At 47.8% G+C, this 105,354-nt stretch overlaps 1 protein-coding gene and 1 long non-coding RNA gene across 2 annotated transcripts; one reads left to right on the top strand and one right to left on the bottom strand.

Annotated features, from left to right (window-relative positions):
* Positions 1 to 32,437: 32,437 nt before the first annotated feature.
* On the top strand, positions 32,438 to 94,227 carry MMP17 (matrix metallopeptidase 17). Its single transcript, XM_039561172.1, has 10 exons — positions 32,438 to 32,968; positions 71,187 to 71,319; positions 73,002 to 73,128; positions 79,140 to 79,423; positions 82,292 to 82,468; positions 82,601 to 82,700; positions 84,307 to 84,389; positions 87,931 to 88,083; positions 90,358 to 90,615; positions 91,813 to 94,227. Exons 1-10 carry the CDS (start codon positions 32,840 to 32,842, stop codon positions 92,136 to 92,138), a joined length of 1,770 nt encoding a protein of 589 aa, XP_039417106.1. The 5' UTR covers positions 32,438 to 32,839; the 3' UTR covers positions 92,139 to 94,227.
* LOC104688751 lies at positions 90,827 to 91,818 on the bottom strand. Its single transcript, XR_751697.3, has 2 exons — positions 91,423 to 91,818; positions 90,827 to 91,043 (listed from the first exon to the last, which is right to left on the bottom strand). It is a non-coding gene; the product is annotated as an uncharacterized LOC104688751 (long non-coding RNA).
* Positions 94,228 to 105,354: the final 11,127 nt, after the last annotated feature.

The raw sequence follows: 105,354 nt of genomic DNA, 5'->3' as shown, positions 1-105,354 counted from the left end.
TGCCATTTAGTAAGCAGGGAGTTGGTTTAATTGTCTGTGTCTATTTGAAGCAAGAAGCAGTTTACTCTTGCTGTGGGTTAGTGGTGACATCTCACAGAGAGACAGAAATAGAAACAGCTACTAAGGGTGTGCGTGGGTGAGAGACCTCTGCTTTCTGGACTGGCTGCTCACCAGGAGGTAGGGCAATACTTAGATTCCCCAGCTGCACAGTTTCAACTCGCTCTCTTATCTGCCATTCAGTGTGCTGAAATGTCCCTGAAATTCAGGCTCTGTATCTTGCTAACCTCAATATTGCCTTGTGACAGTGCAGAAGAGCACTAATGTGGTGGTCTTATTCAAGCCACAGGCAAACACAATATGAACTATTTTATAAAGAAAGAATGTTCTTTGCCTTTATTCTTTAAGAATATGCATGAAGTAAATATTATTATTTATCCATAAATAAGATTTATGTTGTGGAAAATTTCCTTCAGTAAGTGACCTGTCTGCGCAGGTCCTGTTTGCCAGTGCTCTGTAGCTGTGCCTCAAGCTAATGCATTTGGCTGCTGTTTTTCATGCTTTGAAGTTGTCCCTTCCCATTTCACCTTGCTGGAGAGTCTCAAGAACATCTTGCCAAGTCTGGAAAAAGCAACAGGTTTGGGCAGCCACCAATTGATTTGATGCTCAGGGAAATACATTCTTGGTCCTTTAACACACTGGTGGCCAAGTTATCTCCATACATCTCTAATTTGTTGTTCTGTTTGAGTGGATCTCTGCTGGATGAAAGCAGCAAGTCCCCAGAAGCCTCTAAGTACTTTTTTTCCTTGTGATACGTGCATTCTGCTTGGCTGCTGACTCATTTATGACTGGTCCAGCTTGTTCCATTTAAAGTAGTACCCTATCCTGAATTTCTTTGTTTCTAAGGATGAGTATCTCAAAGCTCAGCTCTAACTCTGAACCTGACAGCTCATTCCGAATGCAGTTCTTCAAGGTCCTTCATCATCTGAACACTAGAACTTTAAAGACCAAAGTTTTACAGCTTTTAGCCCTTTGCTAGTAACGAGTTTTACACCTTAATAAAAGCTTCAGCAAAGTAGGCTCTATCTGCAATTTCCGTAAAGTCACTGAAGAGTCTCTGATTTCATTCGGGCATTATCAGCAGCACAAAAGCAGCTTCTCAACAGTCTTCTATAAATGACCTGTTACCTTAAGAAACAGCTTCCCATTACTTGTTCTGACATAGTTACTTTTCTACCTATATCACATAGTTTGAGTTCAGCCAAAATCTTGTTCACTCTGTTATACAAATCTTTCCATACACTGTCTATTGCCTCAAAAGAAATTAGCCGTGGGGAGGTTGTGCAGAACCTCCTTGAAAATGCCTGAGCTTTGCAGAATGGACTCTTTCAAAAAAGCTTTCCAAATCCTTCTGTCCATACCACAGAGACCAGAACTGTGAATGATCTGCCAATAAGTAATAATGACACGTGAATCACACTTCCTTTTCTCCACCTTCTTAGAGGGGTATTTCAGTGTTCAGCATGTAGCTGAACTCTGTGGAAAGCATTCTGGATGATCACTCGATGTGTCAGATGATGTTGTGTAGAGGTGGCTGTTTGCTGGAAGGCAGCTGTAATTTGACTTCCATATGTGGGTTTGTTAGGCATGGCTTCAGACAGTAGCAGGAAAAGAGGGAAGTGTTCCTTATTTACCAGTCAAAGCAGTATGAAAATAAAGGTTAAGAAATGCCCGTTGGGGATGAGGCCATTCACTGCCCTGCCCAGGGCTGGGGAGGAGATGTGGTGCTGTCCCACTGTAGAGATAAATTGTACAAGATCTTGCCTCTGTTTGCTGCACTGCTCTGGCACATCTGCTCTTCACACTGGCACTGAGCTCTTACTGACTCATGGGACAAATAACTTCAGGACTGCTTTCAGAAAGCAGTGCTGACAACTGAAAGATTCAGGAGACTAATTATTTTAAGAGAGGAGGGACAGCTATGGGTTAAATCTTAAAGTGCATAGGCCTGGTTCAAGTGTGACTGTAACCACAGCTACCTGGAACCCTGGTTTTATGAAGAAAATGAAACACTGTGATACAAAAACTTTCCTCTCCAGCCTGCAAAGGGAGAGAAAGTGAGCCCCATGATCAGCAAATCAAATTGATTGGGTTTTATTCTACCAACCATTGATGTCCTGAAATAACAAGGAAAAATGCTGTAAACAGTGCTGTATTGAAACACTGAATCACTGAATCTTTCTTTTTAATTGAACTGTCTGAAGGATGAGCCTCTGCAGTGTCTAGAAGTGCCTGTGAGAACTCAAAAGGAAGAAAATGAATATATTAAAGCAGCTAATTTGTAGCATGGTGCTAGTCTGTCCTTTCTATTCTCGCTATCAACAGAAACCGTAACAGGCTAATTTCTTGCTGTAAAATGTTCTTTTTAATTTTTACATGTGAAGCTCATGACATGCTGCATGGAGTGGGAAACAGGGAGAGGGGCTGGTGCTATCAGAGAAAATAATCATCTCATTGCCTTGGAGCAGCACTGAAAGATGTTCTGCAGAAATGCTTACCCTCACCAAAGGGAAGGCAAAAGTTCTCTGCTGCTGCAGAAAAAGTGGAGGGATTTGCCTTTTCTATTTAATATTTTAAATTATATTTCTTGGAGTTTTAGTAACAAAACTTGGTGAGAAAGAGGAGCTCCAAATTTCAGAATCTGTTGTTATCTTTATTGACCTATCTTCATAACAGAAGCTTTATTGGAGGGTGATACAGGTTCCCACCTGCAGGCTCAAGGGAGTTGCTGCTGTGGAGGACTGGAGAGTCCTGTGAGTGCTTTTCCCCCATCCTGCAGGCAGTCACTGCCTTGGCTTGGAGGGAGAGGAGTTCAGCTGTCTGTGTCCTTCAGCCTACGTGGATGAAGGAGGACAATTACCTGGGCATGAAGTCAGTGTGTCCTTGTGGGTGTGCTGCTCCTGGCTGGAAGGATTCTTATGAGGCCACAGGCAACAACAGGAGTGCAGAAATTACAAGTAAAGGCACAAAGAAGGGTTGTTTATTGGTGTGCTGTTTCTCCTGTGTTGGCTGCTACAAAATTTAGAAGTATTTCAGCTTTTGAGTTAAAGCAAAAAGAAATACAACAAAGCAATCTTCCCACAACCAAAATGTAACCTGAACCCTGTCAGCACACAGCTCTGCTGTCCCCAAATGCTGCTGGTCAGAGAGATTTGTAAGTGCCTTTAGAAATCTGTGTTATAGCTTAAGTTTTAATTTATATTCATTGTAATTTTTATCTGGGCACAGTTTAGCCTAGCATTGTAAATGTTATTAGCTGCCGGCTTTAATTGTCAGGATTTGTACAGAAATGTTGCTGTTTCACTAATTAAACTCTGTCCAAGTGCACAGTATCAGGCCTTGGGCACTTCTGCTAACTGCACTGAGCTTTCTACCTGTTAGTTTATTTGGATGAAGATTATCAAAAAGCTTTGATAATTAGCAGCTCTTCATGAAATGTGCTTGTCATCTGTCACTATCCTCTCAGATTGTATGTTTCCTGACCAGGAGGCTGAAGCGTTAATGGCTACAATGGCATATTAACATGCCAAGCAGGGCAACTGAAAGAGGGAAAAATGAAGGTGAACATTCTGGTTCTCTGGAAGTAATGCAGAACTATGGCATAGCCAGAGCACTGGGCTGGCTCTGGGTGGGAACATGTTCAGATCTCAGCTCTCCAACTATGTCCTTACATGATGTATGGATCACTTTGGTTCTGTGTGAGAAAAATCAAGGTAATTTCACTTCTTTGCTTTGTTCAGTGGTGCAGAACCAAGGGCTTAAGGGCAGTGTGTTGTTTCTGAGACCTTTGAGCATAGCTCAGAGGTGACAAGAAAGAAAAGCTTGAACTGAGACCAAGAGAGGTAGTAGAGTGTTATGCTGGGGTGTAATGTATGGTTGCAGATTGCTACTCTCAACTCTGAGGCCATATATTTGTTTTACTGTGCAATGAGGTTAAAATCTGTAGACTGCACTGGAATGCCGATAGTCCTACACTGAGGTGTCTGCACCCCTGTTGTGTGATCACAGCATTCTGTATATACAGTGTTTGATAAGAAATGCACTTCCTGTAGTGCAGATGTGGACTGAGGTTTCCCAGTGCCAGACATTCTGTGTAAGACTTCTCTAACGTTTAAACTGTATTTTTCCCCTTTTCTAGAGTTTAGCTTACCCAATTTTCAGCTGTATCCTACCATTGAAATTGCCTTTGGAGTTAATTTTAAATAGATTTAATTCTTGGCTGTTGAAATCTGAACAGTAAATGCACATAATCTGGCATAGCAGTTTTCTTTGGCTCTGCATCTTAAATACCTTCACATAGATAAGTTTATACTTTTTTTAACAGAACAAGCTCGGTGATGATGGATGAGGAAACTTTTCCTGCCTGGTTCCTTCTGATCTGTGTGTGCCTTTTCTTCCCAGCACCATGAGTGTTGAAGGCTTCCTTGACTGATGGGTTCATTCAGGACATCTCGGAGATAGGTAGGGAAGGTAACTATTGTCTTAACAGATGATGGTGGTTGATGAGAACCAAAAAGATGAATGCATAGCTAAAAATGACATCTCAGATCTTGAAACATGGAGTTTTCTGGCTGTAAATAGTGTCTATTTAATAAAAAAAAAAAAAAGTGAAAGCTGAACCTTAATAGTCATTCTTTCTTCAGCAGCAATTGGTCTGTGCTGGGATATTTCTGTAATCCTACCTATTGATCTTCTGAAGAGCTGTTGTGTTTGAAATAATTATTTCAAAGAAAGATGGAAGAAAAAGCAAGCTCATCTTTGCACAAGAGCTTTTTTTGTCACCTAAATATATTCATTGTAGAAACATCTCCCTCAAAAGAGGTGAAGATCATTCCCAGCATCCTGGACTGCTGTTTTTTTACTGCCATAAGTTTTGCAGCTGGCACAATTCATTAATTCTGTTCTACTTGTGTTCTCTCAAACCAGCAATGAATTTGATAATCAGCATGCTGGGCTTTAAACATACGGTTTTCTTTTTATTCTGAGCTACTCACTGAGGAGCACAACAGCTTTTTCCAGGGCTTTCTCTGGAGAGGCACAGCCACATATAGATGGTGTGATGGAATCTCAATCTCCTCGGTAGGAAACTGGTTAGTGCTGGTGGTGAAGCTTGTTGGAATATGGCTCAGTGTTTAGCCATTATTATGAACATTGGCACAATATCTCTGCTTGTCCCCCAAGCTGCAGGGCCACCGGGAAAGTCATCATGAGCAACAGTGCTCTGTTTTTGTAGACTCTTGAGTCATGAGAAGCCAGTTAACATCTGGAAAGCTGATACAGAGAGGTACTGACCCTAAGTGGTGGTAGAAGGAGGTGATGCTGTGCTTGAGACACCTTTTGAGAAATGAATTTGAGAGTCCCAGCCCTGTTCTTGGCTACTCAGTTTGAATTTTGTTGGTTAAGTAGCACTAAGAAGGGACCAGTTCGACAACCTTCTTGAAGGGAAAACCTTACACTTGCCGAGACAGCCCAGAGCAGACTGGGAAAGAGATCAAAAGGAGGGAAGAATTTGTAACAGGGAACACAGACAGGGGTGCAGGGTTGAGGAAAAGTTACAGGGACAGTGGGATCAGGAATAGGGAAACTTGAGAAGCCCAAGGAGGAAAAAGCATTGCTAGGGAAAAGCCTGTATAAATTTTCATGGATGCAAGTGTGGATATGTATAAACAGGAAGATATGGGCAGTTATGACTATCCCCATGGCACTTTATACCATTGGTACAACCTTCAAAAGCTTACTGCCTGCCTGTTCTTACTCTTCTGAAAGTTAACTGTTTTCTGACAAAGCTCTTTAATTCATAATTCATGTACGTCCAGGATTCTGGGCTTATTTTATTCTTGCAGATCTTACTGGAACACTCCAGGGACATCCATTTATCAGGTCCAAAACAAAGCTTTGTTTTTCCCTCTCCTCCTTGACAAAAAGCTATCAGTATGTGCCAGCATTCAGAATCTGATGTGCTCAGGACCCCGTTGTTCTGTCACATTCCTGACAGCTTTCAGTGAGTGAAAAACAGCTGCCACCTTCATCTCCACACGTGTGTGATATTAACAGCAGATCTGGTGACCCTCACATCTTCTTTCAATGTGTCTCTCTAGAATTGAAGCAATACACACAATTTTTCCGGGAGAGATAACAGATGGGTGACTCAGTGGAGAAATCCACCCACTCCCTTGACTACCCTGTACAAATATTTCTATAGCTGCTGCTAAATTCACTGATGAACTGAGAGCAGTGTGCCAGGACAGGAGCCTGTTCCAGTGGTTTAAGCATTCTCCAAATGCTTCTGTCTGAGCAAAGCCAAAGACAAAACCAGTGCCTCTCTTGGGTGCTTGCCATGACCTGGCACACCTGGCACATTTCTGGCTGCTGGAGGCAACCTGAGCAGTTCAAGTGCCTTTTTATGACGCTTCCTTTTTCTTGTGAAGGAAGTGACATCTGACCCTTTCTCAGTAATAAAATCCCCTCCAGAACTCCAGGGGTTCACTGAAATTGCTGGCAGGTTTTCAGGAGGCCGAAATTCTTGGAGAGTGGAAGCTGGTGGTGGTGTGGCTGCAGTCCCTGCTGGGCTCCCCACAAACATCCATCACAGCACTTGTGTTGAGGCCCAGAGAGAGACACTGATGGAGGGCAGGGAGGGAGCAAAGTTCCCAGCTCTTTTTCTGCAGGTACTTTGCAGCAGGAACAGTTGGGTTTCTTTTTGTATTACGAGATTTTGGGTGTGTTGGAGAGACTTCAAAGGGATGGTGATGCTCATAGGCAACTCTGCTGCTTGTGCCAGCTCAGCTAAGGGACTTGGTGTGGCAAGGGGACAAGGACACTGAGTGGATGTGCAGTCTAGCCCAGTGTGTGAAGGCAGGGAGGGGAACTGTGGTGGTGCCTAATGGATTGTCCTTCAGAAATGCAGCATTTGCCTTTGGGAATTACGCACTTGCACGGCTGAGCCAGGAGTGCGTGAAGTGAATTAGGCTGTATAATTTCAGGTTGCCTTTGAGTCAAAGAAAGTTTTTGGAAATTCATTCTTTATTGGTGTGTTTTCTTTTGCTTCAGAGAAAGAAAAGGAAATTTCCTGCAAGATGGAAAAAAAAAATAAACCACTTTCCATCTTGCTTGTAAAAAGTGCCTCAAGATTTTTATGAATTCTTTTTTAGAGCTTGCCAACAAAGTTAATTAGAAGACTGGACAAAAACCCAGATTTTTTTTTTTTTTTTTTCTTTATGTGAATTCTTGCCTGTGCTTTGCCTAAGAGCACTCAGTGCCTGCACTATTGAATGTGTCCATGTGCAAAGTGAAAATGGATTGCTGCTGGAAAGTTAAAAAAGCAACAAAAACTAACCTTGAATTGCTCAAAATAATTCTTGCATTATATCTTGTTGGCTTAAGGCTGACAGTACCTCAGATGTACAAAAGCAACAATGCTGCCCTTCTTTCTCTGATAAATCAGAGAAGTAAGTGAAGAGAAGCTTTTGTTGTGCCCTCAGCCCGGCTGGCACTGAACCCAATGTTCTGTGCTTCCCTATTGCTAATTGGGGTGGCCTTTTCCTGCTGGGGATCTGTTCCGCACCAGCAACAGGAAGCCCTGGAACCTTTGAGAGCCTCCCATGCCTGTTTGTGCCTTCATCTCCTCACAGCAGAGTGGTAAATTTATGAAACACCTCTGCTGGGAAACCACTGGCTTTTCTTTTGGTCTGGCTCTCGCAGCACTGGAAGGAGCGATGATCCATGTTGAGAACAAACAGGAGGGAGCAGGTTCCAACATGCTTTACTGCATGGGAATGTCAGTGGCACGGCAGCTACTATCATTCACTGAGGGCACAGAGGCTGGCTTCATGGAGAGACACCACTGAGGTGACATCTGCTCCGTTATTTTCAACAAGAGATGTGCAGAGCATAAACAGGTCAGTATCTTTGACATGATTAGCAAAACAGTGCTGGATTAACTCCTGTATATGCCCTGCTTTATTTACAGCAGCTCTGGATGTGTGCTTGTGTAACAGATGTCCCCACGTTTAACAAGTGTCCCCACCTGCAGCGTGGCCAGTGGCCCCGACCTGTTCACACTGCAGCTGGAGAGTCGCAGGTACGGCAGTAAATTGGTGTCATTCCTCAGGCTCCTCTCTTGGCTCAGCCCAAAGTTTGTGCGACTGATGTCATCCTTTGTCAAACAGCTTCCACACCGATAAACCAGAGGAAAAATCACTCCTGACTCCTGCCTGCTGCCTGAAAAACCTTAAGGTTTTAGGGTCAGGATTCTCTCTTAGTGGCTGTCCTGTAACTGCTACAGTATAGTCTGGTCTCAGTCAAGCCTTTCAGGGCTGTTTTTGTACCAGTGAGTACAGTCCAGGTTGGTTGAGGGCCGGATGCTACCAGTATATCCCAGTCACATTCATGAATGGCAGCCAAGGTTCCCTGCCTGGTAAAGAAAATATATAGCAGCAAGTTTTATGACTTACTGAGACTACAGATAGAATGCAAGGTGGCAAGTCTTTCTTAAGCTAGATTCATTGTCATCAGAGTGCACTGCATTTTGAAGTAAAATGGTTGTCAATTTCCTTATATGCTGGAAAGCACAGAGAATCAGAGAACATCTGAGTTAGAAGGGACCCATCAGGATCATTAAGTTCTACTCCTGGCCTTACACAGGATGGCCCAAAAATCCCACCATGTGCCTGAGAGTGTTGTCCGAGTGCTTCTTGAACTCAGGCTTGGTGCCTTGACCACTTACCTGGGGAGCCTGTTCCAGAGGCTTCACCTCCCAGAGAGGGTGTGTTTTGTAGCATGAGGGGACTCTCTCATCTGCTGCTGTGAGTGTCACTGCCAGGGCTGACTGCTCACTGACTCAGACCTGCAGTTCAGCAGCCAGACCCTGTTAATGAGCCGAGCACACCCTGAGGTTCTCCTGCTCCCCACAAGCAGCAATGCTGCTGTCAGGGCCGGGATGGGAGCCTGGGACCCTCACGGGAAAACACATTTGGGGAGAGGGGGAAAAGAGGAGGAGGACACATGGAGGATGGAGGGCTTGGTATCGCAGTCCAGCAGCCACAAGATTAATGCTCAGCTGCTTTTTGTCTCGCATGAAATACCCAAGAGATGGGAGTTAAGGGAACCGAGCGGTGACTGTGAGTGAGTGGTACTGGCACAGTGAAATCAGTCGTATCAGTGGTTTTTGAGCACACCTGGAGCCATCAGCTGGGTGCTGGGGAAGGGGAAGAAACATGGGTCTGATCAAGCCCCTGGGGATGCTGCCCTGAGCCCTGTGCTGCTGTGCAGGGGGCAGGGAGGCAGTGGGATGGGCACAGCCTGCCAGCACAGTGGCTTCAGAGCATAGGGACACCAGTGCCCAAGGGCTGAAAGCTGCGTGGTGGGGCGAGAACCAACCTGGATCCTGCACATTCTGGGGAGAGCAGATACCACTGTCCTCTATTATGGATCTGCTCCTTTACCTCTGGGTTCATGGTTTTGAGACAGCTTGGCCTGGACTGGACACACCACATGAGCTGAAGTGCCTCGTTTGGTATTAACACAGTTACGTCTTGGAATAACTTCTGCCAGACATTTATCATCTGCCTGCTGATTGCTGATATTCACCTCCCTTAGACCCAAGCAGGGTGTAAGAACCCTGTAATCCTTTTCTCTCAGCACATTAGTGTAAAGCCTCATGAATCTCTATTAAATTTGAGGGAGAACACGAAGCTAGTTTGCAGCTGCCTTGTTGATTTTATATTTCCTCTCATTTCAGTGCCTTGCCATGAGGCTGAGAATTAAATGGCTAATAAGGCATCTGCTCCAAGCAGGAGTCTCAAGATCGTGACAAAAACAGCTTACTTCAAGGTTTGGGTTATTGGTTTTTCTTGCCGTCATGTAATCATGTTATTAAAATCATTAGGGATACCTGGTTAGGGGTAGTGACTGTCAAAGGCAGCTTAGCTAGCAGAGCAGGTAAGTAGGTGTCTCCCAGACTTAGCTGGGTGCTGGAGCTGTGTCTGGGAGTTGGCTGGAGCTGTGGGGCTGGGCAGCATCCACAGGCAGAGGACTGTGGAGGCACGGGGGCCTGGCTGGCTGCAGCTCTCTGCATAACCTGTGATGGATAAGCTGAAATCCTTGAAGAAATGGGCTGTGAAAGAAACACGAGTGTGCTCTGTTTTGGGGTGGAAGATGGAAAATGCACTAAAACACCTCCCAGTCTCCATCTGGAAGAGCGATGCCCAAAGGGAAAGGGACCCTCTCTGGGAGCAGGAGGCAGGGTCAGGGTCAGACTTACTGTCAAACAGGGAGTTGGCTGTGGGCCTGGGAAGTGGCAGCAGTCCTGTGGCATTCCACACTCATCCCATAAGGACTCCCAAGCTCTGCACAGGCCTGAGCCCATCTGCTCATGGGCAGGGGTTAGGGCTGAGCCAGCTGAACTGGGGACAGAGAGTCCTGTTAGCAAAACAGAGCTGATGGGGCTGCTCTGAGCCCTGAGTGCCTGTCCGTGGGGGCAGGAGTGGGATGGGTCTATCTCAGGAGGAAAGCTCAAGGGGCATCTTGGAGAGCAGAAAATGCACTGTGTTATTTGACTTGGGTGCAGATAGATACAATTTTTTTTGTTTTAAAAAAATACTTTAAAAATATATTGTCAGACCTGTTATTTTCATGTTAATTTGAACTCCAAGTTCATACTAATTCAATTAATTAAAGCTATATCTTAATGGAATGGGTCTTATCCATTGTGACTCAGGCCTTTGTTGCTGTGATTAGCAATGCCTTGAAGACAAATTACATTTTCAGATGTGCTGGGCATTGCTTCTGTTGTTTCCGGTTAGGAAGTGTTGCTTATTGCAGGAATCACAAAGCCACAGGGACTGCTACAGTGATGGGCCTAGGAAAAATAAAACCTTTTTCTTATTAATGAAATACTGAATATTTTCATTAAAATATTAAATTTTTTTACTTAATGGAAATTTGTTGTAGGCCAATAACACACGTTTTTAAAGATGTCGTGCAGGCACTGATGCACCAAACCGCCATTACAGGCCAAATGGACCTCAGCTCATGGCTGTCAGAAATGCTTTGGCTTTCTGTGTTAAAAATACCATTAGCAACAGAGCAATGATCATGTGTGAAACACAGCTGGTTCCATTCTGCTTTGTGGGTATTTTTGTACAAAGACCTGTCTGCTGAGGACTTCCAAAACTCGATGTTCCTGTCATGTTCGACTCTCTTCCCAATGTCTTGGCTGTGGTACCCAGAGATGCAGAGATGTCCCTGCTGCTGCAGAGGCCATGCGGACAAAGAACTTCGCTGTCATTCTAGTGATTAAACCTTCATTAAAGTTCACCTTTACCATCTTCAGCCCCTACATTTTTCAGTATCATTTTAATTAACTTTTAAATGAAGACTTATCTCTAATAAGCAACTGTGTTTGCTGGGCCTGGCTGAATTGGAATAAAATTGAAGCATATGGATATTTTTGTTCTTTGCTTTCCCACCTCCTCAGGCTTAACATGCAGGCTCATCTCAAGTGTAGTATCACCAGTGTCAAGGATTAATTAGACCCACATTTTGTGGTATAGTTGAAACACTAGAAAAAAAAACCTCTGCAAGAGATTTTCTTCTCTGCTCTAAACCTCTAGTGTTGTGTGAATGAGAGAGACAGATTTGTACCAGCAAAGGCAATTTTGACTGATGGACTGGTGTGATTTGACACTTACTTGTTTCTGGTTTTTTCTTCCCTGTAGATGAAATTCACTGTTAAAATTGGGATTTGCTGTGTTAGAAATCATTCCACAACTTTAGCCCCTGCTTTTGAATTTTTCACATAAACACCAATAGGAGGAGATTGGTGGTGGTTGATTTTGGGGAGGACTTGCCTGCCTTCTGGGTCCTGCAGACAGCTTCAATCCCTTCTGTTCTGTAGGTTCCTACTCCTCCTTCTCCCCTCTGTCAGCTACCACAGACTGATATAAGTGCTGTCCAGCCATGGGTGCATTATACAGATACATTTCACTCCTATAAAATGCTCAGGATGGAAAGAACAGTGTGCTTGTTCTTTCTTGTCTCAGCTACTCAAAACACTCCTGCCTCTATTTGCTGCATGCTCCAACTCTTCCAACTCCCCTGAAAGAGGGGCTTTTCTTCCCCCTCTCCTTGGAAAGGGAGAGCTACTAAAGTTTATAGAACTTTTTCCAGGATGTAGGACATTGTAGGATAATTTCCAGCACACTTCAGAGCAGGGGCTTCAGGTGCATTTGTTTGGCTCAAGCACCTTGGCATCAGCACCAGGCTGAGAATTTCTGCATGCAGGGCTGTCCTCCCTTCATCTTCACTTGAGACAGTTCTGCCTGACCCTCAAATGCTGCTTATGCAAATCCTCCTTTGCATAGCTAATGGCTGTTTATTGATGCTAACCTGACCGAAATACGTCATTGCTTATTAAAACTGCATTGCCTTCTCCTGGCCTTGAATTTATCCTTGAAGTCTAAATTAAAAAGATGCTAAGAGTCCCTGAGTGACTGTTGTCTTGGCTCATGGTTTTCAAAGTGGCTACAAAGAGTTTTCCCAGTGACCTGACAGTACTGTGCAAGCTACTTTTGCTGGTTTTTTTCTCTGGATCTCCCAGTTTTACCCATGTGAACATGTTGCCGTGTTTCTCAGGCTGCTGTTAACTCCACCAGGCCAGTGGCTGCCTGGGTGTTCTCAGTCAAGAGTCTTTGTGCCGCAGTTGTATTCTGGGAGATTGAGGCAGGTACCACACGTCCAAGACAGGTACTCACTTCACTTCCATTTTAAACATCTAATTCTACCTTCAGCAAAGTTGGTCTTCACACCTTCCCCTTTGCTCCCATCAAGTTAAGTGTTAAACACCTTCCACATCTTGTCCCTTTTGGTTTTAACATGCTCAGATTAACAATGACCATGTTCAGTGGGTAGGAAAGAATATATATATATTCCACTTGACTTTGCTAGTGCTGTTCAGGTCAATAGGAAGAAATTTTTCTGGTGATAAAGGGAAAGGCCATTTAAAAATAAAGCTGTGACAGCCTGTACTTCTAGCACATGAACTGAAAGGATGAGTTCATTTTGGGAATGTTACCTCCCCTCCTAAAATACTTCACTATCTGTTTCTAGTCACAGCAGGTACGTGTTTGGCCCCAGCAAGCCTCAGAGAGTAGGGTGATGCTGATGGCCAAGAAGAGGAGCAATGGAGAAGCTCTAAAGATCAGGAGAGCACAGTTTCCAGCTCTGCCACAAAACCCTGGGCTGATACCTCAGTTAGGAGGAGTCTTACGTTCTGGAGGCAATGGAACATCTGGCTCAGGGGAACACAAGAGACTCCCAGAGCCGACCCTGCTGTGTGGGCAGCCAAGACAAGTCTGGGGCTGCAAAGACTACAGGACACCTGTGGTGGGGCAAAGAGCTGAGCTGCTTTACCCTGGTAAAGATGTAGCTTGTTCTTCTACTGCCATAAAGACAGGTGACAGATTATCTCCTCACAGAGTCTGGGACCCCTTTCTTCCTGCTCCTTGTACACATTTCTCTTCCCCTCCCCACACTTTTATTTTTGTGGGGTAGGATGTTAAATTATGGAAAAGGAAATCATGACATGGTGGACCAGGGGCAGCGACATGAGGACAAAGCTCCCATAGAGGGCTGAAAGCAGTGCAGTGCTGCGTGTTGGCCTTATGAGAACATCCTGACAGCATCAGGTGAGGGGAGAGAATGGAGCGGGGTGTGACATCCATGTCAGGCATGGCCAAGAGCCAGAGATGGGGCTGGCTTGAACTAGGACAAAATGCTCTGTCACTGTCTGGGGGGGTAAAATCAGGAGCCCTCTGCTCCACTGCATCCCTGTGAACTGCCCTCAGGTGTGCTGGGGAAAAGAGGAGGAGAAGAGGCACAATTCAACCCCACTCAGTATCACGGGAACAATGATAAAATGCCTGTCAGGAGCACTTGTCCTGGTGTCAGGCTCAGGGGAGCAGCTGGATGCTGCAGTCTGCTGTCATGCTGGGACAGGGACCGATTCCACTCCCTGCTGGACTGGAGGGTTGTTTGCTGAGGCTCTGCAAGGTGGCGATTGCTGGAGCTCTGGGATGTTGCAGCAGCTTGTAAAGGTCAAGTTGAAGCCTCTCAGCCCTGTGTTTGGTTTGCTTGTCACTACCTGAGCTGCCAGGGCTGCCCTGCAGCACGGGGGCCTCTGTGTAACTCCCAGGGTGATGTCCTGGCTGTGCGTGGGAGCTGAATTGCTGTTTGACAGAGGCTGAGACATTTCTTTCAGGTGCACACAACCCAGCTCTTAAAAACCCACACAGTCACCCCAAATCCCTTCTAAGCCCATAAAGCAAGACTAGAAGAACCCCCAACACAACGGACCTGTACAGTTAAGCTCCACTTCTGCCTCCCTGCCAGTGCTCAAGTTTAGCACAGTAGTTTCCCACAGCTCCACACCTGTTGCTCACGTTGGGAGCAAAGATGTTGCAGTACCTGGAAGATGTTCAGGATAACTGAGGATAGAAGAAGATACTTCAGTATGGGGCCAGCTAAGAGTCCTGGAGTTGTCCCGCAATTAAATGAGACTTGTACCTTAAGCAGCTGAAAGTCACATCAAACAGAACCTGCTCATGAAGGATTTGCAATTTATGTTGAAGTCTCTAAATATAGCCCTTAAACTTTTGGGGATCAGCCTGATGTGTCCACTCTAAGGATGTCTCAATGACATGTCGCATACCAGATTTACTCACTGCATTACAATAGCATTCAACAGGATTTAAATTAGTTTCAGCACTCTAATCGTGTTGCTTCTATAACAGCAGCAAGATAACTCCCAGGCGTTGGTTATGTAGCCTCTGAGGGAAAGAGATTTCAGATGTGTTCAGCAGAAATGCACCGTGTGAGCCATGGTTATAATTTCATTAACAGGATGCTACTTGGCTCCTACTGGGAGTTGGAGGAGATTAGCATTATAATGGGGATCAGGCGCCTTTCCTTGTATTCACATCGCTCTCCAGCCTGCAGGAGGATGAGCTGTCAGAAGACGTGGTCCTCAGACCTCTAGCCCAGTATTTGATGCAAACTTGAGGCTTCTCAGAACATGCTGAGCTCTGCACAGCCCCTGCCTGGGGAGGTAGTGTGGCTGTCGGCTGGGGGTTGGGACATTTGCTGTGCTACCCTCCAGGCTCTGGCATCCCATGCTCCATAAAGGGTTGTTCCCATCCTCAAGAACCTCCAGCAGCGAGGCCAGACTTACAGTGATGGTCAGGGCAGCTGGGGACTGGTTTCAGTGGGACATAGTGGGATGCTGTGTGGGAGGTGAGGAGCCGAGTACCAGCATGATGTGCCTGCCATCCTTCACTTCCCTGGAACTGCCTGTCCCATGGCAGGAGTTGCTCCACAAAGCCCGAGGGACATCCCTTGCAGAACAAACCTTTACCAGGCACTCAGGCACATCCAGCTAGATTTGAGCTGCTTACAAAGCCAAGAAGTGTAGACTGACTCTCCAGGTACCTCCAGCATCCTGGAAACCTTCAGGTGACCTCCTTCCTAAGCATGACAACTGCAGTGTCCAGCTTTGGGGATGAACAGGTGGGTATGCACGCACTGAAAGGTCTGGATCCTTGCCAAGGGACACCTACAAGTACTGACATTTAACTCCCTACCTGCTCTGCAGACAGGAAAATGCAGCCCCAGCATGCCTGAGCTGTACAAGGCTGACATTTCCAAGAGCCCTGAACACCTCTTGCTCAGATTATTGTGCCATCCCTGGCTGTGAACACCATGCCGAGCACTCAGTATGCACCCTGTGGAAAACCAAAGAGCAGCTGGATGCATTGGCATCACTAACTATGCACATGGGAAAGGCATGCATAGTCCATGCTCAGCAGGCAGGAGAACTGGGACAGCCCAGCCAGGGCGGCCCCTTCCCACAGCCACCGGACTGGCAGCTTCCCACAGCCCAGGTCCCAGCCCTGCCATCAGCCTGGGGATACTGCAGACAGCAGTGGGAAGAACAGGCATAGATGTCTCCTCTAACAGAGCTGCGCTGAAACTGGCACACACCCAGAAGGGATTTCCACAGGTGCATTTAACTTTGTAACACAGCAGTGGCAGGCACCCACCACACAATTCTGCGGGCAGAATGGAGGCAGGAGCTTTCCAGGAGCTCTCAAGCAGTAACTGAGCATTTTTAGAGATCACAGCAGCCCAGTTCCAGCACAGGCCGTGCACATTTTTGCACACACACAGCCCCTGTGGGAGCAGCAAGACCCCGGGAGGGGACAGGGACATGGGACAATGGCAGCAGGCCCAGGGCACAGAGCTCTCTGTACCACTTTTCCTATTGCTTTTTTAAATAGTCCAAGTTTAAACAAGGTTTCTCTGGGATTTCTCCTGGAACTCCACTGTTTCTCCATCGCTATGGCACCATCTCAAGTCCTTTCATGTGCAGGAGGCCCTGAGGCAGTTGGTTCTGCTGAGCAGATTTCTCACCTTATCACTTACTCCCATGGTTCATTTTACTCAGCTCCTTTTATGCATTCCAGCTTGAAACACAAAATTTAATTCAACCTGTCAGTGTCAGGATCAGACCCAGCAAGTTCACCCCAGCTTGGGACTCTCACTGCGAGCCATTACGCCAGGAAAGAGCTGGCACAGCCCTGCACCAACTGGAACACGAGGGCTGAGATGTCCCTGGAGGCATTTCCTATCTTTCAGCACTGATGGGCATGATGTGGTGCTTGAATTGGTCTTTGCATTTGAGATATTCAAGTTTTTTCCCAGCCGCCTCTGCTGCTGGCTGCTCCATGCCTGATGGACAGGATCCCATCACAGCTGATGCCCCAGTTGCTGACCTCTCCAGCCTTCCCCTGCTTGGGAGGTGCTTCTTTGCTCTCCCAAATGAAATCATTTAGAAAGCCAAACTTTAAAAGGGAAGTGATAGAGCTCGATTCAACTCTCTTACTTCTTTTGAAAAAAAAATTTTTTTGAAATATGAATGTGCTCAGCATCTCAGAGTTTGTTTGCTCTTGCCCTACCTGTGCAGCTGGGGCTGGAAGTTCAGGGATCGCGATGGAGCTCAGCTGCTCTGGGGCAGAGGGAAAACATCCTGAGAATTCCCAGTAAACTGCTGAGAGCACATTATGTACCTGATGCTCTCTCCCTTTTCTACCTAGACTGGTTGGACCCTGCACAACAGGAGAGGGGAGGCATGAAGCAGGTGTGGCTTGGAAATGTGGGAGAGCATGTCTCAGGGAAATGGTACAGGTAAAACTGAACATGTGTGTAGTGTAATTTCTACAGGTGTGAGAATTGTGGGGGTCGGGGTGAAGGTGAGATGGGAAAGGGGAAAAGTGATCTGGAAGTGCAGTTAAGTAAGGGACCAGAAAGTGAAGTAGCTCTAAATAACTCTGCTTTTTCAGGGTGGAAGTTTTGTTTTCTAGATGTATGGAGTTGTCCTTCAAAGAAAACTTTTAAGAAAATGACTAAAGCTTTAAAAAGCCTTTTTTTCCAAAGGAGGTTTTTCTCAAGCATCTAACAGTCTCAGATAAAAGAAAACCTTTAAACTAGGTTCTTAGCACTTCAGGTACTCTTTTCTGTAAACTCTGCACAGGGTTTCACTGTTGTGTTTCCTTTTGTTTTGTCACTTGGTTCTTTCTGGGGCTGGTCACTGGCTGCTATGGTGGTGACACACCTGACAGTTGCTCCTTCCCTGGAGCATTCCAGAGCAGGAAAGACTCTTCCCTCACCTGGGGATTTGTGGTGCTTGGAGCAAGATGTGTCTTGTTTGGGAACCGGGCAGACCTGTGCCTGGGCTGGAGTGACAGGGCCACAGCTCTGCTCAAGCAAAGGGACACCTGAGTGCTGAGAAGTTGCAGAAACCTCATTATTTCACCACTGCCTCCTCATTCAGCTCTGGTAAACTAGAAAAATCCTACCAGGGCAGATTTTCTTGTGCCATCAGGTGCCGTGGGGTGTTCCTAGGTGTGTGGCACAGGGTGTCCCTGAGTGTGTAACGTGCTGCCTCCCTGAGAGCACTCTGGAACAGCCAGTGCTGTGTCCCATTACCAGTCTGGGTAATTGCCATTTCTCTGGCTTCCTTAGGATGTCAAATCTCTTGCAGGCAGCTGGGAGATGCTGAGAGGGAAAGCATGGTGCTGGCTGCATGCTGAGGGCTCCGCGAGAGCCCTGCTGGGAGCTGTGGAACAGCAGGAAGGCTCTCCAGGCTATTCCCTGTGCAGAGCTGGACAAAGGCTGAGTGAGACTTCTGCTGTGTTTCTGTGCAATTCATGTACATAAATGTTCTATAAAGCAGTGTGACTCCTTCCCTTCTTTTGGTTACTGGTGAAAATAAAAGGAGAGTTCTCTCTGCTAGCTTTGAAAGAATTCCCAGCTCTTATACAATGAGGAAATTTTTCTGTCCCCTTGATTGTGGCTGTAAAGGTCCTGAGGGCTGTGAGGAAAAATCTTATGGTGGGGCGGAGAGAAAAAAGAAAAACACCCAACAAGAGCAGCAGTGAAGCAGCACTGCAGTTATGGGTGCAGAGCAGGATCTTGGCAGGACCAGGCTGTGCTAGGATGTTCCAGGTGGCTCTGGCCATGGAGATGTGGAGGCTGGTGGGGTACACTGGCCTGACACATCCTGAAGTGGCTTTCCGGGTGAGTGATGGAAGGTGCTGTAAATCTGTGGTGTTGTTAATCTGCAAGCAAGGAGCTGCTGTTTGGCTCCCGACCCTCATAAAGTGCACACAGCTGCCTTGGGGCCTCACTTGTGCAGTTTAATCACAGCTAGGCTCACAACAGGCACTGCAACGAGCTAGTTCAGAGAGTCTCTCCTCTTTATGGCTTCCACAAATGTTGGAGCTGCATTTCTCTCTCCATCTGGTCACTGCCTGGGGAGAGGCTTGGTCTTGCTTTGGCTCCATCTCCCCACCAAGAACAGCCTCCACCTTGGGCATGTCCACAGCCATGAGCCAAAGCCTTCATGTTCTCAACCTCCCTGCTGCTCCTCCTGCTTCTCTGGCAGCATTTGCCCCTTGCTGCCACTTGCTCTTCTGGGACACTGCCACCTCCAAATCCTGCCTCCATCTGTTCATCCCACTCACATAGATTTCTTGGAGGTCAAGTATGGGAATAACCTGGATTTGAGAGAGTTCTGGGGGCAGGCTTGAGCATCCAACATAGCCTGGCACAACCAAAATGCACTTTTCACCTGGGCTGAGCTTGGGGAGAATGGGTGTGTGAACCGTGTCAAATGTGGGGTCACGTGCCTGACTCCAAAATGATTTATTAATGCTGCAAATGTGCTTGGCTTGTCTTCATATCTAGATTTCCTCCTTGTGGCAGAAATCTGTTACCTGAAGCCCCAGAGCTGTTCTCACCACCTTGTGCTTGGGTCAATGCATGTCTTCCCACCTGGCATTGACTGGGAAGAGCAGCCTGTCTCCAGCAGGGTGGGTGGTACCCATGAGGTCATGTTTTATGACTTTGCTGCCCAAGGAGCCCACTCAGCTGTGTCTGTTGTGTGCACCTCTCTTCCCTTGGTGCAGTGTTTGAGAAGAGAAAATTTCTTATGCTCAGTGGAGTTTTGGCATCAAATAACCACACTGCCTCTGAGTAGATAGGAAGTATTCCTGTCCCCAAGCCACAGGAGCTGTGGGGTGGTTTTGGGGGCATCACCTGAAGAATGCCAGCCCTGTGGCATTTGGGAAGGCATGGAACCTCTGCCCAAAGTGCCTGGCTGTAACCCAGCCCCACTCTCATTGCTAGGACAGGCTGTCCCATCCCTTCCCTCTCCTCAGTGACACTGTTCATCCTGTCTTCTGGTCATGTGCTGGCTAAAGGCACAATATTGATATTTTGGGGTGTGATAATACCTCTGCTCCTAGTTAGTTGGTGTAGGTTTTTCCAAGTGTTTCACTTGCTGTCCAGCTGTAACAGGCTGATGAGTCTCAGCCAGGTTCCTGAGAGCTCCTGGGCTCAGGTGGGCAAAAAAAGCCAACCCCTGCAAATCAGCTGGTCTGGTGTGTCCAGACACCACATGTTTGCTAGGGAGTGATTTAAGAAGGAAAAGGGAAAAATGACAGTCAAAGGCAAATATTTGGGCAAACTGTGTGGGTTTTGGTGCTGGAGAGCTGAATTTACCCACCCAGCACTGCCTAAGGAGGCCAAAGCTTGTGCTGGTGTCAGCTTCCAATATGGGGCTAATCAGTGTGACTGTGGTGGTAACTGTGCTGCTTCACTATAAAACAGTTTAAGTTATCTGTTCCTCTAAAGCATCTTTAGGGCTCCAGTGAGTCTCCTGCTTCTTATTTTGCTACACAAGGGAAATATTCTTGCTTTTTAGTTGGCTGCAGTCAGTCACCTCAGTTTATGGCCCGTTTGGGAAGGTGAATGCCTTCTTCTAGCTCTCCCCTTTAACCTCTCCTCAGTCTCTCAGATGATGGCACATTCAGCAGCTCTTCCCACTGCCTACCGGCAATTACTGCTGAAATTATAGATATAACAATATAACAACAATATAGGCTGTTACTACAACCTTTTGAAAGAAATGGGTTTATTGTAACTGTTAAATTTTCATGGCGGTCCTTTCAGAATCAGGGTGAAGGAAAAGTGTTTTGCTTTCATAAGAGAATTTAAATGGAATGGGAAATATAATTTATTATTTTCTCTAATTGTTGTGAATGGTGGGTTGTTTGGGGTTATTTTTGCTAGTTTCTCCAAATAAAACATTATCTGTCTTATTCCCTGTAGATGCTGTGCCTTTCTCCCTCCAAGGGACCACTTGCATCCAGGCACCAAAGGGGTCTTTTTTATCTGTAAAGCCACTGCAGATTCCCCTGTGATCCTTGGCTCTTGAAGCAAATATCAGAGTAAAACAGGCAGCACATGACTAAATTTGAGAATGTTTTTATATGTTCTGAAGTATTTGTCTTTAGGCATGTCTCTGGATCAGGAGGTGTGATGGTGTGTTGAATTTCAAATCAGCCCTCCACAGGTATCCTATTTTGTGAATAGTTTGGAGTGGGTTTTTTTGAAGCCTAAGGAAATAGTGTAATTTTTTTTTCTATACAAAAAGCTTGTAAGAGGGATATAATAGTATCTGTGCGCAGAGCAAAGGATGTGAAAGACAGATGTCAGGAGATCTTATTTAGTCAAGAACTGGTACCTAAGCCGTTCCTGATCCCACAAGAAATATGTGAAGAATCACCTGAGTCTTGTGGGCCAGCAAACCTCCTGGGAAGGGGCCCCTGGGCTGGTTGTAACGGTGTTGTCCATGTCAGGCTTCTTCTGGCAGCTTTTCCTAGGTTTTTTTAATTCCTTTGACTTTTCTCCAGTCTCCCTTGACACCCATCTCTACCTGGCCCTTACCTCTGTCCTTGGTGCAAGAGTGACCGGAGGGCTCCTGGCTGTGACCTCTGATGCCATGGAGGGTCATGGCAGAGCTGGCTTATCCCAAACGTCCTGCCTTGCCCCAATACCCTGAGCAGATCCCCTCAGTGCAGGGCTGGACATGTCCCAGCGCCTGCTGCCCTTGGAGCATTGTTCCAGGAGTGATGAGACAGAGCCCTGTCACTGCCATTGTCTGAGTGACTACAAAGTGCCACTCATGGAAGGAGCCACAAATGCACATGAACTCCTGTGCTGAGCCAGCATTCCCACATGACCTGAATTACAAGTAGGAATAAACCTAATTGTACCAGACAGCAATTAGTATGGTTTCCTGTCAGGAGACAGTCCACTTGTCCGGGGCAGGGAAAGTTGCTCCTGCCCCCTGGGAGAGGACTTGTGCTCACTGAGAGCTCCCGAGGGATGGCTCTGGCAGGGTGAGGGGTTGTATTTGGGACAGTGTGCATGCTGTGGGGCAGAAGGTGGGTGTTGAGATGCTGGGAAGCAGCACACCCCTCACTGAGCCCCCCCACTCCTGTCCATGCACACTCTGGCTGCCCTCACACCCAGGCCAGCTGAGCAGAGCACGATCATCCATTGGGGTGGTCAGTTCTAGGCTGTTTCCTGAAAGCCCACAGATCTGGGACCCCAGACCTTTGCTGCAGGAGCCTCCTTCCTTCCCACAGACACAGGGCCATGTTAACCAAACATCTTGAGGTCTGTCCTGTATCTTCCTCAGGGAGCCCCTTAGAGACACGATGCTGCTGTCAGACTGGGGTGAGTGGGCACTGCTGGTTGCACCCAATCTCACATGACATCTCCAGGCCAGAGTGCCCCCTGATCACCCACCTTCTCCATCCTGCTCCTAAATCATGCAGCTGCCCATTCCCAGGACAAAATAAGGCCAAAAATGAGCAGAGCAGGGTAGTTTTGAGCTTCCTGCCCACTGGCATCTCTCTTCTGGCTGTTCAGATACAATGAGTTCAGGTCTGGATCACTCAGCACTGAGGCTTTAGCAACCCCAAACTCAATTGACTGAGGATTTGCAGGAGCTAGACCCTAGTCTCCTTGTTCAAGCTTTAATAACATAGGGAATTAGTGGCAAAGTATTGGATTACTTAAAAATAATAAAACATTTCTCTAGTGAAGCTTTAATTAAAAAAAAAAAAAAGGCATTTGATTGTGCTTTGAGTAAGAGAGAGGCTGTATATAAACCACCCCTTTGGACACCTCGTGTCCACCACCACAATGAAAGTTCAGTTTATGTAACAGCTTTTAATGCATATGATGCACTTCGCTCTGTGATGTAGACACAGAGCTGAGCTGTGCTGTGAGTGACAGAAACTGTGGTAATCTGTTATTCTTAGGACACAAGGGGCAAATAAGAGCTTTTCTGTAAAGCAGGGAAACTTTTCAGTAAGACCTTTAATAGAGCAGTGAGATTTTGTGCTGTATGTAACTGGCCATCATTGCAAACAGGGATATTTACTGGTAGCTTCAAGCCAGAAGGTTCACGAGCAATTTATTTCCAAAGCACTGTGCTACTGTATATGTTTGTTCTTGGGAAAATCACTCAGAGGTTTATTTTTTTCTCTTGTCATGCTGCCATTCTGCCTGCTGCAGCTTCAGCTTCTAATGCAACATGACACCAGTAGCTGCTTAAGATCCATGGAGTAGAGAGGAATCATTAAAGTTGCATCCTGAGAAATAATTAAGTTCCCAAAGTTGCTCCACAAATTATGCTGTTTATTTCACATGACTTTGACATACAGAAGCATAAATCCTTCCAGTCCAAAGGGATCTTTCATTCCTCACATTCATTAGGTGCAGGGGAGAGCAAAGCAAGAGAATGATGTTCCTCCCAGGACTTGGTCTCGAGTTTGCAGTAGTGAATACTTCCTCTTCCAACAGAATCCACTTAACTTGCAAGCTTAGTGGAAACTGCCATGGGTGAGAATAACTGCAAAGGCAAAATGGGGTTTGCCACGAAGAACAGTTTTCATAGTAAGGATTTGCCTTATTTAACTGTTTTTCTTCCTTCAGGCTTCAAGCAGGGAGGACTGATCAAGGGTGTGAAACTTTCCTTTGGTTCTAGCTTTGCTGAGAAGTTCTAGAAAAAGCTGTGGAGCAAGAAGCCTTGCAGGTAATGATTTGCCTGGATCTGATGTACTGAAATATCTTTGCTTGAGAAATGCAGGGTTTTCCCATTAGGGCATTAGCAGGGAAGCTGAGCAGCCCTGGCAGCTGGCCTTAGGCTGTGCTTAGCTCTGTTAAGGGCCACATTAACTTTGTGGGCACTGTATTTCCAATACATGAATTGTTTATATCAATAAAAAGCCCTGAATTTGCAACATTAGCTCCAAAATATCCCTGGGTTTTGCTGATGTTTCAAACCAGGTTCCAACTGGGCTTTGTAAGCAACTGGTCAGGGAAAAACACCTGGACATGTAATTTGGTAAGTGTTTACGTCTGAATCCAGACCTGTGGCTCAAACATATCTTAAAGGTTGTTTGCTTACTGAAGAAAAAGTTGAATTTGTAAACTCAGGCTCCAAGATCCTATTATATGGGGGAAGCAGCTTGGACTGTATCTGTATGAGTACAGCAATGGCTTTAGGCTAATGGCTGATTTTCCTCACCTTTTGAACTTCTTCATGAAGATCTTATGGGCAAGATCCAGGTCAGATGAGGAACAGAAGAAATAAAATATAAAACATGGTTGGGAAGAGGTTAGGACTGTTCTCCATCCTCCTGCACCAAATTTGCCCGAGCTGGTCCTGAGAGCCTCTTGGTCTGGTGGGGATCCCACAGTCCTTCTAGGCAATTTGTTTAAATATTTCACTATTTTTACAGCTTTCCATAACATTTGTCTCACGTCTTCTGTTTTAATCTCCTTTCTGCTTCCCATCTTCATGAATGGTTTCTGCCCCTTTTCCGGTAGTATTTTCCCTAAGAAAGCTGGGTATGGTCGGTCTGAAGTTCTTTCCCATAAAATGTCTGAATGCTTTTTGTTGCTCTCTGCTAACACCAAGTAATCCTTACCTCAGAGAGATTCATAGAACTGGAAGGTGAAGGACACCAGAATTTATCCAGAGCTCAAATCCAGGGCTCTCAGCACCCTAAAGTGTTGTTGCCCTCAAAAAAAAATGAACTCAGTGGGGAGCAGGGTATAGTCAAAAACTATTTAAGAGGGAATTCATGGAACTGGCAGGATGCATATAAGAAGGTCTGGGCAGAGAAAGATTTTGGAGGTAAAGCAGGAAGAGCAGAGCAAGGAGCCAAGGCCAGGGGTGTGCTGTTTGCAGGAGGGTCTCACAGCACGGAGTGCAGGTGAGGTTTGTTAACGTGTCCCCCCAGGGCCCCATGATGGAAATCGCATTGTAGGAGAAGCTTTCCTGACCTTGCTAGCAAAATCCCCCCGTTGTCTGAGCCAGGCCTCCAGACAGGTTGTCAATCAACATGTCACAAGCTGAAAGAAGATATATGGCCAGATTTAATTGACGAGATGTTCTGACTTTGCTAAAGTGGGTATCTGCCTCTGTAAGGTACAGAGCATGTGTGCATATTACAGATTGCTGGCTTTTGATGTAGGCCACATAATTTGGTGTCTTCCTGACTGACAGAAAGTACAAACACGTATTAAAGCATTATAAAAACAGGTCAGCAGACTTGTGGTTTTCCCTGGCCAAAGAACAGTCTGTAGTGTCTAAGTAGTGTTAAAATTAGTACTATTTTCCACTGGAAAAGGGAATATAATGATACCTTGTAGCTTTAAAAATTTTTGTTAGTTTTTTCTTGGACTTCTTTCTCAGTAAATTGACTGTGTTCTACTTCTTGTTAATTAACCTCTGAACTTCTCATCATTGCTTAAACAAGACATCAACATCCTTTCATGGACTGTTATTGAAAAGCAATGGGAATAAGGATAGGAATGCTGTTAGTGAAGAGAAAATTACACTTTGGTTTGCATTAACATGGCACTTCTGACCCATCCTTCTGCCTGGCTCATTATTACGAGATCTTGATGTACTAGGGACGCTGCAGCAAAGCTAAGCCTGCGGAACGTGAGCTTCTTTTGTATTGTTTTATAATTCATGGGTGTTAATGCCTTAAACACTGTTCTGTGAGAAGAACACAATGCAGCAGGGAGGCAGAAGTGGCTGGTGTTGTTCCAGATGGTCTGTGCTGGTGTCTGCTCAGTGGCAACATGGCCTTGAGCTGAGTCTGTGGGTGTTGTAGCTGCCACACACGTTCCTATATTGCCAAGGGATTCCAGCAGTAGACTGAGATGAGCTCATACTGGGTGCCTCACAAACCTGGAATAAAGGGAAGAAGATGGAAAATGAGACATGTCTGCAAGCAAGGGAGGCAAAGGAAATTACAGAAAAATACAGTTCAGATTCTTGGACTATGGTTGTACTAGAAAAAATATACTGGGATTGGGTGGTGGTGTCTTGGTCTTACAGTGTATTTATAAGAGGCAAAGGGAGGATAGCATGGCTGCCTCGGGCTTGCTTAGAAGGAAATATTCCCAGGCAGAAGGGAGAGCATGGAAGAATGTGAGCTTGGGTGTTTGAGCAAAGGAAGGAAGAGGTAGATTTCATGGTCAGGTGGACAAAGGAGCTGATTTCTTGGTGCTAAATGAGCAATAAAAGACAAAGCAGGGTTGTCTGTGAAAATCTTTGAAATAAAGAGGAGCAGTTTATTTTATCTGATATAAAGAATTCCACAGAGGGCTGCTTGAAAGCAGTGCTGAGAGATCAGAGTGTTAGACTTGGAAAAAGACCTCTGAAACAGGATTTGCTATGGGTACCTGCAGGAATGTGGCTGGCAGGGGGATAAAAGAGTTTTCCAGCAGAGGAGAAGCAGGCTGGGAAGAGCTGAAGCTTCAGGGGAAGCCAGGAAGGCTGCATTTTTCAGGAGTTACGTGAGAGAAATCTGCAAGATTTAGACATTAGAGTGAATTAGAGAGGACTAAGCTTTGCTGATAGTGGGCTCCAGTGGAATAGTGGTTAGTGCTGTCTCAGCCTGTGGAGTGGGAGCTGGCAGATGGACATTCATGAGATGCTGGAGGTTCTTTGTGCCAGTGTGCGATTATGTAGAGAACAAAAGTCCTGTGGCTAAGAGCACTGTGAGCATCTCTGCAGCATCTCTCTCCACTCCAGAGCCCTGGCCTGCAGGAAAATACTGTTTTCCATGCCCCTTCCAACTTTGGTTTCCCTCCTTTAGTATAAGTTATGAAAAAATGTCAGTAGGTTGATTTTTCAATTGGATAACAAGGAAGCAAAAAAGATGTATACTCCTAAGCCATCTGTAAATGCCCTGATACACTTTGGTTCTACTCAGGGAAAAGAAAAATTTCTAAACTTCCCATGACTAGTACTTAACATATGTGCAACTAGGTGTCTACCACTGGTCTTGGAAAAATAATTGCTCACTTTTCCAATTTTATTGGTCACCAATCAGTTTTAAAAGTAGGAACGCAAATAAATAGTTTCTGGATTATATTAATTACAAGCAAGCAAATTATACTCCAGCAACTGCGTTATAGCTACCAAAGGTTCTGGAGAACAGCAGGATAATATCACAAATGTCCTCATTCTCAGATTTTGCAGGTTCTGAGATTCACCACTTGGACTTGGGAGGAAGTCCTTGCTGCCCCTTGGGAATTCCGTGTGTGCTGTTAGAGCCGCTCCTCACAGAGTGGGACAGTGGCAGCAGCCCGGGCCCCACTCTGCACAGCAATTTCTGTCTCCCTGGTTGATAGGGCAGAAAATTCTCCGTTCTCACTTGCCAGAATACGAGCATCTACAGTGATATAACAGGGCAGAAAAAGTCATATAGTATCTACTGATAAGAACTGCTGCATATTTAATGCAAAGGATATTTTCAGTATAGCTGTGTAATTGGGAAATTAAATCGTCTAGATGTTGTCATATATGCTAATTATGCTAAAGACACCGAGGAAAAATCTTCATCTTCCACATAGCATGTATAGCTAGAAGATAAGGACATTTTAACTTCAAACTTGTCATCTTGGTGCAAAAGGTGAAAATATTTTAAGTATGTGCATTTGGCTGGAATGTATGTGGAAGAAAAACAAATTGTGTAGTTGTTTACAGGTTTTTCCAAACACTGGCAATAATGGGCAGATCGGGGAAATGTGAACTTGCAAATCAGCTTTACTAGTATTTCTTGTTTAGCATGAAAATTTTGTGGTAAAACAGACCATAGGTATCACCACAAATAGCTCTCTGCTCTGGGTGTCTATTTGCTTGCTCTTACAGCTGTTTGCAATTATCTCTATTTTGTTGTTGTGCAAAGCAAATACTTTGGCTAAAATGTGTTGAAATGCTGTTTTAACCGAGTCATTCATTTTCAATAAATGAAGCATAAAGAATGCATTTTGGAAACCACACTTAACAGAATTAAAATCATCATGTTGTTCCTTCCTTAAATAAATTCTATTCAGCAACTTGCCTAAGTAATGAATGGCATGAAAACTCCATCTACCCTCATATAGTCCTTATGACATGAGCACAGAGTTAAACCTGTGTCATTGAAGTGGGTTTTTTTGTTTACTGAAAAGGAAAGAGACGAAAAATATTCACAGTTCAGTTTGTTATAACCAGATTCTTTTTATTGCCCAGCTCTGCTCTCTGTAGCTGTAAGGAGCTGATGGCATCCACACAATCTGCCTCATTATTTTGGGCACAGCTTCCACCTTCCCAGGGAGAGCTGCTCTTCTATTACTTTCATTAGGTTAGAGGGAAGTTAGTGTGATTACTCACATGCTTAAATTTGAGTATATATACTATATATATTCAAATACAGGATTTAGCACCTCTCTGATATTTCTTTGGGCCTTGATGGTCAAGCAGTGTTTTATTAAAGGAGGAAGACTCATGCAATAAAATTAAACTATTAAAGATGCTCTCCTGGCTCTTTGTACCTGGCATGGCTGTGGACTCCTTTGGTCTTGTAATTTATGGCAGAAATCTGCCATCTTGTCTCTTGTCAGTGCTTGCTAAAAATGTTTATAAATATGTTGGGAATTACTTTCAACAGAATATGGACTACTGATCCAGTGTAAATAATCATTCACATTTCAGGTTCTTGTGGTGCAAGACAGATTGAGGTGCTGACGCAGAACATGTGCTAATAACTAATACCTGAGCAGATGGGGAAACAGGGCATTGAGATCTACAGAGGTTAGAGGTTGGGAAATTCAGTGACATTTGGTGCCTTCAAAATTCTGAGGCTTTTGTGGGGTGAGAAACATCTGTGGAAATAATATTCTCTTGCAATATGCAAGTTTAGTACATTCTACATTTGGTGAAAATGGGTATGCTCTTGCATTTAATGCCACAGGAAAGAATCTAAAAAAATTAAAGCACATTTGACATGGACCAACATCTTCAGTTTGGCCTGCTGTCACTCTCCTTTAAACACCTGCTCTGACAGAAACTGTGAAGATTTTTGTCCCTGATGTGCTGCTGAGAGAGGATGACCTAGGAGAGGAAGATAAAATGGTAGCATTTGCCCTAAAATCCTGATCCCCTGAAGTTAAGAGCAAAACTCTTCCAGCTGGAGAGGGCTCAAGCCTTTATCTTTGGTCCATCAGCTCAGTGGCTGCCCATGATGAACGTTTATTCTTCGTTGCCCACTTTTGAATAATGGGATGAAAGGTCAGTGTGGATCGTGCAACATCTTTCAGAACTGCAAGGAACGCAGCTGAGGTAACCTTGCTGCTACAGCCTGATTTGGCCAGGACGGGAGAGGAGGCACGGTGGATGTGGGTTAGGACCAAGCCCTGGAACTCCAGGCTGCCAGACAAACTGTGTCCTGCAGAGGGGCAGAACATGCTGAGTCTGTGTTGAGCAGTTCTCAGAGGACCCAAAATCCCTAGAAAACATTTTAAGGTACTGCTGAAGCCTTTGTGAAATCAAGAAATTCAGCCAAATTAAATTTAATAAAGAAATAGATTTTATTCCGCGGCCGAAAGATCGGTCACACAGAAAGCCGCGATGGAGAAAAGCAGCTCCAAGCCCGGGGTCGGAGCTGGGTGAACACGCACAGATCTGATCTCTATCGCACCAGACCTCCCAAGTTCACGGGTGCTGCTTCGGCTGGTCCCTTCTTGTACAGTTTCTGGGCAGAGTCCGAATTAATTCTATTCTTCCCGTAATTTTAGCATATTCATGAAGTTTTCTTGTCCCAGAGTTGGGCTGCACAAAGCCTTCCCTGGGTCTGACGAATTGTCCGTCCTGGGTGAGGAGTGGGCCATTTCTGGTGATGGAAGGGCCATCTCTGATGATGGATGGGCCATCTCTGGTTCCTGGAACAGTTATTTTTAGTTCCCGGAATGTCCGATTCCTTATCAGATGAGATGTAGATATCAGAAGGTGGAAATCAAATCATCATGGTGCAAATGTCCCGGTGATAAGATCTAACCCCACCGAGGTGGAATCCTCACTTATTGTGAGAGAACTTCTTCTAGTGTTGTGAAATGTTTCTCTTAGCCAGGCCGGTGGAGGGATTTTGAAACTGTCTCTACATGGTCTGATTACATTCCATTTTATACATAATAGCACGAATTAGATACTTTATTTATAACATTTGTCAGTGGTAACCTCAAGCCCATGACATGTCAGCGAGCTTGTGCTGACAGTTTTCGCTCTGCCGAGACTGCCACCACAGAAGCTGTTCATCCCGAGGGGAGGGCTGCAGATTTGTCCCAAACTCGGGGGTTCTGACACATTGCTATGCACTCCTCGCAGCCCTGCTATGCTCCCTCTGCCTTCCTCCCGAGGATGGCTCTGATCTGCCCACAGTCACGTCAACTGTCAAAAGAAATGACTCCTAATAAGAGGAGATTCCAGAACTGCTTAGCAGGAAATTACTACATGTGATGTTGCTAAGCAATCTCAGGCTGGCTTGACTGCCTGGAATAACGCTTCTCTGTTGGAAAACCCGGGAAAATTTGAGGGGTGGTCCGTGGCTGCTGCTTTCTGCTCAGAGCAGAGGAGTCGAGAATAGAGCAAATAACAGCCCTTGTCCCGTCGGGGCTAGTGTGACGGCTACTGAAAGTGAGAAAGAGCTCTCCCGACAGCAGCGGCAGCTGCGGGATGGAGGGGAGGAGGCGGGAGCAGCAGGCGATGCACAGGTTTGGAGTGAGTCCTGCAGACTGGAGGGGGATGTACAGAGACGGAGAACCACTCCCTAGAGGCACTTTGGGAAGGCTTTGTGGTAAAGGGGCCGTGAACATCTTTCCACGGTAAATTTAAATAGTTGTTGGAAATGTTACCAAGTTTATATAACTTTAGTCGGGGGTTTTGTTCGCCTTTGCCCAGGGGGAAAGGAATTGAAGTTTCTTTTCAAAGGACTGATGAGCTTAACTTCCCAACAAGATTGGGAATAGCACAGAAGATGCACAAAGATAACGACCATTAACGAACATCACCTCCGAACATCACCCCTGGCATGGTCGGAGACACCTGATCTGGGAAAGAGAACGAAGAATGAGAACCTAATTAACATCGAAGGCAAAGGGATCAATAACCGGTAGGAAACCAAATACTAAGAACTGTGTAACTCGGGACCAATGAACATTGAACCAATTAATTTCTCCGGGGTTTGATTGTATAAGTATGGGGAAAATCTAGTGAAGATCAAAGGAATTTCTCTGTACAACCCGGGCAATATGTGGATGAAATGAATGAACAACATCCTGGCCAGAGTAAAGTAATGCCTTAATTCTCTAACACAAAAAATGTTGTTGGAGAATTTTTTTTTTCCCGCAGTTTCCGTGACATGGTGAACGGGAGCTGTTAGCCCTGCCGTTTGGAAACCCTCTCTCCTCACCTGTGGAACCAGAGCCTGGGCTTTGCTGGTTTCTTTAAGAAGCTGAACTTTGTTTTAGTATGGAGCAAAGTTCTCGAGATAACAGCTCTTGAGCTACAACAGGTAGCTGTTGGTGAGGCTTTGAGTCCTGTAATCCAGGTGTCTTCCCTCTGATTTCTCTGGTGCTGGAGTAGTAACTTTAGTCCAGTTCACAGGGACACAGGGTAGTGCAAACTCACCCACAGGAAGTGAGGTTTCCCTGCCAATTCTCTTTAACCAATTTCTTTTGGACAGAGATTTCTTCTTCCCTTATCCACTGGTTTTCTCCAGTCCTGTCTGATATTAAATATCTCCAGAAGCAGCTATGGTTCATTGCTGGATTAATCTGTTTGTGCAGAAGATGTCATATCAATGTCCACTACAATTTTGCCTGAGCAGCACCTAGAAGCAATTTTTCATTTCTGTCCATTCTTCATTATCGCCACTTTTTATTTAACTTAAAACAGAAAGTGCAAATTTATTAAAAAAAAAAAAACCAAACAAAACACCAAACTTTAAAAACCGTTTGCAAAGCTGCTGAGTGTATTAATATGCCAAAAGGAACTGGGGAAGGCAGATGCTGAGTAGGAAGTACATGTTCATCCTCAACTGGCAGGAGCTAGAGCTGTCAGGGTGTCCCCTGCCATCTGGCCTGTCGGAGCATGTGGTAGATTCACAGCTCTCGAGGGAGGACACGCTGCAGAGGCCATAGGATCCCATTATGCTGTTTATGGGGACAAGCCAGACATTTGTCTCGCTGAGACGAGGTGTCAGTCGGGGATGCTCCAACCACGAGGTCTTTTCCATAGTCCCTTAAAAACTCAGAGATGAAGATGGTACTTATAGAAATGTTGATGTTTAGAAAAAAACCCGTGGGATTTCAGCCAGACACAGATACCAAAACGGGAGGGGACTGAGCCCGCTCCTGCCCGCGCGGCGCAGGGGGAGCGGGCCGGGATCGGTGGCGGTGCTCGGCGCTCAGCTGCGGCCAGACCACGCTTGCGAACCGCCCCACGCCCGCGGAGCTCTGACACCGCCTCCCTCATTAGCATCCCTTCTTCTTCTTCTTCTTCTTCCTCCTCCTCCTCCTCCTCCTCCTCCTCCTCCTCCTCCTCCTCCTCCTCCTCCTCCTCCCTCCTCCTCCTGCGGCCGGCCGCAGAGGGGTGCATGGCAGCGGCTCCCGTTGCCGAGCCGCGCTCTGCTCCGCGCCAGCGTCCGCAGCAACTTTGCCGCTCCGCAGGCTGCGGAAGCGGGGCGATGTGACAGCGCACCCGGCGGCGGAGCCTCCCCTGCAGCGCGGACCAGCGCGGAGCGGAGTCCTCCCAACCTCCCTCCTCGGCGGGGGCGGAGCGGAGCCCCCCCCGCCTCCATCCTCGGCGGAACAGCGCGGAACGGAGTGGAGCCCCCCGCCTCTCTTCCTCCTTCCCTGCCTCCCTCCCTCCCCGGCGGCGGCCGCAGCCCGGGGCGGGAGCGCGGATGCGGCGCGGAGCCCGGCGGAGCCCATCGCGGGGCCGGGGCCGGGCGGCGCGAAGAGCGGGGGGATGCTGAGCCTCGCCTCCCGGCACCGCGCCCGCCGCCGGGAGATGCTCCTCGTGCTCGCTCTGTGGCTGGCGTGGCAAGAAGCGCCCGCGGCGCCGACCCCTGCGGCGGAGGACATCACCCGGGGAGTTGTGAGTTACCCGCGGCCGCCCGCTCCTCTCCGATCCCCCTTCCCCCGCCTCCCCGGGTACTCCCCCACCCTCGGGCATCGCCGACCCCCGCTGCACTGGGCGAGCTTCCGCGGCTGGAAACGCTCCCTGGCTCGCCCCCCTGCCCGGCACCCCTTTGCCGCCAGTGCCCTCCATCCTGCTCCCGCTGACTGGGGCCTTTTACACCCGGTGCCCCCTCCAGCATTTTTCTACGTGGTGCCGCTCGTTGCAGCTGGTGCCACCCCCCGAGCAGACGGAAGGGTCTGTTTATCCCCCCCCCGCACCCAGTGCCTCCCGCCTCCTACCCGCTGCACCGAGCCCTCTGGAAGCCAGAGTCCCCCTCCCCTGCACCCAGTGCACCCTACCGCACCCAGTGCACGGTGCCTCTCCTCCACCACAGCCTGGTGACCCAACTTTCCCCCAGCCCAGCATCGTGGGGCGATGGCCCCACCAGCTTCCACACATGGATGGTGGTTTCTCAGGCGCTGGGAAAGGGCCGGCCTGTCTCGAGGGCTCCCTCCCTGCCTGCCATGGAGCCACACAAACTCCAGCAGCATGCAGAGTAAAACGGCACGTTTGGAGTCAGAGCGGTCCCCGAGGACTGAGACATGCTCGGGGATGTGTTTAAGGGATGCTCTGTGCCGGCAGCGGGCGGAGGGTTGGCTTCATTGCGGGGGTCTGCACAGCGCGGGCATCCTTGTGGTCCTACTTCTCCCCTCACAGGGGTGTAACAGGTTTTAGCAAGTGTGGAGAGCTTAGGTCATGTCTCTGCCAGGTCACAGTGCCAGCAGGTCTATACAGCTTCACCCCTCTGAGATGGAAGAAATTAAGGGTTTTCTTCTGGGGGAGGAAAAGTTTCTTGTGGTTGTAGCTCAGAGAAGCCCCACGACTGTATCAAACCCGGGTGTCAGAAAGCCAGCTGTGGCTGGGTGTGGGTGGGCAGTCCTGAGGCTGGACCCGCCAGTTTGGAGAAATTCCTTGAGATTCATCGAATTTCAAAATGCTGCCAGTGCACTGCTGTGAAGGCAGGAGGGAGGAAGGGTTTTCAGCACGGCGGGGTTATCTAATGAGTGGGGCTTGCTCAGAGCAGTGCGCCAGGACCCTGCCTCCGCCGCCCAGGCTCCGGCTCCAAGCGTGTGCTTCGGCTCACAGGCTCCGACTCAGACACCTGCCAGGGAGGACAAAGCCTATCGTTCCCCATCTGTTCCTAGGAGAATAAAAACTGTGGCGAATATAAAGTATACCTGCATCATTACGGTGCATTCACTCCTCTGTAACCAAATGTTAAAGCTGGAATTAATATTTCATGCAAACAGCACACGAATTGATGTATTCTGCCCCAATCAATTTAACTCAAACTTTGTCTTTGACCTGGTTTTACCCTCGCTACCGAATATGCTGCACTCAGCTTTTACAGGGTAAATGCTAATACTCGAGGGGCTTATTAGTTACTGATGACAACTTTCAGGCATTAAGGTACCTTTTTAGTCCTGGACTTGACCACTCTCTCCAAACCCTGCTGAAGAGCTGGGGCTGTTGGGCAAAGGAGAAGGTGCTGGGGATGATGGTAATAGAGCAGAAGTGAACTGCAGGAGAAGGGGATTACATTAAACCAAGACTTATTTAGGCTGGGAATCTGACATTTAGGATGTACGATGGGTGTCAGGGTGCTGTCTCCCTCCTGTGGGTGCGCTTGCTGGGGCAAAGAATCTTTTCAGCCTGAGACACCATTCGTGGGTTTCCAAAGGGGTTGAATGTAAACCAGGTTTATGCTTATGCCCTCTAATGAGCAGCAGGGAGCACAAGAAGCCAGATATTTTCAGAGGTTTTGTTAGAAAACTACCACTCTGTGAGAAGTGAGAGCCTCAAGAATTATTTGACATCCACTTTATGAAGCAACTACAAAATTAAAGATCTGTGAGGCATTTCAATCAAATATTTCAAAACTAGGAAGCATGAAACCATGGCAATAGAAAGCTCTGCTAACCTTGGAAAATTATATCCAGCAGTTCTCTGCAGTAAAGAGAACAATGTCAACAGAGCTTTTATATCCCAAATGCTCGCCCCCTGCAACCTAGAGGTTTTCAGTTCTGAGCTGGACTGTGCCTCTGAGCTCTGTCCTCTGCTCCACTCCTGCTTGAAGTTTATTTTAAATGAAACAGTGGTGCTGGGCCAAATTAAAGTTCAGCAAAATGAAAGAGGGCTGTAATTCAAAGGCAGTTCTTGTTAGTGCGCTGCCCAAAGCAATATAACATGGAATGATTCTCCAGATTTCATTACTAGTGGAATATCCTGCCCAGTTTATAAATCTAACTTGATTATTAATGTTTTTATTGTTCACCATTAGCTGCCCTGACAAAGAGAACATAAAATAGCAGATGGAACAGAGCTTGACTTGAGTGATTCCATTGAATTTTAGTATGCCGCTTTTGAAATTTATGACTTCGCATTTTGCACCACTGTCTTTACAGTAAACCCCCAATGCCTCCTCACCACAGCGTTCACAAATTGCATCTTTTTATGGCTGTTGAGTTCAGATGTCTCAGGGGTGCAGGGAGCAAAGACTTCCTATATGTTAGCAGTAACTGGATAATGAGATCTCTCACTTCACTGGGCTTTGAACCAGGTCTGGGGGGAGGTCTACCTTCAAGTTGTGCTTTTCAGAGTAGCTGGTGTGTGGAGTCTGAACACCGAAGGTGTTGACCTGGAGACTGGCTGGTTTGTAAGGGAGCCGGCTGTTCCTGCAGGCAGCTCCTTGCCCCCTGGGCTGCATTGCTGCTGTTGTGGGGACATGGCTATGCAGGGCAAAACCTGTGGCTTGGGGATGGACTGATGCCTTAGGCTGGGCAAGCTTGGCCCCAAGGGAGATGCTTTGCCCTAGGGAGTTTCTTTGCCTGGCACTGAGGTTGCCACCAGACAGGAGTTGACAGTGGGGTGCTGGTGGTGGCATCACTGAGATCACCCTGTGTGGACATGGGCTCTGGCATCAGTGGCTGAGGGATGCAGGACTGCCAGGAAAGTTTTAGCTTGGTTACCAGAGCATGGGTGAAAAAAAAATATTCTGAGCGGCTTTTTCTTGACTTTGTGACCAAGGGTGAGAGGGAAGGTCTCTGTATGCCCCCATGGCATTTCTCCAGCTGGGGATTGCTGGGCATTCCTGGGGGCTTGCGTATGATGATGCCTCTCTCAGCCTCCTGCTCACAAAGCCCTGTCTGTGTTGTTCCCAGAGAAGTTGCTCCCAGGCTTTGGAGGCATTTGCATTCATCAGCGGAGACCAGGGACCCGCGTCCCCCTCTGCTGTTATCCCAAGTGGCTCTTTGTTTAGGACAAGGCCCTTGCCTTTGTGGCCGCTTCTCATTTGAATGACAAGGATGCATTTGTGGGCAGAGCGGGGTGGCACAGAGCCCTTCGAGGCTGTGCCCCCCCCTCGCGGCTGGCTGTGGTGGGCCAGGGGAGAGACAGAGTTTCCTCTGTGTCCCCATGTCAGGGAGCGGAGGGATAGGAGGAGCATCAGTTTCCTATGAGTGTGTGCTCTGCATCTCCCAAGTGCCAAATTTCAGAGTAGAAGCCAGCCCACGACTCATCCTTGATGTTTCTGAGGTACTTTCCCAGCCTTGAATAGGGTAAAACTATCCTGCTGCTGTTGATGCCAGGTGCCCACATGCCACATCTTGGTCCAGCTGTCCTCCTGCTCCCACCTGCCCAGAGTCAGACAAGAACTCCCCTAAATTTCTGCATTTAAATACCCAGTGGGGCATGTCCCTGAGACATGTCTTAGCTCCTGGTTGAAGGCTTGGGGTAATCAGCCTCTTAAAGTATGAATGTAGGCTGTTCCCTGTATCAGGAGAAAGGACCATACTTCTTCTGTTTCTGCTAATGGGGAAATTAAAAATTGATAATTCCAGTTGGAGCTTCATTCAGCCTTCTAAAATAGTGAGTCTTTAAAGGACAGAATGCTTAATAGATTGCCTAAACAGCCTTGGAGAGAGGAGCTTTGCTTGGCCCCTCTGCCATTAAAGCACTTCATGCCTTCCCTTATGGAGCAGTGCCCATCCCAGGTCCATGAATTTCCTTCAAGAAAGCTAAGCTACCGTACTAAAAAAATAATAAAATAAAGATGGTCACATTTTAAAGTACCTCTTGAAGCCAAAGTACAATGGAAAGTAAATTGACAAAAGGCCGTCTGGAAGCTTTCAAACAGTCGGGCTGCTGTGAAAGTATTTAATCTGGTATTAAAGCCCTGGTCGGTATGAGCTGCTCCTTCCCTTTCAGATTTGAGATCTCCATGTACAGTGATGCAATCTCCTTCTGGGCTTGGCTGCTATTGGGGGCCCCTGCCGTGGGAATTACCCAGGGTAGTCAGGCCAAATTACCCGGTTTAATGAAACTCTGCCTTTGGGAAGTGTATAGAGCCAGTGGGTGATCCCCACAGATGGTGCTGGGTATGGAGCAGTGAGCTCCCACACTGCCCTCACTCTTCATCCTTGGTGCTGTGTTGGGGGTAGAAATTGCTGGCTAGCAGGCCTCCCTTCCCTGGGGGCAGCATGCAGTGGGGCTGTACCTCCATCCCCTCCTTTTGCCCCTAAAATCTCCTGGGCAAAGGGAGACTGCTGCCTGTGTGACTCAGCATGGATGTTTTGTTATTCTTCCTCAAAGAGGAAACACCAAATGCAATGTGTTCCCATCCCTGCCTGGCATTGGATGGGGCTCTCCTGGTTTGGTGTTGGGTGTGACTCACCAGTGGGACCATGTGTGTTGGCTTTGTGGAGGACAAGGAGTGACATGGGTGTGACATGGATGATGTCGTCATGAAACTGGAGGGCTTGGCTGTCTGTGGCACCCTGTTTGTCCTGGCAGGTTCATTAATGCCAGCGGCCGCTCACTGTGACTCATCATCAGGGCCATGCACTAATTTCTCATTATTTACTCATTGACAAAAGTGCTGCAGGAATGGGGCTCTGTGGCTCCGGGAAAGGTCGTGCTGTGGCAGAGGGAACCTTTATTTCTGGATGCTGTGGGAGCAGCTGTGTACCCTGTGTGGGTCCTGTGTCCTGGCAGGCCCTGTGGAGGTGACAACGTGAAAGGGAAAAGCCATCACATCTCAGCTGACGATGAGCACAGGGCCACCACACTGTCACTTTTTAAAGTGTCTTGCTCAGACTAGCTTTGAAAGCTTAGGATTTGCTTTCAAAACAACCTGATATCTGACAGCAACAGTTCTCAAAATTCTTTCTTTAATCAAAATCACTTCAAATGGGTAGATTTGGGAGTTTCAGAATCTCTTGCTGCTGCACACGTGCCAGCAGCATCTTCTTTGTCCCAGATTTTTATGAGGATTGTCTCTGTTTTCTGGGTCAGAGAATTAAGAGATTTGATGTTATATTAAAAAAACCCACACCAAACCACATATGCAAAGTTAAATCCAGTGCAAAACAAAGCAGACACGTGGGGGCAAGGGGAAAGAGCTGCTGAAGGACCAAAGAGTTTTAGATCAGAATGAGAAACTGCCTTTGACACCGGGTTTGTTCCGAGGGAAGACCTGACATGGACTAAATGCCGGCATTCACCAAGTAGTGTGGTCTTCAGTTGGGATTCCGGCTTTTTGATTAGCCATGATGATTTAACAGAAAAGAACCTGATTAAATCTGAGGAACTTCCTGCATCAGAACACACCATGTGCACAGAAAATTGTTCTTCCAAGAAATCTGAAGATGGCCTACAGCTCCTGGTGATAACAGTCCAAATACAGTGACTTGAGAAGTGGCAGTATATTCAGGATTTTTTTTCATATTGTGTTTACAAGAGGGAGTTCCTGCCTGTTTCTGACAGTCAGTGGTCAGGCAGAGTTCTTCACACCGGCTCACATGTTATCTCATCCTGACAATACTGATCTTTCGAGTGAACAAAACCAATTTTACCTGTGTCACTTGCTCGAAGGTGATGTACATGTTTAGATTATATTGTCTTGTCATTTAACAAACCCCAACTGGCATCTCTGTGGTTCAGCTCCCATCTGCTGAAGATCATCCAACAGTGCTGGCGCTGCTGTTAACATCCTGAGTTTGCTCTGAAATCCAAGTGTGTTCTACACCGCCCTCTACACACATCCTTCTTTAAGGATACAGGACCAAAGTATTCCTTGTCCAAAACATGAATGGGAGGTAAGAGATCTGGACTGCTTTACCCACAGGTTTGTCTTCATTTGTGGAGGCTGCCTGTCATGCACCATGGTGGGGGCATCTAGCCCCCATGCAGATTCTCCAGGGCTCACATCCAAAACCTCCTGGCTCTGGATTTTTTTGCTTTCCACCAAATGCCTCTGGCTGGAGATGGCAGACTACCAAGCAAAAGGAAACTTCGGGGGCTGTTTGCAGACTTTAGGGATTTCACTGTCCAAGGGCTGAGGAAGCAGATCTGAGAATGGTGTTGGGACCAAGGGAGCAGCTGAACTCTGGAGGGGACCCAAATGGGATAAAAAGAAGAAGAAGACCAGTGTGTGAGGAAAGGTGTTGCAGTGGGGATACTGCAATACGCATATATCAAACCAGGAGTCCTGTGGAAAGGAAATATATATGGACAGACAGATTCTTGCTAGATGTTTCAGAGATGTTTATTTCCCCAGCCGCGTGGCCGGGGCTCTGCTGAGGAACTGTTCCAGTCACGGGACCAAGGGTCCTTCTGCCCGCGCAGGGGAACACAAACCAACCCATGGGAACGAGGCTGAGCAGGGGCAGGGAAACCCCGTGTCTGTGCCCTCAGGGCCCCTCTCCCAGGGCTACACGGCGGGGGAGGGACCCCAACAGAAAGGGATCTCTTTTGAGAGGAAAACCTGGAAACACTCTTCTGAGGAAGCATCCACTTGATTGGCAGCTGGATGGCACCACAGCAGACTTTCCAAAATACTGCAAGTTCTAGGTTATAGTGCTTGTTCTTGACTGTCTACATATCAGTCAACTCTTCATGAAGACTTGCCTTTCTCAGTGAGATGCTGTCATGCAGAAGTGCTACTGCTGATACTGTGGCTGAAGTACATCTCAGGAGACAGAGTCTCCTGTTTCCCTCAAAATGGAAGCTGTGACTTTGCTGAGCTGCTGGGTGGCTCTGCTGGGCTCCTCCACAGCTGTAATTACCAAAAACTTGGATGAGGGCTGGGATGAAAAGCGTAACACAAGAGAATGCTCCTTTAGTCTTTCTGTAGCTCCTGGGAAGTTTAGTTACAGAATCACAACAAAAGCACAAGGAGCAAAATGATACCATGACTGCTAGAGACAATCCCACCATGACTCCAGATCTAATTACCTGCAGCACTGGAGCTGATCAATTCAGTCTATGGGAAAGGGTCTCATTTATCACTGAGCAAGAATAAAACAAAGCAGTCTCTCGTGTTTTTTCTTGAGTCCCCCACATGCTGTATCTCCTCTGGAGATACTACATCCATTTCACATTAGTCATGTCCTGGCTGGTGCTTAGTCAAGGCTGTGTCTTTGGCAAGGCTTGCGGTGGGGAGCATGGGAGCTCCCACCAGCCCTTTGTCTTGTTCCCACCTTGTTACTTGTGTTTATTTTGTCATTTCTGTTCCTCTGTCATGCTCACAGTGTCCCTCTGGCACATCTGCCACAGCAGGACAATCAGTGATGATGCTCAAGAAGCATTTTTCTCCTTTGGTAAATTCTCTGCATTAAATTGGCTTTTATTTTTCTTGTTTGTTCTCCATTTTGATGCTGCTTGGCCAATTCCCCATTGCTCTGTACTGAGCCATGCTGTCTCTACCTTTGCATCCTTCACGCCAGAGATGCATTTTCGTTCAAAAGTGAGAGGAAATTGGATTCACAGGAAGGAAATTCCTCACAGATGTGCCTGTGAAATGGCAACATGTTTTATATAAAGGCACAGCTAAAGAGAGGTAGGTGGTTTGGTACTTTTGCCACATGTTTTTTTTTATGCTGCAGCAATGTATCCTCCACATCTGATCAATGAGACTTCGAAATGAGGAATCTTGCTCGGCCTCAGCCAGCACTGAAGTGTACAGCAATCCAGTCTTTCCTCCTGGGCGGGATTCGCGTCGTATTTCATGATGGAATGACAGGCCATTCAGACAATCTGTTGCTGTTTTGGCATTTCTGAAACACCTCGTGCTTTGGTACACATGCGGTGTCCAGAAAGATCAAGATAATCTAGAAGAAATCAACTGTCATGCACCAGGGTCCTGTATGGGCAGTGAACAGGGCAACATTGATTTGAGCAGTCTTCCACATGCTCACCTGGGCTAAAAACTCACCCCAGAAGATACCGAAATTTTCTTTCTCTGCCTGAAGTCCACAGCATCAAGTGCCTGAACTGCCAGGTTCTGTGGCATGAGGTGTAGTTCTTGACCAAGCAGCTTCATCACTCCCTGAAGGGTGACCTGAGCTCTGAGCACCAGGTCTCAGAGTCAAAAGCTTCCTTTGTGAAGGATGTCCAGTCCAGACTGGAGTTGCGTGGCTTTTGTATGTTTCTCATTCACATTTCTAATACTGGGGGAGGGAACAGGGGGTTACTTTCACTGGTTTATCTCTTCCCAGCAAAGTCTTTCCCTGCATCAGGGCTTGCCAGGAGCCCAGCACACCCTTCAGACAAAGCTCTTTCCCCAGAGCAGCTCCCGAGGGTTCATGCTCCCTGCCTGGTCAGTGCACCGCGATGGGGAGGTTGGAGTAAACAGGTGCCAGTGGGAGCCCCTCTGCACGCCTGTTCCCCTCTCTGCAGCCCCTCGGCACTGGCAGAGCAATTCAAGAAAATCTCTCTTCTGAGCAAATGTAGTTTATTTCTGTATTTCTGAGTCACGGCTCCAGAGCCGAGATCTCCTGGGAGATGTGCATCAGCCGCTTTCCTTCTGCAGACAAAACCCTGGGCAAGACCCCGGTCTCCGGCTCCCGCTGCTCCCGCCGCCACAGGGACGGGACCGGGCGGCGCCGCGGGGCGGCTGCGGGGGGAGGAAACATTGGAGCATCTCGTTGGTGTCGTGCCGGTGCCCTCTTGTGGAAACAAGGAAAATACCCGAGAAGATGTGCTAGTGCTGAGCTGAGAGCAGTGGTTAGAAACCCACCCGAGGGAGCAGGGAGAAGTGCTGGGTGCTCCCCTGCGGCTGCGCTGTGCCCCCTCCAGCTGCAGCCCGAGAGCCTTTGTCACTGCTGCCAATGGTATTGTCACTGTGGGAGATGATATTAACTGAGCCTGGAGGCAGGGGCTCCCAGGTCTCAAATCCTGCACCTTGTGCACACCTTTGGTGGCTGAATCCCAGTATGGTGACCGCTGTCTGTGCTTTAAGTGGGTAAAGGTCCCCAAGTGCCTCTGCACCTCCTTTCTCTTGTTCTGCAATAATTCCCATTTCCCTCACAGCGAACACCTTTATGAGCAGCAGCACAAACTTTCTTCTTGAACAAGCACTCAGTCTTGCCAGGTGTCCCCTGCAGCTGCAGGGCAGGCACAGACTCGCTGTTTCCCAAATGCAGCAGCTCTGCCGCTTTCCTTGGGAAGGCATCATGCTGCTTTGGTCATCTTCCGAAAATGTCAGTAGGTGAATGTGCCCAGGGCACCATGGGGCCAACATGCTGGCTCTCGCCTTCACAGACCCCAGCCCTGAGTCACACTCAGCGGCTCTGGCCACAAAGGGTGGTGATGAATGGCTGTTCTGGAGCAAACCTGCAGGTGCCAAGTGGCTTCTGACCCTGCCACCCGCCTCGCTCCCAGGCCTCTTTGTAAGAGCTGGCAGAAATGGTGCTGTGCTGGGTAGGAAATATCAGCCCAGCACTGTCAGTCTGTTTTCTGTCCTCTGTTCTGGTTTCCCAGCCCTGTGGGGCTCTGGTGAGCCACGTGCCTGTCTCTCATTACTACTGCAGGAACAGCCCCAGCAGCAGATCTGTCTCTGCTGCCTAGGAGCCCCATTTCCACAGCTGCCCTGAGTTCAAGTTCTCCTTATCTTCTCCATGTTTCCTTTCTATTTAATTTATTAATATCCTTAAAAAGCTGCCTCTTTTAAATGTCTGAAGAATTTTAGCTGTTAAAACCAACTTGTCTCCTGCATTTTCCAGACTTGGCAGCTCCTCTCCTTTCCATGCTTTCCTGGAAAGCAGTGTCTACAAAAGTCCAGCTGTGTCGGGTAGGTTACCAGTGCCAACCCAGGAAGGGGTGCAGAGGTGAAAGGGAGCCAGAGTTCTGGGAACTTTGTGTGGAATTCATCCAGAGTCCTTGTGGTGACTTGCTATCCCTCCTGCATCCTGCCTGTCTGTGTGATCACAGATACTCGTTTTTGCTTGTGTGTTTAGAGGAATCAATTCTTTGGGTAAGGACATCTGCTCTTTTTTTTGTAGCTCTGCGATCATCTCTCTGCCTGTAGGTTATCTAGACCAATGCTATGTCTGAACCCTGACAGTCCTGAATTCATTTCCTTTTGTGGAGGAACAATATTATATTTCTGATGTTGCACTGAGGGAATTCAGCGTTGGGAGCCAGACTTGTTCAGAGCCAGGCTTGAACAGGGACAAGGAGCTGAGCTCACATGCTCAGAGAGGCTCGGATCTTATTCAGAGCCAAGAGATACAACTGCAGAAATTTAATTAACATTGCAAACCCCTTCAAAGCAGAGTTTCTGGCAAAATTGCCAGCTCTGCTTTGCAGCAGGTCGGATGCTTGAATGGCCTCCACAGGGATCTGTCACAGAATAACAAATGTTTCTTTACCTGGATGGTTGCAAGAACAGCAGAGAAAATCGGTATGGCATGCTCCCCTTCCCCAGGGTAGCCTTGAACCCTAAAGAGCAAACTAATTAGCAGCCAGGTCCCCAGCACATCACTTTGGGATGCTCCAAAGATCTGGAAGTTGCTGGGTAGCAATGTGTTTGATTGGACAACATGGGGAAGGGTGCAGTGTCTTACTGTCATCTGTGGGTGATTGTTGGAACCCTGGGTTTGGAAAATTTAGGTTTCTGGGACATATGTAACAAGACGGAGGATTTGGGGTGTGCGTTTGTTCTTCTTTTCTCCCTCTTCTTCACAAATCTGGGTGTTCTGGTATTGGGAGGACATCAACAGGTGATGAAGCTGGGCTGGTGGGGAGCCCTGAGTATGGGCTGGTGCAGAGGAGGACATCTCAGTTTGCAAATTGACAATAGATTGTTTATAGCTAAAAAAAAAGTGACTCCTGCAGCCATAAATGAGTGTAGAGAAATCATAGTAATAAAGGTGGTGGCAGGTGGAGTAAAATATGACCCAGCTGGTTACCCTAAGAGGATGAGAAGGCAGGGGGAATTGCTCTGTTGAGAAAATCCAAATACCTCAATATTTCAAGGGCTTCAGGTCGTAATCCACATTGTTCTGGAGAAGAAACTCATTCTTGGGGCACTCCATTGTGGGAGCAACAGTGCTTTCTGCTGTCTTTGTATTATCACAGTCCAGGCAGGACATGTTCAAATCATCCAAAAAGGAGGTGACCAGAACTGTCCCATCTTTTACGACTGTGCAGAAAGGACTGCTCAGCTGAGGAGCTGCTGCTGGTTCTCAGCTTGCTTTATTTTCATGGGGCACAAGGGCCTATTGGCCAGCAAAAAGGGTGATTCTGCTCCTAATTAAGAAACATAAGGTAAATTAGTTGTTTCCATAGCATCAGAACAGAAGAGGGGGAAGCTGGTGGACTCCTGTCTCCCCAAACCCGACTTGCTGGCAGTGCAGCAGGGCAGGCAGTAACCTCAACACGAGCAGCAACTGAGGCAACTGCAAACAAATCCTTTAAGGACTCTCCTGACATAAATAAACATGGAAAAGAAATTATGTCCCTGGCACTCTGCCCTCAACTGATGGGAAACAAGCTGCATTAACAAAGTAGTTCAATAACCTGGAAGAGCTTCAGAAGAAACCTGCTTGCCAGCCCCCGTAGAAGGGGAGGGAGCGCTGCCTGCAAACGTGCAAAGGAGCATATGAAATGTGGTAGAGCATGAAGCCGTACAGTACGAAAGTACTCACAAATTGAATTAGGAGTGATGATGGTTTTCCTGTGAGAAAAAGCAGAAAGGAGAGGTGGTATCTGTAGCTGGTGGTGGATGTGAAAGGGTGAGGGCAAGCATGCCACATTTACATCCTAAACTTTGGAGCTGTGACCTGGGGAAGTCACCTGTGCTTTCACTTTGTCACATGAGCAGTGCTTGTTTTGTGCAGGGAATATGGTGTGAATTAAGATATAAACTCTCCTGAGAGACTTGGTGATGTAAATGCCATCCCCAGAGGTGCAGCTGTAGGTGCCTGGGCAGAGGGGCTGAAGGGTCCTGCTCCGGCCGTCATGGGCATCTATCCTGGCTCTTTGTGGCACAGAAAACCTTGAACTTCAGCCCCAGCCCACCCTACTCCTTCCTGCTTCCCACTGCTCCAGCTATCTCCTGCTTCATCTTTTAATTAGACAGGACTGGGCATTAACCAGTATTCAGAGCTCTCTGAAAGCTTCTCTCTTACAGCAACCTCTGGATGGATTGGAGCAGCTACTGTTTCTTTTATTCACTGCTCCATTTTTCTGGCTTCCCTAGAAAATTCCTTTTGGTCATCAAGCAACCTGGCTGTTAGGACCCAGATGGCTGCTTTTCTCTCAGCTTTAGAAATCGCCCTCTTAATTTCCCTGGTGCTGTGCTGCCCTGCGCTGGGGAGGGGGAAGGAGAGGGGGGAGGAGGGTGCCCAGCATGGCGTGCACAGGCATGCCCTGGCTGAGAGGCTCTCACAGGGCTTCCCCAGCACCATCCTTGTCTGCAGGGACAGCTCTGAGCAGATGGGAGGACCAAAAACTGCCCTAGTTTGTGGAGTGACAGCTGGAGGACACTTCCCACCTGCTCAGGGTCTCCTGGTGATCCTGTTTCTCCCCCTGCCCTACTAAAACAGCACCCAGGGGGCTCGGTCCCAGCACTCACATCTCTGTCAGCCCTGTCCTATTTCCAGCCTCATGCTAGTGCCGTTTCCTTGTGATTTGAATTTAACTCTTAACATTAACTCTTGATTTCCACCGCCTGTGTGTGTCAGCAAAGGGTTGGGCACTCCAAAAAGCCCACATCATCCGAGTCTAGGACAAGGAAACTGGACATGGTTGAAAGCTGTGCAGGTGGTTTAGATGGGGGGGAGAGTGCTGTGACCCTGGCTGGGTTTGGGGTGAGGCTTTGTGGGAACCTGCCTTGCTCTGCTGTGGATTCAAGAACAAGAAAACCAGGCTGAGAATTGCTTGTTATGATCAGGCAACACATAAATATGTTTTATATTTATGTGACTTGTAGCATGCAGTTCCATTCTAGAGGAAATGTTCGGGAGGAGGCTGCCATGGGAAAGCAGCACTCCACCAAGGCAGCAGAGGCAGCGCCCTGGGGCTCTGCTCACTCCTGCATGCATTCTGTAGCCCTTTCCACTCTCCTTTTAAAGCCACTTTCAAAGGAGAGGTTCCTTCAGGAAGGTGAGCTTGCAAAAGTGGATTTGGTGACTCAACCAACAAGTGCCAGTGTGGTGTCTTAATGGCAGAAGAAGGCTTACGACCCACTGAAAGAAATCATATCTTGACTTCTTCCCAATTCTGTATTCCTTTGCTGCAGACAGCAGCACAGAGCAGTGGCCTCTATGCTGAGGGGCTGGGGGTGGCTTTTCTGGTATCAGCTGTTGCTCATTTTCACTGCCTCATGTCACAGACTCTCAGCACTGTTTGTTTAGAGCTTCCAGGGGCATGCTGCTGCTTTATGTAGGAAGATGAGTTTGGGCCTGAGATGGGTGAGGGATGTGCCTATGGGGGTCCAATGTGCCGCTGAGGTGCTGGACACCATCTCCCACTGAAGGAGGAGGTTTAGCAGGGGCCTGATGTTGCTGAACCCCTCTAGTTCACCTCCACCCCATAGCTGCCCTTCCTGGGGGTACCACCTCCTCTTCACAATTAAGAAATAATGCAGAAAATGGTCTTATTTTGATGCAGTCGTGCTAAATTTAAAGCTCACCTTTGTGGGGTGGCCCAATGCATGAGTTCATTCGTTCATTTTTTTGTCTCAGCATCCCTTGGTGACACTCAGGTTTGGATTAGCCTCCTTCTTTTCTCACTCCACTCTTTTTGACTGATTCAGATATCTGTGCCATTTTTCCTAAGAGAGGAGATGAGGTTTGACTGACTGCCCCAAAGAGACCCTTGATGGTAACATTTCATTGCCAGGTGACGAATGCACTTAACTGAATTCCTTTCCCCTTATTCTAAGGCAATTGCTGGGCAAAAGCCTCTCATGAGAGCGCTTAGCCACAGCATGAGTGGGCTCTAACACCCTGCTGGCCCATGCTCCCTATGCTGGAGCTGTTAATTCTGGACTGTGGGGGGCTGCTGGTCTCGTGGCAGCACTGGAAAATAATTGTTGCCCTGGTTGAAATGTGGTGGGACACTATTTGCAGTGTGTTTAATTGCATTGGGTGATTGCATATTTAAGTATTTGTGTAAACCCATGCACATGTGTTGACTGTTCATGGAGTTTAAGAAAGTCCTTTACCTGCTCCGGTCTTTGGCTTCCCACCCATTGCGACAGGCTTGTAGTAGCCTTTTGCCTTTAGCACAATCTTACGATTTTATAGAGGAATGAGCACTGAGGGTTACTTCAGGAGCCAGGTGGTTTCTCCTGGCATGGCTCGATTTGCTGTGCCCATCAGCAAGGCAGGGGCAGAGTCAGGGGTGCCTGGACCAGTGGCTAAGCCTGTGTTGGGAAAAGGTGGCTGTTGCCACCTGGAGCAGAGAGCTGACCTCGACCCCAGTAGAAGCAGCTCTGTGAGGTCTGCATGAAGCAGCTGTCACCAGGCAGGTGACGTTCCCAATAGGTGAGTGGAGAAACAGCTAACGACTTCTTCCATTTGAGAAATGTTTGCTGACACTGCTGAGGAGGTCATTGTACTTCCCCAGAACCATTTGTCTTCTTATCCCCAGCCTTTTTTGCATTCCAGCCACATCCAGCCTTCCCTGGCTTTGCACAGCCACTGGCACCTGGCAGATGCTGCCTGTCTCAGGAGCAAGGGAAGGCTCAATCCATCTCCGTGCATGCTGTATTTGTCATTATTGAAAATCCCCTCTGAGTGCAGACACCTGAGAGAAGGTGTCCATAAGAGAGAGGTTGCTGTCTGTGCCCCCAAAAACAATGCATCCAGATCCAGAGAGCAGCTCCCTCAATAACACCAACCCAACATGGCCTTGCTCTGCTGATGTCCCCTGACCCAACCCAGTGATCCCTACTGGAAGGAGCATTCAGTGTGTGATGCCCTATCTTTAGCAAAAGATGCAAGTTGCAGCCAGCTCCAGGTGGTTTTGCCTGGGAATGGGTAATTTTTCCTCATTCTCTGTTAAAACAGTGATTTCAGCCATTAAAAAAAAAAAAGAAAGATGAGGCAATAAACAGTCTCCAAATGACTGAACAGCAAGACCTCTCAAACAAGATCAAGTAAGTCAGAGGAGTCCATAATTTTGATGTTGAAGGAAATGCTTTTTCCTGGATTTATTTCTCCTGTAAAGGATGAAGTTGTTTCCAACCAGCACAGGGGTTGCTCTCCTGGAGAGCAGAACTTGTGGTGGCAGTATCTGTACAAAAGACAGCAGGGAAAGGCAGAAGGTAGCCAAAGCATCTGGGAAGAAAGGGTTGGATCCAGTCCCACTGCAAAAGAGGCAGAAATGAGTGGGTCCAGAGCCCGAAGATATCACTCCTAATTTCCTTGGGCTTCACTACTGAAAGAGCAGAGCATGGGGATGATAGAAAGGCAAATTGAGGTGGAACTCACAAGACAGAGAAGCTCTGATAGGGAGAGCATCACTGCTTGGGAAACCATTGTGTGCTGGAAACTATTTGCTTTGTTATTATTTTTTTTTTTCTCTCTTCACTGTGCCTTGATATGGTTGGGCATTTTCCAAATTGTTCCCATGCGGGTGGAGAGTTTGGAGGGCTGTATTTCACATTTCATAATTTATTCACGTGCATAAAACTTAAGCACCTGCTTATTCCCATTGACCTCACTGGGCTTTAGACACAAATTGGCCGATTTTGCTGAGGTTTAAAATAGATTATATCCATCTCCTACCATCAGTTTTGCAAATAACCACTTGTTGGCTTCTTAAAGTGTTAAAGATAGAGAATAGGCTGTGCACTGCCAAGGAGAAGTCATATTTAAAAGAGATAATATGTCTTCCGTGTGAGCTCAAATGAGGAAATGGATGTTTGTGAAGCTCTTTAAAGCATGGTTATGTCAAGAGCAAGAAGATCATATTTGTTTTTCATTTGTATGCAAGGTGAAGAAAGGACAAGACATTTTTTTTCTCCTCCTCTGAACTCTTACAGTCTTCCACCATAGAAATTGGTGATAATTGCTGCAAAATGACCCAACTTGGGTCAAGGCATAATTTTGAATCTTGAGTATCTTTCACTCTGTGAGCAATTTGAATGATTTGACTTTAACACCTTGGCAACCCATTGCTGGAACAAATAGAGATCTGGCGAGCAGATGCCAGTGCAGAGCAGCATCAATCCAGGCTGTGTGTGGCCCTGAGAAAGGCCAGCTGCTGCCTTCCCCCACACCCAATGGCCTTTTCCATCGATTCACCTCTGTTTTGGGTAATTGGCTTTTGCACATCAGGCTGAGAAGTGCTCTAGAAGCTGCTCTTTTTTCCCGCCCGCTTCTTTCTGGGAGCTTTTCTTAGGTTTGAACAAAGAAAGGGTGAGTTTTGAGTTGCAGGGGGAAGATGAACTTTGAACAGCAGGGTAAGGGTCCTCAGACTGCACTGGTACATGGGAGTGGGACAGAGCTCAGGAGCGTGGTGACCTTACTCCTGGCACCAGCCACAGCCCTGCGGCTGGGATGGTGTGCTGTGGAGTGGGATGAGATTTCCTGTTGTATGTGTGCAGTCCCTTTTGTCCCTGCTCACAACTACTGCTCTGCCAACCACCTCCCTGGGACAGAAGAAATGCCTGTTTAATTACTGCAGCTTTGATTTTGACAGCACAAATTTCCCTCGCTGCTTTTTAACCTTCACGGTTTCCTGACAGCAAAGATAAAGCCCCTTTGCAAAGGCTGTTTGCTCCTGGGAGGGAACTGGTGCTCCCACACCAGATGCAAGCAGGGAGAGGAGCAGAGAATGATGCCTGCCACAGCCATGGGACTTTTGCCTGAAAGTCCTGAGGATTCCAAAACCAGGAGTTAACCCAGCCTGCAGCAACATCTCCTAGTTGTGTATAAATGGGGCTGGAGAGACTGGAGCTGTGCAAAACCGGCCAGCCCTTTGGTTTTTGGGGCCAGGAAGTTTTCAGCAGGTAGGGGCAGAGCCTGCCCACAGCGCCTAGAGCAGGATGCAGGGCTGGGCCATCATGGAGTAGGGTGGCATAGGCAATGTCAGGGTGATCCAGAGCATTCCCCCTTACTGACATTAGCAAATGCTCTGGGCTTGTTTGTGGGAGGGATTTGGTGGAAGCTCATCATCCAGGTGGTCATTCAGATGAATTTTTGCCTGCAGTTCATTTGACACCACTAGCTGCAAATGTTTTGTCACCATGTTGCAGTACCAGTTTAGACTGTTTTCTGCACTCTGTTTATTGCTCGCTGTGGTTTCACTAGCATTACTGGCAAAACCTGACGGTACCTTGGAATATATCTTAATTTCCCATCTTAATGTAGAGCAGAAGGCTTGCCCATGGTCCTTGCACCATGCATATGGAAAAGAAGCAAATCCTGAGTGATCCCACAGCAGGTGGTTGCACTCACCTCCCCATTGCAGTGCTACAGTGTCTCAGCAGCTCCTTTTACATCTGCCCCTTACCTGAGCCCAAGACAGAGCACAGGGGACATGGGGAAGGGTTGGTGGAAGCAAGGGCTCAGAGAAGCTCTCCACATCTCTCCCCTTCCACTGAGTAACATAAAAATTATCAGTTTAAGGAGGTCTTCCCTCAGTGGTGGAGAAGCAAAAAGGTTCTCTGTGATGGCAATCGGGCTGATCCAATCTGATAGCTTGAAAGCACTGATTCAGTAACCAGTAAAATACACACTCTCTTTGATAACAGCTGAGACAACTTAAGCACTTAACAACTTAAGCACCTGCTTATTCCCATTGACCTCACTGGGCTTTAGACACAAATGCTCACTGTAACAGGACCAGGAAAGAGGAAAATAACCCAACAAAACACAGCACAGACTTCCATCTACAGGTATCTGTTGTTTTAACCGATACATTTTTAATACAGCTTTGCTGGGGGAATAAATGCAATGAAAAAGTAAAATGTAAAAGCCTGGCTGTGTAGATACCTGTGGTGGAAGTCTGACTTCCACTGGGGTAGAGGCTGTGTGGATGAATTTGTTTTTAATTTCATTCCATTGGAAGGAAAAAAAAGAAGGCAGATACATGAAAAATTAAGGTGTTGTGCTTCATGTCTTGTGTAATTAGCAAAGCTGACAAACATAATTAGAAAAATTTGTCTGTTAAGCAAACACTGATTGTGGGTGAGGATAACTAACAGTGTTTCCTCCAGGAACAGCTGGGAGGTAAGGGTCTTGCTTCAGCTCTCCTGGGTTTATTTCGCAGGGATGCTGGTACTCAGTAGTTGCTCTCAGTGCTCGAGACCTTTGGTTGGCGTTGCTTGATGTGCTGTAACAACTTCTCCATCCTAAATACGATGTTGTGGTGCCAAAGGGCTTTGATAGGGGAATGTTCCTGCCCAGCCCAATCTGTGTAGCTGGTTATGGGTCTCCAGGGCAGAGAGGACTCTGCAGGTGGAGATTTCTTTCCTTTCTCTCTGTGCAGCTCACAAGCTGGTGTTACAAACTCAGTGGCAGGCTCTCCTTGCCTTGGTGCATGCCAAAAGGCTTCTCTTGTATTTTGAGGATCACCAAGAGATGTTTTCCTTGCACAAGCTCCTCAGCTACGGCTTCTAAATGAGCCTGTATAGCTTGGAGGAGCTGTATATTGCTACCTTCTGGGTGCAATACTGGTAGTATGACATTAAAGTATCAGATGCTGAGAGAGTTTTCAGTGGCCTCATTCCAGGATTGCCGCTTTTGGAAGAATTGGTGCCTTGTTGTGCATTAAATTATTTATAAATTGTTCTGCTGGCGACTGGATTTGAGAATTAAAATGTATATGTGAGAAAAGGTTTTCAATAATGAAATAAGGTAACAAAAAGATAAAGCCATTATATGCATAATTAAAATGATACATAACAGTGTCTTCTTTATGTAGCTGCTTCAGCATCTCAACTAACTTATTAGGCTGAGTAATCAGCCCCTGAATCCTCTCCTTGTCCGAGTTGGCTCCTGCTGTTGCTAAAGATGCTGCAGAGCCACCCTGAGTAGGGCCCTGGCTGGTCCCTTGGGGACAGTGGTCTCGTCTTCCCCCTTTTCCCCAGTCTCTGGGCTTGGAGAGTGGGACATCATATGACAAGGCAGAAAGACAAAGTCTTCAATTTGCATAATAAGCTGTTTTTATCATATCCCTTCATTAGTGTATTCCTGTTTCAGGTGTCAAGGTGCTCAGAGCCTTCTGAGAGTGCACTGAGGGGTTCAGATATTCCCTTATGAGAAGCAGTAAATATTTTCTCCTTGTCTATTAACTAATCTATTTTTGGCATGATGTAGAACTCAGACATGGAACTGCAGGAGGCTATATCAGGCACAATTTTCCTAGGATAGGGAGCTCTCCCTGCAGGCATGTAGCTGATGGGCAGTGGCTGTTGAAAGAAGCTGGACCAAAACCACCTTAAGCACTACTCTGGAGCATCCTGTGCCTGTAATGAAAAACGCAATGTCCTACTCCTGTGGGCAGGTTTTCTGTGAGTGGTGAGGGAGGGATCATGGCCCTGCAGGTGCCCTCCATGGGTACAGAGCCCTGGGGAGTGTCTGGCCACACTGGACCTGTTCAGTCCCTCTAACAAACCAATGGGACAGGGAAGGGCAGTGCCTGAGGATGCTGCTTTGATTTGTCCTGGGGTGCCTTGGAGACTCACGGCCAGAAAAGCCACAAAATGAGCTTGAATAACAGCATACTCAGCTAGCTCTTTAATTAAAAAAATGTGATTTCACCACTTCTCTAGCTGGGCTCAGCTGGAGCTCGCACTATGGTAGGTGTGCAAATACAAAGAAATATTATTTCCTGCAAAATTTCTGTTTTCCCTCAAAGCCCAAAGTCCTGCCAGTGCCAGGCCCCACATGGGGGGCTGCACTTCCGGCTTCCAGTACTTTAAGCTATATAAAAGACTTGTGAACCTCCGCATTCACAGAGAATAGTTTAAGCTTTAACCTTTCCTTACAAGATGTGTTTCCAAGGGAGACTTGCTGTAAAGTCCACCCTTACATAACATTAAAACGCACTTACTCACTGGGGCTCTGGGGAAGGCTCCTCTCCCTGGATGCTCCCTGCTTACCCTTTGCCTCATTCCCCACAGCTTCATCTACCCAAGTAGTAAGGAATTTTGGCTTTACCTCTGCTGTCCTTGGGTCTCTGGGATGGCTGATATGTGCCAAGATCCTGCCTGCATTGGCCAGGAGGGTGTTCAGCCCTGCTCACTGGGGCTGTGTGCGGGGAGCCTGTGGGGCCTCCAGCAGCAAAAGGAGGCTGAAGCCACACACTTAAATTATTTTTCTTGCTGTTCAGATCAACTACATCTTGAATTTACTCTGCCTAAAGTTGTTTGACTGAAGTTTTCTTGTGCAAAGACCTTGCTTGCTTTCCCCTAATAGTTTCAGTTTGTTATAGTGGCAGATTTATTGCTGGAAATGCTTTCCTCGGGCTGCTCAAGTTGGCAGAGATCATCTCTGATGTGCTGGGCACAGGCAAGAGGATGGGTTTGGTGGGTGCAAAAGCAAGGAAGGGAGCAAGGAGCCACATGCCTGTGAGAGAGTATCTGATCCCCAGGGGGAATTGATGGCTTTGTAGGCAGCATTGCCCTGGAGCACTTGGCAAGCCAAGTGGTATGCGAATGCTGCACATGGGCTGTTGCTGGTGGGGGAATAGCTGCACCAGTGATGACCCTGGTGGGCACAGCACACCATGGGAAGCTCCCAGGCTCTTGCAATGTGCCTGCCCCTGCCTGCTCAAGGCCTGGGGTGTTGGAGGACTGCAGGAGGTGGTGGGCTTCCACAGCCTTAGCAGCATCCATGGGGGAGAGGCTTATCCCAGCACTAGGTCCTTCTTGGACCTACCTTGGCTTTAGTAATCCCTGGAATGCAGGTCACTGCTGCAGTTTTCTATTCAGCCAGATCTTCATGGGGTCTCTTTGTTCTTGGCTGACACTTGCCTTCTCTTACCAAGCAGTCTGTGATGTCTTTATATGAGGGTGAGCCTTTTTGCCTTCTCCTTGCACTTTCTAACTCACCTTGCAGGCTGCTTTTCCACATGCCAGGCTTTGGGGGCGACCTGGTGGTGCCTGCCCACCCCAGCACCCCACTGCATGGGCCCCCAAGCTGTCATGTGTTGCTCATGCCCTGAGAGCTGGGAAGATGCTTTATTGCTTCTTGTAGTACAAGATGACAGCATACAATATGCTCACTTACACATAGAGCAAACAAAAAGTCCATTAAGATGGGCCCCGCTGGGGTTACTATGGGCATCTGCCTGCTGCTGCCTTTGCGGTTGTGGCTTTTAGTCAGATTAAATCTTGTCAGATTAATCTGAATAGATTTTCTTCTGTTCCTTCCTCTCCATCCAGCAATCCATCAAAGGATGCCTTTTGCTGACAAGTTTGCGAGCTGTGGCCATGCTTGAAGCTGGGTCTGACTGGAATTATGGAGGAGGAAAGTGACTCTTCAGACCTGAGTGGTCACATGTGGGGGAGAAATCCTGACTCCTTTTGAGCTGTGGGAATTTTGCACTGGTCTCAGAGGAGCTGAGATTTCACCCTTTCTTTTCCTGCCCTGTTCTTCCCAAAACCTCCCAGCCCATGAAGTGAAAACTGTGGCAGTGGAAGTGCTGGATTGTGTTCAGTGCTGGCCTTCCAGAGGAAGACACTTTACAGCCATGGAATTGAGAGAAAAATACAATCTTCTAGCCTTTTTCCTTCTTGCCATGACAAGGACTTGATCTTCAGCTCCCTCTCTGCAGGGACAGGTAGGGAGGAGCACTCTGCTCCATCCTTCTGGCTCCATCCCCTCCCAGTGCAGTGCTCCTCCTCCAGTTTGTCTGATAGATTTGGGCTCACATTTTATTCTTTAGGCTCTCCACTCTATTATCTTTTTTTCCTGAGTTGGTTGTAGAGAAACTGTGTCCTGCATATTTTCACATCATGTTTTCTCCCTGTTTCCCTCCGGAGCTCTGGCATAAGCTCCATGCTGGTGGCTTTTCCTCTTTATTTGGGCAGTTTGGAGAGAGAGAAGCATGTCCTTCCATCCAGTATACAGCTGTATTTGTGCATCTGGTGTGGTGGTTGAGAGGAGGATTGCCAGGGAAGGACACTAGCTCCTGGAGTGTTGGTGGGAGCACAGGTCCTGCTGCTCCTACTCTGAGCCCCTCCTGTGGAGGGCGGATGTGCTCTCAGCTCCGAACAGCCGTGCCCGTAATCGTGTATGAAATGCTGCTTCTGAATTCCTCCTTGGCTGTTGTCAGTCAGTAATTAAAGCCTGATACACATGGACTGATTTGATGTCTTTCATCCCGCTCTGTGCCATTATGTGGCTTTGTATAGCTTGAAATATTCCTGATGGTCGTAAAATTATCTTGCTTATTTTTAATAGTCTATACTTGCTCCTTAGTAAAGCCTTGAGCCTATGGGCTGGAAAAGATTCAAGTTTTACTAGCTGAGCTAAAAGGCATTAATTCACAGAATATACACATCACAATGCTGTCCTGGCATGGGGCGAGCCCTGCCTGTGAGATTTCTTTGCTTTTCTGCTAGATGGGCATTGGACGTCTCCTTTTATTGCTTTGAAAGCTCAGGCTGATGGATAGATTGGTCAAAGTCAAGTGAGGGCTTTGTATTAAAGAAAGGAAAAAGACAGGTCAAAATGAAGTTCTGGTATGACTGAGATCAGCACAGGCTGAGGGAGGCCACCTCTCTCTGGGTTGTCAGGCCAAGTGCAGTAGCAGAGGATGGGGCTCGGATATCTGGCTGCCATGGGGTGACTTTACTGTTGCAGCAGGTCAGTTGTTTCTTCTCCCATACTCATTCTGCTCCTGCTGTACCTGGTTAGCAGAGAAGCCTCGTGCTGCCCGTGGCAGAGCTAGTCCAGGGGAAGAAGGAGAAGCCAAAGACACAGCAGATGCCTGATTCATTTTTTTAATTGGATGCGCAGGGAAAGGGGAGCCACGTGCCACCTGAATTTCCTTGCCTCAGCAATTAATACTCACCTTGCCTTGTCCCCACCTTGCTATGGCTCTGCATTAATTGTAACACAGATGATGGAAGATAAAGGATACTGTCCATGGACATTCCCTTGTGTTTCCTTGTCCTTGGTGCAGCACTAGTCCTTCAGATGGGAATGGCTCTGAGGGATTTCCAGCTTGAGCCTGTAGCTCACTCAGGGCATGGTGTCTGCTGGAGGAGAGCACAGCTCTCCCAGACCTGATCCCAGCCCAGCAGCCAGGTTTTCCACTCCTGACAGAGTCTGGAGCAGTGAGGAAATAAGACAGAATAAGTGGCTGGGAGTGAACAGGCAGCCATACCATGGGTCAGGCATCATGCCGTGCTGAGGAACCTCCAGGAGCTGGGCAGGGAAGGTTTCTGCTGGTTTTGTTCCCCTTCTTGAACTAGTTGAACTAGTTGAACTAGTCTGGTCTTTGTCCCCACCCATGTCTACAAGGGAATTGGGCAACACAGCCCTCAACAGCAAGATCCAATTGACTTTCCCACTCCTGAGTTTTATTTGGTTTTTTATTTATTAGGAGCACAAAGGCTTTTATTTGGGGATCCTTGGGGAGCCCAGTGTACCTCAGTTTCTCTGCCTCAAGCTACCCACTGTACTAGGCCATGGTCACCAATCCATGCTGAGGGCTTGTTTGCAAAGCAGAAAGGAGAAGGAAAAGATGGCCAAAGGCTTTCACTTAAGGAAATGAAGGAGAGAAAGGAAAAAGGCTCTTGCAAACCCCTCACTCTTCTCATACAGCCAGCTGACACAACCTCATTAAACACAGACACTCGCCTGCATCCCTACTCACAGAAACGTGGTTTCCTGTGGAAAATTCACAGAACAGTCACAGACAAACCCAGTGATTTTTCCAAGAGCCCTATAAATGGTGGCATTAAGTACAGAAAAGAAAGCAAAAGGGATTTGTTAACCGTTATGGTCTCATGAGCCAATGAGCCAGCTGACAGCATTACTGCTTTGCCACCTCCCCAACAATGGCCTGTCAGTTCCAGATGCTGCCCAAGAGATAAAAAATAATGAAAAATAAAATTAAAAGCTAGATTTAAAAAAACCCTTAAACATTGGTTTCGTTTTAACCTATGGCTTCAACCAGGAAAAAGAACAGATAATAAGGCATAACATGAAGTGCTGCTGTGAACGATTGCTGAGAGGTGTTGAGGTTCGGTGGTCGGGAAAGATGGGAAATATGCTCCCCACAGTGTGACTCCAGCCCACCCCTTCTCCTCCTTGTTTCTTTTTTGCCATTTCTAGTCCTGACATGGTGAGATCTCCCTGGAGGAAGGACAGGATCTGTCCCTAGGGGGACCCTGTGGGACAGCAGTGTCAGAGCCAGTGATACTACGGCTCATCGAGGCTTTTATTATTTATCCTGTTGCTAGAAGAATGTTCATTTTGGTGGTGCTAGATTAGCAATGACAAATATGTGATGGGCAATCAATGTGAAAGCCTACATTTGCATTAACTTAGGAGTGTATGTTTTGATTTCATTGGTTATTTTACCACAGACAAGGGTAACTTGGTTAAATGGCTTGATCACTGAACTTGTCCTAATTAAGCTTTGAAAGTTTTATTCCTTTGAGAATGGAGTCGTGTCCTACCTTGGTGGCTGCTGTTTTGGCCCTGCTTGAGGACAGCTGTCTGCCAAAGTGGGTTAATTGCACCACAGCATCAATAGATCTCTCACACCCAGATGCCTGTGCCCTTGCTATGGAAGAAAATAACGGATAATGTCTATACCAGTGGCTGTGGCATGTAGGAAAAAAATCCCAAAATAATAAACTCTGAACAAAACAAAGCTAACTGATTATCACAGCTAGACAGGTCTCATTATCTGACCTGCTTAACACTGTTTGAAAGCTCTCTGTGGTACACTTGCTGGATGTACCGCAAAATGTCTTCTAAAAGGCAAGACTGGAGCTGTAGAAAGTGGCAGGTGTCTGGAAATGTCAAATTGTCTCATTCCTGTGGCAAAGAGGAGAGTAACACTTACTGATATTTTTATGGCTCTCGTGTGCCAGCTGCCATTTGAGCACAGCAGCATCCTTCCTTTTGCAAGTAAAGCAGGAGGAAGGCTAGGATTCACCCTGCTCTTCAGGGGGGATAAACGAATTACCTGCATTTCTGAACAAGGCTGTTGGTGGTCAAGGCAAAACCCTACACCATACAGTCAGCAGAACCTAGTGCTTTCCCTTGGTCCCTCCAAGGACATGCACATTCTGTTGTCTTCAACCTTTCCAGCAGATTTTGCTGGCCTTTCTGTTGTAGATCCACTGCTCCAAGTCCTTGAGCCCCTGCGTGCTGCAGCCATCGCCACACCTGGGTCCTCACCCCTGCGTCTTTCCCAACGTTGGAAACAGGAATGTCAGCAAATTGTGGGCAGTTTTTGTAGTCCAGCTGGAAGCACCTATAGATTCTGCGGTGGCAGGGTGATGCTGATTGCATTTCTGAACAAGGTTGAGTAGGAGATGAGATTGTTCTTGTGGTATTTAGGGCAGGAGACAGCAGGTCTGGACACTTGGCTCCCATATAGCTAACAAATGGTACTTGATAGGTATAGACAAAGAGAGCAGTGTCCCACTCAGCATGCCAGGGCATGTCTCTGCTCCTGATGAAGAGCTGTCCTGGTGTTGCAAGGAGAGGGAGCCTGCTTGTGACGTGAAACAGATGGCCACTTTGACATTTTCAATCACATGTGCTGACAGACCTTGTGTCATGAAACTGAAGAAGGAAAAATATATGGTCCTTAAAAAAAAAAAAAAAGAAAAAGGGCAAAGCAAACCTGGCGTGATTTAAGTGTATCCAATTTACCAGATGGATTTCTGCTCTGCTGTGCAGGATGCTCTCTTCCAGGAGATCATTCTCTGCATTTCATATTCTGCTTATGTAGGAATGCAAGATCTCTCCATTTAATGAGTTTGATTGGTATGAAAAGATAGTCTAGAATTGTTCCTGCTGGAATGGATATCGGGAAGGGACCAGAGTTTGAATTCTTTCATAAATCTCGCAAGCACAGAGTAGTGGCTGGCCATAACTGGAGCCATCTGCCTCATCCTGCCATCACCACCAACACACACAGCCGTTAGAGAGGGAAAATGTACTTTTAGCAAAGATTCAGCAAGATAAAAACATTCTTCCTCTACTGTTCGTGCTATGGGGGTTATGATGGTCTCTTTGGGAGACCGGCAGTGCTGGGGCAGTCAGATAGGATCCTTTTACCTGGCTGCCAGAACAGGATGCATTGCTGGGAAGCTGAAACCCCTAAATCTCCATACCTGTCTGCAGTGCAAATAACTCTAATATGTATATAAAATCTGGCTGTTTACATGTAGAAAGGTGAGGGATGCCTCCAGCTGTGGCAGGTTGTATCAACACCACAGAGAGGCCACAGAAGACTGGGGATTTTTTCCCGTTAGAGCTTTTTCAATATGGAAGTTCTATTCTTTTATTTTTTTCATCATTTTCCATCCAGTGGGGGACATAGGATCCTTGTGCATAACCATGCCTGTTGCCAGCATGCTGGGAGGGGTTGTGCAGAGATGCAGGCTAAAGGGTGGTGGGGACAGCCAGTGCCTTTATCACCAGCCTGGCTTTTGATGTGTAAAATCACAGGCACTGGCCTTAATTTCCACCTCCCACATTTGTGTGATCAGGACTGCAGTGAGTGAAGAGACGCTGCTGTAATTAAGACAAGGGTTCGATCTGAGACGCTGCGCGTGGCTGGTGTGACACAGGCTCATCCTTGCCCAACAGCTTTGGGATGCCATTGCCCCCCACTTGTCCAAGCCCATGTAAAAAATAGCACAGAGTTTAGAGGTTGCAGGCTGGTGATGAGAAGACTAGCAGCAGGGTGACCCTGTGGCCATGGGCATGTGGCACTGAGACACCTGGCAGAAACTGCAGGGTTGGAGTGCCAGGTGGCTGCCCCAGGGATGCCACTACCCACTGGGGACCAGTCTCCCAAAGGTCCCCAGTGTAGGGAAGCTGTGTAGGGGTACATCACAACAGTCTATCCTTCAGCACATGGCTACCCAGTCCCCTCTCCTTTCAAATAGACATGAGTCACGACAACAACACTCTGTACCAGTGTTCTTCAAGGGAACACTCAAAGCCATGGAAATATTATTTATTATTTGTGGCCTGTGCATAAAGTGTTGCCTGTGACCGAGTGGCTGCTGTGACTGGTGCCACCAGTCACGACAGGCACCTCTGGGGCTTCCCGCTGCTTGTGATTGGAGCCAAGAATGAGAATTCCTAATAAGAGATGTGGTTGTTCACAGGTGATGCTCAGCTAAGCCTGTTCCCCCTTGCCAAGCCTCAGTTTTGGGGGACACTGCACAGGATGAGCGCTGCCCTGAAGACCTCTGGCTTCAACCCAAGAGCCTGAAGATGATCCTGAGCACCCAAAATGCCTGTGCTTGACCAAGTGTCCTCACTGCAGCCTGCAGGGTCAATGGCTTCCATCTCACTCTGGTCCCAAGCTGCCCTAAGCACAGTGCGGTCTCGGGCAAAACAAAATACTTTCCAAATGTGCAAATTGATGGTAATATTTCAGCCAGGGACACTTGCAGACAAGTTTTTGTTGGCATCCGACTGCCCAAACCCTTATGAAATACTCCAAAGCTGGCAGGACCTTCTGGGGATATTCCCAGAGCCACCCCATGATGAGTCCTGGGCAGATAGAAGTTCTCATTACTGCAGGTGGGATGTGGGGTTTAGATCTAGTTTCCTTCTGAACTATGTGGGTAGGACTTAACGGTCCTCTCATTCTTCCATCCACAGAGTGCCCACATCCCAGGGACAGGTAGTGTGGGAATAGCAGCCAAAAGGGATGGAGCTGTGCAAAACTGGCCCAGGATACAGCCTGGAGGCAGCTGGGAGGGGCTGAGCCACAGGTGTGAGGCCACTGAGTGGCCGAGGGTCCCAGCATTCACTGAGACTTATACGGCTAGAGGGATTCCCAGGTCCTTGGTGAGGAGAGGGGCTCTCACTCTCGTGTGGGAGTGGCTGTTGCTGTTTGCCCAGCTATGGTGGTCTGGTACATACACGACTGGTGCTTCATAATTCGGCGTGACTTGTAATATCTAAAAAAATAACACTGTTTACTGATGGGCAGATTTGTTATTCCTTAAATTAACATTTGGGGCAAGGGAAGTGCTGGTAGAAGCAAGTTCTATGTTGAATGGTTCATCTCATTTGCCAAAGTCAGGCACTGTACAATTTGAATCTCTCTGGGGAGAAGTGTAATCGGAGGGTTTGTTCGGTCTCTGCTCTGTTCTGGTTGTTTTCTGCAAAGCTGCTTTGGTCCCGGCTTATGATTAACACGGGTTCTCACTGAAAGCAGAGTCATCTGGTAGACACAGGAAAATGCTCTGGACTGGTCATAACAGGTTAAATTATTCATTTCAGTTAGTTTGTTTTAATAATTAAAGATTTTTTTTTTGGTCATGTTTTGCAAACAGTCCAATGCACCCTGGTGATGCAGGGCTCTTTATCTGTGGGTAATTTCTTCCAGCTCATGCAGCCTGTGGGGTGTTCCTGAAGTACTTCTGCAGAGTTCCTGGTATTTTCACCTGAGGGCTGGTCACCTGAGAATTGTGATATTATTGCTTCCTCTGGTTTAATAGCCTTGCTTGTGAAGCCAGAAGGCTCCTTTTTGTTCTGTTCACCAGTTGCCCACAGCATCAATAATTGTTTGAGGCATTTGTACAGCTAATAGAAAGAACCTGTCAACAAGAAAAGCTCATTGTAATACCACTGCTTTAAAGAGACTGGGGAAAGCAACAAAGCCAGCCAGAAAGTAAATGTGTTGTTCCTGTAGTCACATAGATCTGGGGACAGGAGACATAAGTAGAGCTTAATTCTCTCCCAAATGGATGCTCTATTTCACATGCCAGCACAGCTTCTGATTTATGGATTTCTCAACATCGCAATATTTTAATTGCTAAAAACTAAATGGGAAGATGCAGCTAAATCCTGACCTAAAAGCCTGTGAGGTAGATACAGGGACTGCAGCTGCTGTTACTAGTCCTTGGACCAGTCCTAGGACCGAGCATGGTGATAACAGCATTTGAATTTGAGGACTGGAGAATTTCTACAGTCTCTTGAAAGGGATATAGAGCCATGCTGCAAACTTATTTAAACAGGCAGCCTGTGCCCTGAGGTTATCTTGGCCTAGGCTACCAAGCCCCTGTAAATGGGGAATCAGTTAAGCCATGCTGGAGGTTAAACTCTAAAGGCTGGGATGGAGGCTGAGAGCTCTGAACAAGGATGTGAACAGGCCAAGGTCTGGTGTTCCTGGTCATACTGCAAGGAGACAGGTCTGAAGTCCATCCTGGAGAAGACACTGTCCTAACAAAGGATCTGGTAAATGGAGTTAGCAAAGATTTGTTTTGATTTATAGAAGTCTGTTCAGTTTGCTGCCAGATGTGCTTTGTTTAATGACTGAAACTGAAGGAGTAGGAGCTCATCTCTGTGAGACTGGGAGAGAGTATAGATTTAACTGCATTGTGCCCTCCGTGTGACATTCACTTTCCCTACGTACTGTGAGCCGTGTGTTGTTCAGGTCTGATGAGATGGGCGGGCTCATTAAACTCATTAAGCAAAATCAGAACCTCTCATGCCACCTCTTAGGAGAACCTCCACATGTATTCTCAGTTTGGTAAAGCACAATTTGTACTTCTTTTAAAAGAATTCATCATTCTCTTGCTCATCTTGGTCTCAATCCAGCAGGAAGATAGGAGTGGTTGGAAATTCTCTACACAGTCTGTTTGGGTGATGTCAATAGCCCTATGTCAGATACTCGGGAGGTTTGGAGATTTTAAGTAAAAACCCAAACATCTGTGTGCTGACAGAGCCTCCCCACTGCACGCAGGGCAGGTGTCCTTACTCCAGTGACTGAGAGGGCTCAGGGAGCCTCCTGATGCTGGAATTCCCTTGGACATGGGCCACAGCTCCTGCCCTCCCTGCTGTATGGATGGGACAGGGTGGAGGAGCGTGGGGAGAAGAAGGTCAAGGCACGTTCTGTTCCCTCAGTCCATCTCCAGCAGATGTTTTCTGAGGAGTGCTGCCCAGCTGGCTCTGCTCACAGCAGCCTCCAGGCAGATTTGGACTCTGATGACCCTTGTACAAAATTCTCCAGGAAACCGGGGGTAGTCCTGTCCTGTGCCCAGAAAACCCTGAATTTACAAAGTCTTGGCTTTCACTTCATACAGAGAGGATGTGATTTCATGGATGAGGCACTCACTGTGATTTCTTGTGCTGTGTCAAGCAGGGAAACCTCTCCCTTGGTTACATGTGGATTGCAGCTGGGCACGTAGGGAGAGGAGTTGTGAGCTTACAAATGCTGTCAGAACTGTATCTGGTAACATTTAATTTAGCCCTGTCACAGCAGATATGAGGTTAGATTTGATCCTGTCATACCTGCTCAGAGCACAACAGTGGGCAATGCTGGTAGAGAAAGCGGGATGCCAGGGGAAAGGATTTCCCGGGTCTGGGCACATGCTGGCTTGCTGGTCTCCAGCACAGGAGGAGCCAGCATCCAGAACTGCCTGGGGTCCTGGGGTTTTGTGTGAGCTGCGAACATCACAGATCATCATCTGCAGCTGCTTCAAGAGTGGTGACTAACAGGTCTTGTGGATTCCTGTTGCTCCATCTCTTATGCTGGAGATGAGTTTTCCTCTACTGTGCTTAGCCACTGTCCATCCTACCTGGATTCGTCAATCAAGACCATACCCATGGTTCATCCTGTGTAAATGAAGCTGGAGCAAGCCTGTGAATTAACCCAACAGCTACCACACTGAAGGATGCAAAGCCAGGCACAGCCTGGGTACCAGCAGCACAGACGCTCTAAAGTGGGTTTGAAAGCACATCCAAACTGATGCCAGTATTTATGAGCCGTATGTTGCAATGGTAGTTACTTATTGTGCTTCTCAATGGAATTGAGCACTGGGGTAGTTTAGCTCCCCTCCAGTGATGTTACTGGCCTCTGGGCCCACCAGAGGACTAGAAATCATTGTGGTTTTATTTTCCATGCAAGTTCTGGCATTTTCCTTTGTAGTGAGTGGTGCTTAGGGTACGCAGGGAGAGCCAAGGTCCCAAGGTTGCTGTTCAGCACAGGATCTGTCTGCAGGCATCTGTCACCAAGATGTGCCTCTGCTAGGTGAGAGCCTCCTGTGCCTGCCACAGGCAGCCTCCAACTGCACCTGCACAATGTAGCAGGGCTATTTTCATAAACCCAGACATGAGTTACGTGGTTTAGAGCTATTTCTGTAGCAAGATAAAAGGATGCTAATTTGGTCATTTACCTGACTTCCCATCACAGTTCAACAGACCATTGTACACCCGGCATTTCTTATTTTCCTTCTTAGATAACTCAATGCTGGCCAAGGATGCTTCACCATGACAGGCAGCATAGTGCAAAACTAGGATTGATTTAAAAACAAAAAAATATTACTCTTGAAACTGCTATTAGATGTTCATGTGGAATTTCAATTACACACGGATTTTTTTTTTTTTTTTTTTTTTTTTTTTTTTGCATTGTTCATTGACTTCGAGTGCAAATTTTTAGGATGTTCTGGAAAACATCCAGTGATTGAAGGACTCCCTAAAACCCTGGTGTATTAAATCTCCACCAAGAAAAACACACATTTATGTTGAAAATGCAGAATAAACTGTACCTTGTTTATATGTTTTGTCACTCTTTGGTACTCTGGAAAGAAATCTAAGCCATCTGTAGTAAACACTGTGCTGTGCTGCGCTGCTCTGCTGCCTTCTATGGGTGGGAATTGGTTCTTTGATCTTCAGTTCAAAGGGGTTGATTCTGTGGTCTGCAGAGAATTTCCTTCTGCTTCTACAACATCTATTGATTAAGTCTGTGTTTCTGGGAAGGCTCTGGGAAGGGTATCCATCCAACCAAAGAGATGTTTACACCTTGTATAACATCTCTTGCAGAGTGGATGAAGCTTGTCTCCAAATCACCACAGCCCTCCTCTGTGCCCAGCTTGCCTGGCGAAGGACGTCCTCCCCCCCCAACAACCAGGAGAGTGGTGACGCGAGCAGAGCTGTTCAAATGAACATTTGAGGTTTTTTGCTAGACCCGACCACATTTGACAGGACCCACAGGCAGCCAAGTTAGCATCCAGTTGCTGGCTGTTCCACTAATGGAACATTTAAAGCAAGGAGTAGGGAGAAGAAGTCATTAGCAGCTGCATTAACTTCCGCCCTGGATTCTGTGCACAGCGTTTGCTCAAATTAAAGAGCTGTTTGGATTCAAGCAACTCCTCTGACGGCAGCTAATGAAACTGGTCCTGCAGTTCAGCAGTGGCATCAGCCAAAATTCTGGTTGTAATCCAAACTGCAATTTTTTCTCCTAATGAATTAATCAGCTGATTGCGTGCATGCGATAGCTCATTAGAGAGGTGCGTGGCAACCTTTGGAAGGGAAGTGCTGGCTCTGTGGGGCCCGGAGGCCGTTCCATTGCAGGAACATGCTCCTCCGAGTATTGCAGCACCATATTGTTGCTCTAATTAACGGGTGTTGTTCCTGGGGTCTTTTGATCTCAGGAAAATGACTGTAAAAATTGTAATACCATAAACCTTCGATAACTTGGAAGAAAACCTCAAACAGCTCAAAGCAATTTCCTTTAATCTAGCTTGTGGTGTTGGTGATTTTTTAAAATTATTATTATTTTAAAAGCTTCCACCCTATTTAATGGTAACTGCAGAGATAAAGCAAAGTGTAATTTGGAAATTAGTTCCGGATGTTTGAGTTTTAGCTTTATTTTAGTAATCTGGGTCATTAATTTTGTTGAACAGTGTGTTTGGATTTTCTTCCCCAGCATGTGTGAAGCATGGCTGCACCCACGGTATAATGGGACTTTTGGCAGGAAAGGGAGCTTTCAAGATCCTCTCGCCCCTGGGCAACCCCACCAAAACAAAGCCTGTTTCTCTGTGGTTACCCAGCATGGAAGACAGGAGATGAGCCATGGAGGAGAGTGGTGGGGTGGTTTGTGCTCCTGCTGCAGTCCGGGGCATGGGCCATGGTGGAGAGGGACCGGGGTGCCCCTGCCAGAAAGCCAAGGGCCAGGTTCAGGTCAAGGTAAGGGCTTAACCTCGCAGCCATGACACCGCCCTTTTAAAATGAATAAAACCAATACGTCACTTGATTAATGAGAAAAGGTGCAGTCTGATAAAGCTTTTCAAAGAATATTAATAAGAGGAATCTTTTCAATGGAAAACAACTTGCTTCTGCTCAAGCCTTGGACTGCCCCTAAGATTTGGAAACTGTGACATAGTAGGATCCTCTCAGTGCGTGTTGCACATCCAAATCGTCTCTAGAGGTATGTTAGTCACTGGCTGCAAAGAGGTGTCTGGAGCAATGTTGGTGGCCATGACATGGAGCAGGGAGAGGAACCCAGGGGTGTCACCACCAACACCCTCAGGCAGAGCACTGGGGGTGCTGCCTGTACCCATGCCAGCAGTGTCTTTAATTTAACTCCAGTTTCTTCGTTCAGCTTTGATGTGATGGGGATGGAGACAGTCTGGCATAGTGGTGCAAAGCTCAGGGTCAGATCCACGAGTCTGCCAAGGAGCCAGTGACTGTGGTAAAGCTCTGCTCTTCTCTTGGCTTGGCAACAGGCTGGGTACATTGAGGATAACAATCTCCATCCCTGAGCAAAGGGAATGTTATGACCTCTACAGGATTAAGGCTGTTTTTCCCCAAGAGAAAAAGAAAAACGTCCTGATTGTTCAAGACTAAGCTTTAGAAAGATAGTAATTTTAATACTACAAGAGTAGGCAGAAGTGTGGACCCCACTTGAGTAGAATTTTTCTGCTTATCCTGATTTCTGTTTTGCTGTTTATCCTGTTTATCCTCTCATTGTTATCCTGAAGTAGTTTGTCTTCTTGTAAACGCCAGCCTACCACCCTTAAAAAGAAGTCATCAGGAAGAAAACTTGCTGACTGAGTCTTTCCTTTGCCTGTGGTGGTTGAATAAGCCCATCATCTTATATAATATTAATATTTGTAAAAGCAGCCCTACAGAGCTCATAAATCTTCCATAAAAGAGGGGCAATATCTACCATCTATTTTAAAATAAAGCAGGTAAGTAGGTTCTAGGACAAAAGGATATTGATACAAAGGAAGTGGAGAGATGAAAGAAATTAAATTGCCGTTTTTAATCTGAAGATTGTCTCTGCATAAATAATATATAAATAATACCAGAGGCCTCACTACTGCTGGACCCAACACTTTGCTCTGGGTGATTGCTTGACCCTGGAAAGCTCCAGTCCCTGGCAGCTCCCTGGTATTCCATTCAAGTGGCTTTAGGAGCAAAACAAAGTCCAAAATTGAAGCAGAGCTTGTTTGCAGAGGGGAGGACCGCATTACCATTTTTCTTAACTTTGTGCTTCTCCAAATGGAAAAATAAAAGTGAAAAAAAAGTGTAGTTTTGGATTCTGTTAAACATTTTTTTTTAAGGCAAGAAGCGGGCTTTTCCCCATTACAGATGGGAACCTAGATAAGAAAAAAAAATACAGTTTATTTTTAGCCAGCCAAGTGAGTAATTTGTCTCCAAACACGTGTGGAGCTGCTCTGTGAAGGAACGACGCTGTGGCACTGCTAACATAGGGTACCTTTGCAAAGGCAGATTGTGCTTTGGAGTTGGTTTAAGACTTTGTAAATCTTTTGTTGGGTACCGCCCATGGTAGGATGGTAAAATGAAATCATTTGAAGATTGTAGAGGCAGGGGAAAATGAAAAAATTCCTTTTTTTTTTTTTTTAACTTTTTCTAGAACCACTGTCCTGAGAGTTGAATGTTGCCATGGCTTTTGCCCACTGCTGCGGACATGGTGCAAGTCCCACCATCCAGAATAGGGCAAGGAGGCCCTCCAGCCCCCAGAAGGGACAGTGTTTTATCCATAAATATCCCATCTGTGGTTTGTAGGCAATGTGTGTGCTGCTGCTCTGCGCTGAGCAGCACGGGAGCCCTTGCTGGCAGCTGTGTTTATCTGGCAGAGAGGAGGGGCAGATGGATGGGTGGTTTTGGACCTTTCTGCCAGGCATGCAGTTCTTTCTTCTTGCTTTTTTATTTCTTTTTTTTCCTGGACCTGAGCCAATGAGGAGCCTTTCATTCTGTATTGCTCGGTGGTGGAGCCGGATCAGAAGATTCATTCTGGACTTCACTCCCAGACCCATCTTTGATGGTGGTGATTCCCACAAAAATGGAGCTGGGATCATGTGAGCCCCAGACCTAGGTACCTACCCTGGGGCATGGCATGAGTCATGTAGTGCAGCCCCACTTATTCCCAGCCCCTCTCGGCGCTGGAATATAGTCAGACATTGGCTTCATCTGATCTTTTTTGATAAAGCAATTTTTAAACTTTTGAAATAGTTGGTAAGGCTGAATTTTCTCATGGGATTAGGTGAATTCATTTAGCACAGTACACTTTTAAGGAAAAGTTTTTATCGTGCCAGCTCAGGCAAGAAATATGTTCATAGAACTTTCAGATGAAATCCCCATTTCAGCATTCAGATGAAATCCCTATTTCATTTAAACATTTTAAGCTAATGAGAGTTGGCAAAAGAAAGAGCTATGTTTATCACAGTGGAAATAAGAAGAGGATGTGTTGAAGTTATCTCAATGGAAAATGTTTTCATATTCTTATTTATGGAAGTATGTAAGTTTAGCCTTTGTCATTATTAAGGGCAAGAAAATACTTGAGAAGCTTTCATGGGGCAGACAGATAATTAGCCAGACAATTTCTGCTGTTCTTTCTCATCTCCATGCCAGCTTCGGTTTCCCTCATGAAATTTTCTGCCAAAGCAAAGGTGGAATGCTAAAGTTCAGTGTTACGAATCAGCTTTGCTTACAAGGAGAGAGGAAACCAGCCAGAACCCCTGCACTGGAAAGGAGCTGAATGAGAGCAGTCTCACAGAGGTCTATAAAACTGAGGAGGATCTGAGTAAAGCAGGATAATCTTGATGGTCTAGATGAAAAACCACTTGCAGGGAAATTGGTGCTTGCAAGGTAGATCAAGCGAAGGATTTGCAATCTCTGTCCACTTATTCCATCTTTCATGTAGAGAGCCCCTGACTTGCTTCGGGGTGTCCATTTGTGTTTGTGCTTTCTCTGTCCCTTGGGGTTAGGAAGGAAAGAGGACCTGCACAACCTTTGTTGGATATCCCTGTGCTGTTGCTTTCCCCAGCCTTTTGCTGCTGCCTCCACCCCCAGGAGCTCCCAAGGACAGGCGAGTTGTGTCTGTCTCCGGTGTGGCAGTGTCTCCACTGTCATTAAAGGCTAAATGACGTTGTCTCCATGGAAGAAACCAGATTAAACTCCACTGTCCTCAGCAATTGATGGACCAGCTGCTGACCTCCGTGTCACAGCCAATTTCTCACAAAGAATCAAAGACAAATCGTATCTGTAATTTCTGTCACAAATGACTTGGCTATGCAAAGGGACAAAAAGTAGCAGGGAAAAGAGGGGACAGCGCTGGGCCTGGCCAGCAGCTCGATGACAAGGAAGGGTTGTGATGATCCTCACACATTCCCAGCAAGGTGGTGGCTAATGGAGCTGCATTAAGCGACAAGAAATGGCCAGATAAGCTGTTTCCTGAGAACACCATTCCACTGAAATAAGGCAACTGTGAAGGAGGGTGGGCAGGGAAGTGAATTGCTGTTGAGAAATACAGCACAGCAGGCCATGCTCCCCAATGGAGAGTCACACCAAGCCTGGGGATATCTGTCATAAAGCTCTGTAAGTGTGAACCTGTTTAATTGCACTTTGCAGAGAGGAGGCTGGAGGTGCTGTGGCATTCAGGGTGGCAGCTGCAGGTGACACCAAGCTATGAGACATTCAGAATGTAGCGATAAGCAGCTACTGACTCCTGGCACTAATCTGGCTACCATAAATTTGTGGCGTATTGACCGCAGTGGAAGTCTGGATCAATATCAGTCTTCAAGAGGCTCAACAGATCAATGTTTGATACAGATAAAGAAAATAGAGAGTAGTCATTTATGGCACTCCCTGCGTGCGGTATTATTATTCCTTGCTCATCCTTCTGCTAAGGGAAGGGAGGGAGAGAGAGGGAAGGTAAGAAAGGATTTAGAAAGATAATTCACGAGACATTTAAAAAGCAGTTTTAAGAAGGATATTGATGGCTTTTTTTTCCTATCCATTTTAGCCTGAAGAGAGAAAGAGAAAAGTCTTCATAAAAATACATTGTCCTTTGAGAGGCAAATTCCTATCAAACAGTGGGTTTGGGTTTAATGAGACACCTGTGGCAAGGGGATCACTTGCACATGGCTGTGCCTGCCTAGGCTTTGGGAAAGAGGGATGTCCAGGGGTTCCACAGCTCCCTGCTGCTTTCTGGTGGTAGAGAGACCCACACCTGGCTCTAAATACTTTAGGGCAACTGGCAGGAAGATGATTAAACCAGGGAGCGTGGAAATGCTGGAGAGGGGGGGTCATTTTTGTGTCAATGCTGAGGTCATCTGCATCAAGTCTTGGATGACTGTGTGATTCAAAGGGGGCTTGGAGACTTCATGGTTGAGTGTATTTCCAAACAAAATCTTGGTGTTGTGAAGGTCAAGGTAAAACAAGCCACTCCAACAGAATCATTTAAGTGGGAAAAGACTCCTGCCTGAAGGAGGGCACCTCTCTGCTCTCCTCCCCTCCATGACCATCTTGCCACAGGGCCATCGAGCTTCCGCTGCTCGGGGCACAATTAAGGAGAAGCAGCTAATTAAGCTAACGCCCTCAAACCATCAGGGTGCACTGAAGGAAGAGGACCTTCAGAGCGTCTTTCCCTGTGTCTGTATTTCCTTCCTTTTCTCTTCTCATTTCCCCCTCGCCTTGTTTCACAGGACTGGCTGACAAAATTTGGGTATCTGCCTCCTCCGGACCCTGTCACAGGGCAGCTGCAGACGCAGGAGGAGCTCACCAAGGCCATCACTGCCATGCAGAGGTTCGGAGGGCTTGAGGCCACAGGAGTCCTAGGTCAGTGGCTGATGACCCCTCCTCTCCTTGGCGCAGAGCGAGGCAGGGATGGCTTCTTGCAGGTCCGCAGGGGAAAAGGGACTTGTAATTGTGTTCTGGAGCAGCATCAGCAAAAGCTCCAGGAGAAGCTCACATGGGTGGAGCATACAGCCCAGTTTGCAGCTGTAAGAGTAATTACATGGCTCAGGTGCTCTGTTGCCTTGTGGTTTCAAGAACCTGAGGCAAGCAATTATTTCAACAGACCCACAAACCCTTGGGGTTCTCAGTGTGCTTAAAATAGCTCTTGGTGTGTTCCAAAAATAAGTAAACCAACAAAAAGCGTAAAAAAGACAAGGGGAAAAAAAGGGGGAGAAAGTTGTCCTGTTCAAAGCCTTACGTGCACCATCAAATTGAATTGAACAAAAATCCTGATTAAGCCTCTCGATTTGTATACGTAGATATTTTGGGTTTTTTGCTGCTGGGGCACAGGCAGGGAAGGGCGAAGGATGGTGTTGTATCACCCCAACCCTGTTTGCTCCTGCCCACAGTGCATTTTTTGGGGCTCTCCTGGGATCTCACTGAGCCACAGCAGCTCCAGGTACTCCCCAGTCATGCCCAGCCAGCCGGGAGCCCATCATCTGCTCCAGCAGCTCCGTTGGGCGGCAGGGGCAGGGAGTGGCATCTGTGTGGTGGGCACATCTGCCTGGGAGGGAGCAGTCCAAGGGCAGGCTGAAGCAGCACGAGTTCACCAGCATGGCCGGGGTCATTCCTCTAAATGCCTTCATTGAGGGAAGGAGAAAGCCACCATTATCCTGGCCTGCAGGAGGGCACCTCTCTGCTCTCCTCCCCTCCATGACCCTCCCGCCACGGGGCCATTGAGCTTCCGCTGCTCGGGGCACAATTAAGGAGAAGCAGCTAATTAGCAGGTGGTCTCCATCCATCCCAACACCCCAGCGTCCCTCCGCTGGTCCCCCAGAGCTGTGGCTGCATCCTAACACTGGGACTTCCTTTCTCTGGTCTCAATTGAGCACATGCAATTATTTCTCTTCCACTGCATCATGAGCTGCAGGAGACCCAGGAACAGGGGTGGCCTTTCAAATTGCATTTTCAGAGGGGGTGTTTGAAATGGGCTGGGGGGAGGAATGGCTGCCCTGGACAGGTCATAGATGTGGGTTTGTTCATGAAAACAGAGTTCAAGAGGTAAAGTCAGCAGGGAAATGAGTGAATGAAACAACCTTTCTGCATTTCAGCTGGTGAGAATAGACACTTGAAGCTTTCATTAGTTTTTAAAAATTAATAAGAAGGAATATAGACATTCTTCAAATGATCTAGCTGAACAGAGATGGAGTTTTTTTACATGTGAATGCTTCTCCTTGCCAGAGGAATACTGGGAAATTCATCAATAGAGAACCAAACTGAATACTTAAAAAAATATGTTTTAAAATATAATCAGAGCTGGCCACAGGTGGGCTTCCAGTAGGAATTGCTGCCCAGTGCTTGGAGCAGCAGTGAGACGTAGGGGGCTCAGTGTTCTGTGGGTGTCACCACGACATGCTGGGACTGGTGCCATGCCCCAATGGGCTCCTGAGTATGGACTTTTGCCCTTCTAGTACATTCTTAGCACTTCATTTCCCATCTCTTTGTCCCCCTGGGATTTCTTAACCCACCATTCCTGTGATTTCTTGTTTTTTCTCTAACCCTAGATGAAGCCACCCTGGAGCTGATGAAGACCCCTCGCTGCTCTCTGCCCGACCTCAGCATTGCAGAGACCAGGAGGAAGCGATTTGCCCAGGCTGTCACCAAGTGGAGCAAAAGGAATTTGTCCTGGAGGTAGGAATTCATCTATCCCTGCTGAAATCTTGCAGCAAAAGACCAATTCCACGGACACCTTTGTTAAATACGGCTTTGAGATGAGTTTCAGGGTGATGGTTAAAACGTGTCCCTCTGTGCTCCCAGGACCCCACAGACTATTTATTTTAACTCTTCTCTTGACAGTCTCAGCAGTGACTTCTTGGACCCACTTGGCAATGCCTGGGAACAGTGCAGATTTGGCTAGTGAATTAGGTGGGAGCTTTTTTATGGGTTGCAATGGTTCTTAGACCATCCTTTTTCTTGAGTTCATTAGGACTCTGTGCTGTCTCAAGCAGCTGCCAAGCCTGGAGCTTCTTCTCTTGCCCCACCTGAGTCCAAGGGTAGGAGCATTTTCTGGGAAATAAAGTCACTTTTTTTCTCCTTATCTCTGCCACAGGGGAGTATTTTTCCCTCAGTGTCAGGCAGTGACACATGTGGGTCCCTCTGCACCTGTGACACACAGAAGTTCAGGTCCAGCTTTCAGAAACATGCTGCAGGTCAGGGTTGGCAAGCAAACTGATCCATGTCCCACCAAGATTTGTGCTCCCTCAAATACCATGTGCTGCCGTGATTGTTCCTCTAAGAGCAGTGTGCAGCATGAGGTGCTTCTACTGTCCTGAAAACACACATGGATCTTATGGAAAGTTCTCCTAATTAATAGTAAGTTTCTCTTTGATCCTGGCATAGCCCCTAGAGAGTCCTCTTCCCGCTGCAGTAACAAACCTCAGCTTGGCTGTTGCTGTCGACACGTGTTGAAACTGGTCTTAGCAGAGATTTGGTCTATGTTCCCGCAGGTTCCTTTGAGACTTTATTTTGAGAAAAGATAAACATAATTCAGCTCCAGTAAGAAACAATTTTGGTTCATAGATGGCTTCATGTCGTAAAGTGACCCATATTATAAAAACTCAGCCTGTCTCCCTGTTGCCCAGCCCTGACTCGATGGGGAAAGGGGAATAAACTTCACATTTCAGAAAGGAGACAATCCTTTGGGAGCAACAAAAAAACCTACCCTGGTGTTCTGGAATCTGCCAGAGCCAGTGCAGGGGCATGGCTTGCGCAGAGCCTGACCCCAGCAGCTCCTGACAAACCTGAGTGACATCCCATGGCAGGGCAGGTGTGGTGGCTGGGCAGCACGGTCAGGGGACTGGCACTGCAGGTGCCACCAGGACTTCGGATGTGCTGACACAGTATCCTCAATTCCAGGCTGGAGAGAAACGTGGAGGTGAAATGGGGTCCGACTGTTCTGATGGGTGCAGTCCTGGGATATGCCCCGCCTCCCACCCCCTTGGAAACTGTGATGCTGCAGCAAGGATGCCATAAAAAGAGGTTTAGGTGTGAGACAATATTATATGTAAGGCATAAAAAAAAAATCCATCTCCTGACAAAGTAATTTCTGCTTTTTATTCTTTGATCCTTTCCAAGAGCTTGGCTTTTGTCCAAGAAAGGACTGTATTTTACAGCTGTAGGTTGCAGCCAGCAGAAGGCTATAGCATTACAGAAACTCCAATGTAGTATTTACATCTAGCACTTGAGATTAAACTGGCTTTTTGGAAAATACCATGAAAATCAGCCAACAGAGACATAAAGTTTTACTCGCTTACCTTTTACACATTGATTGAAGATTTTAAAAGAGGAAAACAAAACTAAATGCTACTCTGACATGGATTTAAAAGTTGAAGAAAAACGTGAACAATTGCAAGGCTGAGATAAACAGGTAAGCAAAGCTGTAGGAAAGGAGGGCCTTGAAATAGGCATGTGCACTGATTGAAAAGGCAATTTTGGGCAAACAAAATTTTATAGATATACAGGTCATTCAGGTTTCTTCTTTTTACCTTTGAGTACAACCAACTGGTGGGACTGGAGGGCTCAGGGAGCAAAACAGTACAGGCTGCATCCTGCACGGCTCACAGTACAGCCTTGTAGCATCCCATTACAGCATCAGAAATAGATGGTCTTCTGTGCCTCATCTCCATGTAGATTTTCCAGGATATTACAGCATAGAAATTTTATTTTCACAGGATTGTTTTTGTTATTACTTTATTTTCCCTATGCTCTCCCCAGGTGCCAAGGCAGCTGCTGAGAGAGTGGCGTGCTGTGGATGCCCTCTGCCGGCATCAGCGCCGGAGCTGCCCGCAGCCACTTCCTCCTCATGTTTGCAGCCTGGTTTGTCACTTGCTGATTTTGCTTTCTTGCTTCTGGTTACGCCCCACAGAGGGGGAGTTCATAGATGGCATCTCCATTTCTTCCCAGTGCTCGCTGTCTCCCCACAGTCCTGGGAAGTGCAGAAGCAGGGCCATGACCCATCTCTGCACACTTTGAGCTCCCTGAGGCAGGGGCAGCCTGGAAGCTCAGCTCTTTAAGTTTCCCAGTTTTTTTCTTTCAGTGCTGAACTGAGCTGGCTTTCATCTGTCTTTAGTTAAGGACTACTCCCTTGTGCCACCTCATCAGAGCTGCAGTCTCGGACACTGCGATGCTCAGGTCATGGGGTGCCGGAGCGGGTGCAGACTGACCCCACTGGCAGAGGAGCAGTGACACCTGTCAGTCAGTGCCCACCCTTGCTGTGAGTGTCCTGAGCCGCCTCCTGAGGGGAGGTGTGCCACTGCCTGAGCCCAGGATGTGGATGTGTTCAGGCACGGAGGGGTGGCAGTCAAGGGGAAGGGTGTGCAACCCTCAGTCCCGCACTCCCATCCCCACAGCGGTCCTGATCTTCCTGCTTTGTCCTTCAATCAGTGGCATCCTGCCATAGGGACCTCCCATCCCAAGCCCAGACTGCCTTGTGCCCCATGTCTGGGGGTGACAGTTGGCCAAGTTGTCAAGCTGCCTTAGGGTTGTTGTAATGCCCCTGTCACAGGCAACTGGGACCCTCATAGGAAAATCCCCGATCAGCTGAAGCAGAGAGCAGGCAGGTGTGTGGAGGCACAATGGCTTGTGGGTGACTGGCATTCTGTGCATGATAAAGGACAGGAGAATGAAAAAACTGAACATTTTTGGGTGACAGTCTAAGTGCTGGGAGAGGGCTGATGGAAGGTTCAAGCACCCACTGCATTCCTCCTGTGACATTGGGAATGGGATGTTGCAGCACTGCCAGGGTAGCACTGGATCAGGGCTGCTGTGCCATGGATGGCTCTGGGCAGCTGGAAAAGCAACTTTGCCAAGGCAGAAAGCATCCACCCTTTTAACTATCCCCTCTTCCCTCCTCTTGTGAGAAAAATCAGTGTGGGTTTATCAAGCAGTCCTTAGCCTGCTGTGTTTGGTAGTTCTCTGCATTTATTTTATTTGTCTGTGGTTTCAGGGCTGGGAAAGTGAAAGAGTGCTTTCATTAATGACCTATTGATTTCTCATCCATCACTGATACTCTCCCACTTTTGTCTTTGGGAGGACAAAAACCAATAAGCAACCCAGAAATCAAAATAGGTGTGGGTGCCCCTCAACGGCAAACAGAGGCACATCAGTCCTCTCCAGTCTCTCCTTATGAACCACCCCAGACACAAAGTCTGGTTAGGGTGAGTCAGGCAAAGGAGGACACGTGAAGGACTGGCAGCACTGTGTGAGAGTCAGCATTCATTTATCTGCACAGCAGTGCTGCTGCCTGGCTGAGCTCTAAACGCAGAGGGGAGATTTTCTCCTTGGCATCCGATTGTGCCCATCAGCACCACATCCAGCTCGGCAACTGCCAGTTCCAGTGTCATGGCTGATGCTCCCTCCTGCAGCCCCATCCACCACAGGGATAGACTCCTCAGGATGTCCCAGAGTGTGATTTGCAGAGGGATGTGACTGACCCTACAGCTTAGGGCATTGTCGGTGGGGTGGTTGGGGGAACTGAGCAGCTCAGTCCTCATCACCCTCCCTCCGGCTTGGCAGAGGCTGTCTGGAGCATTCTCTCCAATTACTCACACCAGGCTTTTGCCCAAGATCCAAGCTCTGTAAGAGGAGTCTCAGAAGGGATTTACATCCACTGGGAAGCTAAGCACCATTTACTACTACTACTATTACTATTACTACTACTACTATTACTACTACTACTACTACTAAATAAATAAAGGTAGGAGGAAGCTTATTTATCTGCATGCTGTTAGAAATGTGCCTCCTTTTCAGTGGAATTGGGTGATGCAAGGCCAACAAACATCCTATCAGCATAACAGTCTTTTCCTAATCTCATTGAAAACAATTAGCAGAGCTCCAGCAATGAAATCAGACGCTGCATTGAAAAACCCTGATGGGATTCTCTTGAAAAATGACAGTGATAATGAATAAAGGATAAGGGACTTCTCACCTACACCTGCAGCATATTAATAAAATGTGGGTCAGCTCAGAGACGCAGGACTTTTTATAAGAAGTAAAATAGGTGTCGATACTGTTTCTGCCTTAATGTAATGTTTCTGGAGTCAGATGTTGGGAGGAATATTAATAATATTTGGTTTTTAGACAGGGCTTTCTATACACCATCCTTGTACAAGGGAGATGTGATTTATTATCCTCATTCTACAGCTGGAAAAAAAAGGAAAGGAAAACAGCTCACGTGGTGAGCAGGCCTTGAGGAGGAAAGAGCAGATAGTGTTCCCAAATGTGACTCTGTGCCTTAGGCACCATGATTTTGGAGAAAGGTCATAATTCCTGGACTAAACATGGTGTGATTTACACGTATAATGACTTACTCAGTAGAAATTAAAGCAGCAAAGGGTTTACCTAAATCCCGAGGAATGCTATGAAAGATGAAGACAGATAGTTAATGAATATCTGGAATCCAGGTGGCCTTTTTCTCTGTACTGTGGAGGATTACATCCAGGCACAGTCTCTTCTATAAATTAAAAATTGCCTAAAAATTGTCTTTTCTAATCCTGTGCTCATACTTTTTGTACCTCTGTGCTGTCTCCTTTACAAATGTGTTTTCTTTGAAGCTCCACAATCATCTGGTTATAAGTATGTTCAGTCATTTAGATTAGTCAATAAGGTTTTTCTTTCCAAACCAAAGAGTTTAAAGATAGCAAAGGCGAAGCTATGAATGATTTTTGCTCATTTGGCTGTGATGTGTTTTGCCTGATTCACCCACTCATTCCCACCATCTCTGGAGCTTCCCAAGCACTTCAGAGGAACTGTTACTGAGATTTCTGCTTATTCTCACAAGTCCATTTTTGCACTATCCTAGATTTAATCCTGACTAGTTTCGCCCTGGCCTGAAGGTGGTGCCTTCTTTGGGCTGCCTGTCTCTTGAGGGCATGGGATTTACGTGAATATTTGTGAAAGCAAAAGCTCCCAACCTCAGCAACGAAGTCATTCCTACTCCCCTTTTCTGATCCATGGCATCTCTCAGCACTCAAATCGCTACTCAGGAAGAGCTTGAGTACTGTGACATCCCCTTCTGACACCTGTAATTACCTATTGAAGTGTAGTTAAGTCATTGCTGCCCGTTGGTGACGGGGAGCGGTGCGGTACCAAGTGATGCTGTCACAGCTGTATTACGTGGGAGGGCAAGTGAGGTGATCATAATTGTTGCTTTAGCCTTTAAAAATCTGTCAAACCATGAATATTTCATGAACACTTTGGCTGGTGTGCTGGTGCACAAAAAATAACGTATGTGTTATTACTGGGGTAATACTGGGGTAGAGCTGGTCAGAAGTTATCCATCGGAATTGGCTTTTGTCAATAATTACTCAGTCAACGGTATGTTTACTTGGAAAGTGTGTATATTTTTGTCAAAATTGTCAATGAAAGATTATCTAAATATGCTCCTTTAGAAGCCAAGGTGCCTTGCTGCTTCTTTGTCTTTTCATTTCCTGTATCAAATCAATTATATTAGGAATTCTTTTTCAAAGTTGGGTTATACAGGAAACATTGACTTTTCTTCCATTCCAGCTCAGCCCAAAAATGAAAAAAATTCTGAAGGCCTCACTGAGGTGCTGATGCACAGGCACCTGCAGAGCCAGTTTGGGTGATTCTTGGAGATCTCTCATGCTACTGACCCATCCTCTTGTTTGCCCTCTTTATTTCAGAGTTCGCACCTTCCCAAAAGAGTCCCACCTGGGCCACGACACTGTCCGAGCCCTGATGTATTATGCCCTGAAGGTCTGGAGTGACATCACCCCGCTGAATTTCCATGAAGTGGCAGGAAACAATGCTGACATCCAGATAGACTTCTCCAAGGCAGATCACCATGATGGCTATCCCTTCGACGGGCCTGGTGGGACGGTGGCACATGCTTTCTTCCCTGGAGACCATCACACAGCAGGGGACACTCATTTTGACGATGACGAATATTGGACCTTCCGATCATCAGGTAGGTCAGGGTGGGAGACCTACAGCCAAACACAAGGGCTCACAATTTCCCTCTTCTTCTCTGGTGGCTGGAGTGGTTTAGTCTCTGCCACACCTTCACCCCAGGCTTCAGGATCCCATCTTCTTCTTCTGATTCCTCTCTCAGCCTTGCTAGCAAAATCAGCTCAGGCAGTGCTGAGGACACACTTATGCTCCTGGAAGTCTCAATGGCATCTCCATGTTTCTCCTTATCCTGCCAGCAATTGCAGAGCTCCCTGTTGCCCAACCCCAGTCCCCATCTCTTCTGGGATATGGAAGGTTGCGGGTTGGGTATGTGGCTGGTGGAGCTCTTGGATGGGGACTGCATTCTGTGCCTTTGGCATGTTTTGGGTGGCTTCACTGCCACATGCCCAAGTTTCCTATTTTTAAAGTATACTATTAGGGTAAGGGGCTCTGTGTTCTGCTGGGAAGAAGGCCCAGTTTTTTCCTGCCATCTCCTGATTGTTACCTGACATCAGGATGGTTACAAGTTGCAGTTCTATTCTTTTTTATTTTCACCTCATCTGAAGCAGAGTTTTAATAAGCAGAGGGAGTATCAGAAGCAAGTGTTCGTCAGCTGCAAAATCATCTGTGGGGATCAGGTCCCCAGCCTTCGTGTCAGGCATGTTTTGACAGAATGTCCTCTCTGCAGCCACCAGCTGCTAATTTACTTGTCATGCCACCTCCTCTGCCAGTCTCCTAGTGGGATCCTGCTGCCACAGCCTAACAACTTTGGTTAAACCTAATTGTCTTCTCTGAAACAGGCTAATACCTTCTTCCTGCCCACTGGTTGACCTCTGTCCATCCCCCTGGGTGTTTGTGGGCAGGAGTGTTCACCAGGGGTGCTGGAGGAGGTCTTGAGGTAAAAGTTAAAGGTCTGGACAGGCTGATCCTTCAGGATTACACCTGCTCCTTGCTTCATGCTGCTCTGCAGCCCCAACTGATGGCTCTTATCAGGAAGGGAAAAAAAAGCAGCAGTTTTGATCTGCAGATGTACAGGGCAGAGGCAAGTGCTGCAGTCAGCAGCTTGCCACAGCGGATGTGTTAGTGATGGAGTCAGTTTTGCAGCTGGTGGTTAGGAATGCTCATTGTGAAACAAACTCATGTGAAGGAGCGAGCTCAGAGCCAGCATTCCTGCAGGGAGTGTCCCTCCAAGCACCACCAAGGGATGAGGGATGAGCCTGACAGCGAAAAGCTGCCCTCTATTTTGAAGATCTTTGAGCTATCCGAGCTTCATCTTTTATTTATTTTGTTCTCCCTACTGATTCAAAAACAACTACTTGGTAGGTGATATAAAAATATCCCCAAGGTTGTCAGTCCGGCATTAAAATGTCAGAGAGCATATGTCTTGTTCAGCATATGTCTTGTTCTCTCTTAGTGCCAGGGAAAACAGCATAGGTTATAAAAATCTCAGCTGGTTACAGACACTGCAAATAACAGTTATGAAGGAAAAGGCAAAACTCAGCAAAAGATATCTCCCTGCTCTAACATCTCAAGCCTGGTGAGGAGCACTAAGGACTGGGCAGGATCAGCCATGGTTAATTTTGTGCAAAAAAGTAGCCATCTTCTTAGTCTCAAGCCATTCTCAGGGAATGTGACAATCCCCTGAGCTCCACAGGGACCTTTCCAACCTCACTGCTTCTTTATTACAATATTGACATCATGATCTTTGTAAGAACCACACTTATAATCATTGCCACCCTCTGGTACTGCTCTGCAGGACATTGCTGAGCAGAGAGGGGCAGAAATTATACAGATGTGTGGCCCAGCCTGTCGGGAGCTGGGTGGTGGGAATGCACCAAGCAGGCTCAGTCCCATACAGCTCCTGGGAGCAGCTCCTCCTTGGTTTTGGTAGCAGTGATGTATGTTTGGAAATGAGCATTAACCCCTTTCATGAGTGTCTCAGGCTCTGGAGAGGATAAGATGGGTCTATATGTGGGTGTGGTGTGAGGCACTGGGAGCTGGATTGCAAATAAGGAAATTTGGGGAAAGAGAATATAGCAGAGATAGCCCAGACTGAAGGAAAAAAGTCATCAAAGGAGGTATTGATGTTCAACAATGTCTCCCTAATGCCCATTGTGGCGTGTGACGATCAAACTGTTTGCCCAAGGGAGCAGCCACAAGAGCTGCAGCCCTGCCAGCACAAGGTGTGTAACAGGAGAAGATGATAAATCCTCTAAAAACAAGCTGGACATGGTCACCTACCCACGTCACGGCAGCAGTGAGAAGAGCAGGTCGGTGGCTGATGACCAGATGAGCATTCCTGCATTTGTGTGCATACAGGAAGGCCAAGGGATGGATTTGGCCAGGGCAGCAGCGTGCGAGGCCAGGAAGGGAAAGCCCCGCAGAGCGCCGTGGGCAGGCGGGCACTGCCGGCACTCCCCGGCTTATTGTCGCAGGATGTGATGAGCTTCTGGCTGGTGGCTGCAGAAATCCGGTATTCTGGGCAACGTAAAGGCTGTGTCAGCAGCTGCAGCAGACACGAGATGCAGAGAGTGACTGCTCTGGCCCAGCTTCTGCAGTGCCTGTCAGCAGATGGTTGTGATGTGGTTGCTGTCTCAGCCCTTTGTCCAGCTTTTTCTCAGGTGCCAACAGTGATCTGGAAATAAAAAGGGTGATACCCAGGCTGGCATAGGCTGATGTCTGGCTTGCGTTCCATTTTCATATGCTACACTTCAGTCTCCGACTGGAAAAAAATGCCTTTTTCAAACTTTACCTATTCCTAAGCTCTTCTTTCCAGTTTATCCAACATAAACCTACACTTCCACTTACAACCCTTGCAGCCCACCCAAATCCCCCAATTACTATCAGCACTTAGTGACTTTTATTTCAATTTTGTCCTTATCTCCAGACACTCATGGGATGGACCTATTTGCTGTAGCTGTCCATGAGTTTGGCCATGCCATTGGCTTGACCCACATCTCTGCCATAGAGTCTATCATGAGACCCTACTACCAAGGTCCAGTGGGGGATCCTCTGAAGTACGACCTGCCTTACGAGGACAAAGTCCGGATCTGGCAACTCTATGGTAAGTCTGTGTCCCTCACGTGGCTATAGCCTGTTCCTGTCATGGCAGGACACACTGGAATAGCTGTTTTCTGGGGTGAGTGGAGTTGGTGGGGAGGATGGTGTACCCCATTACTGCTTCTTTTCTACACAGGAGTCAGGGAATCTGTGTCCCCCACAGCCAAGCCTGAAGTAAGTGAAACAGATGACCATCCAATCCTGCCAGAGCTGCCAGAGAACCGCTCCACTGTCCAGTAAGTCAAATTCCTTCCTCTCCCACAAAGGATGTGCAGTAGTGAAGCTCTGCTTCATCAGTATCTCTTGCCTGTTCACTCTGGCTTTGGTATTTCTCTCTGGACTTCTGGATATTTCGCTGACTCACACGTTTTACTCGTATTAGTGGAAATTTGTCACCATCACCCTTAGATAAATTCATCCTTGCCTCAGTTTTAATCAAACTTCCTCAGCAATATCCTGAATTGCACAAGCATAAGTTACCGAAATCATTCCACACTGAGCAACTCCCTAATGTACCCGAGGGAGTGAATATTGGAACAAGTGGACTGATAGCACAACTCCAACGCAGGTTAGCATTGGCAAAGGGCTGCTTACCCCGAGTGTCATCAAGCAACCAGCACGGTCTCATTAAGGAAAGTGCTGGATATCGCCCATTAATAAATGTTGACCAGGACAGCAGGACAGTTAAGAGAAGAAGAGACACTGAACAAAAAGGCAGGAGGTTATGGTCACACACATTTTTGCCAGACACCAAGAGCGCCCCAAGTGAGAGCGGCAGAGATGGAGCAGGTCACCTTCACCTCGTGCTCCTTTTGTTTGAACATGCTGAATGCCATTAGTTATGTTTCTCTGTGCGTAGCTTCTAATGGCTCTTGTCCACCAGGGTCCTTATGGCCACGTTTGGACCTAGAAATATGAGAGCCTTTCTCCCTGCTGTTGTCGGAGGCCACCGTCTCACACCAGCAGCAGGAGCAGCAGGAAACTTGCTCATGCCAACCCCTTGTTCTTGCCTTGTCTGCTGGGAGGGTGGATGGGGTTTGCCTCCACATCTGTCATTTTGTGGCCAAAGAGGGCTGTGAAACTGGTGCTGGCAGCCCAGCACAATTTTTCTATCAGCAGGATAGATTTATGCTTCCCTATCACCCACAGCTGCTTTTCGGTGCATGTTCCCATCATCCTCTCCTTGTTCCTCCATCAGTCATCATTTCTTATGTGGGCTTTGTGGCTCTCTCAGTCCTTCATACTCTGTGCCTTCCCCACCCACCTTGTTAAAGCAGCTTAGTATCTCAGCTGCCACTTGCCAGGTGGCTTTCACTAGGTATCTTTCACCAGGTTATCACATGGCTCCTTCGGGTCCCTCTGTTTAGGCTCAGCTGCTTTCTGCTTTGCAGCTCTGTCACCTCTCACTGGCATTTTGGAGCTCAGCCCTGGAGCAGCAGCATCCCAAGCTGCTGGAGCAAGAGGCTGCTTGGCTGTTTTCCACATCCTGCTGCCCTGGGGCAGCTGGCCAAGCCACGCTGTGCAACTGGGAGTGGGAAGCCAGCTCAGCCCTCACCAGCTACACGAGCTGGTGGATGTAGAGTGTGTCCTCACTTGACTCTCAGCAATGGCGTCTGGTGGCCCAGGGTTGTCAGCTCAAGCTGTCTTCAGGCTGAGGGTTGCCTGAGCTCACCTTGGAAATCCCCATGCACGTGGCTGGGCTTGAGCATGAGGAGTGACAGATGGGCACAGCCCGTAGTCTCCAGGAGCAGAGGTGATTCAGTCCGTGGGATAGGAGGCATCGGGGGGACATAGCCCCTCACTGCCTGCCTGGGCCCTGCTCACCTGGGCATCTCTCCACAGGCTCAGGCGGGATGTGCCCAACAGGTGCAACACGCACTTCGATGCAGTGGCCCAGATCCGGGGAGAGGCTTTCTTCTTCAAAGGTGAGCACCAGGGGTCTGTGTCACCCTGCGGTGGCTTTGCTGTGCTGGCACCGGAGGCAGCGCAGCGTGGGACGGGCTGGGGTGGGTGGTGAGGATGAGCTGGCTGGGGTTTGTGGGCTGCTCCCACAGACCCAAGGAGGCATCTCACATACTTGAGTGTGTGGCTGCACCGGTGACGATCCAGCACAGGAGTTTTTACTCTGATCTGTCACACTGGACTGCCCAGGTGAAGAACTAAAATCTGATGTTTGTGCTATCAGAGTCAAAATTGAGGTTGAACCAAGGATGAGCAGAGCAGCAACAGCACTCCACCGCTTTTTTCCTGTATACTTCCAGCCTTCCTTTCCTCCCCCACTTCACCCTCCCTAATGTTGCTCACCATGCGTCTCTCAAAGACAGTATGTACACAACTGAGGACCATCTGGTTTCATGCCAGCAAACCCTTGCTGGCAGCGCGTTCCCGGGGTGCCCAGCTGTTGACGAGGATCCCATAGGGTGCCTTCTCAGCTGCGCAGAGCCTGTGTAGGCTGGACTCTCTGGGCTTGCTTTCTCATCTATCCAAGATGTAAAAATGCCCGTGGGTGTTTCTTTGCATCCCTGGTCACCATTTGGCCACCCCAAAGCCATCCACCAGGGAAGCAGAAGCGTTTGCCCCGGGGATGAGCGGCAGTGTCCAGGCATCTGGGTATCACAGTGTGAGCCTTGCGTCACAGGCAAGAACAGCAAAAGGGCTCCAGAGAATTTGGTGTTGCCCGTGCCCTGAGGGAAGCATAATATCGAGGCAGTTCCACAACATTATTTGTTCAGATGCCATCTCCAAAAAGCCACAGTGAAGAAGGGAAACTCAGAGACACAAACTGGTGTCAGAATAAATGGCTGTCTGTCCCTCGGAGGGGAAAAAGTGATGAAGTAAAGAGAAATCCATCTCAGTGTCTATTTTTGGATATATTTATTGCAGTCCAAAAAGCAAATGTACAGAGCACAGGGTCAGTGGATGCCAGCTGCATGTCTGCCTCCAGACCTAGCACCTTCCTTGCAGCCCCCATTGCTGCCCCCAAACCATCCTACACACCAAGGAATGGGATGTCACCTCTGGGGCAGGATTTAAATGATCTCTGGTGCCGAGCTCTGTCCCTCGATAGGCATTTTGTTCTGAGCTGCTCCAGCTGGTTCCCTAGATGGAAAGAAGCCTCTTCCACTGCAAAGGCACTGGGACTGGAGCTCCCCGGAGCTCACAGGTTTGTTGTTTTGAAGGCAGTGTTGGGTTTTCTGCACTTTGAAATCACTGCTCGCTTTGATGTAGGTGCCTCACTACGGACTCCTGAAGATTTAAACGCCTTTGGCCTGCGTGTGCGTGTCTCCATGGTGGGTGCAGCGGTCTTGCCAGAGGCAGCCAAAGTCTGGACAGTGTCAGACACAGCTGGGATCAAAATTACCTGGAATTAAAGAAAGCAATTGCCTCAGCCCGTCAACCACATCTTAGTGCAGCAGGACCTCACACTTGTCTTTCATCGTGTTCAGTTTGCCAGCTCAGAGGAAGGTTTAAATTGAGCTTTTTAAACAAACATGGAGTTGGGATTTTGTTTTTTAAATTATTTCTGCGTGCTAATTGCAGAAATTCCCCTGTGGATCTGGCTTTGGCTGATGATCATCCATGCAACAGCAGCACTTTGGTGAGCAGGCTGGGCCATGGCAAATCGTGAGCCCAGGCAGACTGGGGCCATTACGTTCAGAATTCCTTGTTACTTAAGTGCTTTATATTCTTTCTTTTTCCTGGTAGCTTATAAAAACCCAACCAAAGTAACCAACAGCTCAGGCTATTCCTGAGTTTGGGGGTAGATTTAAGGCTTCCCTGCTGCAGCTGCTCACCAGCTGAGCCCATTGCTTGCAAAGGGATGAAATGTCAAAAGTACTGAGGCTTCCCTTTGCGTCTCCGCTGAGCCCAGGGCACTTCAAAGTTCAGATACTGATCTGCTAAAGAAGGAATTAAGTTGAGCTGTATTTCTTGCTAAAAAAGTGAAAATCTGACCTCGTCTAGTGCCTCATTAATTACAGATGCAGAGATCATCTTTATTTAATTACATATGTTTCCATTGATGTAAAACGGCCACCAAATTTGAATCCTTGGGGTTTTTTACATTCTTTAAAAGAATCTGTAATTATGGCAATTCCTTCCATATTGGAATGTATTATTCATTTATGTTTCAGTAAGACAGAGCAAATACGCAAACTGGAGCAGAAGAACAAGACTATGATATAAATCCTTATAATTAGAATAAAACTCCCTCTCTGCAGATGTTAAAGCGTTAGAGTTTTGCCTCCTGCACTATTAGGCTAAGATCCAATGTCCATAAAATTTTAAAAGCTGGTGTCACAATCTGCCAGCTCTCAAGAAAGAGCTGAGCATGTGGGGAATAAAAATCTGAAGATGCACCTTTGGTTTCTGTTGCTTATCTCCCCTCAGAAATCCATGCAAGACCAGATGCAAATAATGTGCAATAATTTCTAACCGGCAATAACAAATGTAAGACAAAGTTGAGAGTTGCCTCTTAAACATCTTGCTCTGGCTCACGTCACTGCGTGGAGCTCTCTGGAGAAAACACAGCACAAAATGTACTGCAAAAAGGCTGAGAATCCCAGAGCTGGTGCAGAGTTGGGTTTGGAGTTGCCCCTGAAAACCATTAAGACTCCTCAGGAAATCCCATAAAAGTGTCTTTTAGCAGGAAAAAGTTTGGCATCCTTCCCAAAAAGGATAAATCTGTTTCCTTTCCTATTATCCAAAATATTTCAGAAATCCCCAAAATACTCTTTCCTAGCTGAGCCAGTGCTGCTGCAGGTGTTAAAGTGCATTTGCTGGCACCACCAGTACGTGCATCCTGGACACTCCGCAAGACTGCGGTCCCTGGTTTTAGTATCCTGCACCTCTAGATGGTACCAAAGTCCTTAATTCGGCCTCCTTCCCCTCCTCAACCCTTCCAGATTTTTTCAGATGGTTTTCTCCTCCTCTATTTTCTTACTCCCTTTCTTCATTACAAAAAAACCCCTCTGGTATCTTTGTGTTTCATTGTAACATCCTAGACATTTCCAAACATGAAAGCAGCTGGACATCCTGTGTGCAGGAAGCCGTGGCTGCTCCAGGAGAGGAGGAACAGGGATGTTTTTTTGGATGCTCTTGCTTAAGGCTGTTGGTGCCTGGTCCCACCAGTTCGCAGGAGGTCCTGCGCAGAGAGGGAGGGAGGAGATGAAAGGCTCCTCTCTCCTGCCCTGCCTCAGCGATGCAGCCTCACACTGTGGCCAGGAGTATAACAACTCCAGCGCAACATCCAGAGGATTATTTTAATTAAAAAAAAAAGGGAGGGATTTCTTCTAAAACTGCCAGAAATAAAAAAGCAGTCACAGCTGCTGCTGGAAAGCAGGATGGTTCTAAATCATGGCTCCCACCTCACATGCTTTGTTTCCTGATGCTGCCGTCCACCTGGCGCTCACCCCCCAGCGAAGGTGGGTTGAGTGTGGTTCAGTAATGTCCAGTCTGTCCCTCCAGGCAAGTACTTCTGGAGACTGACTCGCAATAAGCACTTGGTCTCCCTCCAGCCGGCTCAGATCCACCGTTTCTGGCGGGGCTTGCCGCTCAACCTGGACAGCCTGGATGCAGTCTACGAGAGAACCAGTGACCACAAGATTGTCTTCTTCAAAGGTGAGAGCAAACATGGTGCTGGAGGTGTAGAATGTGGTGCCAGGCAGGAGACACCAGTGCCAGATGTTAAGCATCTCAAGGGCAGGTCTGAGACCTGTTGTCCACGAGCAGGGCCAGGAGAAATGAGTTGGCAGGGAGGGCAAGCAAAGGGTAGCGGTCATGTTCCCCAGAAAATGTGGGAAATGTCATTCAAGATAAAGTTCAGCCAAATGTAACTAAAATCTGAGCTTTTCAAGAATGAAACACAAGCAGGAACCCCCCCTTCACAGGTGTTTTGTTCCTCCTTTGACCTTTTCTCTTTTTACTATTTGTTGCTGAGAAAAGAAGAAGACAGAGGATAAAAAACAGGATAAAAATGAAACTGAAGGACTTGGGTTTTAATAATTATATTTCTGTTACTATATTTTTTCTTAAAATAAGTGGTATAGTTCTCTCTTTTTATTTAAAAAAACCTGCAAGTTTGGGGTTTTTTTTCCAGAAGAGCTGGAGGAACAGTTTAGCTCTTGGTTTCTGTACAAATATCCGAGTCCCCCACAGACCATCCACCCATGCTGGTTAGATGCTACCCGTGCACTCAATGTCACTCAAGATCCTGGCAGGCACCGACTCTTGTTTCACCAAGGTTATGCACTTGAAGTGCTAAACACATCCCAGCCCTCCATTCCTCCAGTTTGGAAATTGCTTTTTATCTCCCAACCATTCTGCTTGAAATGTGGTGCAATTATTGGTTTCAGAAGGGCTTAACCAAGCACTTCTGGAAGCAACAATTTGGTTTCAGTTCCCCCAGCCAGGCCAGAGAGACGGCTCACGTCTCATGTAAGCCTCTAGGCTTGCGGAAGCCTTTCCAAGCACAGCTGAAAGCCCTCCTGGACCGCCGGCACACTGAGCCCCGCAGAGCCACACCAAGCCCTGCATCTCCTCACGGAACAGCGTACGGAAGGCTCTGCCGTGTGTGTGCAGCTGCCTCAGGCAGCCTGCCCTATTCTGCTTTCCCAGAGGGAATGGGGCCAGCTGGAGCGTGCCACCCTTTATGCCTGACACCAGACCCTCCCAGACAGGCCTGTAGATCACAGCGGCCCTTGCTCGCTTCCTTCCTTCCCTCCCTCCCTCCCTTCTCTCCCTGCTGGGGATGAACAGAAAACCAACCGGGAGCTCAGGTCCAGGGGCTCCTCCCAGCTGCTCAGGAGGCTGGAATTCCAGATGTGCCACAGCTGGCATCTTGTCCCTGCCAGGCAGAACGCTCTGTGGTCATGCATTCCCTGTGTGTGTTAGCCCTGCCTAGCTCCCAACATAAACTCAGAGTTTTTATTCCAGCCATAAAATACGTCTCATTCTCTCCCTTCAGCGCTGCTTCACTGATCCCTGGACAGAAACCGAAGAACGCAAATTACCTTGCCCTCTAAGGTCCTGCTGCTGATACACGGGCGTGCATTTAGGGGCCTCTTCAGATATTCTAGAAAACCGAGAGGAAAAAGTCTGATCCCTAAAATAGGCTACATAATACCTAAAAGGACATTCCAGGTTACCAAACAGAAGTTGTAAAAGAAGAAAACTGTCCCAGTGGTTCGAGATTTATGAAAAAATTGAGACATCTGGGTTCAATTGCTTGTTCTCACACAGACCAGGGCCCAGTCTCGTCATGCTTCATTTTTATTGGGCAAAAACCCCCACATTGACATCCCCCCCCAAGACTGGGCCAGGGGGGTGGCTGTGTAAGACTCTTGAAGAGCAGTGAACTTCTCATACGGGATTTTTCCAGTCCCTGTGCATTCTCCTATCCCTTATATCCCACAGTCTCTCAGCCCCTCTGGCTCTAGAAAGTGGCGATTTCTTTTTCAAAGTGGACTATGCTTGGCTTCTCAGGAGCCGAATACCAGGCAGAAAGCACCCGATTTGCCCACAAAAGCTGCCTGTAACTTTGTTTCTTTGGATATCAGGCAGAAATCCAAGGGGCAGAAAACCAAATGCCTCCATCAAATACATAAAAGTGACAACTGTACTGACGGTGTCAGCGTGTTCGTGTCCTGGGACAGTCATGCTTTCAGCGGCAAATGTCCATGGACAGCCTGACACAAGAAAGTAACTATTCAAAGCCAGAGGTTCCCCCACAGGCTGACCCCTTCCTCTTCCCATCCTTAAATGCCCAGAGTTCAGCCCCAAGGCTTTGTCACCACAGTAGGTAACAAAACATTATCTCAGCTCATCTGCGGGGAAATACTGATTTAGGCTGTGAAACAAATGCAATTTTATTCTGTGCTTGTTTCCTTTCCACAGGAGACAGATACTGGGTCTTCAAAGACAACAACGTGGAGGAAGGGTACCCGCGGCCCATTTCGGACTTTGGCCTGCCCCTGGGAGGAATCGACGCTGCTTTCTCTTGGGCTCACAATGACAAGACTTATTTCTTTAAGGACAATCTCTACTGGCGCTACGATGACCATGAGCGGAGGATGGACCCCGGCTATCCTTCGGCGGCCATCCTGTGGAAGGGAATACCCAGCCCTTTAGATGATGCCATGAGGTGGTCAGATGGTAAGTCCATATGGCAGTTTAAAAAGGTACAGCAAAGAAAATTGGTGCTCTATCGAGCTGTAGCCCTGCCTACCAACACAAATGCTGAGCCCCTAATGGGATGGCCATTCCTGGTGTCTGGAAGCTGAAGAGGGAGGTGTGATTCCAGCCAGAGCTCCCCACACTGCTTACTAGAAGACTCTAATTTTAAACAGGCAACAAAAATATTGGGTGGGGGGATAATTATTGCACTTTATTGAAAGAACACAGTTGATGATGTTCTGCAGTGATTTTTTCTTAGTATGGGCTGATTTGGTCCTCGCTGGTTTTGCTGTCATTGGATTTTTAGCTAGATATACGAGGATGCAGACAGAAAATACTTTTAAAGATGTTTTCCCAGAGTTACGACTTATTTTCTGAGGATGAGATTTCTCAGTGGTTTCTTCCCCCTGAAAAGACCACAAAAATTTTGTCACAGGAGATGTTTACAACCAGCTATTCACTCACAACAAAGTGGCACTTCCGGGGTTTATTTACTGGCGACCTAACGGTGTAATAGCAATAATTAAGCCAGGTAGAGGGGAAGGCCACTTCCAGAGACTTTTCAAGCTGAATTTCCAAAGCTACTGAGAGTGACATGCCCATAGGTAAGAGTACTTAGCATGGGGCCTGCTTAGAGAATTCACAACCTCCCAGTTCAGAGTGGAAAAGATGCACTTGAGAGTGGAAGGTTACCAGGGCCCTGTCAGGCTCAGGTTATTTTTCTGAGCCCAGGGTCAGCAACACACACCCCAGATCATTAATGCATAGTGGGGTCTCCAGCCTTACCATGCCCTATTACAAGAAGGAGAGTTGTGTGTGGCTTGTCCAGCTGCGGGTTCACAGGGCCTTGACCCTACACACCCACAGTACCAGGAGGTGCATCTGCTCTAGGACTCTGCACGTAACAGGCCGCACCTCACCGTCCACCTCCAACTGCTGGTAGCTCCTGGCTGGTGTGAGAGATCCTGGCCAGCCACACCATTACCCTCTGGAGCATTCCTCCCTGCAGCGAGAGAGGATATTGACAGCAAGCAGTGATATCTCATGTGCCTCCACTCCCCAGGGCTCAGCTGGGGTGGGAATGCCCTTCTGCTGCTCCCAAGTGCTCCTATGCCCTTCCTCTGGGACAGTACCCACGGCCGCTCACCTTGTCTTTGGGTTTTGGTCTCTTTGCAGGTGCAAGTTACTTCTTCAAGGGCAAGGAGTACTGGAAGGTGCTGGACAGCGAGCTGGAGGTGCACCCCGGGTACCCACAGTCCATCGCCAGGGACTGGCTGGTGTGCACTGACATGCAGGCTGACGCCCCCGAGGCAGCCGGGAGCAGCAGGACTGGGGCGCGCTCCAGGCCGGGGCAGCACGACGAGAGCCGCTCGAAGAATGGTTACGAGGTCTGCTCCTGCACCTCGGGCACCCCGTCCCTGTGCCCTCACCCCACACCCAGACTGACAGTCAGCCTCGTGCTGGCTGTGTGGACAGCAACACTGCTCTGTGCAGCGCTATGACAGCTCACCTCACCGGCAGGACGACACCACGGTGCTCCGGGATACAATTCCACGATGGCTAACTGTTCCAAGCAGAAAAAAAAAACCATTCCTAGGAACATGCCAGTGAAGGGTTTGAATTCTCCATGAGAAATGAACAGTGGTTTTGTTTTGGGGTTTTCTTTCTTTTAAATTTTAGTTTAAAGGTCTAATAACAGATTGAGTTCTGCACCTTCTCATTCCCCCATCCAGTTAAAGGTAAGAGCAGCCTCATGTTGAATTTAGAAACTCTCCATAGAGATATGTTGCTCCGGATGTTTAAACACAGCAAATAAGGGATGGGAGAGCTCCTGGGATGAAGTGGGGACAGAAGAGATGCTGCTGAGATAGACAGCGACAGAAAGGCAGCAGGCAGGAGGTGGTAGTTTTGTGCTGACACAATGTACACATCCCATTGGATGTACTAAGTAGAAGAAACCGTGACTCTGCTAAGATTAACTGCGAGGTGATCATTATTTTACTGTCAAGCCTGCTGTGGTCACTGGTGTCTGGGTAACCTGTACCAGTTTCTATGGGTCAGAAACACCTTTGCCTTTCAGAAGGCACTGCAGCTTGTCTTTGTATACGAGTCATTGGAATTTAGCAATTTCTCTAATAAACCTTGGTCGCCTACATGGAGATCTCTCAGTCCTATGCCAGATCAAGCCTGCCACCCACAGCAAGGTACTGGCTGCTGAGGCTCTCATGAGGAGCAGTGCAGCCAAATGGGATGCAGTTATAACCACTGCCCCAGACTAATCTGTGTCCACAAACTCCTGCTCTTAGAATTCCCGTGTCGGGTCAGCTTATGTTTTGGGAGGGATCAAGATGTATTACATTTGTTTGTGACTCTGCTACACCTGGCTGTGCTGCACAGGATGGGCTGGACCAGGAAGGATGATACGTGGTCAGCTCAAACTCCTTCTGATGCCTCTGCCAGGAGTTTGGAGTGGCAGAAGCAAGGTCAAGTGTTGCCTTAGGATATTCCTGTTTGTTTTTTTTCCTCACTATCAATTTTCTGTGATATGATTTGGGCATCTGCAAGTCCTTGAAAATGGTGAGTGAGAACTTGGATGAGATGTCAAAGAAGCCAGGGTCCTCGAGTCTGCTGTTGTCAAGAGGTGTTGCATGGGCAGCAGCCACTGGGACACACTCTTCTTCTCTGCCCTGCTTCTGCAAAGCTCCTGCAGAAACTCAAAAAGCTCCTTTTGCTGCCCTGCCAGGGCCAGCTTCTCAGGCAGACCTGGCAGCAGACGGTGTCACTGCAGTACCCAAGGCTGCTCCCATGGCCCTGGTGCCAGGTGTAACACAAAGCTCTCTGTGGCACAGCAGGAAAGGCAGAAAAAGCACACAGTTGCATCCCGACAGAAAAAAGGGGTCGCCCTGAGTTTCCCTCTGCTATTTGTGTTTTTAAATAGTCCCAAGCATTCACAGGGTGCAGCTGTTTTCGGGACGATGTGCTACAATGTGATTTTATCGGTCACGAGTCAATTAAACATCCCACTAAACCATTCAATAGCCTTTAAAAACACACAAGCAAAAAAATCTCAGGCACAGCAGCTCCCTCTGCTGAGTAAAGCTGCCTCTGGTGTTCAGAGCAGCTCCCCGTCCTACCTCTGCCAGCCGGGCCAAGCAGAGGCTGCTGAGGCTGTGGGAGATGTGATGTTCCTTTGATTGATTCCCATTGCTTTTTTTCCTCTTCAGTCACGAAGACACGGCTTTTAGTCTGTTAGTCTAATCAGCACATTACAGATTCCTCTCGGAGCTGCAGCCAGGTAGGAGCACAGCATGCAGGGGAAGACACCCTCTCCTTTTTTACCGGTTTGTTTGTTTTGGTTTTTCTTTTTTTTTTGTTCTTCCACAAAATAACTATCCAGAAGCTGCACGTGAAGAATCGGAGGAGGTGGGGATGTTTCCATGGCATCTCTATCCCAACCAAGGAGCCTGTCGTGGTGACAAGGACCCGTGGCTCTGCAGCTATGCTGATGAGGTCACCAAAAGGTGTTCAAAAGTTTATTTAGCGGGGGGGCTTATATTTATAAATAAAGCCTGTGGAAAGGCTTTCAGTGCACCCTTCTCTCTTTTGAATTATTCATTTTGATGATCAGAAATGGAGCAGGAATGCGGCACTGCTGCTGCTGGACAGTCCTCAGGAAGGATGGTTGCTGTCTCCTCCTGGCATGTACCTTGCTCAGCCATTCCCCAGCCACTGGCAAAGCCTCCGTGAAGTTGCCATTAGCTCTGAATGCAGCAACAGGAGGCTCAAGCTCCCCTGGGGTTTAAAGTGCCCACTTCCTACTGCTGGAAAACACACATGTAACATAAAGAGAGCCTCTGCCGGGCTCCCGGGCATCGTCCCATGCCTGGATCCTCGAGCCCCACAGGGAGCCCGTTGGCAACTCTCCTCCCCAGCAACATCCTCAGATGGAAAAGCCACCTCCACCTTCCAGAAGAAATGACCTGAGTATCATGCTGCTACTGCATATTGCTCGGTTTTGATACTTCCCAACTGCTTAAGATCCCAGAGGAGTTTGTGAGGGTCAAAGCTGGAATACTTGTCTTATGCAATAGGAGGAACGAGGATTTCGGGGGGGGGGTGGGGGGGGGGGTGGGGCAGCACTGGCAACCTGAACCCTGAGTGCTCTAAAGCTGACCCCTCCCATAAACCCGCGCCCCCCTGACGTGCCTCGGATTTCCCACGGGGGTACTCAGCAGGCGCGGCGGGGACAGAACCAGCCCCGCCGCTGCCCGCGCGCCTCCCGCCCGCCCCCGACGCCGCTGACCCCACAGCCCGCGTCCCCACACCGGGAAACGCCGCGGAAAATCGCGCTGAAAACGCGGGGTCAGCGTCGGAGTCGGGGGCAAGTTCAGGCAGCCGCAAAGACGCCTCCCTGAAGAGCGAGGTCGCCCCGCGGCCCCGTTTCGGCCCCTATAGAAAAGCATAGGCGCATGACGCCGCCACCTGTGGGGTAGCATCACTTGACTTTCGCTCACCGCCCCGCCCCCCCCTAGGTGCTGGCAGAAGCCAATCCCGGTCACCCTGCCATCTTCAGTGTCGTATACGTGGTTTTTGTTGGGTTTTTTGTTGTTGTTGTTGTTGTTTTTCTTTTCCGCCCTTACTCACTATTTTGTGTGCTGGCAGAAGTCACTTCCGGTACTCCGGAAAGACCACGCGCCTCAGAAAGGCGTCTGTTCGGCTGCTTGAACCCGACGCCGATACCGATCCCGCGCTCTCAGCGCGATTTCCCGGGGCGTTTCCCGGTGTGGGGGCACGGGTGGTGGGGTCAGCGGCGACGGGGGCGGGCAGACGGGCGGCGTCAGACAGCGGCGGGGCCGGCTCTGTCGGGGCCGGCTCTGTCCCGGCCGCGCTGCGCGGCTCCTGCCGAGTACCCCTCGACGCTGTGCGGTGCTGCTGCTGTTGGCTGAACAGGTGCCGCTGATTTGTCTGTGAGGTCATACAGTAGCCGCGATCCCAGTTGTGCGGTGATGCGTCGGAACTTCTGGGTTAATGTTAAGTCTTGCCATATGATTTTTACGAGGTTAAATACCAGTGAGTCTGTACCAAAAAACATTTTTCAAGAGAAAATCATACAGGAATGACCTTGGCAGAAAAGCCCCTGTGAAGAAAAGCAGAAGGAAAATACCTGTAAGCAGAAACACTTGCAGGTTTTTTATTTCCACAGCTGCGGCAGGGGAGCGAGGAAGCACCCGGCTTGCTGCTTTCCAGGCAGCTTTTGACCAGTTGTTTCAGTTTCTTGTTCTCCGGAGAGAGACAGAGTTGAACTTTGTTTTTCCTTCCCTGGAATTCCGGATTTTCTCCCTTTTCTACTGGACTGCTTTCAACCTCAGAGCACATCGGGAGGACTTTCCACCGAGCACAGAGGGCCTGGCCCTGAGCCAAGCCCCAGCTCCGAGGAGACCAAAGGGAGGACTCAAACACTTTCCCAGGTTTTTCCTCCACAGCGAAAGATTTCATTATTTAGCATTATTTTCCTTTTCCCGTGTGTTTGGTAAATAAATAGTTTTTATCTCCTTCACTTTCCTGCGAGGTAAATTTATTTTTTCCCAAACCTGGTGGGGGAGGGATGATTGTGCCTTCTCTCAGAGGATTTATTTCTAAATTTGGCCAAACCGGAACAAATTTGCTGGCTCCTGGTGGCCTATTTCTTTCTTTTCGAGGCAGAATCCCAATTTTGGCCACGGGCACCCAGACGAGGAGACCGGTCCTTTTCCACGGAAAGGAAAGCCCGGCACCCCGGTGTTTCAGGGGCAGACAATGGACCATGTCGGGGAAGGAACAACCGGCAGGACCTTTCTCCACCTCACCCCCCGCTCCAAGGTGCGGCAGCTCCAGGTGCGACCAGCTGCTCTCAGAGGGTTACCCCTGCACACCTGCACAGGGAGCTGCTAGTCCAGAGGGGCTAATGGAGGTGTCCTGAGTGTCCCTGCAGGAACAACAATTGGAGCATCCAGCAGGGGCTAGGGAGCAGTTGGATGCACCCAAGCACCTGAGCAGGCGGGGCAGCTTGTGGGGTGCCAGGGGGAAAATTTCAACTTTCCCCTTTTATCTAGTCAGTCCCTCCCCAGAGCCCCTAGTCCCTCCACAGTACCGCCAGAAAAGAGAGCGGTTATTAGGAAAGAAGGGGTTTAAATTGAGGGGAAAAAGCTTCCTTTTCCATAATGTCTGCAATCAATTTGAGGGGAAATCCCCTTCCCCTGCAATTTTAATGGTATCCTTTGAAGGAAACCCTGTCTTTTTTATGCTGTTAAGGGTATCAGAGAATCCCCACTTTCCATTATTTTCTAATTTAAAGGGAAAGGGAAAACATCAACTGTGCTATTTCATGGGTTTGAATTAAGGGTAACTCCTGCATTTTCATCATTGAAAGCCATACAGTGGGAAAAGGTGTCCATTTAGAGTCCCCTAGGGCTTTTCCTCGAGCATGACAGATGCATTTATGTGTCTTAAAGCATCCAAATGCATCCACCATGCTCACAGAAACGCCACATAACTTTGTCCCTCGCTAACCCAGATGTCTATTGAAACAATGGCCACAGCTTTTGACTCTGGACAAAGCCGCAGATTCGAGGACTCGGGCGTTCTTAGGAGAGGCTGAGTAGCTAAATTGCTGGGATTTGGCCCATATGCCACTAAACTTGTGCATTGACTTTGGTTTTCTTTATCTTAGCTGCCTAAGAGGCTAACCCAGCTATCTCGAGGCCTTCTGAGATGGCCAAGGAGGACTCATTTTGCGTCCAAAGCCGATTCACGTTGCCACTCGTCTTAAAGATAAGTCAGGGGCTTTGACTCAGAGATGGGATGATAGCAGGGTAGCCGGGTGGAAATTCCTGGGAGAGATTTAATAATTAGTGTGGGGCTAAGGGATGTCCTCTAAGGGGCCTCGTAGGATAGCTAAAGGCAGCGGCCCTACTTTTGATTGCAACCGTAGGGTGTGCAGTGCAGAGCAGTTCCAGCCTGTGTCGTGTTATCTAGCGTGTTGTGTTGTCTAGCATGTCTTTGGGGTCCCTTGGATCAGCTATCTCTGCCTTTTCCCCTCAAGGACCTTATTGCAAGCATTGTTCATCATCTCTAGATTCTCGAACTTTCGCACTTCTCGGCATGATGCTGATATCATTTGTTTTTTACTGGTGGGCTCGGCCGTGTCTTGGAATCACATCTCAGAAGCCTCGAGTTGGGCGTCTTTTGTGTCCTTGTTCCTGGCTGTAATTTTCGGCTCAGTCAGTCCATCGGTGCTTGGTGGCTGTTTAGGCCACGTGCAAGGTGAACGATGGTGCACATCGCAGAGCTGCTGGTGGCTCCTTCCCCTGCCCGGCTGTCAGTCACCCTGCAGGGTGCTGGAGCAGCGTGCCAGAGGCCACGGATCCTATGGATCCCATGGGTCCCAGGGGCGTGATCAGGAGCCTGAGCCTGCTGGCCACTCCTTGCTCTCTCGTCCTGATTTTTCAGCTCTGCAGCGAATCCAGCTCGAGCTTTTCAACCCTTAGAAACCCAGGGAACTTTCATGTCTGCTCTCAGATCTGGGATTTAAATCCAGCCCTTATCAAAGCACCCCGTGACCAGGCAGGCCCTGAATCCCAGCAGGGATCTGATAAAGAGGGACCTGACATCCTAAAGAAACCCTTTGAAATCCTGCTGGGATTGAGTTGTATCCATAATGGAGCCCAGAGCTCTCTGCCAGGGAGAGATGAAGCTGCTCCTTTGCTTTATCATCCTCAGGCCCTTCCCAGCTTTGAGGGAAATTCACTCCCTCTTCAAGCCCCAAAATCATGGAAAAGTTCCTTTGTATCCTTCTCTCCACAGCCCCTACATGGATTAATCAACTTTTCCAAGCTGTTTAATGGTTTGACAGAAGAACTGCCTGGAGAACAGCTGAATTCCCACAGCAAAATTCCTGATTGAGGGAAACGACCTTGGGTTCCTCCCCTTCCCGTAAAGCCTGGGAAATCTGGGAAAATCACAGCTCCAAAGGAGCTGCTCCCCTCGCCCCCGGATTCAAAGAGAAATGGAGAAACACTCGAGGAAGTTTTGAGATAAAACACTGCAGAGAAAATTGAAATGAGCCCTTCGGCCCTTCTTTTGTGTGGTATTTAGGATGCAAGGGAAAGAAGGGCTGGGTAATCCCTGGGATTAGGGAACAGCACGGTTGAGGTCCCAGATTTCGAGGCCAGGTAATGGCTGGAACAAAACATTAATATGGACTTTGTCTTTAAAAGCAAAAGCTTTGAAAATTAGGAACAGAACAGAAACTCTCATTAATTCAGGACTGTACAGAGCCTAAAGCCTCCTTAGGTTTTCAGCTCAAAGCAACTTTCTTTTTCATGGGGCCATAAACAGATTTTTTCTGGCTTTTTAAAGCTGTTTCCTCTACTAAAATCCATTCAGCTGTCAATCCATCCTCCCTCAGAAGGTGTCAGTGCAATCTACCTGAAATTAAAAAAAAAGCCCAGGGAAGAAGATCTTATCTCCCAGATGGAGAATGGGACAGGAGGAATAATAAAAGTGAAAGTGATTCACCAGGACTGGTGATGAAAAAATCCGTGATGGAATCAAGATTAGGATCTTAATCTGCTCCCTTTTTTCCACCTTGCCCCAGATCTGGGGCAGCTCTTGCTGGGCTGGATCCAGGATCACTGAAAGCAAAGTGCCAAAGGCTTCCAGGAACTTCAAACTCAGCAAAAATCCCCCCAGCTCTGCCTGAAATAGGAATATTGGGTTTAAAATGGGCCTTTTGTTACAGGGCTGGAATGAGGGAGTCGCCTAGCAGGGACTGAAAACACATCTGAGGATCAGCAGAGGAAAAAGCAGCTTTTTCCTGCTGTCTGCAGGTCAGAGCTCTTTAAATGGGGGCTGTTAAATGTCCCTGGCTACAGGAGATTGGGGAAGCAGAGGTGAAAGGAAAAAATCCTCTTTATTCCCTGATTGATCCCTGAGCTTGGGCTGCTCCAAAATGCAGCCCCAGAAAAAGAAGAAGCAGAGAGAGGGAATTTGTGCCTGCAGGGAGGGGCCTAAAGCTTCCTTAGGTTTTCAGCTCAAAGCAACTTTCTTTTTCATGGGGCCATAAACAGATTTTGAACTACCTTTTTCACCTTCCTTCCTTTGTTCATTTTTACCTTTCTACCTTTGTTTGTTTCTGTAGCAGCTTGGAAAAAACCAAACAGAGACCACTGTTTCTTCAGGCAGGATCTCTATTACACAAGCCCCAGTATTTCTGTGTTTCTATTTTGGGAAAGTTTTAAGAGAGTTTTGGGAATGGGTACAGGGAAAGACAAAACAGCTCCATGCCCACCGACTGGTCAGGGCAGACTTTCTGCCCCTTCTAGGCCACTGACTCAAACATGAAACCCCCCAGCTTTCTGGGAGGTGAAGGAAGAACAGTCACACCTGGTGCTCCTACCTGTAGTCATTTGCCTGCTCTGCATCTTTCCCAAGAGAGCAGAAGGCGCTTAGCAAAGTGAAGATCAATGGAACAAGTTGCTCTTCTACACAGGGCTCTCGTTAAGGCTGGAATGGCTGCTGCCAGCCTCTGCACTTTCTGCCTTTCCAACTTCCTCCCTTTGTTCATTTCTACCTTTTTAACTTTTTCTACCTTTGTTTGTTTCTGACTCTCTACCTTTCTGTTTTTCTACCTTTGTTGCTTTCTACCTTTCTAAATTCCTAACTTGACATGTTTGTTTGTTTCTACCATTTGAACTTTCTATCTTTCCATCTTTCTTCATTTCTAACTTTCTACATTTCTACCTTTGTTCATTTCTACGTTTCTACCTTTCTACCTTTCTACATTTGTTCATTTCTACCATTCTGACCTTCTGCCTTTCTACCTTTTTCGTTTCTACTTTTATGACTTTGTACCACCTTTCTAAGTTTTCTCTCTTTTTACCTTTGTTCATTTTTACCTTTGGTAGTTTCTAACTTTCTACATCTCTTTCTATCTTTGTTTCTACTTTTCTTTCTACATTTCTAACTCTCTACTTTTGCTTGTTTCTACCTTTCTACATTCCTACCATTTTTGTTGCTACCTTTCTAACTTTCTACCTTTGTTTCTAACTTTCTAGATTTGTCCCTTTCTGCCTTTGTTTGTAACTTTGAAACTTTATACCTTTGTTTTTCTCCCCATTTTTACCTGTCTAACTTTGTTTCTAACCTTCTTGTTAGAGAAGTTCCCTCAGGCCCAGAGGGAAGCCAAAGCATTAGGTGTGAATTAAACCTTTGGACAAGCTGACATCCATGAAGCCACACTAAAATGAAATAGAAATACAGATTTTTAACTTTTAGTAGAAATATATGCTAAGTGCCTTAAACATGAAAAAGCTGTAGCAGAGATCTTAAACACAGCTCTTGCAGCAGTGTTACCTTTTCACAGAATTCTTTACTTTAGACAAAATCTAGATAGAATTACACTGTTCACATTTTTTAGATGGAGTGTCCACATAAACAGTAAGAGCTGATAGAAACTGTATGTGCAAATCTGTGTAATACAGATGACACTTGTGTGAGGCTAACGAGTGTTAGAATTAGACCAGGATGGGTTAAGAAAAAGAAAACTAGAATGGTGTGTTAATCTTACTGGTCAATTAACAAATAGAATCCACACTTGTGTAAGAAAAAATACAGTGTATGGAGCATATAGAAGAAGCTGGTTTTGCCTGCTGCTGCTGCTTGGCTGTATCATGTAACCCCATTCGAACTCTGCCTTCAAGACAGCTGTGAGACTGTGAAATAAAGAACTCAGCAGAACAGCAGCCTCCTCTGCTCTTTCACCCTGGTCCGAGAAGGAAGGGTACCCTGTCAAAGGCTCAACACTTGCCTTTCTGAGTTTGTTTCTAAATTTCTACCTTTCTAATTTTGTTTGTTTCTAATTTTTTTTTTGTTTCTAACTTTGTTTGTTTTTGACTTTCGACCTTTGGAAATTTGTTTGTTTCTTGTATTTTACCTCTTTGTTTGTTTCTAAATTTCTGCTGTTGTAACTTTGTTTCTAACTTTCTACTTTTTAAGTTTCATTTGTTTTTAACTTTTTACCATTCCTCCCAGCGAGGGATGTGTGCAGAATACTAAAACCTGTTAAGTTCTTCATTTTACATCTATAGGCAAATGCTACTGATTTAGATGTAAATTCATTTTGAAATGAGCCAGCCCTCTCTCTCTACTCTGTCGCATACAGGAATATAAGAAGCTGGGAATAGAGATCAGCAAGTTTTGAGAATAACGAGCCGGCGTTTTTCTGTAGGAAGGAAAGAAGCAAGCGCCTGGCCCCAGGAGCCGAGACGCTCGGGCTGCAGGAGCTGCAGAGCGCCCAGAGCCGGCTTTTGCCTCTGCTCTGTCCCTGCCCCCGGGCTGAGCTGGGCGGCGCTGCTGCCGCCTGGTGGGCGAGAGCGCGGCACTGCCGCCCCCGACACGGCGCCCCGGCGCTGCTGCCGCCCGGTGCCGGCTGAGCGAGAGGGCGGCGGCCTCGGTGGCTGCCGAGCGTGGCAAGGGCAAGGAGCGGGAGCGAGCGGGGCTGGGTCTGTCAGCGGAGGGGAGGGGCGAAGGGCGGTTCGGAGCGCCGAGGGACACGGCCGTGCATGAGTGGGGCCCCATGAGTGGGAAAGGAGTGGGCGCCGTGCGGGGCGAGGAATGACCGAGAGGAATGACAGCGCGGGGGGCGGGGCCGGTTTGCCGGGCAGCAGAGGCGCGGTCGCAGCGCGACCCGGGCGGGGGCACCGGGCGGGCACGGTCGGAATCGAGCCGCCCGCGTGTCGCTCTCAAGGAGGCGGCTCGGAAAAGGAAGGCGCAGTTCCGCGCTCTCGGGACGGCGGTTAAGTGACGTTTTATGAGAACCTGCCAGGACCTTGCAGAGGGTGGTTTTACACTTCCGCCACACTCAAGATGGCGGACGCACTAGGCCCCCTTTGAGAGGTGTCCCTGCCGATGCCTGCCGCCGGTCGTGGAGCAGTCGCCCGCCTCCCGGCGCCGCTGACCCCACCAGCCGTGTTCCTCGCACCGGGAAGCACCGCGGAAAATCTCGCGGAAAGCGCCGGGGCCGGCGTCGGAGTTCGGGCCGGATTCAGGCAGCCGAATAGACGCCCTTGTGAGGGGCGGGGGGGGCCCTTAAGTGTACCACACTAAAGATGGCGGCTAGACCGGAAGTGGCTTCTGCCAGCACCCAAGATGGCGGCGAAGGGCGGAAGTTTGCCTCCCCCGCCACACTAAAGATGGCGGTCGTGTCCACTGTTTCCTGACCTTCTCAATATGGCGGCAGGGAAGCCCCCCCCCCCCCCCCCCCAAGGTGCGTCTATTCGGCTGCCTGAACGCAACGCCGACGCCAGCCCAAGCGCTTGCACGCAGATTTCTTGAGGCGTTTCCCGCTATGCAGACACCGGACTGTGGGGTTCAGCGGCGCCTGGGGCAGGCGGGAGCATTCAGGCAGTCGAATAGACGGAGCGGGGTCCTTCCGGCCGCCATCTTGAGAGGTCGAATAGCCACATTGGTGCCGTCCCGGTGACTTCCGCCCTTCCTCGCCGGGAGCGGCAATGGCGGGGAGCCCCGGGGAGCAGCGCTGCCGGGCCGGGGGCACCGGGCGGAGGTGCTCCGGGCTCGGAGCGTGAGCGGGGAACGGGGACAGCCCCGAGCGGACGCGTGGGCGGCCGCGGGGATCGGTATTCCGGCCCAGGGATGGGTGTCCGGCACAGGGATGGTGTCCAGGCACAGGGATGGGGTTTCCTGGACTATCTAATAATATTATATAACGATCGTACAAGGAGATCTATATAAAAAATCCTCCATGGTCATCCTTCTCCCAGCCCCGCTGTGTTTTCAGGATCTTGGGGGAAGAGTTTGGGTCTGGACAAGGCTCTCGGGCACAGGGTGGGATTCTTGGGGTGCAGGGCCAGGATTTGGACTCGATGCTCCCTGCGGGTCCCTTCCAGCCCAGGAAATGCTGCGATCCTGTGCCTCTGAGGGTGAAATAAAGGGCACCGGTGGGGTTTGTGCCCGCTGTGTTCACGGCCCCGCCGGCTCAGGGCGGGTTCAAGGCGCAGCTGCCCCGAGCCAGCGGGACCGGCCGGGGCTGCTCGCTCCCGGTGCTGCCGCCTTGTGGGGAGAGCCCGGCACTGCAGCCCGCACAGGCGCTGGACCACGGGATCGGCGTGGAACAGCAGCGCAGGGAGTGCTGAGGCAGCGCAGGGAATGCTGCGGTCCCAGGGAAGGCTGAGGCGTCCCCTGCTCGGGGCACTCGGCAGCAAATCCCTGATGTTGAGCAGAAAAAGGAAAGTTCTGGGTTAGTGGGAGGAGGTTTCTGGAATGGAGCTGGGACAGGTGCTGATCCACGCATGGAATCACGGGCTGGTTTGGCTTGGAAGGGACCACCAAGATCATTTACACTCTGTTTGTTGTCTGTTCCACAGCAAAGAACATCCAGAACTGCCACCTCACCCTCACGGACAGCAGGAATGTCTTCCATAGCTCTTGTTTCGGAATGGGAATGGCTGTTGGGAGCTCTGGCAGGACCAGGTAAGAAGAGAAATGGGATCATTCTGGCTGCTGCTGGAGGTGGTTTTCTGCTTTCAGGCTGTTCTTCTCATTGATCCTTTCACAGCAGTGTTCCTGGGCACATTTGAGGGTAATTCCAGGAATTTCAAACCAGATAAAAACTGGTGGGGCAAAAATGTGAACCTGATCCATTTCTGGTAATTCCGAGCTTCTCCCACAACACCGTTCCAGGGGAAAGCTGATGAAAGGGTAAAGATGCAGAGGAACAAGTGCTGTAAACCCCCCATGCACTCTTGACAGAGCAAACCTTGCAGTACTCCCAGCAGATCTCTTGGAGAAAGTGTGGGATTGCAAGGTTTTCCGGGAAAGCAAAACAGGGGCGGAGATGAGGGAATAGGCTTCCAGTTCTTCCTTTAGCTGAAAGCCTGGGGGAATTGAGAGGGGCCACAAGAACTGTTTGTGTAGGAAAATGGGAGTTTGGGGGCTGAATCTGAGTTTCTCTCTGGGGCGTTTTTGAGGGAAAAGCTGAGGTGCTGTTTAAGGGAGAGAGTGCACATTTTTGGGATGGAAAAGGTTTGATCAATATTGTAGAGGAAGTAAAATGTTGGGGGTAAAAGTGGATGCAATCTGGAGGAGACAGAAGGAATATTTTGGAGGCAAAATGGGGAACTCAGTAGTGGACAGATGGGGAACATTTTGGAGGCAACACTTGACAAACTCTCTGGGGTGGAGAACGAAGACATTGAGGGAAAAATGAGGTGATGAGCAGTGGGCACGTAGGGAAGGTCGTGGGGGTAAATGTTGAGAAAAGCCCCGTGGTATTCAAGAAATCCTTGGAAGCAGGACTGAGGAATTCAGTGGTGGAAAGATAGGGGAATTTTGCGGGGGTAAAACTTCCAAAGATCTAAGAGTTGAGAGTGAGTGTTTTTAGGTAAAAGGATGTCTTGTTGGGCATCTGGATTGTGGCATTTATGGATCACAGGGTGTTTTTCCAGAAAGTAGAAGATAAAGGAGACTCCCAAAGCCTCGGTAGCTGTGTTAAGAAATCCCTCGCAGGGAAGAAAGGTACCTAAACCTCCTAGAAGTAGGGACTAATTAGCACGGGAAGGGGAAAACCCACCCCCAGTGGGAGAGAGCCCGCCGGGTAAGGGAAGAGAAGGATGCCCTTAAGAGGAAGCAGGGAAGGTGAATTTCTTGGTTTGCTGAAATGTA

The sequence above is a fragment of the Corvus cornix genome, chromosome 15, assembly GCF_000738735.6.
Source record: "Corvus cornix cornix isolate S_Up_H32 chromosome 15, ASM73873v5, whole genome shotgun sequence".
NCBI classification, from domain to species: Eukaryota; Metazoa; Chordata; class Aves; order Passeriformes; family Corvidae; genus Corvus; species Corvus cornix.
Note: the sequence above shows the minus strand (reverse complement) of the source record. Positions and strands in the feature narration are given on the sequence as shown.

Bases quoted from the DNA above. Each gene is read 5' to 3' on its own strand.
- MMP17 (XM_039561172.1), top strand. From the start codon at position 32,840: ATGCTGAGCCTCGCCTCCCGGCACCGCGCCCGCCGCCGGGAGATGCTC. The intron at 71,320-73,001 runs GTCAGTGGCTGA...CTCTAACCCTAG, and splicing joins TGAGGCCACAGGAGTCCTAG to ATGAAGCCACCCTGGAGCTG. The intron at 73,129-79,139 runs GTAGGAATTCAT...TCTTTATTTCAG, and splicing joins AAAAGGAATTTGTCCTGGAG to AGTTCGCACCTTCCCAAAAG.